This window comes from Chlorocebus sabaeus, chromosome 15 (assembly GCF_047675955.1).
Source record: "Chlorocebus sabaeus isolate Y175 chromosome 15, mChlSab1.0.hap1, whole genome shotgun sequence".
In the NCBI taxonomy this organism is placed as follows: domain Eukaryota; kingdom Metazoa; phylum Chordata; class Mammalia; order Primates; family Cercopithecidae; genus Chlorocebus; species Chlorocebus sabaeus.
Window position 1 is genome coordinate 3,583,168 of NC_132918.1, and position 105,552 is coordinate 3,688,719.

At 42.4% G+C, this 105,552-nt stretch overlaps 2 protein-coding genes and 1 long non-coding RNA gene across 4 annotated transcripts; 2 read left to right on the forward strand and 1 right to left on the reverse strand.

Annotated features, from left to right (window-relative positions):
- Nucleotides 1–250: 250 nt before the first annotated feature.
- LOC103221102 (nmrA-like family domain-containing protein 1) lies at nucleotides 251–20,872 on the reverse strand. Its single transcript, XM_007971837.3, has 5 exons — nucleotides 20,666–20,872; nucleotides 12,821–13,059; nucleotides 9,991–10,240; nucleotides 6,087–6,277; nucleotides 251–1,471 (listed from the first exon to the last, which is right to left on the reverse strand). The coding sequence occupies exons 1-5, from the start codon at nucleotides 20,703–20,705 to the stop codon at nucleotides 1,292–1,294; spliced, it is 900 nt and encodes a 299-aa protein (XP_007970028.1). The 5' UTR covers nucleotides 20,706–20,872; the 3' UTR covers nucleotides 251–1,291.
- Nucleotides 20,873–41,060: 20,188 nt separating this feature from the next.
- On the forward strand, nucleotides 41,061–61,510 carry TRA2B (transformer 2 beta homolog). 2 transcript variants are annotated; one of them, XM_007971838.3, is made up of 9 exons: nucleotides 41,061–41,265; nucleotides 52,310–52,443; nucleotides 53,425–53,587; nucleotides 55,036–55,224; nucleotides 56,844–56,959; nucleotides 57,748–57,831; nucleotides 59,428–59,487; nucleotides 60,476–60,549; nucleotides 61,113–61,510. In XM_007971838.3, the coding sequence occupies exons 1-9, from the start codon at nucleotides 41,230–41,232 to the stop codon at nucleotides 61,121–61,123; spliced, it is 867 nt and encodes a 288-aa protein (XP_007970029.1). In that variant the 5' UTR covers nucleotides 41,061–41,229; the 3' UTR covers nucleotides 61,124–61,510. The 2 variants fall into 2 exon arrangements, with proteins under 2 accessions (XP_007970029.1, XP_072879478.1); XM_073023377.1 differs by lacking the exon at nucleotides 52,310–52,443 and having other exon boundaries at nucleotides 41,108–41,265.
- On the forward strand, nucleotides 44,500–47,320 carry LOC140713463 (uncharacterized). The gene is made up of 2 exons (XR_012095540.1): nucleotides 44,500–44,606; nucleotides 47,132–47,320. It is a non-coding gene; the product is annotated as an uncharacterized lncRNA (long non-coding RNA).
- Nucleotides 61,511–105,552: the final 44,042 nt, after the last annotated feature.

Consider the following 105,552-nt stretch of genomic DNA (forward strand, 5'->3'; position numbering starts at 1 on the left):
GCAGCCTCAACCTCCAGGCTCAGGTGATCCTGCAACCTCAGCCTCCGAGTAGCTGGGACCAAAGGAGCACACCACCATGGCCTGGCTAATTTTTTTTTTTCCAGAGACAGGGTCTCACCATGTTGCCCAGGCTAGTCTTAAACTCCTGGACTCAGACAATCCATCCACCTCAGCCTCTCCAAAGTCCTGGGATTATACGTATCAGCCACTGTGCCTGGCCACTCTTTTCTTGTAATAATAGAATTGATTATTTACTCATTTAGTCAATCAACATTTATTGATCACTTATTATGTCCCAGGCACTGGGATAAGATGAGCGTAAGTCACTCACAGAAAGAAAGAAAACTAGCAAATAAGACGATTACAATATGATGTAAAAAATGCTAAGCCAGAGATATAGGAAGGTCCTATGGGGTCCTTCTGTCACCTCCTCTTTCCACATCCCTACCCTTCACAGGCCTTCCCTCCAGCTTCCTGTCCCCACTCCCCACTGCAGATCCCCTGGATTTTGCCTAGATCTAAATGGGGAGATGGGCCCTCTGGCCCTGACCTGACTCCAACCCAACCACAAACTGGAAAGGAGCCTTTCTGAGAGTGGATTGCTCTGAGAAGAAAACACATAGGAATGAAGCGAAGTCCACAAATGCGCCACCCATGCTAGTGCTCAAGAAAAGTTTGCAGAATGGATAAATGAAGGATCAAGGAATTAACAGACAAATAACTGAATAGTGGCTCAATAGATGACTTCATGAATGAATCAGAAAATAAACTTCCAATCTTGAAGCAAAACTGAATTTTAGCATTTCCAGAGCTTGTGCTTGTTCATTGAACACCATGCTCCCCAGAAAATTCTCTGCAAAGATGTTCATTTCTTAAAATTAAAACTACTTAAAAGTTCACTGGGAATTTTGTAATGCAGTTGAGAAAACTGGAGCTGCCTAGGGGAATTTCAGCGCTAGGGCTTGAAATCACTCACCCAGGAGAAATCCCAGTATAATCTGCCCTCCCATTAGTGTTAGGGGAGAAGCTCCAAGTTCCGAGGCTGCTCATTTTACCAAACAGGTGTACCACCCTTATTACTAACTAGCAAGTTAAATGTGAATCAGATTACTGTGTCCTATCACCAACACAGTGCTTCCTACTGAAGAGGGGACTGCAGGAAATCCTTCAGTGTTGCGAAAAATTGCATTCCAGCATGTTACGTCAACATGAATGTTGTGCTGTAAAGAGGAAAAGGATCAGAGAGGAAAGAGGCTGTGTGGTTCAGAGGCCTATCTGAACAGCTGATTTTCTACATGCCCTTGAAGGCTCCCTGGTTCTCTGAGATAAACTGGCTGAAGCTTTTGACTTTGGGATTTAGTCGGTGGGTGAGCTTGACATCTCGGTCCGGCTTCATTTGATAGAAACGACACATATCAGCTATTTCCTTCGCTGCAGGGAATCCCAGCTTCTCGAAAACTTCTGGGGTAATCTTTTTAAGAACAAATAAAAAGACAGAAAATGTTATAGCCCATACTTAAAATAGTTTGAAATGCCATTATTCACTTTAATGATGATACAGTTCCATAATTCTTTTTTTTTTTTTTTTAAGACGGAGACTCACTCTGTCACCCAGGCTAGAGTGCAGTGGTGCAATCTCGGCTCACTGCAACCTCTGCCCTCCGAGTTCAAGTAATTCTCCTGCCTCAACCTCCTGAGTAGCTGGGATTATAGGCACCCACCACTGCACCTGACTAATTTTATGTATTTTTAGTACAGATGGGGGTTTTGCCATGTTGGCCAGCCTGGTCTCAAACTCCTGACCTCAGGTGATCCACCTGCCTCTGCCTCCCAAAGTGCTGGGATTACAGGTGTGAGCCACTGCACCTAGCCAGGTCCACAATTCTTCAGCCTAATTCCAAAATCCAAGAGACTCTAAAGCTTTTTTTTTTTTTTTTTTTTTTTTGTCCCCATAAGCCATTTGGCAGCAAACTGACCTTTTTGAACTAATTTAGTGGCAAACCTGATCTAACAATGTGAAGCTATTTAATTATACCATTTAGTGGCAACATTCAAATATTTGCCTGCAGAGATACAGATGTGTTTGATTACAGGTTCCTGTTCCAGCCCCTGCTGGTGATGTTATATAATACATGTAGACAATAACCTATCTAAAAGCTGAAAGATTCCTAAAGCTGAATTGTTTCTGGCCCCAAGCCTTTTCAATAAGGTACTATAGATCTGTACCAGCCTTCATGTGAATAGCACCTCACAGTGCTTTTGCCTACACTTCCTCTTCATATTGCCCTACCAGCCCTCTGAAACCGTCCACCCACCTGGACCTCCATGCGGCATCAAGATCCCCCCTCTCTGGCACCAGGCTCTCCTTCTCACCTGGCTGATGGCCCATCCATACTTGCTCCCTTTCTTGGTTAGAGGTCTGTATTTTACCTCCAATTGCCCCAGTCTTTGCCAAGGCCAGGCCCAAGCAGAAATGGAGCCCATCCCACACCAACTGAGCTGCCTTCTGTCACCTTCCATAAAATCCACTCCTTGAATCCTTTCTAATACTAACTAGATCCATAATCCCCCCTACTGAATTAGCTAAAATCATTTATATTGGATCCAGTATAATCTGTCTTTTGCCCTCAGAGATAAACTCTGACTTTGCAATTTTACTTGGCCTTTAAAAAAGTTACAGACACAAACAACTTAGGTAAAGTGATGATTGTCACATGCATTCATAATAATGAGAAAATTAAGAACAACCTACATGGCTAACAATAGAGAAATGGTAGAATTAATTGTGGTACATCTACTCCCAGAGCATAATGCAGTTTAATGTTTTTGGAGAAGTTTAACAAAATAGAAAAATTATCATTAACTGGCCAGAAACAAAATGGTACATTTAGTGTTATTTTAATTGTATTCAATATATACATATGTATATGTATATATAAGTATGTGTATATATGTATATATTGAATACAATAATATGGCCATCTTGTGGCCAGATGCACCTTTCCCCGGAATTGTCAGACCATTCTATATAAGTTCCAGCCTCTGATGCCCTACAGCTTGTGGTACCAGAGAAGCTTCAGCTGCATTATAAAACAATTTGTATACCAAGAAGGGTCAGGGACCAAGTATATGACTAATAGATGCTAGTATTTATTTAAATACAATTTAAATACAATTATTGTATTTAATACATTATTGTGTATACATTATGTGTACTGTATGTATAAAATATACATACAATAATTGTATTAAATATATACATATATACACATACTTATACATATACATATGTATATATTTAATACAATAAATATGTAAGTATACGCTATAATATACATATGTATATAATACGTATAATAAATATAATATACGTATGTATATATAATACCTATATATACATACTTATACATACTGGAAAAAGACAAGAAAATCTGTCAAATCTTAACAGTAGCTATCTCTAAGAGATTGAACTATGTGTGATTTGTATTTTCTTTTTCATAATTGTCTGAGTTTTCTTCAATAAGTATTTGCTATTTTTGAAATGAGAAAAACATTGACAATTTGAAGTGAGTTTGGAAATAGAAGTCTGTGTGAGAAGCATGGAAGATTCTTCCATGTCTGTCTCCTTGAGTCGCTCTTTTGTCCATAACTTTGATATCAAATATACTTCAGTAAAATAAGGAATTCTTTTACTGCAGATTTTTGAAGGAAAGAGGCCTGTTCTGTTGTGTCTCACTTTCTGAGAAAACCATCTTCCTTTGGGGGTTAGACAGTTTCAATCAGACATTTCACACCCCGTTGAGGAGTTGGGAGGAAGTCAGACCGTGAGGGCTGGAGCGCCACCTTGTGGCGAGATGTACCCTTCCCCGGAATTGTCAGACCATTCTATAGAAGTTCCATCCTCTGATCCCCTACAGCTTGTGGTGCCAGAGGAGCTTCAGCTGCATTATAAAGCAATTTGTATGCCAAGAAGAGTCAGGGACCAAGTATGTGACTAACAGATGCTTGGAAGGTTCTGAGCAATTCAGAACAAGGTCTACTGCATCCTCTGAGAATCAATACACACACTCATCCCCTACACTCTCACTCTCTCTCCTTCCTTACAGGGTTCCAACCCACAAGACAAAACGAATATATGACCCAAATGCAAATGGCCTGGGAGAAGGGTCACTGAGAAGTAAGTGTGCACCCAGGTACAAGGAACCTTGCAGATCCTCTTGTGAGCCCATCTTTGAGTGGGTGGCTGCCTTCTTGGGTATAGGAGTAACTTAATCTCTCCAAGAAATGTGTGTGTGGCTTCAATGAGATAACCAGATGTGGTTTTGTGGCTGGATTGACTCCTACACTGGTTTTCCAGAAAAAAAAATTTTTTAAATCCTTTGCCTCCTCACAACTTCAGTACCCGGGGCTGAATTGGGAATCTAGATACCCCCTCTAGAAGCACAAGAACTGCTGATCCAAACTTCTATCCCTAATTCTAGGAAATGTTCTAGAACATATGTCAACAAACCTTTTTTTATTTTTAATTTTTGTTTTGTTTTTGATACGGAGTCTCGCCCTGTCGCCCAGGCTGGAGTGCGATGGCGCAATCTTGGCTCACTGCAACCTCCACCTCCTGGGTTCAAACAATTTTCCTGCCTCAGCCTCCCCAGTAGCTGGGATTACAGGTGCCCACCACCATGCCCAGCTAATTTTTGTATTTTTAGTAGAGACGGGGTTTCACCATGTTGGCCAGGCTAGTCTCAAATTCCTGACCTTGTGATCCACCCTCCTTGGCCTCCCAAAGTGCTAGGAAACAAACTTTTCTTTAAAGGCCTAGACATAAATATTGTAGGCTTTGTGGGCCATATGGTCTCTATTGGAACTACTCAACTCTATCATTGTACCCTGAAAACAGCCTGTTTTCTTTCCCTTTCCTCTTATCAATACCTGCTTGGGGGAAATGGCTGGTAATGCTCAATATCACCAATTCTCACTCTTCTGTAAAAAGTCTGTCCTCGCCAGGCACAATTCCTTGGAGAAAATAACTTACCCCCAAGCCCAAGAAGGCAGCCACCCACACAAGGAGGCCATTCCTGCATGATTTATAGCATGATCAGTTGTTGAGGGCTTACTAAGTGCCAGACCCAGTGCCAAGCACCTGCTGTACAGATCTCATTTCATCCTCACAATGATCCCATGAAGGAGGTATAACAACTTTTTTTGGAACATATGAAGAAACTGAGATGGAGAGGGGTTAAGTAAATTACCAAGGATAGGAGCAGAGCCAGAATCTGCCTCCTTCCCATACTGCCTCTTTTTTGTTGTGTTTATTCTAGAATCAGCCAGGTCAGCCTTCTTGGTGCCCCCTCTATCTATACACAGTCGTGTTCCCTCAAGGACCAACTCAAGCCCACATCTTCCATGAAACCTTCTTCCACTGTTTTCTGGTCACCTATAGCACTGATAGTCTGAACAACACAATTAAGCACCTATAGAGTTACATCTTATAATGATCATGGTGACTTGATGGGCATCAACATTTTTACTCCAGCCTTGCTGCAAATTCCTTAAAGTAGCACTGGGTTCATCACAGAGACTCAATACATCACTGCTATGTGCCAAACACTATGATAAGCCCTTTAAATATATTCTCTGTAATTTTCACAGAAACACCCGAAGTAGATACTATCATTCCCCACTTTGCGACTGAGGAAGCTGAGGCTCAATGAAGCTAAGTGCCTTGTTCCACATCAGCTAGTTCTGGCCGACCAAAGTGGTCAGCAACAAGGGCTTATGAGAGGAGTTGGGATTGTGTGTGTGAAAAGGCTGTATCTCAATCTTCACATTCTAAGTTCTTTCCACTCAAAAGTAATTTTACTTTTACAAGTCAATTAACTCGAAGCCAAAGAAATAAAGCCGTATGGGAGAGATTCTACTGCTCCAATCAATGAGGTTAGATTTATGCAACCACAGTCCTTCTCAATTTCTTCTGAAAGTTTAAGTTCAATCCTGCCTAAATCCACAGTCTACCAAAATTTGTAAGTCAGTGGAATGTTAACCAAGGTAGCTTCTTGTGATCACATGGATGTCCCCTAAGAACTCACCTTTGCATCTCGGACTTTTTTCCCCAAAACCTTGGACAAAACATCAGCATATTGCTGTACTGTTAGTGCTTCTGCACTGAGCCCCACGGCCTTGCCTAAAAATTCCTCTGGAGAATTAAAAATGTTAGAGACCGCTGCTCCAATATCAGCAACAGAGATACCATCCATTGGTACATCTCCCATTGGTACAGCTAATTTAAAAAAAAAGAAAAAGATAAATAGTTAATTATATCACATCCTTGGTAGGTCCCACCAACCCAAACTAATCAATCACGTAAACAAAAGGTGTGGAAAGGCAATGTAAAACCCAGTGGCCACAATCTATACACAGTTACAAGGTTTTGTTTGAGAAATTACAGGTCGAGTGCAGTGTCTCACACCCGTAATCCCAGCACTTTGGGAGGCTGAGGCGGGCACATCACCTAAGGTCAGGAGTTCGAGACCAGCCTGGCCAACATGGCGAAACCCTGTCTCTACTAAAAATACAAAAATTAGCCAGATGTGATGGTGCGTGCTTGTAATCCCAGCTACTCCGGAGGCTGAGGCAGGAGAATTACTTGAACCCAGAAGGCAGAGGTTGCTGTGAGCCAAGATCGTGCCACTGCACTCCAGCCTGGGTAATAGAGCAAGACTTCATCTCAAAAAAAAAAAAGAGAGAGAGAGAATACTACAGTGTCTGGATATTGATTAACAAGAGCAACCATTTACTAAATATCTGCTGTATGTAAAGTATGATTAAACATATCTCCAGCCAAAACTTCTGCTGAATTCCAGACTCATGTGTCCCACTATGTACTCAAATCCTTACTTGACTGTTCCATGGACACATCTTAAACTCCACAGACCCCAAACTGAACTACACTCCCCAACAACTTCCCCACAGCCTCCCACCTCAGCTAATGGCAACTCTATCATTCTGATTGCTCAGGTCACAAATCTTGCAGTCAGCCTTGACACTTCTCTCCCATCCCATATCCTGTTTTTTTTTTTCCTTTGGAAATCATATGCACGATATGTACAAAATCTGGCCACTTATCATCTTCAATGCTACCACCCTGGTCCAAGCCACCATCATTCGTGACTTGAGTTATTGCAAAATTTGTCTCCTTGTTTCCACTCTTGCCCTTTCTTTTTTTTGTTTGTTTTTTTGTTTTTTTGTTTTTGTTTTTGTTTTTGTTTTTGTTTTTGTTGAGACGGAGTCTTGTACTTTCGTCCAGGCTGGAGTGTAGTGGCGCGATCTCTGCTCACTGCAAGCTCTGCCTCCCGGGTTCATGCCATTCTCCTGCCTCAGACTCCTGAGTAGCTGGGACGACAGGCGCCTGCCACCAAACCCAGCTAATTTTCTGTGTTTTTAGTAGAGACAAGGTTTCATCGTGTTAGCCAGGATGGTCTCGATCTCCTGACCTCATGATCCGCCCGCCTTGGCCTCCCAAAGTGCTGGAATTACAGGCACCCACTACCATACCAGGCTGATTTGTGTATTTTCAGTACAGACAGTGTTTCACCATGTTGTCCAGGCAGCCTGTCAGAAATGCTATAACAGCCAAGGTGAAGTGGCTCATGCCTTTAATCCCAGCACTTCGGGAGACCGAGGCGGGCAGATCACGAGATCAGGAGATCGAGAGCATCCTTGCTAATACGGTGAAACCACGTCTCTACTAAAAATATGAAAAAAAAATTTTTTTTTGAGACAGAGTCTTGCTCCGTCACCCAGGCTAGAGTGTGCAGTGGCGCGATCTCAGCTCTGCCTCCTGGGTTCAAGCAATTCTCCTGCCTGAGCCTCCCGAGTAGCTGGGATTACAGGCACGCATGCTCAGCGAATTTTTGTATTTTTAGCAGAGACGGGGTTTCACTTTCTTGACAAGGCTGGTCTCAAACTCCTGACCTCATGATCCACCAGCCTCAGTCCCCCAAAGAGCTGGGATTACAGGTGTAAGCCACCGCGCCCGGCCAAACTCTTGCCCTTTCATAGTCTCTTTTCAACATAAAAATCAGAGTGACCCTGTAAAAAACTCAGCTCAGGTGAATGTTACATCTGCTCAGAACCTTCTTTTTTTTTTTTGAGATGGAGTCTTGCTGTGTCACCCAGGCTGGAGTGCAGTAGTGCAATCCCAGCTCCTGCAACCTCTGCCTCCCAGGTTCAAGTAATTCTCCTGCCTCAGCCTCCCCAGTAGCTGGGATTACAAGCACCTACCACCATACCCAGCTGAATTTTGTACTTTTAGTAGAGACGGGGTTTCCTCATCTTAGCCAGGCCAGTCTCAAACTCCTGGCTTCAAGTGATCTGCCTGCCACGGCCTCCCAAAGTGCTAGGATTACAGGCGTGAGCCACCGCACCTGGCCCTGTCTGCTCAGAACCTTCTGATAGCTCTCTGCGTCTCTCAGAGGAAAAGCTAGTTGTTTACGAAGCTTACACAACCAGACCCTCTGTTAGTTCTGACCTCACCTTCTACTACTCTCCCGTCCCTCATTCTATTTCAAACAATCCTGTCACCTAAGCCTCCTGAGTAGCTGGGACCACAGGCCACCCCTCCCGGCTTCTGATGAGTGTTAATTCTGAATCAAGGAAGAAAGCCTGAATTGTTGTTATTGGTATTTCCACATTCCATCTACTGCACAAAGGCCAACTCTGACCATGGCCACAGAAAGTGTCCCCAAAGGGAAGAGGAATGCCAGCCAGTGGACCAGCAGCATTGGAATTACCTGGAGTCCTTGTTAAAACTCCCAGGTGTCAACCCAGACCTATGGAATTGGACTCTGTGCAGGTAGGGCCTGGGAACCTGTCTCCCGGGCAGGTCACAGTCCCTCTAAGCTCTAATTCTGACCATGGGACCCAGATCAGAAGAACACTTTTCCTCCATTGTTGCCACAGAAGGTCAGATGGATGAGCTAGAAGGCCTCTTAGAAGTCATCCTGAGGCTGGGCATGGTAGCGCACACCTGTAATCACAGCACTTTGGGAGGCAGAGGCGGGAGGATCACTCGAGCCCAGGAGTTCAAGACCAGCCTGGGCAACAAAGAGAGATCCCATTTCTACAAAAATAAAATAAAATAAGAATTGGCCAGATGTGATGGTATACCCCTGTAGTCCTAGCTACTCAGGAGGCTGAGGTAGGAGGATGCTTGAGCCCAAAAGTTCGAGGCTGCACAGTGAGCAATGAAACCCAGTATGGACGAAAGACCCACTGCATTCCAGCCTGGGCAGCAGAGACCCAGACTCAAAAAAAAAAAAAAAAAAAAAAGTCATCTTGTCCAATTTTCCCATTAAACCTGAGGAAACTGCCAGCCATGGTGGCTCACACCTGCAATCCCATTATTTTGAGAGGCTGAGTTGGCCGGATCCCTTGAGTTCCGGAGTTTGAGACTAGCCTGGTCAACATGGTGAAACCCTGTATCTATTTAAAAATGCAAAAATTAGCCAGGTGTGGTGGCGGGTGCGTGTAATCCCAGCCACTCAGGAGGCTGAGGCACAAGAATCGCTTGAACCCAGGCTGTGGAGGTTGCAGTGAGCCAGGATCATGCTGCTGCACTCAGCCTGGGCGACAGAGCAAGACTCCATTTCAAAAAATAAAAATAAAAATAACCTGAGGAAACTGAGGTTGGAGGTCACATAGCTAACTCCAGTACTTACAATAAGGAGGCTCAGTATGTTAAGATTGGAAATGTAACCCTTTGAGCTTCTGATCCCAGATCTAGTTCTCTGCCCTAGAAGAGCAATTTAGTGTAGTGCCCTAGAGAAGCCTAGGACAATTTGGCATCCCTCTCAGCACTTCACACAGAGCTAAACACATAGAAGGCACTCAAATGGTAGGCGTCCACTGCAGAGGGTCAAGAAGGGAGAGAGGGAGGCAGGTGAGTGGAGAGGAGGGCAACCAGGTGCCTGGTGAGCTTTCACTTCGTTTTACCCAAGGTGTAGTAATCTCCATCAGAGGCTTTCACAGGCCGCCACGCCGTGAGAAAGTTTTCAAAGTAGGCCGCCACGCGGACACTGGTCATGGGGATGCCAATGGACCAAAAGTACTCCTCCACCTCGCCCTTGCTGTCAAAGTGCGGCACCTGCAGCTTGCCATCCGTCAGCCGCTTGACGTTCTCCAGGCCGCTGTAAACCACGTGCTTCAGACCCAGATGCTTGGCAGTGTCTGCCACCAGCTTCCCCTGAGGGTCAAAAGTAAATCCTCATATAGGCCGCTGTATTTGTATTTGCATTCGGACAGATATTCAGAGCAGAATCTCCTCCACTACCCTCTCCCTCCCTCCCCCCTGCTTTTTTTTTTTAGACAGAGTCTCATGATTTCCACTCACTGCAACTTCCGCCCCCTGGATTCAAGTGATTCTCCTGGCTCAGCCTCCCGAGTAGCTGGGATTACAAGTGGGCACCACCACGCCCAGCTAGTTTTTTGTATTTTTTAATAGAGATGGGGTTTCACCATACGGCCAGGCTGGTCTCGAACCCCTGATCTCAAGTCATCTGCCTACCTCGGACTCCAAAACTATTGGGATTACAGGCCTGAGCCACGGCACCAGGCCCACCCGCTCCTTTTCTTATTACCATCATCCCTATGGAGAGGAAGCTCTATTAGCCTCAAGATATATTCAATTTACCTTATGAGAGGCCACCACACCAGCATTGCTGAGCAGAGGCTCCACTCCAAAACCCCCAACTCCTCAGCCTGCTCCCATGGGGGCTGTCAGCAGAACACCGGAGGTGGGGGAGTAGTAGAATAAGAAATTAGGGAGGGGGCAGAGGAGAAAGGAACCCCAGATACCTGTCTGAAGCTAAGAAGCAACCTGGTGGCAACTGGCCAGGAAGAGATGGCCTTTTTCTCTGGGTTCAGTGTCTTTGTGATCAACTGCAATCGCGTTTATTTATTTTCTATAATTGTGTCTAGTAATGGACTATATCTACACACCATTTGGATATTGAGGGCATAATGGAGGCGTATATACACACACACAAACACATAAGTATATATATTCTCTTTTTTGTGTGTTTTTAGGTCCAAATTTTCCAAAGCACTTTCATCTCTCTCTTCTGTTTTTCCTTCCTTTTTGCGTTTTCTTTCTTAATTTTCCTTACAAAATCTCATGCAGCAGGCAGAGAAGACATAATTAATCTGGGTTAGCAGAGGCAGGAAGAGAAGCAGAGAGGTGACTTGTACCCCTACGTTTCCTAGTAAGTGAATATCAGAAGTAGAATTCAAGTCTTCTAAAATAAGCCCTTCCAGAGTTTATCACTAAAACACAGGCTGTGAATGGTATCATTAATTCAAGAGACATTCCTGGAACAGTTTGATCCTGCTCTCGATTTTTTGAATTGTACCATTTCTTCAAGTGGCTAATACCATCCATTATATTTTTTTAAATGTAATCTTCATTTTTCCTCAAATGTATACATATACATAGTTTAAAATTTCAAATAGTACTGTCATGGGTTGGGAGGGAGCGGATCTTATAGTGAAAAAGAAATTCCCAAGAGGCTGAGATGGGAGGATTACTTGAGCCCAGGAGTTCAGGACCAGCATGGGTAACATAGTGAGACCCTGTCTCTAAAAAAATAAAATAAAACAAATAAAATAAAATAAGTTCCCTGTGCCCCATGCTGATTACTGTTCTCCAGAAGTAACACTTCAATTTCATTTAGCTGTTTATTTTTGTAAATGTTTATACCACTAATTCTCGATTTTTCCAATTTGAAATATCATCTACTAAATTCCTACTATGAAAGATGAGGATTTAATTATTTTCTCTCACTCACTCGCTCTGTCTCCTCTCTTACTCACTCACGTTGTCCACCAGCACCACCACCACCACACATATACACAATTCCCTTTTTTCATTCTCCCAATCATTGTTTTTGGTTAGATCAATATTTAGTGCTTACACACAGCTGAAGCTGAGTTATGTGATATTCTATGGTTACATTTATTTCTTCTTTTTCTTTTTTTTTTTCTTTTTATTTTGAGACGGAGTTTCACTCTTGTTGCCCACACTGGAGAGAAATAGTCCAATCTTGGCTCACTGCAACCTCCAACTCCCAGGTTCAAGCGATTCTCCTGCCTCAGCCTCCCAATTAGCTGGGATTACAGGCATGTACCACCACGCCCGGCTAATTTTGTATTTTTAGTAGAGACAGGGTTTCTCCACGTTGTTCAGGCTGGTCTCAAACTCCCAACCTCAGGTGATCCATCCGCCTTGGCCTCCAAAAGTGCTGGGATTACAGGCATGAGCCACTGCGCCCAGCCTACATTTACTTTTTCTACAAATTTTCATTTTCCCTGAATTTAATTCACTGTGGGTTTGTTTGCTCGTTTATTTCTTTTTCTATGTTCCCATCCCCAAATTATCTATCTGAAGTATAAATGAAGTGTAAATTACATCTTTATTCTTTCCATTTCACTCTCAGACTAGCTTCAAATTCAGGGGTACCCTTGCTACCACCCCCCATGCCATTTACAAACAAATGGTGAGAAGTAGATAATCCAATGACTAGCTTCATTAAACGGTCACTCTGGAATATTCAAGGTCTTGAGACCTAGACAGATGCTACATAACATTAATTTTACAAAGATACCTTTAACAAGTACTTAAAGTACATGTTTTTTATAAATGCCAAAGGGGATGTAAGGCATTTATTTGCCCAGACTGAAGGCCTGTCCCCTTCTAGGAAGGAAAGAAGCTGCTAGGGAGGGTAAGAGGAAAGGGCTCAAAGGAAAAAAGAAACAATTTGCTTTCTACCTGAAACACTTCCTTATCTTTGTTGAGAGCGTCCCAGAAGTTGGTCACCAAGAAGGCCCCATAGGCACCTTTTAAGGCACTGTCCACGGATGCTTTATCATTCAGGTCACCTTTTACCACCTCAGCTCCAAGGCGCTGGAGCTCCAGGGCATTTGGTCGAGTTACATCCCTGGTCACTGCTCTCACTGCAAATTTTTTGCTCTCCAAAATTGCCCTGGCCACAGAGCCACCTTGAGCTCCTGCAGGGTCAAGGGAAGAAGAAACACAGGAAGGATCAAGAAGAATGTTCACTGAAAGAAGGCCAGAAATCCCACGATTCAGAATAGAGCTGCTGTAGTACCTACTTCAGGGGGTGCTGCATGGCACTTCACATATCCCCATGGCTTTCAAACTAAGTTCTTCGTGGCCTCTTAGGAGGCATTTTTGCAGAGGACATGGGAAGAGAGAAGTGGGAGAGGCTTGAGGCAACAAGAAGGGCAAGTGAGCAGGGTGTCAAAATTAGGGATGCCCACAGGTTCTCCAGATTCAACAAGGGAAATTATTCTACTTTTACCTGGTTGTAGATCTTACGTTGGGGTTATTCAGACAATTCATCAAAAGAAGTTCCTGCGCGCGCTCTCTCTCTCTCTCTCTCTCTCTATATATATACACACACACACACACACACACACATATATATATATATATATTTTTTTTTTTTTTGAGACGGAGTTTTGTTCTTGTTGCCTAGGCTGGAGTGCAATGGTGCGATCTCAGCTCACTGCAACCTCTGCCTCCTGGGTTTAAGCGATTTTCCTGCCTCAGTCTGCCGAGTAGCTGGGATTACAGGCATGCGCCCAGCTAATTTTGTATTTTTAGTAGAAGCAGGGTTTCACCATGTTGGTCAGGCTGGTCTCGAAATCCTGACCTCAGGCGATCCACCCACCTCGGCCTCCCAAAGTGCTGGGATTACAGGCATGAGCCACTGTACCTGGCCCTGGTTTATATTTTTTTAGAAATTTAAAAACTTGTAAAAAATTTTTACCACATTCGAGGCTGATTATGATATGATCATTACTTGCCTGATTTATTCACCCTGCAAATATTTATGGAATATCCTGTGATATAGACCAGGTGCTATGTTGGGTTACTAACATTTGGGTTCCTCCATCACATTGGCTGGATACCTGTCCTGGATACTTTTTTGTGCTTCCAGCTCCATATTCACTTTCTCTATTCTACTTAGTGCACACAACAGTTGATCCTCATGGAGTCGCTCTCGTGCCCTCAGGTTGGGTCTGGGCAATGAGAGACATCAGCCAGAGACCAAAGGGCAAGAGAGATGACCCCTTTCACATCGCTACTGTCCCCAAGTTCTGGTCATCTCTCTTGCCCTTTTCTCCTTCCTCTTGTTGCTTACTTATTCCTTATTGCTGTCTTCCTTGTCCACTGTTATTAAATTGTTCTCAGCTTCTCTGAAGGAGTGTGGCACCTGTTTCTTGTGGGACCCCAGTTAATACACCACTGATAACCCTACAGGAGGGTCAGGGGTTATTCAGTGAGCTCTGTCTTTGCACACAGGGTTTCATAGTAAATTTCGTAGTAAATTGTCTACTAGTAAATATGAACAGACAGTCAAAGTTCATCACATGTTTGAGGAAAGCATCCAACATGAAAGGCAAACCCAAAATAAACAAACTGATGGAAACAGAAACAGTCCAGATAACTGAATTAAAAAAATTAAAAAGAATTAATATCCTCTGGGGCCGGGCACAGTGGCTTAATCCTGTAATCCCAGCACTTTGGGAGGTCGAGACTGGCTGATCACTTGATGTCAGAGTTTGAGACTAGTCTTGCCAACATAGTAAAACCCCATCTCTACTAAAAATACAAAAATTAGCCAGGTGTGATGGTGGGTGCCTACAATCCCAGCTACTTGGGAGGCTGAGGCAGGAGAAGCATTTGAACCCGGGAGGCAGAGGTTGCAGTAAGCCAAGGTCTCGCCACTGTGCTCCAGCCTGGGTGACAGAGCAAGACTCTGAATTAATATCCTCTGAGATTAGAAAAGGTTTTGCATTCCAGATGCTATATCAGCCCAAAAAGAGGAGAAGAAGAGATAAGAGAAAGAGAGCAAGCAAGAAGGAGGAAAATAATTAGAAGATCAAGCCAGGGGAATTACAGAATGAGAAAACAGATGGAGGTATTGAAATTATCTAAGAAAATAGTAATTTCTCTGAGTCCAAGGATATTAACTGAGCTTCCAAATTGAGAGGTCACTGAGTGCCCAATACAATGACAAATGAATTCCCACTTTATGCACATCACTGTGAAATTGCAGAACACTGGGTGCTGGTTTGGATATTTGTCCCCTGCAAACCTCATGTTGAAATGTGATTCCCAATATTGGAGCCTAATTGGAGGTGTTTGGGTCATGGGAACAGATCCCTCATGAACAGATTAATGCCCTCCCTCAGGGGTGAGTTCTCATCTATTAGTTCCTGAGAGCTGGTTGTTAAAATGAGCCTGGCACCTCTACCCTTCTCCTCTTGCTTCCTCTCTCTCTCCATGTGATCTCTGCACACGCCAACTCCCCTTTACCTTCTATCATGGTTGGAAGCAGCCTGAGGCCCTCATCAGATGCAGATGCACAATCTTAAACTTCCCAGCCACGAGAATCATTAATCAAATAAACCTTTTTTTCTTTATAAATTAGAGAAAATAAAACAAAACCTTTTTTCATCCCTCCTAGGATGGCCATTATATGGAATCATTCACAATTAAAAAGCAGGTGAGTTGAATATTTTACTCTGACTTTATAAAATAAAAACCTAAACAAACTGAAGTATCTATTTGATTATAATTTGTGCTTTTGGCAGGGGGTTGGGGGGTGCTGGAGTAGGTGGGGTGGGTCATGGTCCTTGAAAAGGATTTTTATAGGAAAGTTTCCATTATTGTCCTGGGACCATGTTTGTGAATAACTCTGACATGCTGTGCTATGCCCTGGGAATGTAGTGGTAAACAATAGTAGGTTTGAACATGTTGGATATATGATAAAATTTATGAAAGACATTATTAATAGATTGGATTATGGCCTAAAGAGTTCAAGGATTTACCCCAGATCCTATAGCTGCTTAGGTAAGGATTTCAGGATTCAAACGTGAATGTGGCACCTGCCTGCACAGAGCTTACAGACGAGCTCGGGAGATCATTAAAAAGCAATTATAATACCAGTAATATGTGCTATTAGGGGAGGGGGAAAGGGACTGAGAGAATACAGGCTCCAGAGGAGGACATAAGTGGAGCATCTAACCCAGACTAGAGGGAGGCTTCCTGAAGGAAGTGGTAACAGAGGTGAGCCCTAAAGAACAGGCAAGAATTAGGAGAGGCATGTGGAGGGTGTCGCATGCAAAGCGGATTGCAAGTGCTTTATTCCAGAGGTAAGAGAGAAGGAAGTGAATTCAGAGAACTGAAATGAATGTGACTGAGAACTGCAGGCCAATGTCACACATGAGGCTAGAGAAGCAAAATAGGCCTAGAGGGCTGCACTTTGTTCTGGGAGCAGGCGATTTTATGAAGTTAAGCAGTATGTTCAGAATTACATGCTGGGAAAGCACTCTGGTTAATAAAGAGTATGGAATAGGATAGAGAGACCACAGACAAGGGTACAATTAGTGGGCTTTAAAATAATCTAGGTAAAGGTTGATAATGACCTGTGCTAGAAGGGGTTATTCAGGTGGAGGGAATAATGCAAATTTAAGAGATACTCAGAATATTAAAGGATACATTTTTAAAGAGTAAATAATAATTTATACATACATAAAATGAACGTGTCAAAATTCTATTTAACTCATTAATTAACGAGGGAACCAGTAAAATGTTATAAGAAAAATTCAAAGAACACACATATATGTAGGCAATCAAGAATGCCAAAATCCTAAAATGAATGTACAATTAGGGACAAAACCAGTCAATATCCTCTAGGCAATGATCAATTGTGGTCCACCAGACACAAATCATTTGCATTTCTTTTTTTTTTTTTTTTTTTTTTTTGAGACAGAGTCTTGCTCTGTTGCCCAGGCTGGAGTGCAATGGCACAGTCTCGGCTCACTGCAACTGCCACCTCCTGGGTTCAAGCGATTATCCTGCCTCAGCCTCCTGAGTAGCTGGGACCATAGGCATGCGCCACCACACCTTGCTAATTTTTGTATTTTCAGGAGAGATGGGGTTTTACCACATTGGCCAGGCTGGTCTAGAACTCCTGACCTCATGATCAGCCCACCTCAGCCTCCCAAAGTGCTGGGATCACAGGCGTGAGCCACTGCCCCCAGCCTTCATTTGCATTTCTAGGGATAAGAATCTGTTGCGTTATTATCTATTTGCTACAATTTATAGTTATAAATATCTTAAAAACAAGGAAAGGCTCACAAAACTGATAACTTGGGCAAGGATACCCAGCCGTCTTTTTTTCCCATTTCAAAGTCTTTCACTATTTTCCTTGACAAGATGATATCAACAGGATTTTGGTGATTAACTGGATGTGGTGATGATGAGCAGGGAGGATTGAGAGAGAAAAGTCAAGTGACCATCTATTCAAAGAGGCTGAGGGGTCATTTAGCAAGATGCTGATGTTAGAACAGAAGGGTACCATGAGAAGGTTTTGGAGGCAAGGGAGTCTGAGATGTGGGGTCAGGGAAAGGATGCATGGAGAAATATAGGGTTGAGACTAAAAACCAGAGGGGCTTACATCTTGGGCAGTAATGAAGGAGAACGGGAATGTGATAAAAGGTGGTAGTAGCTGGCTACAAGGTTTGAAAAATTAATCAGATTTGAAAGATGATTCTGTTTAAAGGTAGAACATGGAGAGAAGGCAAATGAGTGTGGGAAAAGCTTCTAAGAGGGAGAATGGAAAAAATCTGAGAGAGATTTAGGAGACAGAATTAATAGAGTGACTGGCCACTCTCAAAAATCTTATCCAACTGCCTCCCCAGTCTCTGGATGCCTAGTTGGCAATTCAAGTTTAATGAGACCAATTCAAGTTTAAGGAGCTCCTGACCTTCTCCTCCTCCCCACTGTCTCCCATATTTCAGTGAATCTCAACTTCATTCTTCCAGTTACTCAAGCCATAAAACTTCAGAGTCATTTTCAGCTCTTCCCTTCTTACCCCTGATGTCTGGTCCAACAACAAATCCTGCCAACTCTGCTTTTCCAACCTCCACAGACTCTAACCACTCTCCACAACCTCATTGCTACCACCCTGGTCTAAGCTACTATCATCTTGCCTATTTTATGACAACCGCCTCCTAACAGGTCTCCCTGCTTCAGTTCTTACCCCCTATAGTCCCATCACAAAGCATAAGCTAAAATGATCCTTTTAACACCAAAGTCATGTCATTCCTCTGGTCAAAATCCTTCAATGCCTGCATGCTGTTGCAATCCTGCCATCCCAGCTACTTGGGAGGCTGAGGCGGGAAGATCACTTGAGCCCAGGAGTTTGAGGCTGTGTACTACGATGGCTCCTGTGAGAGTCACTATACTCCAACCCAGACAACACAGTGAGACCCTGTAGCTAAACACAAACACACTGAAAAAACCAAACCCTTCGATCACTTTTCTCTTTCAGGAAAAGTCAACATCTTTACCATCACCCCAACGCTTAATAGAGTAATCCCTGACCCCACCGCCTCTTCTTCTCCTTTTAATATCATACCTGACTGTTGATTTTTGATCATTTATTTCACTCTGCTTCCTGTTTTAGCCCTTGACTTCCTCCAGACAAATTCCTGTTCTCATAGAGCTTATAGTCTAGTGTGGAAAGACAGGCAGAAATAGAAGAAATCAAGTAAGGAAGGGAGCCAGACATGGGCAGGGTGGAAGCAGAGTTGCAATTTCAAATATAGAGGTCTGGAAAGTCCTCATGGAAAAGGTAACATCTAAGCAGAGACCTGAATGACATGAGGAAGAAAGCAGTGGGTAACTGTATTAGCCCTTTCTCACGCTGCTGTGAAGAAATACCCAACCCTGGGTAATTTATAAAGAAAAGAGGTTTAATTGACTCACAGTTTCACATGGCTAGGGAGGTCTCAGGAAACTTACAATCATGGCAGGAGACACCACTTCACAGGGTGGCAGCAGACAGAATGAGTCCCCAGTGAAGGGGGAAGACCCTTGTAAAACCACCAGATCTCGTGAGAACTAACAGGAGACAGGGAAATACTGGGTAGAAGAGGGCGGTTCCTGGCAAAGGCCCCACCCTCAAGCCTGGATACCTGCTGCCCTAAGTGAGAAATAAGCATTCCTGTTTTTGCACCCCAAAAGTTGCCTTTTGGCCTGCCATGCCCCCTATCCTGTACCCATATAAGCCCCAAACCCCAGGCTCCAGAAGCAGACTAGGAGACGAGGAGACAAACAGATGACAGAATGGTGCAGCAGAGGAGAGAAGAGAAGGAATGTCAGGAGGAGTTTGCGTGGGGATGTTCAGAGAATCGGCCAAACTCCAGGGGAAGATTATACTCCTACTCCATTCCCTATCTAGCTCCCCATCCATCCCACTGAGAGCCACTTTCACCACTCAATAAAACCCCTGCATTCATCCTTCAAGTCCATGTGTGACCCGATTCTTCTGGGATGCTGGATGAGCCTGGGATACAGAAAACTGTCACACTAGCCCCCTCCTTTTGCAAAAAGGCAGAGGGTTCACTGAGCTGGTTAACCCTTAAACCACCTGCGGATGGCAAGGCTAAAATAGTGCACCGTAACACATGCACACTTGGGCTTTGAAAGTTATAGACACCCACCCTTAGATGCTGCCATAGGGCGGGAGCCCAAAAGCACTTGCCCCAGTTCCTGCACCTGCCTATATGCATGCTCCCCCTCCCTTAAAGGGTTTGAGCTTGTAGTGGCAGAACAGAGAGCCACACCCCCGTCGCACATCCTGTGGCAGGGGACCAGGGAACGCTTCCGTTTCACTATCATGAGAACAGGATGGGGAACCACCCCCAACATTCATTTATCTCTACCTGGTGACTCCTATGACATGTGGGGATTACAGGAACTACAATTCAAGATGAGATAATAACAGAGGGAGATCATTCTAGGTTGAAGCAGCAGCCAATACAAAGGCCAGAGCCTATGTATTGTGGGGGTGTTTTGGAGGAACAGCAAGCAAGCCACGGTAATGAAGCAAAGTGAGGGAAGAGTGGCAGGAAGAGAGGTCTGACAAGGCATTTCCAAGGCCCTGTTGCAGGGCATTAGCAGGACTTTGCACTTTACTGGGAGTGCCATGGGGCTGGGAGTTTTTAGAGGGTTTTGAGCAGAGACCTGACGTGATCTGACAGTTTCACATGGATCCTTGGGAGGCTGAAATGAGAATAGATTGAAGGAGAATAACCTGATTTGATTTACATTGTGCAAAGATGGCTCTGACTGTTGAGGAACAAACTGTAAGGGAGCCAGGAAGGTAAACTCCCCACACACTGCATGCTTGCAGACTCCCTGGAAGATTGGTCAGGCGTTGGATATTCACTACAAACCCACAGGCCTCTCACACTTGTACCTTTTGCTTTTTAGGAAGTGAGTGGAGAGAAGACTTCAGAGTATAGCTTATGTTGAAACGAAACTTACACCAACAAGTTAGCCCCATGATTAGGAAAGGGAGATAACGTCAGTGTCGTTGTCCTGCTGAGATCAAGTTACAAATCAAATCATGCCACCCCTTTACCACATCAAGAACTAAAGCAATAGGATATTTTTTAAAATTTCTTCCAAAGGGCTCTTCGTTCAGCCCACTCTTGCAGGCTCTGAAAGTACAAACAGGAAGACAAGAGAGTGAGCAAAGTCAGCAGGCCCTAAAAATTAAAGACTTTTTACCTGTTGCTCCAAACACTGTAATTACTTTCTTGCTGGCCATGTTACCAGGAAAAGAGAGAGTCGGTGGAGTAGAAGAACTTTCCCTGGAGCAGCACCACCAGCCGAAATGCCGTGTTTCTTCTCAGGTGAGAATTATAAACCCACTCCAATTACCACACCTTTTATTGTGCCTCTCCTTGTTCCTGTTACCACTAGCCTGCTTACTCACTGTGACACTGCAATTTTCAATTTTCTTTTTTTCTTTTCTTTTTTTTTTTTTTTTTTTTTTTTTTTTTGAGACGGAGTCTTGCTCTGCATCCCGGGCTGGACTGCAGTGGCCGGATCTCAGCTCACTGCAAGCTCCGCCTCCCGGGTTTACGCCATTCTCCTGCCTCAGCCTCCGGAGTAGCTGGGACTACAGGCGCCCGCCACCTCGCCCGGCTAGTTTTTTGTATTTTTAGTAGAGACGGGGTTTCACCGTGTTAGCCAGGATGGTCTCGATCTCCTGACCTCGTGATCCGCCCGTCTCGGCCTCCCAAAGTGCTGGGATTACAGGCTTGAGCCACCGCGCCTGGCCTTCTTTTCTTTTTTGAGATGGAGTTTTGTTCTTGTTGCCTAGGCTGGAGTGCAATGTCACAGTCGCAGCTCACCGCAATCTCCGCCCCCTGGGTTCAAAGGATTCTCCTGCCTCAGCCTTCCAAGTAGCTGGTATTACAGGCACGTGCCACTATGCCTGGCTAATTTTTTTTTTTTTTTTTTTTTTTTTTTTTTTGGTATTTTTAGTAGAGACAGGGTTTCACCATGTTGGCCAGGCTGGTCTCAAACTCCTAACCTCAGGTGGTCCGCCCATCTTGGCCTCCCAAAGTGCTGGGATTACAGGCATGAACCACAGCACTCAGCCAACACTGCTGTTTTCTTTTTTTCCTTCCTTCCTTCCTTCCTTCCTTTTTTTTTTTTTTTGAAATGGAGTTTCACTCCTGTTGCCCAGGCTGGAGTGCAATGGCACAATCTCAGCTCACCACAACCTCTGCCTCCCAGGTTCAAGCAATTCTCCTGCCTCAGCCTCCCAAGGAGCTGGGATTACAGGCATGCACCATCACGCCCAGCTAATTTGGTATTTTCAGTAGAAGCAGGGTTTCACCATGTTGATCAGGCTGGTCTCGAACTCCTGACCTCAGGTGATCCGCCTGCCTCGGCCTCCCAAAGTGCTGGGATTATAGGCATGAGCCACTGCATCCGGCCTGACACTGCAATTTTCTAAATGAAGACTTATTCACTCATCTATTTATTTGTTCAACAAATGTGTCTTGAGTGCCTTTGGTATACAAGGCATTGAACTAGATAACCTGGTGATGTGGATCTTGTAAGGGGGCTAAGCTCATAAATAAATAAAACTATAGTACAGGGAAATGGCAAAGGGACCTAGGTCATGGAGGAAAAGCACAAAACCCAGAATTAGGGAAGGTTTTCTCAGAGGAGATAATGCTGCAATTGGCCTGAAGACCCAACATGAGTCATTCAATCAGGGAGTGTAGGGAAAGAAACCATCGCAGGCAGGAAAAACTTCACACAGCCAAGCCCAAAGGCAGGGCAATGATCCCACAGGGTCATGATGGCTGCAGCAATGCTATGTGAGCAGCAGGAAATAAGATGGAAGGAGAGCAAAGGCCCAGAACACAAACAGCATGCTAGGCATGGTGAGGAGCTTGGCTTATCCCAACAGCCACAGCAGTATTATGAGATCTTCTGGCAGCAGAGTAGTGGCTGGGTTGAAATAAGACAACGCTGGAAGCCGGGACAGTCCTAAGCTTATCCTGAAGAAATGACATAAGTGAGAAGTACTAAAGGCTTGAACAGAGGCAGTGTTGGGAGTTGTATTGTGTCCTCCCTCCACCACCAAAATCCATGTTGAAGTCCTCATCCCCAGCACCTCAGAATGTGATGTCATTTGGAGATAGGGTTTGTTTGTTTGTTTATTTATTTATTTATTTATTTATTTATTTTGGAGACGGAGTCTTGCTCTGTTGCCCAGGCTGGAGTACAGTGGCGCGATCTCGGCTGACTGCAACCTCTGCCTCCCAGGTTCAAATGATTCTACTGCTTCAGGCTCCTGAGTAGCTGGGACTACAGATGTGTGACAGCACACCTGGCTAATTTTTTGCATTTTAAATAGAGACAGGGTTTCACCATGTTGGCCAGGCTGGTCTTGAACTCCTGACCTCAAGTGATCCGCCCGCCTGGGCCTCCTGAAGTGCTGGGATTACTGATGTGAGCCACCATGCCCAGCCTGGAGACAGGATCTTTACAAAGGTGATCAAGGTAAAATGAGATAATTAGGGTGGGTCCCAGTCCAAAATGACTGGTATCCTTGGTAAAAGGGGAAATTGAGACACAGACAGGTACAGGGGAAAGGCAATGTAAAGATACAAAGAGAACACCTATGATCATGAAGCTAGCTGTCTACCAGCCAAGGAGAGAGGGCTGGAGCAGAGCCTTCCTTCATAGCCCCCAGAAGGAACCAACCCCACCAACACCTCCACTTTCAGCCAAGAAGAGACAATGGAACAATACGCTTCTGTTATTTAATCCACTCATTTGGTGATACTTTGTTATGGCAGCCATAGCAAACCATTATAGGTGGTGACAATGAGAGTAAAGTGAAAGAAATTTAAGACGTAAACTGAGAAGTTCTTCATGATTGACTGGATGTGGAGAAAGGGGAAGTAAGGAAGAGGAACAGCTAAAATAATGACTCTGCCAACTGAATGGGGAATGGTGAGGAGCAGCAGGGGTCACGGGGAATGACTTCAGAGTTGGACTGGCTGGACTTGAAACTACAGCTTGGGAGGTGAGGAAGTGAAGAACACAAGTACAGCTGCCTCCTTTGAAGAGCCCTGCCATGAAGGAAGGACAAGTGAACTGTGGTTACAAGATGAAGTGAATTTTTTATTTATTTATTTTTTTTTTTGAGACAGCATCTTGCCCTATTGCCCAGGTTGGAGTACAGTGGCGTGATCTCGGCTCACTGCAACCCTGCCCCCTGGGTTCACGTGATTCTCCCACCTCAACCTCCCAAGTAGCTAGGACTACAGGCATGCACCACCATGCCCGGCTAATTTTTGTATTTTTTGTAGAGACAGGGTTTTGCCATGTTGCCCAGGCTGGTCTCGAACTTCTGAGCTCAAGTGATCCTCCTGCCTCAGCCTCCCAAAGTGCTGGGATTACAAATGTGAGCCACCAGGCCTGGCCTTGGAATTATTCCAATAGGAAAGATATGAACATGTTTATGAACTCTGCCTCCATGCCCTTCAGCTTTCTCAGGAACCTAACTCCACCAATTATACATTCATAATAGCATATGAATGGAATTGAAAATAGCAGTTGAAATAGAACGGCATATGAATGGAATATAATACCATATGGATGGACACTGAAAATAGTGGTTACCTAAGTGATACCTTGCTGTCAAACAGAAATGAATACAGAAATGAATACAGACCCAAACAGGGGCAAATCATGGATCCGCAGCCCCTCTGCCCTTTGCCTGTCCCTCTACTCTTTCATTTACATCTCCTGCTCCTGCCTGATTATTCTCCCAAGAGGAAGCAATTCTAACTTCCCTCCTACACAATTGTAAACCACAACGAAACTGAGAGGAAAATTCTGGAGTTGTCGAGATTAAAAGAGTTGGTCGTACGCAAGTGTTCATTTCTTGAGGGCAAAAATGTCGCTGGCCTGGACAAGCTACATCCAGAGGACCCAGGTAAGTGGGAAACTGTATGCTCTCATTTCCAAGATGAAGATACTAACGGAATAGAGTGAGATATGTCACAAGAAAGATATATAGTGCCTCTGCTACCCTAAGCTACACACAATCCTCCACTAACCATACGGGGAATTTTCAGTCCCATTCAAAGTAGAGGCACAAAAGAGACAAAGATTGACATCCAAGGTAGTTTATCCACAGCATTATTTGTATTGACAAGAACTGCAGATAAGCTAAATATCAACCATTATAATGTGAGAAATGCTCACAATGCAAAGTCATATGGAATCAATGATATAGGAGTTAAAAAGAAATTATTTAGGCAGATAGTGAGGGGAAGGAAGTCCTCAGTAATGTTTTCCTTTTAATGAAAAGCAGCCCCAATATCATTTTCTTCTCTAACAAAGAGCAGCCTGTAAAATCAAGCTGCAGACATAGACAAGCAAGCTGGAAACTTGCACAGGTGAATGCCACCAGTCGTGCCAATAGGAAAAGGCTACCTGGGACTAGGCATGATCACAATGGTGGCTCCATCTTCCCTTCTCTTTGCCAGCCATGCGTACAGTAAGGGGCAGACAAGATGGCACTGGCCAAATGGAAAGCCCATTTGCATAATAAGATTAGGGTGTAACTCACCTGTTCCGTCACCTTACACCTCCGAAGTTGTCGTTTCAATTCCAACCGGTCCAACTCTGAAGTCACTCCCTGTGACCCCTGCTCCTGCTCACCATTCCCCATCCAGTTGGCAGAGTCATTTTTTTAGCCCTTCCTCTTCCTTACTTTCCCTTTCTCCACATCCAGTTAGATAGTTGCAGTGAGGATTAAATAAAATTAAGCCACTTAATCTATATGGCACATTCAAAAGAAATTAGCTGTTGTTATTTCTCAATACACACTACGTAAATGTCACACCTGGTCAAACCAATCCATGGGCCCTACATAAATCAGACATTGCCTCTTCAAGCCTACCTGTAAAATCTGCTGTGGTCCACCACAGGCCAGCTTTTCCCTTTCAGATGCCCCTCTGTCTGGTAAGAGAGAGAAAACTGCTCTCCTTTCTCTTTCTTTTGCCTATTAAACCTCTGCTCCTAAACTCACTCCTTGCGTGTGTCCATGTCTTTAATCTTCTTGGTGCGAGACAACAAACCCTGGATATTTACCCCAGACAATGAAGCTGCTTCATCAGCAGTATAGGGAACTTCATATACAATGTGAGTCAAAGATGTAAAAGAAAAAAAAAATCTATACATGCACACACACACACGCACATGTACATGCGCACATATTACCTAAGAGTAATTGAGTGGTTTTATGCAATACATTGGTGGTGGAGCCAAAGAACTGGGTGGCATGACATGATATTATTGTTGTCACACCTTGATTACAGCATGATATGATGAGCTGCACATCTTAAAAGTTGAGTGAAAAAAAAAATCAAAAGTCTACAAGGACATAACCACACTACTTATGGTAGCCAAAAGTTGGAAGCAACCCAAATGGCCAATTCTAAGGAGTAGAAGGGTAAAGTGTGGCATAGTCATACAATGACATACTATACAGCAAAAAGAATAAATTAACTTTAGCAACAGCAACAACCTGGAAGAATCTCACAAATATAATGTTGAGCAAAAAAAAAGTAAAGGAGTATCTAGCACATGATTCAATTTCTATAAAACTCAACCACAGGAAAAACTAATCCATGCTGTAGACATCAGAATAATGGATACTTTGATGGAAAGTGACTAAAAGACACTTAATGGGAAATTCAGATTTCTTAATCTGGGTATTGACTGCATGTGTGCATTCATTTTGTAAAAACTTATCCAGCTTTACAGTTAAGATGTATGTAATTTTCTATATGTATCTTCAACTTCAGTAAAAAGTTTATTTCTGAAATAATCTTTAAGGAAAAATGAGAAGTACAAGTGACTCAACAAGAAAAGCTAAAATGAACAAGCACTGGTCTATAAACATTTACACTGGGAGCAAGAAGCTGCGGCTTTTTACCTAGGCTAATCTCTACCAGGACAAACCCACTAAACGTACAAACCATTAAAAAGCACTGTGCTCACAGAGCATCATCAATGATGCCCTTTTTTCTTTTTTCCAGTTTGTTGAACTGAGGTCAAGCTGTTTATTTAGGGTCCCTTTGATGAAAGAAGTCTGCTTTGGGGTCTATTCAATGAAGAAAATGGGCAGGATTCTCGACTCCTAACATTCAGCTGTATAATATTTTGCCTACGTCATCTCTTACTTACAAGTATAATTAGCTCAGCCCAGCCTACTCTGAACTGGAAGGCTGTATATCATAAAGATTAAAGCTTCTGAGCATGACAGTCCTGGGTTTAATGTTTAACACCAAGTTCTACCACCTACAGACTGTGACCTTAGGCAAGTTTTACTATTCCTCCCAGCTTCAATGTCCTCATCTATATAAAATGGGTGTAATAATGGTATTTATCTCATATAATTGTAGTGAGGATTAAATAAAATTAAACCACTTAATCTATGTGGCACATTCAAAAGAAATTAACTGTTGTTATTTCTCAACACATTTTTTTCACTCTCAGCCCAGTTTCCTGCCCCAGCCAACCTCTCACACTTTATCTTCTCCCACCTCCTGCCTAAAATGGTAGTGCTCAAAAAACAACAATTCACTTATAAAGAGAAATAAGGCCAGGCGTGGCAGCTCTCACCTGTAACCCCAGCACTTTGGGAGGCTGAGGCGGGCAGACTGCTTGAGCCCAGGAGTTCGAGACCAGCCTGGGAAATATGATGAAATTGTATCTCTACAAAAAAAATACAGAAAAATTAGCCAGGTGTGGTGGCATGCACCTATAGTCCCCGGGGAAGAGGGATAGTTCCCTGAGTTCCCCTTGAAGGACGTGCAACAGGGGTGCAACTCGCCTGTTCCATCATGCTCAAATCCCTAGGGGGAACATGCAAACAGGCAGGTACAGAGGCCAGGGCAAGTGCTTTGGGCTCTCAGCCCTGCAGTAGTGTCTAGGGGTGGGTGCCTGCAACTCCCAAGTTACCAAGTTCTTTCAGCTTTGCTGTCTGCAGACGGCTTGAATGTTAATCAGGTCTTATCACAAGGGCAGAGGGCCAGTGTAACAGCCTTCCATATCCCGAACTCTTGCCCAGTGCTCCGGAAGAATCGAATCACACACAGGCTCCAAGGATGAGTGCAAGGTTTTGTTTGTTTGTATGTGTGTTTGTTTGAGGTCCACCTCACTCTGATCTCGGCTCACTGCAACCTCTACTACCCGGGTTCAAGTGATTCTCCTGCCTCAGCCTCCTAAGTAGCTGAGATTACAGGTGCCTGCCACCAAGCCTGGCTGATTTTTGTATTTTTAGTAGAGACGGGGTTTCACCATGTTGGCCAGGCTGGTCTCAAACTCCTGATCTCAGGTGATCCGCCCACCTCGGCCTCCCAAATTGCTGAGATTACAGGCATGAGTCACCGCACCAGCTGTGTGCAAGGTTTAATTGAGTGGTGGAGGTGGCTCTCTTCGAGTTGAGTGGGGAGCTGAAAGCGGGGATGGAGTGGGAAAGTGATCTTCCCTGGAGTTGCGCTGCCCAGCAGCTGGCCTCTTCTCCAACTGCCCCTGGCCAAACTCCACTCGGCACGCAGATGTCCCTCCTCTTCTCCCTTTCTCTGCCGTGTTGTTCCGCCGTTGCTGGTCTGCTGGTCTGCTGGTCTCCTCTGGAGCCTGAGGTTTGGGGTTTCTGTTGGGGCAGGATAGGGGGCCTGGCAGGCTAAAAGGCAAATTTTGGGGCACGAAAACAGAAATGCCTGTGCTCATTTAGGGCTGCAGGTATCCAGGCTTGAGAGTAGGGCCTTTGCCATGGAACCGCCCTCTTCTACCCAGTATTTCCTTGTCTCCTGCCTATGTCACCAGCTACTTGGGAGGCTAGGTGGGAGAAACGCTTGAGCCTGGGAGGTTGAGGTTGCAATGAGCCATGATCATACACTGTACTCAGCCTGGGCAACAGTGCAAGACCTTGTCTCAAAAAAAAAAAAAAATCACAATTCTAAATGAAGATAAGATCCAAGAGGGCCACAACCTGTGCATCCATCAGTGGATGAATAGACTTTTTTTTAATGTGGTATATATACACAATGGAATACTATTCAGTCATAAAGAATAATAAAATCATGTCATTTGCAGCAACATGAATGGAACTGGAGATCCAGTTCTTATATTAAGTGAAATAAGCCAGGAATAGAAAGACAAATATTGCATGTTCTTACTCATATACGGTAGCTAAAAATGTTGATCACAGCTGGGCACACGTGGCTCACGTCTGTAACCCCAGCACTTTGAAGACTGAGGCAGGTGGATCATTTGAAGTCAGAAGTTTGAGACTAGCCTGGTCAACATGGTGAAACCTCATCTCCACTAAAAATACAAAAATTAGCTGGGTGGTAGTGGTGCATGTCTGTAATCCCAGCTATTCAGGAGGCTGAGGCAGGAGAATCGCTTGCGCCTGGGAGACAGAGGTTGCAGTGAGCTGAGATCACGCCACTGAGCTCCAGTCTAGGTGAAAGAGTGAGACCATGTTCAAGAAAAAAAAAAAAAGTTATTCTCATGAAGGTAGAGAGAGAGTGCTGGTTATTACAGGTGAGGTAGAGATGAGCAGGCTGAAGACAAGTTGGTTAAGGGATAAAAATATATATAGTTAGATAAAAGGAGTAAGTTCTAGCATTCAATATAGTACAGTAGGAAAATTATAGTTGATAATAATTTATTGTATATTTCAAAATAGCTAGAAGAGATGTGAAATGTTCCCAGCGCAAAGGAAAGATAAGTGCTTGAGGTGATGGCTATCCCAATTGCGCTAATTTGATCATTACACATTGTATGAAGTTATCAAAATATCATATGATCCCAAAAATATGTACAACTATTATATATCAATAAAAAAGAAAGAAAATCAAAATTTTACATTTTTTTGAGGAACTCAATAAACATCTCTACAATTTATTTAAAAGAATAAAGTTTCATAAATAACTAAGTCAATCTTTTTCAAAAAAAATTATAAAGAAAGGGTATCGGGGTTAAGACAGAAAAACAGAATCCTCCCTATATGGGAGATATATATTAAGAGAATTATTTCAAGAAATTGGCTCACAGGATTTATGTGTGTTGCCCCCAACAAGTGTGAAATCCATACAGCAGGATGTCAGGAAAGGCAGGCTGGGATTCTCAGGGACAGGACTCTGTATTCCATAGGACCAATTTTTTCTTTCTTAGGGAAGCCCCACCTCTGCTCTTTAGACCTTTAAACTGATGGAATTAGGCACACCCAGTTTATCTGGGATAATTTCTCTCACTTACAAGTTAACAGAGTAATGGATTTTAATCGCATCTACAAAATACCTTCCTGGCAACACCTAGATTTATTTTCATTGAACAACTAACCAAGCTGACACATCAAAAAGATGATTGCAAAGGGAGTCTTGTCTTACCAGTTTTAATGACACACCCATAAAGCCTTAGTAATAAAATGTTTTAAGCAATATTGTTGCAGGCACAGTCAAGTAGACAAATGGAACAGAGTAGATAGCTTAGAAATAGACATGTGCATATATGGAAATATACAATAAAAGTAGCACCACAGAGGAGACAAGGACAAGTTATTTCATACCCAATGTTGGGAAAACTGGTGATATCTATATGGAGAAAAATAATACGATCTATATCTTATACCAAAGTTCCTAGTACACTGGTAAACAGTTTAAGACTTAATAGAGAGGTGCTACAACAAAAGTACCTTAAAAACAACAGCAACAAAAAAGCCTTAATAGAGAAGGTATCAAATAGAAGAACTATATCAGCAGAGTCTCCGTTAAGACACTTAGAAGTAAGCCACACAGTCTGAATTAGAGTCCCCAATTCCCAGGGTCCTGGCAGGGAGCAGTAGAGAAATGCCAAAAGGAGAAAGCAAGCACCTCCCTAGGGACTCCCTAGACTAATCAGGAAGGGGTGGGGCTGACTGGGTATGGGAGGCAGGGTTTTAACTAGTCAGCATCGAAACTTTTTTATAACTGGTCATGTGACCTTTCACCTTGTCATACTGCTGTTGTCTGTGAATATTTGTGTTACTTTTTTTTTTTTTTTTTTTTTTTTGAGACAGAGTCTCACTCTGTCAGCCAGGCTAGAGTACAGTGACACGATCTTGGCTCACTGTAACCTCCGTCTCCCGAGTTCAAGCAATTCTCCTGCCTCAGCCTCCTGTGTAACTGGGATTACAGGCGTGTGCCACCACACCCAGCTAATTTTTGTAATTTTAGTAGAGATAGGGTTTCACCATGTTGGTCAGGCTGGTCTCGAACTCCTGACCGCAGGCAGTCTGCCTGCCTTGGCCTCCCAAAGTGCTGGGATTACAGCCGCTGCGCCTAGCCTTTTTTTTTTTTTTTTAATGTAGAGATGGGGTTTCCCTCTGTTGTCCAGGCTGGTCTTGAACTCCTGGGCTCAAGTGATCCTCCATCTCTGGTCACTCAAAGTGCTGGGATTACAGGCATGAACCACTGTGCCCGGCCTTTGTTACATTTTTTTAAAAACTCAGTCCACTCTTTGGGTCTTCTTTTAATGGTATTGGCCCCATAAATATTCTATCTTAGAAAAAAAGTCGCTTAAGGAATCTATCCTAAGCAAAAAAGTTCTGGTGAGGACAATATTAACATTAAGACATGCCATTTGCCCATAGAAAATCAGTAAAAGACAATCTCTCATATCAAATTTGTCATCCTCTTTCTCTTCTGTTCAGTTCAGAAAATTCGTTCCTTCACTGAACCTTTTTTTCTGTCATTTCTCCAGTGTTTTCAAAGCGAGAACTTCACAACTGCTGTCAAACGTTTAAAAGAAAGCACTTTTTAAAACCTAGAGGAAAATGTAAGGATACATGTCATCTCAGAGTGAGAAAAGACATTCTAAGCTTAAATGTAATAAACTTTTAACAAAGAATATTTGTAGGTCTGAGTACAGAAAAATGTAAAACTTCTTGTGACTGACACAAATTGAAATAGCTGCTCAGCTCACAATGATTTCCTACTAACTATATTTATGCCACTCTTTTTTCCAGTAATAGACCTGCCTCCAAGGAAGAGGGGTAGACACACGACCCAGGTTAGCCAATCATAGTACCTTTCCCTTCCTACTTCCTATTCATTTTTTTCATGCATTCATTCATTCCACAACCATTTATTGAATGGAAATTCAACGATGAGCAAAAGATTCTTACCTTCCTGAAGCTTACAGTTTTGGGGGAATAAGCATTAATTGAACAATTCCATTAGTAAACGTAATTTCAAGTAGAAATAAGTGGCTCAGGAGAAGAACACGAGTCTATGAGAACATCTGTCAAAAAAATCAGACATATTTTTGGAGGCAAGAGGAGGGCAGTCAATACTGAGGGGTGTCACTGGAGATGAAAGATGAAGAATGGGTAGGAAATAACCAGATGAAGGAGATAGTGTGGGTGGAGAGAGCACACAGGCAGGGAGAACCACAGCCATCATTTCATGGTAAAAGCAGTAAGAGATTAGCAGTGATAATCCATGTCACTTGTAAAAGAAATGCAAATTAAAACTACAAGATGCCATTTTTCACCTATTAAAAAAGTTTTTAGTTATCATGGCAATGGTGTAGTGAACAGTCATTGCTACTAGGAGTGTAAATTAATGCAACTTTTCTGGAAAGTAAGTTGACAATATGTTTCAAAAGTCCTAAAAAAGATCATACTTGTTGACAAAGTATTTTCTCTAAGTATTCTTCTTTTAGGAATCTATCTTAAGCAAAAAAGTTTAAAACTCAGATATAAATGTATATATAAAAATATTCAATTTTGTTATTTAAAATGTTGAAAAACTAGAAAAAACAAAGAAAATGATTAAATAAATTATGTACAGTCATATGGTAGAATATTATGCAGCCAGTATTATACATGCAAGATATAACATCACTTTCATAATCAGGACAAAAAAGCCAATTACAACATTCCATTGCCAACAAAAAAAATTCAGTGTTCAGTGTATAATTAGTCACTTAATTACTCCATGTTAAATAAAAATTCATGGATGAAAGCAAATATGATTTATAACTTCCAAATGTATAATAATATCCAATTTTATATTTGTATATTCAACTGCCTACTTGACAACTTCCACTCTGATGTTTCAAAGCATCTCAAACTTAATTCAAAATGAAACTCTTGTCCCTTTAGCCCTGCCCAAACTCCTTCCTCAAGCTTCCCCAGAGCTTCCCCATCTCTGTCTGGGGCACCATAGCCCCTCTTGAGTTCTTGACATCTCCATCCCCTTACCCTATTACAGGTCCACTCAATTCTGGCCCCAAAATAGATCTACCACTGCCCTTTTGTCTCTATCTCCTTTGCTATTACTGTGTTGCAATGGTCTCTTACCTGGACAAATGCAATAGCTTCCCAACTGGTCTCCTAGCTTTTAACTCCTTCCAACCCATTTTCCATCCAATGGGGAATGTAATCTTATAAAAATAAAAAACTGAGTCAAGGCAGTCCCCTGATTAAAACATTTCAATAGCTTCCCATTGCATTTTATTTATTTATTTATTTATTTATTTATTTATTTATTTATTTTTGAGGCAAAGTGTCACTCCATTGCCCATGCTGGAGTACAGTGGCACGATCTTGGCTAACTGCAACCCCTGCCTCCCGGGTTCAAGAGGTTCTCCTGCCTCAGCTTTCCGAGTAGCTGGGATTACAGGTGCCTGCCACCACGCCTGGCTAATTTTTGTATTTTTTTAGTAGAGATGGGGTTTCACCATGTTGGCCAGGCTGGTCTCGAACTCCTGACCTCAAGTGATCCATCCACCTGCCTTGGCCTCCCAAAGTGCTGGAACCACCGTGCCCAGCCCCCACTGCACTTAAATAACGTCTGACATCCTTTCCATGCTGCATAATCACTGCTGACTTATTATGGGTTAGACATTGTTCTAAGGGCTTTATGTATAGTAATTCTTTGGATCCTGACAACAAGCCTAGGAAGTAGGTATTATTATCATTCCTATTTTATAGATGAAGCCACAGAGGCATAGAGGTTACACTTGCCCAGGGTCTCTCAGATAGCTACTGTGGAGGCAGGAAACAACCCCAGGAAGTCCAAGCCCTGCTCTCTGCACCACAGTCTCTCTCTGGTCCTCAGATGGACCCACTGGGATCCCACGGTTTGGTCTCTCTGTTCCTGGAACCCGACAAACATCCTCACCCCAGTGCCTTTGTGACTTTGCTAATCCCTTCCCTGGAACACAGTTTTCTCTGCTCTTTAAATGGCTGGCTTCTCACCCTCCAGGTCTCCATAAATAGGGAACGGTAAGATAGGTTATGGCATATATTTTCAACGGAATACTGTACAGCTGTTTTAAAATATGAGATAAATCTATGTGTACTGATGTGGAACAATAGCATATTTTAGATTGCTAAGTGAAAAAAGCAAGTTACAGAATACCATGTTAAAATTTAAAAATGTGAGCCAGGCATGGTGGCTCACGCCTGCATTCCCAGCACTTTGGGAGACTGAGGCAGGTGGGCCACCTGAAGTCGGGAGTTTGAGACAACAGCCTGAGCAACAGAGTGAGACTCTGACTCAAAACTAAATAAATAAAAATAAAAAAATTAAAAATATGTATAGCATGATTCAATTTGTTTATAAAAAGAAAATTTTCAAATTTATCTATTTAAGGTCTAGAAGGTTACACACTACATTTTTTAACTAGGGTGACCTCTGAGGAACGAGACTGGGAAAGAGAAGATAGAAAATAGGATTTGCATTTTTCAGTTTGCACATTTCTTGTTGTCTGAATTTTTATCCCTACCCTATATTAGTAACATAATAGTAATTCTAAGACAAAACATTTTCTTCACATGTTTAACGTTTGAGCTCTAAATTTTGTTATTTGGGTATTCTAGTTTTTATTCTCTTCCTCTCTTTCCCAGATTTCTCTTAAGTATTTCTCTGGATAAAGTCTTTTATTTAATTCTTCTCTCTTTTTTTTTTTTTTTTTTTTTTTTTGAGACAGTTTCGCTCTTGTCGCTGAGGGTGAAGTGCAATGGCGCCATCTCTGCCATCTCTGCTCACTGCAACCTCTGCCTCCCAGGTTCAAGCGATTCTCATGCCTCGGCCTCCCGAGTAGCTGGGATTACAGACATCCACCACCACGTCCAGCTAATTTTTGTATTTTTTAGTAAAGGCAGGGTTTCACAATGTTAGCCAGGCTGGTCTCGAACTCCTGACCTTAGGCGATCCACCTTTTTAGTGTTCATAACATTGAAAGTGATTGGTTGTTTCAACTCAATTATCTACAATGTGTAGCCATAGTCAGCATAGTAACTCAATGTTGTTCTTAATCTCCACTCAGTCCTAAGCTGGTTCATGAAGACCTGCCTTAATTAAGTCTCAAAGTTATTTGAGACTTTCCATGTAGTGAGTGGGTGTTCAGTCACTTTATATACAGAGATGCAGTGCCATTAGTTCTCTGAGAGCACTCCTACACCACTCCCTTGAAGATCTCACTTACTCAAAGGTTTCTTTGACTATCTCCATACTAGTAATTTCAATTCTGTATGTTCCACCCAGCTATCCCCTGAGCCCCAGGCTGCTGTAACCAGTACTCACTTGATGTCTCCATTTGGAGATGGTGCCATTGATACAATTAACTAGGAAGAAAAATGAGGAGGGGTAAAATGATGAGAAGTTACTCTAGCTTCCCTCTCTCCTTCACCTCCACATCTCAGTAGTATTTTGAGAGACCACTCCTGGCAAAAATTCTGAGTCTGTCCATTCTGAATTCTGATATCTCCAATCAGGAGAGATCAAATGCACAGTAATTTGAATAGGAGAAGCTACATATATGTAATTACTAAGGTGAGTGAGGATAGGGCTAATGAGGGATTAACTAGTAAGAAGTAAACAGAGCTGTTAAGAATATGGGAATAGCAGATATAAGGAGGAGCCCTAGCTCTAGGTCTGAGATAGAGTGCCCAAGAAGAACCTCCTTTTCCCTCAAGAGCTGAGATTCAGACTTTGGAGAGGGCACAGTAATGGCTCTCTGGAACACAGAAAAGTTTCTGTGACACCACATTGGCAGAACTTGATGAAAACCTACCCCTGGGATTTTCCAAAAACCCTTAAGGTGCCAGGGACAGTTGTTTATGGGGAGCATCTCACCTACAACTACCTGATGTGGCTCCAGGAGAGGCTGCCCTCTGCTGGTTGCTTCTGGGAGCTACACACTGCAAGAGCCAGACACTGAAGAAGCTGCAAATGCCGTTACGAAACCTGGCCAGGAGTGGGAACGGGTGCTCTAGAGGCAGCTGCTGGCTACTAGGTGCTACTGGCTGCCAGCCACTTCAGGAGCCGGGAAACTAGAGACACTGTCAGCATACTACAGAAGCTCAGTGCTGGAGAGAGCTATGCCCTGCAGGAACTGATCCCTGGGGAAGCCTCATGTGCTGCAGGAGCCTGTGGTACACACACAGGAATCAGAAAGTAAAATCTTTCCTCCTGTAATGCCTGTCCAATTCTGACAAAGCTTCTGTGCCATCTGGCAAAGAAAAATATTGAAAGATTCCAGATCTGTTTTCACAGAGCAGGCAAAAAGTATGAATTGGGAGCAACTCGCGTAGCAAGTCATCTCCATCCTAACCTCATTGGCCACTGCCTTAGGTCAGGTTCACTCACTTGCTTGCTCTTTTTATTCCTTGTCTGGACTGTTGAAAGAGTCCAGGAACTGGGCTCCCGGCCTGGCTGCCACTGGCCCAAAGAATGATATGCGAATGTGAAAAAGGAGGCCCTTCCTTTGGGTGTACAGAGCACAATGCCTGGCTCTCAGCTCTTATTGACCCTTGCTAGGTACACCCGGCACAGCTCAGAACAGAAGCCTGGCTCCTCACCTGCTCCCAGTCTCCAATCTTCCCTGCCCAAATCCTCCTCAAGCCCATGCACCACACTGCTACCATTTTTCTTGAACTTGAAATTGAAAGTATAATTCACCTTTTCAACACCCCTCAATACTTCTCTACTGCCCATTAAATAAAATCTGAACTCCTTAGCTAGGCATACATGGTCATCTTGCTCCTTGCCTGTTATCCAATATGTTGAATGACTAAAGGAGAGAAGGCAAAACAAAACAACGACAACAAAACCCCACTAAAGACAGAATGCACTAGTGAATTCCAGGGCAGAAGCTGAAAATTAAACGAGATGTTGGAGGAGAGAGTCTATGACTCTGGAGGGAGACAACAACAAATTTGAGTGCAGCCTCTGGCTTGGCTCTGAGCTACAGGAGTAAGTCTGTTAGACAGCATTCCCAATTGGGTGCATTATTTTCTCCTGTATATATCTCCCCTACCAGGACTAGAAATTTTTGTTGTTGTTTTTGTTCTTTGAGATGGAGTCTCACTCTGTCACCTAGGCTGGAGTGCAGTGATGTGATCTCGGCTCACTGCAACCTCCACCACCCAAGTTCAAGCGATTATCCTGCCTCAGCCTCCTGAGTAGCTGGGATTACAGGTGCCTGCCACCACACCCAGCTAATTTTTGTATTTTTAGTAGAGACGGGGTTTCACCATGTTGGCCAGGCTGGTCTCGAACTCCTGACCTCAGGTGATCCACCTGCCTCAGCCTCCCAAAGTGCTGGGATTACAGATGTGAGCCACCTCACCCAGCCTAGGGCTCAAAGATTTTACAGTCATTTCTGACTATCCCTTTCCCCATATTCCTGTCACATTGGCCAGTCAAGCCCACCCTTTCACAGTCTCTTTACTCCCTCCTTAGTCCTCATTCTTGCTGCCTTGGGAATCTAATCCTCACTGCCTCATATTTACAATACTGGATGCATATCCTACATGGCCACTCATTCAACAGCATGGCCCTGTGCTAGATGCTGGAGACACAGACATGAATGACACAAGACCTCCAGCCTGACCTCCCTACCTTTGCCAGGACAATCTTGCCGACTTTTAGCAAGTTAGTCTCCTGCTCAGGGACTTCTAAAGGCACCCTGATGCCTACCCAATCAATTCTAAATTCATACGTTGCTTTATTTTAATCACTCAACAAGTACTACTAAAGGCTTACTGTGTGCCAGGCAAACCACGTATAAGGCAGTGGTCAAAACAGGCACCGGCCCTACCCTTAAGGAATTTACTATCTAGTGGGGAAGACAGACATAAAAGCCATAATCACAGAAATAATGAAAATAGGGCTGAGTGCAGTGGCTCACGCCTGTAATCCTAACACTTTGGGATTTCATTATTGAGTTATAAGGGCTTGCAATTTGGCTCTTGGTTGGTGTAAAATACTCGTCCGGAACAGAATTAGTATTTGAGGTACCTGAGACCCAGAGATTTGGTGATGACTCAAGTGTTAAGTGAAACCCTGTCTCTACTAAAAACACAAAAATTAGCTGGGCGTGGTGGCACCCGCCTGTAGTCCCAGCTACTCCGGAGGCTGAGGCAGGAGAATTGCTTGAACCCAGGAGGCAGAGTTTGCAGTGAGCCAAGATAGCATCACTGCACTCCAGCCTGGGCACCAGAGAGAGAATCCATCTCAAGAAAAAAAAAAAAAAAAAACACGCAAAGAAATAATAATGAAAATAGAATACTTATATAATTATTATTCTTTAATGATAGTTGTAATATGAATGTCAAGGGGTGCCACAAGAATGTATAAACAAGAGATCTACTCTAAACCAAAAAGTAAGATAAGGCCAGAGATCTGAGTAGAAGTCCAGGTTTAGGTGTGTGTTGGGATTACAGGTGTTCTCACTCAGGAAAAGGGCACAGCTCATTCAAAAGTTATTTAGTTAGCGGAGCGGCGGTTCGCGCCTGTAATCCCAGCACTTTGGGAGGCGGAGGCGGGCGGATCACGAGGTCAGGAGATCGAGACCACCGTGAAACCCCGTCTCTACTAAAAATACAAAAAATTAGCCGTGTGCGGTGGCGGGCGCCTGTAGTTCCAGCTACTCGGGAGGCTGAGGCAGGAGAATGGCGTGAATCCGGGAGGCGGAGCTTGCAGTGAGCCGAGATGTTGCCGCCGCACTCCAGCCTGGGCCACAGAGCGAGACTCAGTCTCAACAAAAAAAAGTTATTTAGTCACTTAACACTTGAGTCATCACCAAATCTCTGGGTCTCAGGTACCTCAAATACTAATTCTGTTCCCGAGGACTATTTTACACCAACCAAGAGCCAAATTGCAAGCCCTTATAACTCAATAATAAAAAGATAAATAACTCAATTAAAAATAGGCAAATCATCAGAATATTCGTTTCTCCAAAGATCTACAAATCACCAATAAACACATGAAAGCATTATCATTATCGCTAGGGAAATGCAAATCAAAACCACACTGAGATACCACTTTACACCCACTAGAGTGGTTATATTTTTTTTTAATGCAATATAACAAGTATTGGTGAGGATGTGGAGAAATTAGAAGCCACATACACTGCTGGTGGCAGTGTGAAATGTAAAATGAATGCAGCCACCATGGAAAACAGTTTGGCAGTTTCCTCCCAGATTAACCGTAGGGTTACTATACAATCCAGCAATTCCATTCCTAGGTATATACCTAAGAGAATTAAAAACATGTGCTCATACAAAAATTTGCACATGAATGTTTACAGCAGGATTATTCATAAGTTAAAACATGGAAACCATCCAAATGTCTATTAAATGATGGATAAATAAAATGTGATATATCCATACAATTGAATATAACTTGACAATGAAAAAGAATGAAATAGTAGTACATTCTACAACATGGTTGAACAGTGAAAAGGTATGCTAAGGAAGCCAGTTACAAAAGATACGTATTATATGATTCCACTCATATAAAATATCCTGAATAGGTTAATCTATTGAGAAAGAAAGATTTGTGATTGCCTAAGACTGGGAGGGTTGTGAGGAGTGGAGAGGAGGAGGAATGCAAAATGATTATTAATGAGTGTTTCTTTTCTTAATGTGACGAGACTGTTCTAAAATTGTGATGGTTGCACAATTCTGTGAATAAAAGCCATTTGAATTGTACACTTTAAATAAGGGAATTGCATACTAGGTGAGTTATAGCTCAATAAAGCTGTTTAAAAAAAAAAAAAACAGGAGTTGGGGATATGGGGTTGAGGCAGGAGGATCACTTGAGATTGGGAGGCAGGCGGAGATTGCAATGAGCCAGGGCACTCTAGCCTGGGCGATACAGCGAGACTGTCTCAAAAAATAAATAAATAAATAAAAAATAAAATAAAATGGCCCTTTACCAGTATCAAAGTGCCTCATCAGCCAGGTACCACCTTTTCAATGGATGAGGAGACTGAAGTGTAGAGGAATTAAGTATCCGACTTGGGGGTTGGGGGCAGTGGCTCACGCCTGTAAATCCCAACACTTTGCGAGGCCGAGGTGGGAGGATGGCTTGAGTCCAGGAGTTCGAGACCAACCTGGCCAATATGGTGAAACTCCGTCTCTATAAAAAATACAAGAAATTAGCCTGGTGTGGTGGCGGGTGCCTGTTATTCCAGCTGCTCCAGAGGTTGAGGCAGTCTCCTGAACCCGGGAGGCGGATGTTGCGGTGAGCCGAGATCGTGCCGTTGCACTCCAGTCTGAGCGACAAAGCGAGACTCCGTCTCAAAAAAAAAAAGTATCCAACTTGGGCTTTGGCTCTTCTCACTATAATCCAACATATTCTCTTACATAATGGCAGAATTAATGTTCCCTCCTTGTGACACCCCTGTAGTTGTACATGCCTCTAGCACTTACAGTTTGTAATTGTGTTTAACGGTTCTAGCATATTATTTCTTAACTTCAGAATAGATATTGTGTCTGATTCCTGTGTATCAAGATCTTACCTTTTTTAATTTTTATTTATTTTTTTTAACTGGAGTCTCGCTCTGTCGCCCAGGCTGCAGTGCAGTGGCGCGATTTCGGCTCACTGCAACCTCCGCCTCCCGGGTTCAAGCGATTCTCCTGCCTCAGCCTCCCGAGTGGCTGGGACTACAGGCATGTGCCGCCACTCCTGGCTAATTTTTTTTGTATCTTTAGTAGAGACGGGGTTTCACCATATTGGCCAGGCTGGTCTGGCACTCCTGACCTTGTGACTCCGCCCACCTAGGCCTCTCAAAGTGCTGGGATTACAGGCGTGAGCCACCACGCCCGGCCGATCTGACCTTTTTTAAACGAAGACGGATGCAGGAAGGAAATATCTACAAGTAAGACAAAATGAAGAACCCAGTGTACGAACATTCACTTCTCTAACAAAGAAAAGACACAAAAGGAGAAACTAATAAGGCGGAGAAAGGTATTGAGATTGGGGAAAACAGCATCTCCTCCCTCCCTGCAATGTCGACAGGTTCCCTGGAAAGTTCTAGAAGGGATTCAGAAGTGACTGGTGAGATCACCGTCGCCCCGTGGCGCCCACCACAGCGGCCAACTGACACGCCAGCTTTCCCGCCTCATAGAGGCCCGGGAACGGGGGTGGGGCCCTGCGAGGGGCGGGGTCACGTCACTTCCTGTGCGGGACGCGCTACTGCTGGAGAGGAAAGGCAGAGCGAGGAGGGGCGAGGCCAAGAAAGCGCGCGTTTCTGGGAGGGGAGGAGCCTGGCTAAGGAGGGCCGCGTCACATCCGGTAGAGTTAGAGCCCGTGCGGAGGCGGTGCGGAGCGGTTCGGCTCTGAGCTGCTGGGCGACCGGCGCGTCGTGCGGGGCTGCGGCGGAGCCTCCTTAAAGAAGGTACAAGAGGTTGGCAGCTTCGATTGAAGCACATCGACCGGCGACAGCAGCCAGGAGTCATGAGCGACAGCGGCGAGCAGAACTACGGCGAGCGGGTACGTAGAGCTGCTGTAGGGGGCGGCTGTGTGGTCCTAGCTCCTTGCATCTTTTTCTAGGCCCATCAGCCTCGGGTCAGGAGGCAGAGGCGTTTTAGGCTCCGAAGTCTGAAGCCGGGAGGGCAGGCAAGGGAGACAGCTTTTAACCAAAAAAAGCCCTTGTGGATAGTGCCTTAGTGCCTTTGGTCGTGAAGGAGGGAGGCCACCGGCGGGTTTATGTGGCTTCTGCCCGAGACGGCCGTTTTTCCCGTTATAAGCGGGGGAAGATGAAAATGGCCGCTGCGTCCCCGCGGTGTTGGGGGAGGGGAACGATATCTTATTTCGGCGTTGCTCTCCTGCGAAGGTCCGCCGCAGCCATCTTGGGCTGGCGGGCTGGGCGCGCTGCCAGAGGCACAAAATGGCGGAGGAGCCGCGCGGCAACGCGGGCTCGACCCGCCGCGGGCCGCGCTTCGTAAGGTCGCGTGGTGGGGTGGAAAGAGACAGACGACGTTCTTTGAGGTCTTTGGGCCGGTGTTTAGGTTAACGAAGGACCGTCTTTGCCTCCACGGAAAGGACGGAGTCTGGGATGTCCTTGGGGCCTCTTAAGATGAAAACTAATCTGAGGCCGACTAAGTTTGGGCCCGTTAGGTGGAGGGGATTGCGTGAGGGCTTTGTGTTTGGCCTAAATGAAGCGCTTTTCTCTGATAAAGGACTTCCCAGGCAAAAGTCTGTATCAGTATTCTGTTAGGACAGACCACAAAATCGCTAAGATTATTTTGTGGACATCGCTTTTCCACGGGATTGTGAAGGAGAAATTGGCGGGCAACAATTTATGGCGCCGTTATTTCCTTTGTTTTGAGGCGTTCTAATACTTAGAACCACAGCGTGTGTTGGGTACACTTTTCCTTCCCTTAAGTTTCCACCTTTTAAAGGTGTTTAGTGAGGGTTGATTGAATTGCAGGAACAAGACAGTTCTAGGATTTAAGCAGCATAGGTAGCTGGTCTGTGAGGCTCTGGGTATTAGATTCGGAAAGCATTGAATGGTGCGAAGATACGAGGCTTGCTAGAATTAAGAGAAATGTGTTAGAAGGGTAATAGAAAAGCACCATAGAAATTGATTTTTGAGGTTGTTACGGGAATAATTTGTGCTTAAAAAAAAATTGTTACCTAAGTTTCCCCTTGTTGGTAGAGCTACCTTAAGATCTGAATATGATTTGTCAGGTAAATAAGATTATTAAATGTCTTAGCAAACTTTTGATTAAGATTTTAGATGATTCGTTAGAGTATTTTAGGAAGAAGCTTTCAGTGATGAAGCGTGAGTTTCCTGTGTAATTTTGGAGCCCAAACTGCTTAATTTGGTTTGAACTAATCAAGCCTTGCGTTTACATATTCGGAAGAGCATAGAGTTTTTAGTTTTTGATGTTTTTCCCTGAGCTGGCTGACTGCAACGTCACGAGTGTTACAGATTTTTTTTTTTTTTTTTAAGTTCTTGCTTTCTTGGGTAACAAAGTTGGGATTGAGCTCAAAAGTTGTTAAAAAGTCGTGACTTCTGTTCTTTGGCAGTTGAATCTGTTAAAACTAGTCATAAAGTCTTTTTGTTATTAAACAGAACAATTACTGAGTACCTTTGTACTCCTTCGGAAATACAAAATGACTGGCTTCTGACTAAAGGAGCTCTCGGTTGAATACACGTGAAGAAAGCTTGAGAATGGAAAATTGCCCAAAGAGTTCATTAGTATATTTTACGTGAGAAAGGAAACAATTGAAACTGGGTTCCAGTTTGAGACTCGGGTCAAGAAAATTTGAAATTTTCTGATTGGTTATCTTTTTACTAGTAAAAGTACATTGTGTTTTTCACAGTCTTTGAATTGTGAGGGAGGTTAACTTAATGTGATAAAAATTGAAATTATTTTATTACATGAGTCTTCGCTTTCTGGCCGAGATATCTCAACTTAAAAGTTGTGAAGTACTTCCATATTGTTGTGTTTGGTGTTTGTGTGTTTGTGTTCCAATTGGAACCTTTAAGGGTTGGAATACACCTGAATCAAACACGTGTCTAGGCTTCCAAAGCAAGCTTGGGAAAACCATAAAGCTCAGTGGAACAGTTTAATCTTAGACTTGCCTGTATGATGCTTCTCTGGAGCCAGAAAAATGAGTGTCATTCAACTCCAGGCTTCTGGACTGGGTCTTAATGTAAATCACTAATCTCTTCAAATCAGTGAAATTCTCCCTTATTTATCTGTCTCTAATCCAAGACAGTACCACCCCTCTGTGCCCCACCTTTTTCAGTGACTAGGAGTTTGTTGTGTCCCTCCCCTATAAGGTTGGGTGTGTGTGATAAATTATTCTCAGTTTGATCACTCAGTAGAATACATTTGGGTGGATATAATAACATTTAAAGAACTGGTGTGTCCCTCATCCCTTGTTGGTCTGTGGGATTTATTCCCCCATCTCAAAGGTAATAGATTTACACTAAAATCTGTCTATAGGGGTCTAATTAGCAGACTTAACCTGATCTGGCCAAACCACTTTCAAAAGTAAGATCTCATTTTCATCTCCAGATTCAAGCCTCTTCCCCCCAAATTGCTTGCATTTTGTAAAGGGGTTGACTAGCACCCTTTCTTTGCAAAAAGAGGCACTCCTAGCCGTTAAGTCACAATTACAAGAACTTGAATAAAAAGTTGATAGAAAGTTTAGAAGTGCAGGGTAATCTAGAGCCCAATAGTGGTCACAGCGTGTAGGGTGTGTGAGATTTGTATGTTGGTCTGGCACTGGGTGTAATGTTCTGACCCCCTCAACTTTGTAACGAGTTTCTATAAGTGAGTGTTTACTAAAGGAATCCAAAAACTAAGGAGATACTGATGTATGCACTAGATGTTAAAGAAAATGTTTTGACCCAGCAGATACTCTGATAGAATACTGGTTGTTAATTTTTGTAGAACCGATGTGTTTGCAACATAGGCACATTATCTTTATCATTAGAGATGAATAGCAGCATCTGGACACCAACCCATCAAACTGCCTTTCAAATTCTGCAGTTTTTCTCTTCTTCTGCTTAATCTTGGGATGTCTTTTTGTATTCCTTGGTTTTAGCTCCTGAACTCTAAATTCTAATTTTCAAAACATCTCTGAATCTGCTTCTTTCTAAAGAATTGTAGCCATCTCACCAAATTCCTTTAAAGGATTGAATTGTCAAATAGGAAATTGTATTGTTGTGAGTCTGGTTAGGTTTATCAGTCTCTTGAAACCAGGTTGAAATATTTTTTTTTCTTGGTTTTAAACAAGAATGCTTTAATATTGTGGATATTGTCTGGAACTAGAACGTGACATTTTCAAGCTGACATTACAAGTGATTTTATAAGGTAAGTACCATTGGTTTTGCCAAAAGGTTGAAGAGGTATTTAGGTGGTGGGGGAAGTGTTAATGGGATTTGCCTTGCACAGCCTTTTTTCCTTCTTTCTCTACAATAAAACTCAAATCTAGGTGGTAAATATTAATGCTTTCATAGTTATTTTGCCCAGGACTAGGACAGAGCTACAGTTGTGTATATTTATTGAGCCTTAGCGTTATGTTTTATGTTGATTAGTGTTTTTACATATGCGACTGTTAACAAGGCATGGTGACTGATGTTTAGGAATTTTAAGTATTTTGACCCATGTTAGTATTTGGGGGTGTGGGATATGTAGAATTAGATATTGAAATCACTTAGTATTGTTTTTAAACTGCAAGCCAAAGCAAGTTGTTCACCATAGCAAATTACAGTCTTGAAATTCCCCCAAAATCTCTGCTTTGAATTGGGTTTTGGAGGTTACACTGAGATTGATGTTATCAACGTAGATTGTTATGTGACAGTTTGGATGAGGGGCCCCTTTTTCTCTTTAATTTTTGTGGTTAGAAATTAGGTTAAAAGGTAGTCTTCTGAAAAGTCAAAAGATACTTAATACTTTTGTTGGGGAGTACTGAATGTTTTATGAATGTAAATTTAAGAGTCTGTGCTATATTTGCAAGAGAGTTTTTGTAAGCACAGGCCTACAACTAATTTTAGGTGATGGTTTTTTCCAGACACTATTCTCCAGTTTTTGAGGATTTTATCTATCCATTCACCCTTCTGGTAGACATTTTGTCTTTACTATGTTGATATGAGCATTGACCTTTCTATAACAGGATTAATTAGTTTTTCTTTGCCCCATCCCTCCCAATTTTTAAAATATTGCCTTGTCGCCTAATGAGTTTGTGCATGTTTAATGTTAAATGGATTCCAGTTGTATCCCCTAGAAACATTTTAACAAAAATGTGTTGATAGGACAAGTTTCTGTTTATTTCTAACTAGGATCTCTTAACTAAATGTACATAACATTAGCCCAATAGTTGGTCTTCTGGTTTTATAAAGTAGCCACTCGAACTTAGCTGAGTTGAAATAAATCTAATATTTATATTAATTTAGTAATGGTTTTGTTCTTAGACTATAAGAGAAGGAATCAGGTTAGGAAGGGGCAATGAAATAACAGCGGGAAAGTATCCATATTGGAAACAGTTGTGATAGCTACAGCTATGGCCTCTATTCCTGTATCTTCTGCATCTAAGTGCCCTATTTGTATCGAACTTTTAGGAGGCCCTAAGGAAATCTGCTTGGGCATTCTGATTCCACGATTACATTTGTGCTGCCAGAAAACATTTCCCATTGCATTTTAGTGATGGATATTTAAAGAAAACCAATTACTGTAACTCCCTTAAATAAAAATGTATTTTAAAATTTTTGGATTAAACAATAATTGACTTTAAAACTAGACTGGAAGTTATCCTTTTGTTAGGAAAGACATCCCAGCACTTGCCAGGTTAACAATGGTTGTCTTTATGCCCAGATAGGTATAAAGACTTGCAATTTTTTTAACAAAGCCTTACATTTTTTTCAGGAGGAAAAACTAGGAGAGGAAATAATTGACAAATGAAAGATCATCAAGGTGAAATGTAGGATAACAAGAAGAACTAGAATGTTTTATGGAGGCAGTATTTATTTTATTTTGTTTAGCGTGTTCAGACATTTAGAGATCAGCTAAATTCAATCTTTTTAATTATTTGAGGTGAGCTATTATTTTAATAGTGCCACCTTTTAAAGTAGTATTTCTCCTTTGGACACCCAGAAGACTTAATATTTTCTTCATTGAGGGGGAAAATGTACAACAAAACTCTTTGAAAATACCAGTGTTGGATTCAAGTTTGTTTTGCTTTCCTTCATAGCTACTGGCATATTGTAGGTGGTTGACTTGATTTTGTCTTTTTGTGATTCATACTATAAAATATCACTAGAGCAGCTTTTCCAGGGGGTGGGTTACACTTCAGTTCCAAATTGTCAGGTTCCTTGACACCGTCTTTCTACAGAACTCAAATACAGAACAAAAGTGTGTGACGCTAAATACGTTTCTTTATCCTACCTAGACAAGTCACAATACTGTAAACCTCTTCAACCCTGAGCCTTTGTCATCGTACAAATGAATTGTCCGTGCTTTCCTTTCTTGCACTTATGTATTAATGTGTCACTTTTTGACTAGAGGTGTGCTTTTGACACTTAACCTATTTTCTATTGAATATAATAAGAAGTGTGAAATGTAATAGTTCTTAAAATGTTAAATGAACAGTAAATGTTCAGTGGCGCACTTCACATTCAACTTAAGCATGATAAATCTATTTGGAGTAGAGAAATGAGATTGATTACCATATATTCTAGAACCAGCAGAAAACTATGTAGTTTCAGTTTTTTGAGCTGCATATTCTAGTTTCTTTTTTAATCCAAATCAACAAAGGGATTTTTTTTTCTAGTTTCAGTTTTGGCACTGGATTTTATCCTGGAGTTTTAAAATATTCTTCATCCTGTTCTTTTTCTATTAAGGTTAATGTTGAAGAAGGAAAATGCGGAAGTCGTCATTTGACAAGTTTTATAAATGAGTATTTGAAGCTCAGGAATAAGTGAAGCTGAAATTTGAAAAAATAAAAGAAAGAATGCATGCTAATTATCAGACCAGAAGTCCCACTTGTAGAATATTGAGCAATTTGTGTGAAGTGGGGAAGATGAAAGAAGTCAGAATTTGAAACGGAAGAATGAAGAAAAGAAATAAAAATGAAGTTAAGATAAGAAGTAATCTGGAATCAGAAAGCACTACGCTAAGTAATTACTAGTCTGTTTATGTGTCCCTGTATATTTTGCTAAACATGCATGCATTATTTGTTTAATAGAAGAAAATATATACAGGGTAAAGAAGTGCCTTCCAGGGGAAACGTTTAAATTAGGTAATTCTGATTTTAACTGCTTAGTCAAATGATTGAAATGCAATTTTTTAAAAACAATATTTAGCAGTCAAGCACCAGGCAGCAATGAGCTCTCCAGCATGGGTAACAGTGGGCTTCATGTTGTCCTCTCTAGATAAACTTTTTACCTATCTAATGTTGCTGGTCCTGGGGCATGAGTGAATACCTCCAGGGTTGGAACTAGTGGTCTTTGCCACCTCCCTGGACTCTTAGATTGCACTGATCCCTTTCCTTCAGTACTGAGCAATGTGTAGTAGAATATTTTCTGTTAAACGATTTTCAAAAGAATGTCACCAAGATGGTTATGGAACCAAACCCCCAAAATCCAAACAAAGCATTGAATAAAATAGTTCCCTTTGGCATTAGTGTGTTAGTTTTTTCCATATGGCAGTAGTGGAAATCTTTGAGCATTTGGGCCCTAAATTTAAGATGCATATTTGCTAAATACACAGGGATGGTTTTTCAAATTCTGTTTCTGTTTAATGCCTATTCCAGCTGATTGACTAGGGTTACTGATAAAATACAGTAGCTTCCCCTTAGAAGAGGTGGGTCACACGAGTGAACAGGATAGCTAATACAAATTGCAGTAGTGGCAGATGCTTTCATTCCTGTTTCTCCTTTTCTGCTATCAACATTTACTTACTGTGATATTAGAGGTACAGGTTACAAAGTAGCTTTATTCTGGTTACCCATCCCTACCACTTACTGAGAAATTCAACCAAAAAGCTGTCTCTTCCTTTTCTGTGTGTTTTATTTTAGCTGAGTAGAAGGGTCAAGTGATTGTTGTAATGTTGTTACTCTCAGTTGGATGAGACAAGTACACATATCAAAATAATATCCAATAGTAGCCAGCCAACAGTTTTCTACCCAATTGAGAATGCCAAGGGTATCATCTCATACAGTTCTTCCTGAAATAAACTTTCTCTGAGAGTTGTCAGGTCTTCATGCTCTTGGAGAAAGTGACTTAAATGGCATTTCTTAGAGAATCCATTTTCTGATGCTTTCAGGCCTGTTTATTTCTGTATCTTGCAAGCAGAAGAAAATTTTCTCATAAGAAGTTTTGCATTCCTTTGTCAAATTTCTTGCCATAGATAAACTAATGATAACATAAATGTTACTTTTATGTTCCAAATTACTCAAAGAGCAGGCAGGAGGCTGAGGTAAAAGTGATGTGAACGAATATTACATTTTAATTCCAAGCCCATGGATTCTTTTATGAAGAAACCTGACAGGTCCTTGGGGTGCAAAAGAGGAAAATACCTCTTAACCCCCAGCCCACTAAAGGAAAGAAAGCAATTTGGAATCCGGTTATGACCCAAGCTGGATAGACTTAAGGTGAAAACATTGCTAGTGGACCATTGTGTCCATTTGTTTTTGTTTTCCCGCTTGACCAAAGCATCTGTGGGTCCTAGTGTGTCTCCTCCTCGGATCATAGGGAAGGTGAAGAGGAGGCCAGCTTCTGTTCCTAAGAACAGGCAGTGTGTGAAAGACCCCTTAATCAGAGGTCTGATTAATGCTAGGGGAAGTCAAAGCAAGGAAGTTGGGATGACAGCGTTTCAGGAAGGTAACCTTTGCCAAGAGAAAAAAATCAGTAGGAAGCATGTAACTTCTGAAGTTGACTAAGTCAAGTAAGTCAGACTTAACTAGTATGATAAACACAGTGTTTTAAGAGATGCAGATGCCCAATTCCAGGCCACCTAAAAACAGACTCCAGTTCAGAGTTCTTGTATTTGAAAATGCTGTAGACGTTTAGTGCATACCTGTGTTTATTGAGCCACTGTTTTAAATCTAATAAACTGTATTCAGTTTTTAAAATAATACAGGGATTGGATGGTGATTCCTTCTTTCAAATACGTTTTTGTAAGGTGGTTGCTGTTCTTAGAATAGGGAGATGTAGATTATTTTGTTGGAAGGCTAAGTGTGCTGTATTTTTACTTGATGTATTCCCTGCAGGTTTTGTGTTAGGATGTGGCTGAGATCCAGTCTGTGAGAGCTTGACTGATTCCCTGAGCATTTTTCAGGGAAATTTTGGCTTTATTCATGCTAATTTTCGGTTCATGGTCCCTTTTTGTGAGGCAGTGGTGTCCAGTTAGTTCTGTCTCTTGGTGTGGTTTTAATGTGTTGACCGTGTCAGCCCTAACAGTGGAATTTGAAGTAGCCTTAGATTTAGGGGCTTCCCCAACTGGTTTTACAGATGTGCCTGTCTGCATTAATATTTAAAGTTAACATTATGCTTTCGATTTGGGTGCTAATTTTAGGTCTTATTTTTTGTAGACAAGCTTTATTTATTCCCTTGCATATGTATTTCCCAGCCAGTTAAATGGCCAAAATAACTTCAGAAGGCTTTAACTTTTTAAAGAAAATATCCCTGATAAAGGTGGAGACGTTTAGGTGCTGTCCCAAACACGTGTCAGTATAGATAAGGAAGCCTTTGTATTCTGGTATTTCTGTTATTCCTGGCCTAAGAAATGGTTGCTTACAAAATGTATCTGCGTAGTCCGTTAGTTTTGGAGGCTGAGTGAAAACTGTGGTTTCCCAAATATTATATCTGTGATCTGCTGGAATTTAAGGAGAAAACCTCATTAAGTCTTATTTTCTAGGTTAGGAGTAGTATCTCTTCCCTCAGTGGACAGGCTACTGAAGCATCTTAGCTTAGAATAAAGGCTTTTCTGTTAAATAAAGCCAGGAGCTTATTAAAGAGGATCTTGACTTGACCCATTCTTCCTTTATACTCAGATTCCTGGGCCGACTGATTTCTGTTAACTACAGTTACTTTATTGGTAGTCTTTTAACTGTTAATGTGAAACATCCATATTCTGCTTTCACTTCCATTGAGGTAATCTTTCTAGTGTTGGAGTAAATAGGCGTTTAGCAACTTTTGGGTTCCCCATTTCTATCTTCTCACCTGTATTAATTTTTGCCTGTGGTAAAAGTAGCAAAAACTACACCCACATTTTTGAGTCTTCAGAATACTTGATAGGGAACTCCAAGGGATTGTTATTTATTGGAATCCCCAGAGCATCACTACATCGTTTAACCATTTCTTGATGTTAAAGGCAGCTGTCCTCACTAATAAAGAAGGGTATCATATTTTTCTTTTAATCTCTTTACAGTCACTCATGGAGGGAGGTAGAGGGGAAAGGCTGTCACATTTCATGTCACCTCACCAATGTTTTATAATGGCCTTGAAGTCATTTGAACGTTTCTAGAGTCATCTGGGCCTAGAGACCTGAACTCATTTTACTGGATGAGTTAGCCTTTCCTTCTCTGTTAAACCTGAAACCTTAATTTGTCTCTTCTGTGTTACATTATACATTTTTTCCCTGAGCATCAAAGGATCATCCAAATTTTCTCCATTATGCTGTAAACTACAAAACTATCTTCTAAAGTGTTTTGAGGTGTAATTTAAAATAATCCTCTATCTTCTATCCTTTCAAGAATGTCCAGAATACTCTGAAGATGTATCACACAAGGAAATCTCCTGTGATTAAATTTTATCTGGAAGCTTCACCTTTAATTCATGCCATATAGTGACTTATCATAATACTGCTTCCTTTTGAGTCTTGCTATTTCTGCTCTCTTGAGTAGAAAGGCTCACCAGGCTTTACTTTGTCTAAGATAACCTAAAATAAAGGTTGCCTTATTTGATAATTTTACCTATCAGACTGATGAGGAGTAAGTAGGTTCTGTCCCTTCCTCGTCTACTGTTTTGGTGCCTTGGCAGAACTTTTCCTTCATTTCATTACTTAATATACCTTTTGTTGATTAATTCTGACTATGTGTCTTTAACTCCTTGATGACCTAGTTGTCCTGGTTAGCCATTCCTTTGCTATTTTTCATTACGGATTCCCCCCACCCCTTAACATGCCAGCCAATCCCAATTTTGATTGGGAAAGCTTTGGCTTTTGTATGTAGTTTCTATCCTCTTTCGCTTCCTGGGCCCTAGATTAGGAGCTCCTGATTTAGCTGCCCTGGTTTTAATGTGTGCTTAAGTTAACTAGGTAAGTTAGGTTAATTCCTGGTTTCCCATAAGTTTGCCCTGGCTCATCTCCATTTAGCTGGAGAAACTGTGAAGGATCTCTGATATCTTCTCTACTCTTATGTGTGTAGTTCGCTGTTCTGTTGTAGCTCCGTCTGGTTGCTTTCAGTTTTTTAGGGGGCCTCCCACCATGGTTAGATGCAATAGGGTTTTACAGGGTTTAGTGTCTTTCACGCTAGCCTTTGCTTTCCACTAGGTTTCTACCTTTCTCTAGGATTTGAAACTGAGATCATCATCTTTATCTCTTTTATCACTGAATTATAAATAATAACTTGAAAGGTCAAGGTCTATTTTTTAAGTAAATTATATAAATTTTATAGGGTTTGTTTTATTGATTGCAACTTGATTGAAATAGGTATAAAGTATAGGTGTCATAGTTAATAAGGTTCCGTCTCACCCTAGTCTTTATGGAGTAACATTCTGAAACACAGTCCTTGGACAGTTCCCTTAACTGCTTGACTTTGGCACCCCTTTCTGAAGGAAGTGGGGTCAAATACTTCTTATCCCTGCTCCAAAAAGGTGGAAGAAAGGACAAGTTAATTGACTTATGTCATTTGGAGCAATGAAACTATTAACACCAGGTATACTCAGTTCCTGCCCTTACCTATATTTTCTTATCTTGGAAGGGGATTGCTGTCCCTCGCCATTTATCTCACAGCAGCTTATTTGTTTTTAAAGTTGCCCAGAAAGTGTGCAAATTAAACTTTTAACATCTACGTGTAGGAATCCCGTTCTGCTTCCAGAAGTGGAAGTGCTCACGGATCGGGGAAATCTGCAAGGCATACCCCTGCAAGGTCTCGCTCCAAGGAAGATTCCAGGCGTTCCAGATCAAAGTCCAGGTCCAGATCTGAATCTAGGTAAGAAAGACTGTCTTGAGATTTCCTCGTTACTCTTAGCTCTGAAATTGGTGCGTGTTTTGTAAACCAGGAAGTTAGAGAGGGTTAGATTATTTGTTGGCCTATTAAATATTGGCACTAGAAGTGAACTTAAGTTCTGGGAGGCAAGACTAAAAGCTGTTAAGAGCCTGGGCTTTTGGAGTTAGGGTTCTCTATTTTTGTTGGTTTGGGCAGATTATATAACCTTTCAGCATTAGCTTCTTTATAAAAGGTAAATTAGAAATACAGTATCAGTTCTTCAGGGTGGTTGTGAGGATTTACTGAATGTAAGTAAATTGCTTATTAGTATGGCAAATAGACTGCAGAGCACTGGCTTTCAGTAATTGCAATTCTTGATAAATAAGTATATACGTGGTGCGCTTTTTTTTTTTTTTTTAATGTTGGTGAAGAGTAGGCTCTATATATATACATCCTGGTTTGCCTGGGACAATACCAGTTTATGCCTGTGGTCAGGCATAATTAACAGCACCCCTTTTCTTAAATGTGTCCTGGTTTCGATGACAACTTAGAGTCACTCTAGTTAGTCAAGAGCCACTCGATTTTTTTGTTTTTGTTTTTAACTGCTGGGGAATACTTGTGATTTTGTTACTGTATTAATGATGGGCATAATGGGAGACAGAAAAGTAGAGAAATGGTTTTCTGAGGGGGAAAGATGGGCACAAGCCAACTTAGTAAAATACTGCATGCCTTGATTTGCAAAAGATAAGTAATGTGTCTTTAATTGGAAGAAGAGCTTGTGGTTTTTAGAACGCTTCCTAGCAAAGTTGAAATGACTTAATAATTAGAGAAGAAAAGTATTGATCCTATTAAGTTGGTAACCATGTTAGCATATTCCTGGATTGTTCCCTCTTTTGGAGTTTAACTTTAGAATAGAGTAATAAACTTAAAGAAGATAGTATCTGTTGTCAATCATAACCTTAGGGAGGTGTCTTTGTCTTGCAGGTCTAGATCCAGAAGAAGCTCCCGAAGGCATTATACCCGGTCACGGTCTCGCTCCCGCTCCCATAGAAGATCACGTAGCAGGTCTTACAGTCGAGATTATCGTAGACGGCACAGCCACAGCCATTCTCCCATGTCTACTCGCAGGCGTCATGTTGGGAATCGGGTAAGGCGAAAAACTGGTTTTGAAGCAGTGAATTGCCTAAATTTACTTTTTCTTAAAGTTAGAGCTGATTTTGACAATAGAGTTTTAGCAGTGGGTGCCTGAGTGAACTTTTTAGTGTTTTGAGACTGTCTTTTAAGTTAATCTTCATGATAGGGTCTGCGTTTGGACTACCTGTCATTTAAGCATAATACTGACACAATGATGTAACTCCTTAGCCCATCAAAAGAAATTTCCCACTGTGCATTACTATACTGTACTATAGTATTAGTACATTAGTTCAAAATATAGTTGTATGCTAACGTTACTCTTTTTTTCCAGGCTGCATAAACCCAATTAGATGCTCTCCTAACTTTCTCATTTAATTTGAAGCTAATTTCTTTTTGGTGTTGTTAAGGTGTTTTTTACATTTCATGAAAGACTTCAAATGAGATATTTATTGTGATTTCATTGTATAATCCAAGTGGTTTAGGAGGAGGATGCGGGGGGACTTAATGTTTTTACAGTAGAGTAGAATTTTTCCCTAGTAAATTGTTAGTTTATGAAATAAATGGAATCTTTAGGTAAATTCATCACAGCATCTGGAATGTTAGCAACATATGGTTCACTCTTTATTCTTTCCTCTGTCGTCTTTTTTTTGAGACAGGACCTCACTCTGTCACCCAGTCTGGAGTGCAGTGGTGCAATTTCAGCTTACTGTATCCTACCTTCCAGGCTTAAGTGATCCGCTCACCTCAGCCTCCTGAGTAGCTAGGACTGCAGGCATGCACCATCACACCCAGTTACTTCTTGTATTTTTATAGACGTGGGGTCTCTGTGTTGCCCAGGCTAGTCTCAAAACTCTCCTGAGCATCAAGCAGTTCACCAGCCTTGGCCTCCCAAAGTGTTTGGATTACAAGCATGAGCCACTGCACCTGGCCAACTCTTGTTTCTTATGATTGCAAGCTGTTTATGACCTGTAAAATGGTTTGGTACACATCCCCTTGGGCTTCATTTATGTACATACACATGTGCATTGTGTTTCTTGAAAAATCAAACCATACATGCTCATCAGTTCAGAGCATTTTATTGAATGGAAGGTGTGTCAACATTAAAATTTTTTCTAGCTGATGGACTCTGTGGTTCCAGTTATCCTTGTGTGTCATGTTATGAATATGTGGATTTTTCTCAGTAAATTCATAGAAGGAAAGATGCAGGTTGCTTGTCACCAGCACGAGTGATTGTTTCCCCATTTAATTCTAAGGTTGAAATTTTTTCTTTTGCATTTTTCCTACCCATTCCCAAAAATGCTTATAGTACTTGCTGTAATTTTGTAATTTCCAAGTGGTATTTGGTCTAATTATTATGTAATTTTCTTGTTAGTGACATTTTGGCTAGTATATAGCTCCCTTTTTTAAAAACTTTGATTTTATGACAACTTTCCAAAGTTTAAAATCTTTTTTTTCCCCTAGGCAAATCCTGATCCTAACTGTTGTCTTGGAGTATTTGGGCTGAGCTTGTACACCACAGAAAGAGATCTAAGAGAAGTGTTCTCTAAATATGGTCCCATTGCCGATGTGTCTATTGTATATGACCAGCAGTCTAGGCGTTCAAGAGGATTTGCCTTTGTATATTTTGAAAATGTAGATGATGCCAAGGAAGTAAGTAAAAGTCGACCTGTTCCTTTGTAAACCACCAGTTCTATTGTTAACACCAAGTACCAGTGACCAGTTGCTAGGATAGCAACAAGGACAAGTCAATAATACTTCGAACTTTTTCTCCAGCCTCTTGTGGGGACTGAGATACCTGCACAATAACAGAAAATTTTGTATAACTTGGGGAAGTTGGTCCTACCACCTACTTTATTAGTTGCCACCTACTGGGGTCAACTATACCCCAATTCCACCAGGATATGTAGTCAGTGTTTACATTGAGTTTACATTCTAGAGTCGAAAATAACCAAAAGCAAAGTTATGTTCCTTTTTTGGCAAGTGAATGACGTCATATTTGGATTTTGACTTGAGGCAGAATATAGGAGTCAAGATATGTGAGGCTAGATCCCATTTAAGAAATTCAGACTTAAGGTACAGAAAGGATGGTAGCTAAAGTCATCTCCAAGTATTGAGAAGAGGAAAAACTGAGAAACACTTAATGACAAGCTCTCTGATAGTCAATGTTGAGATTAGGAATTGAGCTCCAGGTAAAATCACTTTAAGTAGGTCTTTATAGAAATTAAAAATTTTTTAAACGATAAATTTTTAAAGGGGTAACCTACTAATGGAACAATTAAAAGCTGAATGCAGCTAGTTACAATGAGTGACTTTGTGGAATTGTAAGATTTGAAGAGACCTCTTAAGATACACAGCTTCATTTTAGGAAAAATTGAGATGCCAAAGGTGTAAGTAGGATTCGCTTGAGTTCACCCATTTCCTAATTAAATTTTTGCAATAGGATCATAGCTCTCAGAAAATAGCATAAATTTTATCTTAATCTCTAGTGCCAGAAACTGTCTGGGGCATAAACACCAGCTTGAACATCTGAACTGGAAGATAGCATAGTATTGGAATTACAAATTTTAATTCTATTTAGGTAAAAGGATGTTTCCTCAAATTATGAATAAACTTTAATGTGTTCGAAATGGGTTATTTTTATTTTTTAAATGTATGCTGTTAATACAGACTCTGGGAAAAGGAACTATATGTACTTAAGACTTTGCTTCAGTCTTAGCTTTTGGCTTCCAGAGAAGGGCTAAGAAAACTTCAAGGGTTAAATAATATGTTCAGGTTTCATGAACCATAGGATCTCAGTCACAACTATTTAATTCTGCTGTTTTAACCCAACAGCAGCCAGTTAAATGAGTGGGGGCCTATTCCAATAAAAGATTATTTTGGGGCACTGGAATTTGGAATTCGTGTGTTTCTTCACTTGTCATGAAATACTATTTTTTCCCCCTAGTTATTTAAATTCTTAGCTTATGGGTTATACAGAGACAGCCAACTGGCCAGATTTGATCTTTGCCAATTGTGTGCTGCTTTGGAGCTGGAAATACTGTCAGGATTATAGTTAGGTAAACTAATTGCTTCACGTTTTTATGAGTAGCTTTTACAAATGAACATTTAGTGGAGGGAACAACACATTGTAAGTTGTAGACCTTACGTTTTGGCTAACATTAAGATAACTTAATGCACCTAACTGAGGTGTCCAGTGGGACCTTACTCAGCCACGGGATAATTAGTGCCTTTGTTCAGGATGTATATAACAATTTATTTATCTTTTGAAGGCTAAAGAACGTGCCAATGGAATGGAGCTTGATGGGCGTAGGATCAGAGTTGATTTCTCTATAACAAAAAGACCACATACACCAACACCAGGAATTTACATGGGGAGACCTACTTAGTAAGTTTATTTTCAAAGTAAATATAATTGGTAATTGCTCACTTATCAAAGAAACAAATTAGTGGAAAGTCTTCAGCACTTAGATTTGTGCCGTAAACTTGACTGTTGATTGATTTTAAGTTTAACTATTACAGGTAAAACTGTAAACCTTAGTCAAATGCACTTTTAAATTTTCTTTTTTGTTTTTGTTGTTGTTTGATTTTGTTTTTGTTTCGTTTTGAGACGGAGTCTCGCTCTGTTGCCCAGGCTGGAGTGCAGTGGCGCAATCTGGGTTCACTGCAACCTTCGCCTCCCGAATCCAAGTGGTTCTCCTGCCTCAGCCTCCCGAGTAGCTGGGACTACAGGCACCTGTCACCATGCCCTGCTAATTTTTTGTATTTTTAGTAGAGACGGGTTTTCACCATGTTAGCCAGGATGTTCTCAATCTCCTGACATTGTGATCTGCCCTCCTCGGCCTCCCAAAGTGCTGGGATTATAGGTGTGAGTCACTGCGCCCAGCCTAAATTTTCTTAAATAGAGCAAAGTGATACTGTTTTTCTTTCCTCTTAGAAATATGTGGGATATGCAAATTGACATCTGGCAGGATCTGTGTGCCTCCTTAACCAAAGATTTTTAAAAATAGGTTTATGTAGAAACAGGAAAGGGCAGTGTTTGTTCAATATAGGTGAGAATTTTAACAGGAATAATGTTTATTTTCCAGTTAATGTGTCAGAAAAGACCTACTAGCAGATATAAAAAGTCATGTCCAGAAAGATAAGGGAGGTCACCTGATATTTTTTTCTTTATAGTGGCAGCTCTCGCCGTCGGGATTATTATGACAGAGGATATGATCGGGGCTATGATGATCGGGACTACTATAGCAGATCATACAGGTAAGTTATGAGGTAGAAAGGTCAATGTCTGAATCTCAGTAGTGTACAGAGCAGCACTATGCTTAAGTTTTAGCCCTTGGTAAAAGCTTTGCTTTAGTACTTTTACTCTAGAAATGCAGAGCAGAAGCGTAAATCAGATTTTAAGGTTCTGTGTCTTTTAATCAATTTAATGTGTAATTGGATTTCTGTTCAAATATTCTAGAATAAAAATGGGATTTAGATGATAACTTATAATGTTAATAGTAAAATGTTGTATTCTTTTTAAACATTGAATGAGGCTCGGCACAGTGGCTGACACCTGTAATCCCAACACTTTGGGAGGCCAAGGCAGGCAGATAACCTGAGGTCCAGCCTGGCCAACATGGTGAACCCCGTCTCTACTAAAAATACAAAAATTAGCTGGGCATGGTGGTGCATGCCTGTAGTCCCAGCTACTCGGAAGGCTGAGGCAGATGAATTGCTAGAACCCGGGAGACAGGTTGCAGTGAATTGAGATTGCACCACTGCACTCCACTCTGGGCAACAGAGCGAGACTCTCTCAAAAAAAAAAAAAAAGATAAAGCAGAATTATAGGCTGAGACGGGGGGATTGCTTGAGCCCCGGAATTTGAGACTGACCTGGGCAGCATGGGGAGACCCCATCTGTAAAAAATTGAGGCAGGAATCCGGGGAGATTGAAGCTGCAGTGAGCCAGGTACACTCCCATCTGAGTCTCCTCCCACCAGAGCAAGACCCCACCTTAAAAATTTAAAAAAAAAAAAAAAAAAATTTGTCGCCTCTGTCTTAGTCTTGTAAAAGCAAATTTCATAAGCCATTTTGGAAAGCCACCACTTTTCAGGCAGTTTCTTGGAATCTCTAATCATGCATCGTACACTTAGAGGGCAGGTAAAACTGATGCCTTGAAAGAGTCCAGAGAATAATTTTACGACATTAATTTAGTATGACAAGGGTAAGTCGTTTTTTATTGTTGCCAAAAGTTTGGTATTTCGGGGTTTGGGTAGGGAAATGTCAATCATATTTTAAAAATAAAGATACCTTTGAGAATCCTTCCAAAGATCAGAATGAAGTAAAATCGTGACATTTTGGTCCTCTCTTGCTTTGTCAAAATGTGTAATTTGACAAGTCAAATAATACAGTTAGTATTGACCACTGTTGTCATTGATAGTGGTATTGAGGTATGGATGTCTTTTTTGTGGATTATTTGGTAATGTTTAAGAAGTTAACAGTTGTTAATCATTGAAAGTGAGTCTGTAAGTGTATTCTTGTTCAGCATTTTATCACCCATGAAAACCCTTTTTTATTTAAAGCATCACTTTGTTGAATGGTACTAAAGGTACTGATTTGTTGAGACTGAGATTAAGCTGTTTGTTTGGTTTTTTTTTTAAAGAGCATTTACTTAGGAATGTTCTGTGTTCTAATACTACTCGTTTCAGCCACCAGAGAGAACCCTATGCAGGTTTCTAAAAAGGGTGGCAAATCACTTGACCTGCAAGAAACATCTCATTCATGCTGTATGAAAGTTTTTATTTTACTAAATGAATGACATCATTTTTTAAAACTTACAAACGGAATGCCTGTTGCCTTTCTGTCTTCACAGAGGAGGAGGTGGCGGAGGAGGAGGATGGAGAGCTGCTCAAGACAGGGATCAGATTTATAGGTACGCCGGGAGAGGACTTAGCATCTGTACAACAGTAGAAAGTTTCACTTAAAGATGTTTGCCTACTAATGTTTTGGTAAATTATAAGTGGAATACCCAAAATCATACTGTTTGAAGCTCATGAAAATATTCTAACGGAAACTAAATGACTACGTAAAATCTTTGTATATTTGTAAAAATTAATTGGGTTTACAATGGGTTATTATTCAGTGGTACCATTTTATACCTTGATGAGGTACAGTGATATTAAAGTGACTTTAAAGTGAAGTTAAAGTCACTGATAACTCATTTTTTTGTCATTATGTTCTTGTATTACATTTTATTTGCTTTTTGTAAGCATCTAATAGCACATGAACAGCTTTTTTTACACAAAGCTAAATCCTGAAGTATTTGTGGAATTAGTTTTGGGTATTCATGAGGGTGCTGTTGGAATTATTGAATGGTATGGGAATTTTCTCTCATTTTTATTTTTAATTTTTGGAGACAGCAACACTGTTGCCTAGGCTGGAGTACAGTGGAGCAATTTCAGCTCACTGCAGTCTCTGCCTCCCGAGTAGCTGGGATTACAAGTGTGCACCACCACACATTGCTAATTTTTTTGTATTGTAGTAGAGACAGGTTTTCACCATGTTGGCCAGACTGGTCAAACTCCTGGCCTCAAGTGATCCTCCTGCCTTGGCCTTCCAAAGTGCTGGGATTACAGGCGTGAGCCACGCACCCAGCCAGGAATTTTCTTTTACCTCTCTCAATCATACTTCACAAAATTTAAGAGATAAGCAGATTAAAATATAGCAAGGATTATTTGACCTGAAAGTTATTTGATACTTGGACCTGATAATGTACTTCGTTCTCAAGACTTAAACAGACATCGAAGGTTCATGCAGCGTTTCCTTTTTTGGGAACTGATAAAAGGACAGTATTTATAGTCATAAATTTATATGTTTGGTCTAATTATTGAGACTTAGACAATCTTGACATTTGTTTATAGAAGGCGGTCACCTTCTCCTTACTATAGTCGTGGAGGATACAGATCACGTTCCAGATCTCGATCATATTCACCTCGTAAGTTTTTATCTTAATGATTGTTTATATTGTTGTAGTATGGCTTGCTCTGGTGACAAAATACACCAAGTAACTATTCCCTTTTGCAGATAATGGATTGCTTTCAGGTAGTTTTATCTATGCCTATGATTCTGCACACACCCTGAATGGTTTTTGGTTCAAGAACGTTTATGGAAACAACCCTTAGAATCCTATTAATTTTTAAGAAGGAAAAATTGGAGAGCCTCCTGAGCCAGAGTAGGCTCAGAGACTCCTGTTGTTTCTAACTGAAATAGTAACTTTAGTAGCTTTTCAAGAGTCCTTAAAAATTTTTGGACAGCACAGAAACATGGATTACTTTTAGCTCTCAGATTGAGTTATACTTCCCAGCAATTTCTGTTATGCAACATTGCTATCTCATTTCTAGTGTAATACTTATATGGAAGTCTTTCTCTGTTTGGGGGTGGAGGGGTCTGCTATATAGGAATTTCTTAATGGCAGAATATTCTGAAATTCTCAGCATTAAAGTATATTTGATAATTAGTTAACTTAATATTAAAGCATGTTCATTCTTTTCTTCCTAGGTCGCTATTAAAGCATGAAGACTTTCTGAAACCTGCCCTAGAGCTGGGATATTGTTTGTGGACAATATTTTTTATTGTCTCTTGTTTAAAAAGTGAACAGTGCCTAGTGAAGTTAGGTGACTTTTACACCTTTTATGATGACTACTTTTGGTGGAGTTGAAATGCTGTTTTCATTCTGCATTTGTGTAGTTCGGTGCTTTGTTCAAAGTTAAGTGTTTTCAGAAAAGTATGTTTTGCATGTATTTTTTTACAGTCTAAATTTTGACTGCTGAGAAGTTTCTATTGTACAAAACTTCATTTAAAAGGTTTTTCTACTGAATCCAGGGTATTCTGAAGATCGAAGCCTGTGTAAAATGCTACCAAATGGCAAAAAGCAACAATAAACAGTTTGATTTTTACTTTTCTTTCTAACATATCAATGCTTAGCAGAACTATTCAGATTAAGTTGTCAGTAGTAAATTTAAAGACAAATGCCCATTTTCCTCCAGTCCATGAAACATACCATACTTATATAACTGCAACTAAATGTTAAAAATTATGCTCTGTAACTCTGTACTGCTAGTATTAGAACTAAAAACCTTAAAATACAGCCAGTGCTTAATGCTTATATAAATGTGGATTTGTCAGCTTTTATGTAATCTGTAATATGTATAGCAGGAAATAAGAAACGAAGAGTTACACAGTGTATGCCTTAAAAGGCTGTTTCTTAAAAAGCTGTTACAAGGGGATAATGGTATTTCAACTAGTTATCTGCAAGTGACAATACATTCCACCACAAATATACTCTTGTTCTTCTAGCTTTTAGACTATATGAAAAAACTGGGTGCTTCAGAGTACATGATAAGAGAAGGGAACACTACACCTGTGTCATGGATGAACTGAAGACTTTGCCTGTTCATTTTTTAAATATTATTTTCAGGTCCTTTGCTTACCAAAGGAGGCCCAATTTCACTCAAATGTTTTGAGAACTGTGTTTAAATAAACGCAAATGGAAAGAAAAATGCTGGTGCAGCTGTTTACAAGGAAGTGTTCTTGTTCTATTAGAGTTCTTCTGTAGTTAATTGTTAGGGCAGTGTGTTCCTTGGACTGAGATGTATCTTTGCTATTTTGGGGAGGGGGAGATGAATTTGTTTCTGTTCCTGAAAAATTCAGAGGGATATCCATTTGGGGATGGAGTTATAGTAAATAACTAGACTGAGGGTACTTGAAATACATGTTCTTAGTTTTCTTTTGTATTTAAGTAATTTTCATGACCATTGCAGAGATGTTGCTATATGTAGATTCTTTTGTTACCTTGCTAACCTTTATCGCATCTAGATACTAGTACATTTCAGGTACTTTGAGAAGCACTTTATATACAATCTTTAGCAATGAAATGATGTAGAGTAACTTACCTTAGTTCAAATAGCTGTTTAGGTGGCAATGCCACGATCTGAACCTAGGTGATGTTAGTCCATAGTTCTGTTAATCGTGATGTCATTCAGCCTCAAATCTGGGTAGCTGGGTGATGGAAAATACCAGTAATGGAGCATAGGCAGTATTGGCAGGTCTTAATTTGTAAAACTTACTGTCCAGGGTGTTGATAATCTCCAACATAACCCTCAGTTTCTGTCTTAAAGCCTGAGTTTTAGCCCTTTTTGTCGTGTAGCTGTCCTTTATCCTGCTGGTTAAAAGTTTCCTTTTTTAGGCTAGTCTATTTTTCTGGCTTTTAGATTTGGAAGAATTTTAACTATTTGACATGGCCATGAAGTGTGTTAACAGGCAAAAGACCTTGAGGAAAACTTGGAATTTTACCAGGTTGGGACAAACTGAAAAGTAGTGAGACAAAGTGGTAGTCTTTTGATGTGCTGTAATGCTAGTCACCAGTTTCATGAAAGGCAGCAGTTGAATCAGACCAAAAAAAAAACTATGGGAAAGGATAAATTTGAGTCTTAAAGTTCTTGCCTCAAGGCAAAGGGACTTGAAGGCTTTTATATGCCAGTACAAACAATCCATTGCTTATAGCTGTAGGGCTGAGACTACTAAAACCAAATGCAAAGTTCATTTGGAAGATTGCTCAGTTAAATAGTTTCATACTGTAAGGCCCTTGTGAAACTTCTCAGGAAATAAACAGTCCCAACACGTGTAAACAAGGCTGTGTCAAAAGATTTGTAGACCTGGGAGCAGGGGTTTCCAACCTCCTGGCCATGAATTGCCTGAGCTCCGCCTCCTGTCAGATCAGCAACAGCAGTAGATTTTCATAGCAAGAACCCTATCGTGAAGTGCGCATGTGAGGGATCTAGGTTGCGCATTTCCTTATGGAAATCTAACTACATGTTAGAGAATGCTCAAGCTTTACAATGTTTACACTGTTGCCCCTACATAAGGAATATATGCCTTAGGATGAAACTAATAGCTCTTAGCCCTCTTATTCCATTGACTAGGATTCCAATTCTGCAAGGCCCAGGAGGAGAAATTGAGAATTAGAAGTTTCACCCAAAAGAAATAAAAGGATTTGGTTTGCATTATTATCAAAATTTCTGTAAATTGGACGGAAATTTTGAAGATGGATTAGGCTGGGTTTATTATTAGCAGTGGACACACGACCAGTATTCCTTCAGCATGCCATCTCAGTGGTTTTTATGAGATTTGACTCTTGTAGGATTGGACTTAATGCTATGTAAGGGGTTATTGTATACAGTATAAAGGATTATATATAATCTTTTATATATAATGTAAAGACTTGAAAGTGACAAGAATACTGGATTGGTTCTATTCCACTCGTTCTGCCCCTTACAAGACAAGACCCAAAATAATCCCTTTTCCCCATGAGTAATCAGTTGATGAAGTTAAGAAAACTGTTTAAAGAGTTATACTGCCCTGGCAAGAGGAGATGAACTGAAATGGGATTCCACGTTTGTAGAGACCAGGTAATCACTGTTTTTTGGTGTGTGGGGGGTTTGGTTTGGTTGGTTGGTGTGTATGTGTGTGTGTATCTTGAGACATAGTTTCACTCTTGCCCAGGTTGGAGTACAATGGCGGGATTTCAGCTCACTGCAACCTCTACCTCCCAGGTTCAAGTGATTCTCCTGCCTCAGCCTCCCAAGTAGCTGGGATTACAGACACGCACCACCACGCCCAGCTAATTTTTGTATTTTTAGTAGAGACGTTTTCACCACATTGGTCAGGCATGAGCCACCCACACCCAGCCAAGACCAGGTAATCACTGTTAACCCCTAGAAACTGAAGTTGGCAGGGTTAATAATTAAAAGGAGCAAGATACAATTAGTGTGTGAAAGGATCTGGCAGGAATTTCAAGCTGTAGTTAACTAGATACTAGGTTCAGGCTGGGCGCAGTGGCTCACCCCTGTAATCCCAATACTTTGGGAGGCCAAGCCGGGTGGATCACCTGAGGTCAGGAGTTGGAGACCAGCCTGGCCAACATGGCGAAACCCCGTCTCTACTAGAAATACAAAAATTAGCCTGGTGCGGTGGCAGGGGCCTGTAATCTCAGCTACTTGGGAGGGTGAGGCAGGAGAATCGCTTGAACCTGGGAGGCTGAGATTGTGCCATTGCGCTCCAGCCTGGGCAACAAGAGTGATACTCCATCCCAAAAAAACTAGGTATTACATTCACAGAAATAAAAACACACTAGTCTTTTGCGAAAGACACCTGCAACTATTGAACTATGTTGTAGAAAGATACTCAAACTTACCCAGAAATAATAGTTGACCAACATCATGGGTTTGAACTGTGTGGGTCTCCTTACAGGAATTTTCTTCTGCCTCTGCCACCCTTGAGGCAGCAAGACTGGCACCGCCACTCCCTCAGCCTACTCAATTTGAAGATGATGGAGGATGAAGACTTCTGATCCGCTTTGATGTAGTAAATAAGGATTATAAGAACAGATACACAATATATACACAAGTTTTGTGTTACATAGGTTATTGGTAAAACTTCTGACCAACAAACTGTTCAGGGAGAATCAAAGGTTGTGCGCAGCTAGGTACAGAGGATTACATGAGAACAAAGACTGTAGGACCTCGAGAAAAAACCTTGCTCATTGTCTTCGTCTGGAGAAATAGGCATGAGTTTACAGGTATCTTCTGAACAGATCAATATCTTAACCGTCTTTGTGGTAAAAGGGTTTGAGCAGCAAATTGGTAACAAAGCAAAGGCAATGAACATATCAACATGGATATCCGCTCAAGTTTAAACATTATTGCCAGCACTGGCAATAATGTGAAACACACTTTGATGGAAATAACTGCAATATTAAGTTTACCTGTGAAGGGGGAACAGTAATTTTCACTGAAAATAACATTCTGGATTTGGTTTCTTGTCATTCCTTTATGGGACCGTACATCCATACCTGTATTGTACTGTGTGACTTGGCTTCTGTACCAGAGTTCACTGGAGAAAACCATTTCTATATAGTTGATACCAACTATACATACTGTTTGTATTGATGTTGAGAGAGGGTTTCACTGTGTACCCCAGGCTGGAGTACAGTAGTGTGATTGCAGCTTAACTGCAGGCTTGAACTCCTGGGCTCAAGTGATCCTCCCATTTCAGTCTCCGAAGTAGGGAACTACAGGTCCAGCTATTTTTTGTGTTTTGTTTTGTTTTTTTTTTTTTTGAGAGGGAGTTGTGCTCTGTGCAGTGATATGATCTCAGCTCACTGCAACCTGTCTCAGGTTCAAGCGATTCTCCTGCCTCAGCCACCCAAGTAGCTGGGATTACAGGTGCCTGCCACCACGCTAATTTTTGTGTGTTTTGTATTTTTAGTAGAGAGAGATTTTCAGTGTTGCCAGGCTCGTCTCAAACTACTGACCTCGTGATCCGCCTGCCTTGGCCTCCCAAAGTTCCGGGATTACAGGCGTGAGCCACCGTCCGCTGGCCCAAGTTCAGCTAATTTTAAGAGAGAGGGGTCGCGCTATGTTGCCCAGGCTGATCTCAATCCTCCCACCTTGGCCTCTCTAAAGTGTTGGGATTACAGGCGTGAGCCACCGCATCTGGCCCGGTTCTCTGTTTTTAAATCCTAAATTAGAATTAACTGAATCATAAGGTGTATGAACGTTTTTAAAGTTCTTGAATGTACCAATACGCATCACTAAATTATTTTCCAGGGCTGTACTAACCTACCAGAAAATGTATGAAAGTGCCTTGAATCCTTAGTCTTAACACAAAGTTGATTGATAACAGCACTTTGCTCAAGTTTGGAAATATCTGGACTATCTCATGTGAAAGGACATATGCTTCTAACTTTGCCTGTGCCCTTTAAAGTTTGCTTTTATTCACTCCATCTCAAGGCAAGTAACAACGGTGAATAGGGCATAGTTGTCTTCCATTCATCCCATTCATTGCTGTTTTTTTTGTTTGTTTTTTGTGATACAAAGTTGAGCTCTTGTCGCCTAGGCTGGAGTGCAGTGGCACCATCTTGTCTCACTGCAACCTTCACCTCCCAGCGGTTCAAGCAATTCTCCTGCCTCAGCTTCCTGAGTAGCTGGGATTACAGACACCTGCCACCACGCCTGGCTAATTTTTGTGTTTTCTTGCCATGTTGGTCTTAACTCCTGATCTCAGGTGATTCACCTCCCGCGGCCTCCCAAAGTGCTGTGATTGCAGGCCTGAGCCACCGCGCCTGGCCACATCACATTCGTTTTTGCTTATCTCCCCCAATACAGTATCGCCAAGTGCAGTGGCTCATTGTAATCCTAGCACTTTGCAAGGCCAAGGCAGGTGGATTACGAGCTCAGGAGTTCAAGACCAGCTTGGACAACACGGTGAAACCCTGCATTTACAAAATAAATAAATTAGCTGGGCACAGTGGCTCACACCTGTAGTCCCAGTTACTTGGGCTGAGGTGGGAGAAAAAAAATATATATTCTGGAACACTCCTTGTTGCCTTAATTAAAGTTTTTGTATGCTTATTTGCCAACCTTTCTATCACCTTTATGGAGCTCCTTGGAATATTCTTCAAGTGTTTTTAGTCAGCTGTTGCTGCATAATAACTAATCGTAAAATCTTAGGCGTACAATAATAAGCATTTGTTTAGCTCACTGAGACAGGGTTCACCTCTGGCTGTGCTGATCTTAGCCAGGCTCTCAACTCATCTGCATGGCAGCAAGGGTGTTGGCTAAACTAGGCTGCAGTGACAGAAACATCTTCACCCTGCAGGTGTGTGGGTCTGCTCCACATGTCTCAGCCTCTTCGGACAAGTGGGCAAGCCACCACGAATTCCTCTAATGGTGATGGCAGAAACAAGTTCAACCACCCAGATTCGTTTCAAATGCTTGTATTATTACGTCTACTAATTTCCCAAGGCAAATCTACATGGCCAAGGCAAAAGTCAAGGAATGAGGAAATCAGCTGGGTGTGGTGGCTCACGCCTGTAATCCCAGCACTTTGGGAGGCCAAGGCAGACGGATCACCTGAAGTCAGGGGTTCAAGACCAGCCTGGCCAACATGGTGAAAACCCATCTCTACAAAAGTTCGCCGGGCATGATGGCAGGTGCCTGTAATCCCAGCTACTTGGGAGGCTAAAGTGGAAGAATGGCTTCAACCCGGGAGGCAGATGTTGCAGTGAGCCGAGATTGCACCATTGCACTCCAGCGTGGACAACAAGAGTCGGACTCCCATCCAAAAAAAAAAGAACGAGGAAATCACTAATTTTACTTGGGGAGATAGCAAAATCAGTGGCAAAGGGCATAGAAAGGAATCGCTGATCCCCCACACCGGCTTTCCGTGCTGACACTGAGCATATGTCAGCTTTCTGCTGCTCAGCTCCCTGGCATTAACTCTGCCTTTAGAAAGTTATCCATTGAATGAGGCTTGATGGGAGGCAGAGCCCGCTTTAACACCACAAATGCTGAAAATCCCAAATGCTTGTGCACCCAGGCTCTTGCATCTACAGCATATGCATGTGTATAGGGCCTAGGCTTGGTCAATCAGGTGCATCTAAACTAAATCAGGAATTAGTGACTCTCAAGAAGTAGGAACAATGGAAAATGTGTTTAAGTGGATGATAAGGATGTCTCAGAAATAGCAGCAACATTGGGGGGAGCGATGAAGAAGGGTAGTTCTAGCTCGAATGGTCAAGTTTCTTGTCTGCTACCAGTGGCAGCTGTGTGACAACCTGTGGTGTCCAGGGTTTGGCAGTGGCCGTGACTTCACTGAGCTTTGTGGTGTGACTCTAGCTATTAAGCTTCCTTCTGTGCTTGTTTTCCAAGCCTGGTTCTCCCCTCTCCCTGCAGTCTTTCAACTACCCAGTGTTCTTAAAAAAAAAAAAAAAAAAAAAAAAATTCTCAAATCAGCTGGCATTGTTTCTTATCACTTGTAACCAGTAATCCTGATACAATATTCCTTCCCTATTATGATGCCTAATTGGTAGCCATCCCTCTAATTATCATGTTCCCTCCATTCTCCACCGAGTGGTAGAAGTGAGTGTCTTAGAAGGTAAATCGGATCACGTGATCTTTTGTTTTCAGTTGCATTTTGCACTTAGATATAAATCTTAGTAGTCTACCGGGACCTCCATTATCCAGCCCACCTCACAACCTCTTCCTCCAGCCTCATCTTGCAACTTTCTTTTCCTTTGACCACTGGAAGCAGTGCTTCCTCAGCTTTAGTAACCTAGAGTAGAAAAGTCCCAGCAAGGGTCGGGCAGCCTGTAGTCCCAGCACTTTGGGAGGCTGAGGCAGGTGGATCACCTGAGATCAGTTCAAGACCAGCCTGGCCAACATAGTGAAACCCCGTCTCCACTAAAAATACAAAAATTAGCCAGGCGTGGTGGTACACGCCTGTAATCCCAGCTACTTGGGAGGCTGAGGCAGGAGAATTGCTTGAGTCTAGGAGATGGAGGTTGCAGTGAGCCAGGATCTCGCCGCTGCACTCCAGCCTAGCCAACACAGCAAGACTCTGTCTAAAAAAATTAAAATTTACAGCAAGAAGCCACTTGGGGAAGAGAAAACATAGGAGAGGCAAGATAGAGCTAAATCTTGGAAATGGGTTCCTGGGTATTTCTTAGGCTTGGGATAAGTTCCCTAATCCTTTCATTATTTTGCTACGGCATCCCTGATGTTTGTGATTTTGATACAATCTGTTTAAAAACATTTAAAAGTAGGTAACCTAATTTTTTTGTGTGATGTTCCAAAGCTGTAAATGCCCTTACAGTTTCTTTGTGTGTAAAGATTTTCTCAATATGATTTTTCTCAATACAATGAATACATTTTTGTCAAAGCTAAAAGGTTATCAGCTTCTTCATCCCTGAAAGATCTGGGGGAAAAAAAGTATCAGATTCATAAAACGAATACTATATTTTTCTCTCTACCCACCAAAAGGATTATTTCTCATGAGTCAATATAAAGAAGAATCTTAGGCCTGGCGCGGTGGCTCAAGCCTGTAATCCCAGCGCTTTGGGAGGCCAAGACGGGCAGATCACAAGGTCAGGAGATCGAGACCATCCTGGCTAACACGGTGAAACCCCATCTCTACTAAAAAATACAAAAAACTAGCCAGGCGAGGTGGCGGGCGCCTGTAGTCCCAGCTACTCGGGAGGCTGAGGCAGGAGAATGGCGTGAACCCGGGAGGCAGAGCTTGCAGTGAGCTGAGATCCGGCCACTGCACTCCAGCCTGGGTGACAGAGCGAGACTCCGTCTCAAAAAAAAAAAAAAAAGAAGAATCTTATGTTTATATTATAACTCAGCATCAGTCTAAATGTGTTATTTAAATGGAAAAGGAAGCAATGATGGCAATGAAACCACTGGCATCCATTTATGTAACCAACCAACATCCATCTATGTAAAAAACAAAAAGCTTCTTAATTGCAAGCACTTTTTTTCTCCATACATTGATAATTGTACAATTTATGTTATCCAAAAAAGAATTAGTTTTGTCTATTCTCAATCTTCATGTAAACAAAATTATCCAGTGTGTACACTTTTGTGTCTGGGTTCTTTTGCTCAGCATGTTTTTGTGACTTGCTTATATCAGTGGTTTGTTCTTTTTATTGCCAATAATACTCCACTGTATGAATATATGATGTTTTTATCCATTCTCCTGTTGAACACCTGGCTGTTTATAGTTCTTAACTATTATGAATAAAGCTACTATAAACATTCTTATACAGGTCTTTTTGTAGACATATTTTTATTTCTCTTGAATAAATACCTAGGAGTAGAATTTCTGGGCCATAAAGTAAAAGTATGTTTGACTTTTAAAGAAACTAAGTTTTCAAACGTGATTGTACCATTTTATATTCCCACCACCAAGGTATGAGAGCTCCAGTTGGCCCTTATTTTGCCAATATTTAGTATTGCCGGTCTTTTAGCTTTTGGTTGGTTTTGTAGTGACTTCTCATTATTTTATGTATTTATTTTTTATGTATGTATTTATTTTTTGAGACAGAGTCTTGCTCTGTTGCCCAGGCTGGAGTGCAGTGGCATGATCTCAGCTCACTGGAACCTCCACCTCCCGGGTTCAAGTGATTCTCCTGCCTCAGCCTCCCAAGTAGTTGGGACTACAGGTGTGTGCCACCATGCCTGGCTAATTTTTTTGTATTTTTAGTAGAGACAAGGTTTCGCCATATTGGCCAGGCTGGTCTCCAACTCCCGGCCTCCCAAAGTGCTGGGATTACAGGTGTAAGCCATTGCACCTGACTGTTTCTCATGATTTTAATTTGCATTTTGCACACTTTAAAAAGTAATGTATTAGGATTCTCCACAGAAACAGAACCAATAGGAGGTATGTTAATATTTCTAGAAAGAGATTTATTGTAAGCTATTGGCTCACTCGATTATGCAGGCTGAGAAGTCTCACAATCTGCGTTGTGCAAGCTGGCGACCCAGGAAAGCTGGTAGTGTAGTTTGCAGGACTTGAATGCAGAAGTGCTGAGGGTATTGATTCCAGTTCAAGTCAGAAAGCCTGAGAACCAAGAACAGTGAGTGCAGAAGCCCTACGTCCCAGCTCAATCAGGCAGAGAGCAAAGTCAACTTTCCTCCACTTTTTTGTTCTATTCAGGCCTTCAACTGATTGGATGATGCCCATGCACATTGGAGAGGGCCGTCTCCTTTACTAGGTTCACCAATTCAAATGCTAATCTTTTCTGGAAACATTCTCACAGACATGCAGAAATTTTTTTTTTTTTTGAGACAGAGTCTCACTGTCACCCAGGCTGGAGTGCAGTGGCACAATCTCGGCTCACTGCAAGCTCCGCCTCCCAGGTTCCCACCATTCTCCTGCGTCAGCCTCCCGAGTAGCTGGGACTACAGGCCCCTGCCACCATGCCCAGCTAAGTTTTTGTATTTTTAGTAGAGGCGGGGTTTCACCGTGTTAGCCAGGATGGCCTCGATCTCCTGACCTCATGATCCACCCGCCTCAGCCTCCCAAAGCGCTGGGATTACAGGCCTGAGCCACCGCACCTGGCCACAATCTGTTTCTTTCTTAAATATGAACAGATAATCAAGGATCACTAGGTTTTAAAACCTTCAAGAACAAAGATGGGAACCTAAACAAATAATTGGAAAAGGGAATTAGGTTAAACAATAACCAAGAAACACTAATCATTAAAAAGTTAGCAAAATTGTACTTCATTAAAATTTAAAAAGCTTTGTGTTGCAAACAATAACATCAAGAAAGTGAAAATAAAGACTTCTATAGGGTTTGATAAGAAAGAGAAGGGCATTCTCAGGGGAGAGGGGACCAGGACTAAAATGGTCTTTGGGGAGAACTTAGGGTGTATGGTAGAGACTCTGTGATCCACACTGCCAGGTTACACTGACACACAATGGTGTCATCGTCACATGCCAGCCTGGGAGCCATATCACATGGATTTGAACCCAGATTGTGCCTTTTAGCCCACCCATGCCTTGGTTTCCCCTTCTGTAAGTGGTGCTAATCCATAGTACCTGTGCCTCTGTACCTCCTTCACAGAGAATGTTGTGGAGAGTTAACATAAGAAAAGTACTTAGAAGAGGGCCTATTATTTAAGATAAATAAGCTTAATGAAGGTTTGCTGTCATTACTATGTATTACTACTACCTCTTCCACTAGAGGGTCTTGGGAATGGGGCTGGGTTGACAAGGAAGGCCTTAGAATCTCAGGTTACAAAGTTTGAACCCAAAGGAACAAAAGTAAGAGAAGGCCAATTTTAGTTGAAACAGGATAAAGGTGTTTAGGACAATGAAACCAGTAGGAGTACGTAGGCCTCCCCTAACACGTCTCCCCATCTGGATTACGGTCCCAGCTAAGGGCTTCCTCCATCATCACACTCACCCCAAGACACTGTAGGTGCTTGTCAATTACCTGCCTCCCCAGCAGGACCATGTCTGTGTTACGGGTGCATCTAGTGTCTAGTGCAGTGTCTGGCACTAAGTGCTCCACAAATGCTCTTCTGATGAATGAAGGCATAGATGAATGGAGTAGAATGATAGTTTAGAAAAGGAAAAGTCTATAGGGAGACCAGCCCAGGGGCAGGCTGTGGGCTAGGATGACGTCTGAGAGAGTGACAGAAAAGTAAGAAATGCAAGAGGTGTTTGGAATAAAGGACAAATAGGAATTTGTGAAAGACTATGGGAGTTAATGGGAAAGGAAGAGTTGACTGCGAGCCTGGGCTCCTGGACGCCGGCAGTGGCCCTGTTAAAAATGAGCAGAGGCCGGGCGCGGTGGCTCACGCCTGTAATCCCAGCACTTTGGGAGGCTGAGGCGGGTGGATCACGAGGTCAGGAGATCGAGACCATCCTGGCTAACACAGTGAAACCCCATTTCTACTAAAAAATGCAAAAATTAGCCGGGCGTGGTGGTGGGTGCCTGTAGTCCCAGCTACTCGGGAGGCTGAGACAGGAGAATGGCTTGAACCCGGGAGGCAGAGCTCACAGTGAGCTGAGATTGCGCCACTGCACTCCAGCCTGGGCGACAGAGCAAGACTCTCAAAAACAAAACAAAACAAAACAAAATAAAATGAAATAAAAAATTAAAAATTAAAATTAGAAGAAATAAAGGAGAAGTCGGTTCGAGGGAGAAGATTTGCCCTTGACTTTACCCTTGTTGAACTTTATAGAAGTTACTGGTGATAGTCATGCCTCTAATCCCAGCACTTTGGGAGGCTGAGGCGGGTGAATCACTTGAGGCCAGGAGTTCAAGACCAGCCTGGCCAACATGGCCAAACCCCATCTCTACTAAAGTACAAAAAAAAAACCTAGCTGGGCATGGTGGTGTGTGCCTGTAGTCCCAGCTACTCGGGAGGCTGAGGCAGGAGAATCACTTGAACTCAGCTACTCGGAAGGCTGAGGCGGGGTTTGCAGTGAGCCAGATCCTGCCACTGCACCCCAGCCTGGGCAACAGAGCAAGATTCTGTCTCAAAAAAAAAAAAAAAATTAAACATAGAATTACCATACAACTCAGCAATTCTACTCCTCCTGGGTTTATACCCAAAAAATTGTAAACATAGGTTCACACAAAAAATTGTACATGAATGTTCATAGCAGCATTATTAGTGATAGCCAAAAACCAGAAACAACCCAAATGTTCCTTCAGCTGATGAGTTGATTAATAAAATGTGACATATCCATACAATGGAATATTATTTGACAATGAAAAGGACTGAAGTAATGATACGTGCTGACATGAATGAACCTTCAGAACATTCTAAGGGAAAGAAGCCAGTCCCAAAAGACCATATATTACATGATTTAATATGTATGAAATATGCAGAAAGAGAGTTCTGTGGAGAGAAAGTAGATTAGTAGTTTCCTAGGGATGGCAGTTTGCAGGAGGAATGGGAAGTGACTGCTAATAGGTATGGCAGTCACTTTGGGCCTGAGGAAAAATATTCTGAAACTGATTGTGGTGATGGTCACTTAACTTTGTAAATATACTATACTAAAAGCTATGGAATTTTGCACTTTAAACAGATGGATTTCATCTTAATAAAGCTGTTAAGCACTTCCAGTCACCTAAAGACACTATTAAGAGAGTGGGGCCGGGAGTGGTGGCTGACACCTGTAATCCTAGCACTTTGGAAGGCTGAGGCAGGAGGATCCCTTGAGCCCAGTAGTTCAAGACCAGCCTGGGCAATATAAGAAGACTCTGTCTTTTAAAAAAAAGAAATAGGTTGGGTGTGGCGGCTCATGCCTGTAATCTCAGCACTTTGGGAGGCCAAGGTGGGCGGATCACCTGAGATCAGGAGTTCAAGAACAGCCTGGCCAACATGGTGAAACCCTGTCTCTACTAAAAATACAAAAATTAGCTGGGTGTGGTGGTGTGCCCCTGTAGTCCCAGCTACTCAGGAGGCTAAGGCAGGAGAACAACTTGAACCTGGCAGGTGGAGGTTGCAGTGAGCTGAGATTGCGCCACTGCACTCCATCCTGGCAACAGAGCGAGACTCCATCTCAAAAGAAAAAAAAAAAAAAAAAAGGCATTGCAGCTTTTGCCCTCCTCCCTCTTCAGTCACTTGCTTTAGGAAAGACCAGTCATCCTGTGGCGAATCCATGTGGAAAGGAACCGTGGCATCTTGCCAACACTCTGCCCCATCTTGCAGCCATGGGAGTAAGCCATATATTATCTTGGAAGTGGATTGTTCAGCCTACGAAAGCCTGCAAGTGGCCACAGCCCCACATAACCTCTTTACTGCAACTTCATTAAAGACCCCAAGCTAAACCATCCGGCTAAGCCACTCCAGAATTCCTAACCTACAGAAACTGAGAATAAATGTTTATTGATGTTTTAAATCAGTATGTCTTAAAGGAATTTGTTACATAGAATAGTTAAATACAGAACCCTATTTTTTAAAATGCACAACATCTTGAACAGGCATTTCATATAAATAAAAAGGATATGCAAATAGCTAATAAGCTTAGCAAGGAAATGCAAATGAAAGCTCCAATGAAAAGCTGCTGTATTCTCACTAGAATGACTCAAAATTTTGAGGTTTTTTTGAGGCAGGGTCTTACTCTGTTGCTTAAGCTGGAGTGCAATTGTGTGATCATGGCTCACTGTATCCTCAACGTCCCAGGCTCAAGCAATCCTCCAATCTCAGTCTCCTGGGTAGCTAGGACCACAGGCACATGCCATCACACCCAGCTAATTTTTAAATATTTTGTAGAGACAGGGTGTCCCTATGTTGCTCAGGCTGGTCTTGAACCCCTGGGCTCAAGCAATTTGCACTCCTCCGCCTCCCAAAGTGCTAGAATTACAGGTATGGCCACTGAGCCCAGCCCAGAATGACTAAAATTTAAAAATTTACAATAGTAAGTGTTGACAAGAATGTAGGGCAACTAAAACTTGTATATGTTGCTGGCAGAAGTACAGATTGGTACAACCAATTTGAGAATCCATCTCAAAAAATAAAATAAAATAAAATAAAACCAGGAACAATCAGAGAACAAGATAGAGCTCTTAAAAATTAAAAACAGGGCTGGGCAAGGTGGCTCAGGTCTGTAATTCCAGCACTTTGGGAGGCCAAGGTGGGCAGATAACCTGAGGTCAAGAGTTCAAGACCAGCCTGGCCAGCATGGTGAAGCCCCCATCTCTACTAAAAATACAAAAATTAGCCAGGTGTTGTGGCACACAGGTAATCCCAGGTGCTCGGGAGGCTGAGGCGGGAGAATTGCTTGAGCCCAGGAGATGGAGGTCACAGTGAGCCGAGATGGCACCACTGCACTCCAGCCTGAGTGACACAGCAAGACTCTGTCTCAAAAACAAAAAAAATAAAATAAAAATAAAACCAGGAACAATCAGAGAACAAGATAGAGCTCTTAAAATTAAAAACAGTCAGGGCTGCGTGGCTCATACCTGTAATCCCAGCACTTTGAGAGTCTGAGGCAGTTGGATGGCTTGAGCTCAGGAGTTTGAGACTACCCTGGGCAACATGGCAAAACCCTGTCTACACAAAAAAATATGAAAATTAGCTGCAGGTGGTGGTGCTCACCTGTGATGTCAGCTACTTGGGAGGCTGAGGTGAGAGGACCGCTTGAGCCTCGGAGGTCAAGGCTGCAGTGAGCTGTGATTATGCCATTGCACTCCAGCCTGGGTGACACAGTGAGACCTTCTCTCAAAACAATAAAATAAAAACACCATAGGTCAGGCACGATGGCTATGCCTGTAATCCCAGCACTTTGGGAGGCCAAGGCAGGTGAATCACTTGAGTCCAGGAGTTTGAGATTTGGGCAACATGGCAAAACTCCACCTCTACAAAAATCACAAAAATTAGCCAGGTTTGGTGGCGCATGCCTGTAGTCCTAGCTACCTTAGAGGCTGAGGCAGGAGGATCACCTGAGCACAGGAGGTCGAGGCTGCAGTAAGCTGAGATTGTGCCACTGCACTCCAGCCTGGGCAACAGAGCAAGACCCTGTCTCAAAAAAAAAAAAAAAAAAAAAAAAAGAAGAAATTAAAAACATTATAGATGGAATTTTAGTTCAATCAAAGGTTGAAAGGTAAAGTTGAGGAAACTCCCAGAAAGTATAATAAAACACAGAAACCAAAGAGATGGAAAATATGGGTAATAAAATAATTAGAAATGTATTCCATGAGACTGGGAATAACAGAAATTGCAGAAAGAGAGAGTATGGAGGCAAGAAAATTATTTCAGATATGGTACAAGTAGATTTCCCCCAACCTCATGAATGTCACCTCATTGGAAGTCACCATATTGAAAAGGCCTACTGTGTAGGCACACAAAGCCATGCTGTGAAATTTAAGAATACAGGTAGGTAAGGAAGAGAGGGAAGGAAAGAGAGAGAGAGAGAAAGAGAGAGAGAGAGAGAACGTAGATCTCATTCAAAGAAATAGAAAACAGAATCAGAGTGGCATTGAAACTTTTCAAAAGCAACACAGGATGCTAAAAAACAGTGGAGAAATGACTACAAAATTCTGAAGAAAAAGTATTATTATTATTATTATTTGAAAGAGGGTTTTGCTTTGTCACCCAGCTGGAGTGCAGTGGCTCTATCTCGGTTCACTCACTGCAACCTCGACCTCCTGGGCTCAAGGGATTCTCCCACCTCAGCCTCCCAAGTAGATGGGACCACAGGGACGTACCACCATGCCTGGCTAATTTTTTTGTATTTTTTGTAGAGATGGGATTTTGCTATATTGCCCAGGCTGATTTCGAACTCCTGACTCCTGAACTCAAGGGATCCACCTGCTTCGGCCTCCCAAAGTGCTGGTATTACAGGCATGAGCTACTGAGACAGGCCAAGAAAAATTATTTTCAACCTAAAATTCTAAATTTGAGTCAAGTATGAGAGTTGAATAAGGACATCTTAAGGCATACAAAGACTTCCTTCTTAAAAAAAAAAAAAAGAGAGAGAGACCGGGCGCAGTGGCTCACGCCTGTAATCCCAGCACTTTGGGAGGCCGAGACGGGCGGATCACGAGGTCAGGAGCTCGAGACCATCCTGGCTAACATGGTGAAACCCCGTCTCTACTAAAAAAAAAAAAAATACAAAAAAATTAGCCGGACGTGGTGGCACACACCTGTAGTCCCAGTTATTCGGGAGGCTGAGGCAGGAGAATTACTTGAACCCAGGAGGTGGAGGTTGCAGTGAGCCGAGATTGCACCACTGCACTCCAGCCTGGGGACAGAGCAAGACTCCATCTAAAAAAAAAAAAACCCTATGCAACTTTTGAGGAATCTCCTGGATGATGTGCTTTGGCCAATAAGGAAAATGGAACTGTTTTTGTATTCAGAGACAATATTGAGAGGTTTTTACAGGTTTGAAGTAGTCAAAGAAAATTAGATATATGCACACAAAAATTTAAAACATGAAAAAAAAATTTTGCATTCTAGGATATAAAACATTATTTGTAGGGAATAAGAAAGCCATTCATGGCCGGGTGCCATAGCTCACACCTGTAATCCCAGCACTTTGGGAGGTCAAGGCAGGGAGATCACTTGCGGTCAGGAGTTTGAGACCAGCCTGGCCAACATGGTGAAACCCCATCTCTATTAAAAACGCAAAAATCTGTGGGTGTTGTGGCAGGTGCCTGTAATCCCAGCTATTTGGGAGACTGAGGGGGGAGAATCACTTGAACCCAGGAGAAGGAGGTTGCAGTGAGCCAAGATCGTGCCATTGCACTCCAGCCTGGGTGACAGAGCAAGACTCATTCTCAAAAAAAAAAAGGAAAAAGAAAAGCCATTCATGCTATATTATAGTACTTGTCTCAAAAGTGAACAACATTGAGATGGTCAAAATAAGGCAAATACTTCCTATCAACTCTGAAAAGTGTCATATCCCTAAATGGTGAATCTGGGAGGAGGAAAACAGTGCGTGTATGAGAAAAGCATGTTCAGTCCTCAAGGAACTGATTTTACTGAAAGATATAGAAACTGATTATACTTGACTTGAAGTAGAATAAAAAATAAATGTGCAAAAAATGTGTGTATGTAGTTGTGTGTGTGTGTCTCCTAATACTGCCATGCTTCTCGTACTTTTTCTGCACTAAATTTCTGCTTTCAAAGGGCTTAGTTAATGCTTCTGAATTTCATGTGGTCTGGGAACTCTGAAAACAGGCTCCTCTGTTTGATGTCCCTCTTACTGCTTTCTTTTCTTCTTTTTTGACAGAATTTTGCTCTTGTCGCCCAGGCTGGAATACAATGGCACCGTCTTGGCTCACTGCAACCTCCACCTCCTGGGTTCAAGTGATTCTCCTGCTTCAGCCTCCAGAGTAGCTGGGATTACAGGAGCCTGCCACCACGCCTGGCTAATTTTTGTATTTTTAGCAGAGACAGGGTTTCAACATGTTTGTCAGGCTGGTCTTGAACTCCTGACCTCTGGTGATCCACCGGCTTCAGCCTCCCAAAGTGCTGGAATTACAGGCATGAGCCACTGTGCCCAACCGGTGTCCCTCTTATTTCTACTGAGAACTTTACATGGCTCAGCTGTGTGGCCTTTCAGGAAATGTAACTACACTACTGCTGATCAAAACTGACCTATCAGGAAATCAAGAAATGGACAGAGGAGGGGTTTGTTGTAGCTCAAAAGAACACAGAAAAGAAAATGAAACTCTACTTAGCATAAGCAAACGATATGAGAAAATAAAACTCATTCTGAAGGATCCAGCTGTGTTTATGAGCTGCAGTCTTGCTAGTGATTTAAGAGAGAGGCTTGTTCTGGAGGATTTACATTAACAAAAGTTGCAAACCTAAAGTGTAGGATTGTACACTTAAAAAGAAAATACAAATTTCATGCTGTATACAGAGTAGTTCTATGAACAAAGTGGGGTTTTGTTGTTTTTGTTGTTTTGCTTTTGTTTGTTTGTTTTTGAGACGGATTCTCGCTCTGTCGCACAGGCTGGAGTGCAGTGGCGGGATCCTGGATCACTGCAACCTCTGCCTCCCGGGTTCAAGCGATTCTCCTGCCTCAGCCTCTCAAGTAGCTGGGATTACAGGCATTCGCCGTGTCGCCTGGCTAATTTTTGTATTTTTGGTAGAGTCGGGGTTTTGCCATGTTGGCCAGGCCGGTCCCAAACACCTGACCTCAAGTGATCCGTCCGCCTTGGCCTCCCAGGGTGCTGGGATTACAGGCGTGAGCCACCGCGCCTGCTCTGAACAGTGTTTCTATCGTTTTAAATTTGGTAAGACCAGGCACGGTGGCTCACGCCTGTAATCCCAGCACCCTGGGAGGCCGAGGCGGGCAGATCACCTGAAGTCGGAAGTTGGATACCAGCCTGACCAACACGGAGAAACCCCGTCTCTACTAAAAGTACAAAAATTAGCCGGGCGTGGTGGCGCATGCCTGTAATCCCAGCTACTCAGGAGGCTGAGGCAGGAGAACCACTTGAGCCCGGGAGGTGGAGGTTGCAGTGAGCTGAGATCGCGCCATTGCACTCCAGCCTGGGCAACAAGAGCCAAACTCCGTCTCAAAATAATAATAATAATAATAATAATAATAATAATAATAATAAATGAGGCCCGCTGGAAAGGAATTACAGATGTTTCTGACCCTTGTTAAGGGATTAATAAGATTTACAGAGTTAATGGTGCAGTCTGGATCTGAGGGCTGGAATCAATTTCCCTGAGACACTCACTTCCATCCAGCAGAAAGTAGGAGGATGTCCAGCGAGTCACTCTCTGACCGGAAGCTGCTGACACCAGGCACCAGCAGGTTGCTGACTCAGGCCAAGGGGAGCGCCAAGCCCTCATCACCCTCAGTGCATGAATCTTCACAGCAGCCAGTGGAGCAGGGCCAGTCTTGCAAATGGCCTTTCATGCCACTTACCAAGAGTGAGTGTTCACTAATTTTTCTCCCCCAGGCAGAAGAATAAATGACAGTGACTTTCTTGGCATTCTCTCCTGAGAGAAGTACAGTGAGTTCAAAATGTAGAGTCAAGTAAACTTTGCATTTCTGTACAGGTCCAAGGCTAGAAGTTGTACAAATATAATCGCGTGTATGGGTTTGTCTATTGAAAAACAGCTACATGGATGAAACATTTATGTGAAGTTTAAAGACAGGGAAAACAATACCGTATTTCTGGAGACATCTACATATGAAGTAAGGTGATAGAAACAAGCGTGAGGATAATAAATGCAAAGAAAGGCATACATACGGAGCTTCTGCTTGTATTTGTATTGCTTTCTTTCGTAGTCTGAGTGATAATGATAAGGGTGTTTCCCATTATTCTGTATACTCTTGTGTGTGCTTATATTTAATATTTAATGGGCGCGGTGGCTCACGCCTGTAATCCCAGCACTTTGGGAGGCCGAGGCGGGCGGATCACAAGGTCAGGAGATCAAGACCATGGTGAAACCCCGTCTCTACTAAAAATAGAAAAATTAGCTGGGCGCGGTGGCGGGCGCCTGTAGTCCCAACTACTCGGGAGGCTGAGGCAGGAGAATGGCGTGAACCCAGGAGGCGGAGCTTGCAGTGAGCTGAGATTGTGCCACTGCACTCCAGCCTGGGTGACAGAGCGAGACTCCGTCTCAAAAAAAAAAAAAAAAAAAAAAAAAAAAAAAACATTTAATAATTTTTTTGTTTCAAAAAGTATTTTACCTTTTTCTGAGCTTTATTGGAGTATAATTTACATGTATGACTGGGCGTGGTGGCTCACGCCTGTAATCCCAACATTTTGGGAGGCTGAGGCAGGTGGATCACCTGAAGTCAGGAGTTTGAGACCACCCTGGCCAACATGGTGAAACCCCGTCTCTACTAAAAATACAAAAATTAGCCAGATGTTAAATTAGCCAGATGTGGTGGTGCACACCTGTAATCCCAGCTACTCAAGAGGCTGAGGCATGAGAATTACTTGAATCTGGGAGGTAGAGGTTGCAGTGAGCCGAGATTGCACCTCTGCACTCTAGCCTGGGTGACAGAGCGAGACTCCATCTCAAAAATAAATAAATAAAATAAAATAAACATCTACATGCAAAAAAAGTACCCTTATCACACAATTCAATGAGTTCTGACATGTGTATAGTCACATAACTACCTCTGAAACTCATGATTTAGAATATTTTCGTCACTCTCCAAAATTAAAAATATAAAAGCTGAGAGGCAAGTATTTACACTTCGAGCCATGACAGAAACTGATACTCAACCAGCTCTCCCTCCATAAACAGCTATAAAGCTGGACAAAATACATGAAATAACGGTTGAACCTCAGGCAACACAGCACTGTGATCCTTCAGCCAACGGAACGAACAAAACGAGCCCACATTCCACAGTTTTCTAGCTGGAGCCAGTTTCTGGACTGTGGTGTCTGAGGGGTAGCCCAACCAGAGGACAAAAGTCTCCCTGACTTAAGAACACGGAAATCAGAGTTCAGGGCTACCTTGTATCTGGAATGTGTAGGGCAGATTACCAAAGAGAAAGAATAAATGCCAAGGAGGATCTAAAAAAATCTGCATCGGGACCCTCTGAGTCTTCAGCTAAATACGAAACTATGCACGCACAGAACAAGCCTCCAAGAGGCTGGGCAATGAATAATTACCAGAGAAAGAACAACTCTCATTTTGCTGAGAGCTAAATAACTACCAAATCTCATACAGGTCTGAAAGATGTTCAAGTTTCAACCTGCCAGAGTGGAAATACTTCACAAAAAATGAGGCCACAGCAGACATCTCGGAAAGACCCCATCTTAGGAGAAAGCCTAATCTAGCCCTAGAGTTAAAGGTTTCTCTAGACCCACCCTAACAAAGCTAAAAATAAGTTTCAAAAGTATTAAGCTAATTCCCAAGTAAATTAAGTCCCTGATGGAAAAAAATCCAAAAATCTATCAATGAAGTTAAAAAAAAAAATTGGACACTTGACAATTTAGCATCCATAATGTCTAGCACATAATTTAAAAATTACTAGATACAGAAAGAAGCAGGAAAGTATGATCTATAATGAGGAAAAAAATTAGTAAATAGAAATACACCCCAAAATGATGGAAATGATGTTATTGTCAACAAGGACTTTAAACCAGCATTATAAACACATTAAACTATTTAAAGGAAAAGATGAACACAATGATAGAACAATTGGGAAATGTCAATAGAAAAATGGAAAATGCAAAAAAGAATCAAACAAAAATTTTAGAATCTAAAAATAAAATATATGAATTAAAAATTTAAGTGGATAGGTTTTTTGTTGTTGTTGTTGTTTGTTAGTTTGAGATGGAGTCTTGCTCTGTTGCCCAGGCTGGAGTGTAGTGGCATGATCTTGGCTCACTGCAACCTCCACCTCCCAGGTTCAAGCAATTCTCATGCCTCAGCCTCCCAAATAGCTGGGACTACAGGTGTGCGCCACCATATCCAGCTAATTTTTAGTATTTTTGGTAAGGACAGGGTTTCGCCATGATGGCCAGGCTGGTCTCAAATTCCTGGCCTCAAGTGATGCACCCACCTTGCCCTTCCAAACTACTGGGATTACAGGTGTGAGCCACTATGCCCGGCCTGGATAGGTTTTTTTTTTTTTTAATTATCATTATTTAATTAGAGACAAGATCTCACTCTATCACCCAGACTGCAGTGCAGTGGCATGATCATGACTCACTATAGCCCTGAACTCCTTGACTCAAGTGATCCTCCCACCTCAGCCTCCCCAGTAGTAGGACTATAGGCATGTGCCACCACACCCAGCTAATGTTTTGTTGTTGTTGTTGTTTCGCTTTTTATGGAGATAGAGTCTTGCTGTGTTGCCTAGGCTGGTCTTGAACTTCTGGCCTCAAGTGATTCTCATGCCTCAGCATCCCAAAGTGCTGGTATGACAGGTGTGAGCCACTGTGCCTGGCCTTGATAGGCTTAACAGCAGACTAGACACACAGAAGAAAGATAAGTGAATTTAAACACATGACAATAGAAACTATCCCAACTGAAGCACATCGAGAAAAAAAAAAAAGTCCAGAAACCTGTTGTCAAATTCTCAGCAATCTATTGGACTACATCAGGCCATCTACTGTGTGTGAAGTTTAAGTACCAGGAGGAGAGGTGAGAGATATTCAAGCAGAAAAAAAATCTGAATAATAGTTCAAATATAGCATGTGAATAATTGTCAAAATTGTTTCAGAATTTTGAAAATGTAAGCCCACAGATCCAAGAAGCTCCAAGAACCCCAGGAATGACAAAAATCAAAGAAACATGCCAAGGGACATCAGAATTAAATGTCTCAAAACCAAACTAACCAAAAAACAAACAACAACAAAAACTTAAAACCAACCAGAGGAGTCCGGTCTGTAATCGCAGCACTGTGGGAGGCCAAGGCAGGCAGATCACTTGAGGTCAGGAGTTTGAGACCAGCCTGGGCAACATGGCAAAACCCCATGTCTACTAAAAATACAGGAAAAAAATAAATAAATAAAAGAGCTGGGCGTGGTGATTTGTGCCTGTAGTCCCAGCTACTCGGGAGGCTGGGGTAGGAGGATTACTTCAGCCCAGGAAGTTGAGGTTGCAGTGAGCACCACTGCACTCCAGCCTGGGTGACAGAGCAAGACCTTGTCTAAAAAAAAACCAAACAAACAAACAAAAAAAAAATGAAGAAGATGAAAAAAAAAAAAAGTAACCAGAGGAAAAATATGCATTACATAGAGGAACAATGATAAGAATAGCCTCTGACATCTCATCATAAATAATGTAGCTCAGAACACAATGTAACAACAATTTAAAGTGATGAAAGAAAAGTAAAACCCATCAAACTAGAATCTATATCAAGAAAAAATGTCGCCAGGCATGGTGGCTCATGCCTGTAATCCCAGCACTTTGGTAGGCTGAGGCAGGAGGGTCGCTTGAGCTCAGGAGTTCAAGACCAGCCTGGACAACATGGTGAAACCTCTTCTCTATAAAAAATGCAGAATTAGCCAGGCGTGGTGGCATAGACCTGTAGTCACAGCTATTTGGGAGGCTGAGGCAGAAGGGTTGCTTGAGCCCAGGTGGTCAGGCTGCAGTGAGTTGAGATCATGCCACTGGGCTTCAGCCTGGGCAAGAGAGTAATATCCTGTCTCAAAAGAAAGAAATGTTTTCAACAGCTTTATACCAAAACATTTGAATACCTAGATGAAACAGACCAATTCCTTAAAATACATTATTTAAAAAATGGAATTTAAAATTTTTCCACTTGGCTGGGCATGGTGGCTCATGCCTGTAATCCCCGCATTTCGGGAGGCTGAGGCAGGAACATCACTTGAGGTCAGGAATTCAAGACCAGCCTGGCCAACATGGTGAAACTCCGTATCTATTAAAAATACAAAAATTAGCCAGGTATGGTGGCGTACGCCTGTAGTCCCATCTACACAGGAGGCTGAGGCATGAGAATCACTTAAACCCGGGAGGCAGAGGTTATAGTGAGCCAAGATCACGCCACTACACTGTAGCCTGGGTGACAGAGTGAGACTTTGTTGCAAAAACAAAATAATAATAATAAAATAAATAAATAAATAAATAAATAAAATAAAAATTTTCCTTTAAAAATAAACCTCCAGGCTGGGCACGGTGGCTCACGCCTATAATCCCAGCAATTTGGGAGGCCGAAGCGGGCAGATCACCTGAGGTCATGAGTTTGAGACCAGTCTGACCAACATGGAGAAACCCTGTCTCTACTAAAAATACAAAAAAAATTAGCCAGGCATGGTGGCCCATGCTTGTAATCCCAGCTACTCAGGAGACTGAGGCAGGAGAATTGCTTGAAACCGGGAGGCGGAGGTTGTGGTGAGGCGAGAACGAGCCATTGCACTCCAGCCTGGGCAACAAGAGCAAAACTCTGTCTCAAAAAATAAATAAATAAATAAACAAATAAATAAATAAACCTCCAAAAATAAAACAAAAAAAACCCCTCCGGACTAAGATAACTTCACTAGTGAATTCTATCAAACATTTAGGGAAGAAATAATATCAATTTCATATAAACCTTTTTTGTAAAATAGAGAAAGACACACTTCTCAACTCAGAGCATTACTTTGATATCAAAACTAGACAAAGGCATTTTGAGAAAAGAAAATTGTGGAGGAAATATTCCTGATGAAAATAAGTGCAAAATCAATACCAAGATAATAATAAATTGAATTAACCTAGATATTAAAAAAGATAACACATCACAAATAAACGACCTTTTCTGAGGCATGCAAGTTTAGATTAACACTCAAAAATCAACTGATGCTATTTACCACATTAACAGAAAAAAAAAGGAGTAAAGCTAGATAACCATTTCAATAGATGCAGAAAAAGTATTTAACAAAATTCAAAACCCATTCATGATTAAAAAAAAAAAAAACCCTCAGTAAACTAAGTATAGAGGAAAAAAATATTCAACCCGATAAAGGGCTTCTATGAAAAACTTAAAACTTAACACCATACTTAATGATGAAAGACTGATGCTTTTTTCCATTATATTAAGATGAAGTCAAGGCAGTCCATTCACTATTTCTACTGAGTATCATCAATACAATGAGAAAAGAAAAAACAAGAAAAATCATACAAGAAAGAAGAAAGAAAGAAAGAAAGAAAGAAAGAAAGAAAGAAAGAAAGAAAGAAAGAAAGAAAGAAAGAAAGAAAGAGTAAAACTCTTTTTTTTTTTTTTTTTTTGAGACAGAGTCTCTCTCTGTCGGCCAGGCTGCAGTGCAGTGGCACGATCTCAGCTCACTGCAACCTCTGCCTCCCGGGCTCAAGCAATTCTCCTGCCTCAGCCTCCCAAGTAGCTGAGATTACAGGCACATGCCACCACGCCCAGCCAATTTTTGTATTTTTAGTAGAGACTGGGTTTCACCATGTTGGCCAGACTAGTCTCAAACTCCTGACCTCAGGTAATAAGCCCACCTTGGCCTCCCAAAGTGCTGGGATTATAGACTTGAGCCACCGCGCCCGGCCATAAAACTCTTTTATTATTTATTTATTTATTTTTGAGATGGAGTCTTGCTTTGTCACCCAGGCTGGAGTGCAGTGGAGTGATGTTGGCTCACTGCAACCTCCCTCTCCCAGGTTCCAGCGATTCTCCTGCCTCAGCCTCCTGAGTAGCTGGGATTACAGGCATGCACCACCACACCCAGCTAATTTTGTAGTTTTAGTAGAGACAGGGTTTCACCATGTTGGTCAGGCTGGTCTCAAACCCCTGACCTCAGGTGATCTGCCTGCCTCAAACTTCCAAAGTGCTTGGATTACAGGAATAAGCCACTGCGCCTAGCCGAAATGGACCTACTCTTATGTGATCGATTGGTTTTTTACCAAAGTATCAAAGGAATTTAACAGGGAAATCAAGTCTGTTCAACAAATGGTACTGGCACAGTTGTCTATGTAAACAAGATATATTAAGTAATTTGTTTTCCAGGTTTTTTCTGAGATGGAGTCTTGCTCTGTCGCCCAGGCTGGAGTGCAGTGGCACAATCTGGGCTCACTGCCACCTCTGCCTCCCGGGTTCAAGTGATTCTCCTGCCTCAGCCTCCCAAGTAGCTGGGATTACAGGTGCCCACCACCATGCCCGGCCAATTTCTGTATTTTTAGTAGAGATGGGATTTTGCCATGTTGGCCAGGCTGGTCTCAAGCTCCTGACCTCAGGTGATCTGCCTGCCTTGGCTTCCCAAAGTGCTGGGATTACAGACATGAGCCACCGCACCCGGCCCCAGTTTTTTATTATCAAAGATATTTAAGTGTTAATCAGAGTTTTTAAATTAAAAGGATGATTCCACTTAAATTGATGCTATATTATAGCAAGATGATTTGCCTTTATTATTTGGTCTTTGTGACCTCAATTAAGGGAAAACTATAAACGTTTTTGTTGTTTTTGAGACAGAGTCTCACTCCGTCACCCAGGCTGGAGTGCAGTGGCACAATCTCAACTCTCTGCCTCCCAGCTTCAAGTGATTCTCCTGCCTCAGCCTCCCAAGTAACTGGGATCACAGGCGTGTGCCACCACACCTGGCTATTTATTTATTTGTTGAGTCGGACTCCCGACCTCAAGTGATCTGCCCACCTCAGCCTCCCAAAGTGCTGGGATTATAGGTGTGAACCACTGCACCCAACCTATGTTTTGTTTTTTTTAAATACTGAAAACATTTTTTGTTTTCCTGCAGATGTACCTGTACATAACGTGTTATGACAAAAAAAAAAAAACAAAACTACAAACAAACTAATGAAAATAACTACATCTTATTATCCCTGTTTAACAGATGAGAAACTGAGATCCGATGACACACATCCAGGGCTTGGAAGAACAGCTGATTGAACTGGGGTCTACCTGATACCACCACCTTTGCTCTTACAAAATTAACTGTAAATATGTAGGATTTCAGCAGGGCGGAGCTTATCTGAGTGAGAGCCTGGCGTTAGCGTTAGTCATCTATAGAAATCACTATATCCAGGAGGGTGGGATAACTGGAATTGTTGGTCCATCAAATACCATTTTTGATAAACAATCAGTATCAAAACATTTTAAATGCTCATACTTTTGTTGTGGTCATTTCAGCCTTAGGAATCAATCCCAAAGACAAACAGACTTGTGTTTGCCAAATCAGATTTTCATTACAGCATTATTTATAAGAGCAAAAAGTTGGGAACAGTAGAAATATCCAACAATAGAGAAATGTTTAAATAAATCCTGGCATATTCATGATGAATGATTATGCAGCCATTCAAAATAATTTTTTGAAGAATGTTTACAATATAAAGTGAAAAATATATTATATAAGTATATATTATATATAATAGTATATAAAGCCATAGAGTATACCCAAGTTTCTTCTTTTTTTTTTTTTTTTTTTTTGGAGACAGAGTCTCGCTCTGTCGCCCAGGCTGGAGTGCAGTGGCCGCATCTCAGTTCACTGCAAGCTCCGCCTCCCGGGTTCACACCATTCTCCTGCTTCTTTCATCTAAATGGTTTTGCCAACGTTTTATTATCTTGACCCTCAAAGACCAACTTTCAGGAGAAGAAAGACATTTCTGTTTCTATTTTATAAACCAAAACAAACACACACACAAAATCAATTTACTTCCCCCTGGATCTTTGTCCAACTTGACCCAAACAAGCTTTCCTTTAGGAAAATTGATACTCTCAACACTGAGATTTGTTTTGCATAAAAAGATCCCAGCCTGGGTTCGTCACTTACGTGTTTCTTCTTACTTTTAGCTGAAGTCAATTTGTCCCAAGAAGAAACAGTACTTGCCGATTACTGAACTGCCTTCCAGGTGTGGAAAGATAGTATCTGGGAACCCAGCACTGTGTCTAGTCTGCAGAATCTGAACAGTTGCCTGGAGCAGTGGGAGTAAACCTGGAGGTTTCAGCTTGGCAGCCTGGGTGGGTCTCTTCTTTCATAGGTTTGCTTCCACACCCTCCATATATCAGGCAGCAAATATCAACAGGGCTGCCATCTTCAGAAAAGGTCTATCTATGTTAGAGTGTTGGGCGGCACATGCTACCTTACCTCAAGGATCCTCCTGCCCAGGAATTTTGCAGCCATCCTCCTTCTGCTGTAGCCTTTGGGGGCTACTGAGAAAGCTCATCAAGCAGACATCTAGATATAGGTGCACCTGCTAAGGTCTGGGACTACTAGCACCTTGCTCCTAAAGGTGACAAAAGTAGGGTGGTCTGTTCCACCAGAAAAAATGGCTATGGTCTTAGCAAGGTAAGTCCACCTTTATGTTGGGTTCTGCAATGGCATTGCTCAAGCAGACACTTCAGATCATCCAAACCCTGATTGTGGATATAGTGACATCCACTGGACCCATATTTAACACAATTCCCTCTAAACAATAATCATTGCAGCACTTGTCAGCACCTGAAAGTTAACTTACTCTACCTGCTCCAACCCTACATACCTTCCTAATACAAAATCATGATGGACTCCATCATGAGTCCATCTTCCTCTTGTAACCACACCTAACTTAGGCCAGAATAGCAGTTCCCACAGTATTTGTTGCCTAGAATATTCTACTGAGAAATACACCATTTTAATTTTATTGGCATATAAAATACATACAGTAGAGTATGTAAAGTGTACCTAAGTGTGTACAGTTCAGTGAATTCATGCATATGTATACACCCATGTGACTATTCTGCAGATCAGTAAAAAACATTTTCATACTCCAGAAGCCTCCTCTGTTCTATTCTCCCTACTCAATGCAGAGGTTACCACTATTCTGACTCTTATTACTAGAGTTTTCTTTTCTTTTCTTCTTTTTTTTTTGAGATGGAGTCTTGCTGTGTCACCCAGGTTGGAGTGCAGTGGCATGATCTCGGCTCATTCTCGGCTCAATCTCTGCCTCCCAGGGTCAAGTGATTCCCCTGCCTCACCCTCCCAAGTAGCTGGAATTACAGGCGCCTGCCACCACACTCAGCTGATTTTTGTATTTTTAGTACAGACGGGGTTTCACCATGCTGGCCAGGCTGGTCTTGAGCTCTTGACCTCATAATCTGCCTGTCTTGGTCTCCCAAAGTGCTGGGATTACGGGCGTGAGTTACCACTCCAGGCTTCTTTTCTTTTCTTCTTCTTTTTTTTTTTTTTTTTTTTTTTGAGATGGAGTCTTGCTCTGTTGCCCAGGATGGAGTGCTGTGGTACAATCTCAGCTCGCTGCAACCTCCGCCTCCCAGGTTCAAGTGATTATCCTGCCTCAGACTCCCAAGTAGGTGGGATTACAGGTGTGTATCACCACGCCCAGCTAATTTTTTGTATTTAGTAGAGAGGGGGTTTCACCATGTTGGTCAGGCTGGTCATCGAACTTCCAACTTGAGGTGATCTGCCTACCTTGGCCTCCCAAAGTGCTGGAATTACAATCATAAGCCACCATGCCTAGCCAGTTTTCTTTTTATACTCTTGGTCTGGCTCATTTTGCTCAATTTATCTGAGAGATTCAGCTATGTTGTTGCATGTACAGTAGTTTGTTCTTTTCCATTACTGTGCAGCATTCCATTTTCTATGTACATCACAACTTATGTGTCCATTCTCTCTTTTTTTTTTTTTTTTTTTTTTTTTTGAGATGGAGTCTCACTCTGTCGCTCAGGCTGGAATGCAGTGGTATGATCTTGGCTCACTGCAGCCTCTGCCTCCCAGGTTCCAGTGATTATCCTGCCTCGGCCTCCTGGGTGGCTGGGATTACATGCACACACCACCACGCCCAGATAATTTTTGTATTTCAGTGGAGATGGGGTTTTGCCATGTTGGCCAGGCTGGTCTCAAACTCTTGACCTCAGGTGATCCACCCACTTCGGCCTCCCAGAGTGCTGGGATTACAGGTGTGAGACACAGTGCCGGGCCTGTCCATTCTCCTTTTGATGGATATTTGGGTTGTCACCCACTTGAAGTTGCCATGAATAAGATTGCTATGAATACTCTTGAACATATTGTTTGGTGGACATATTCACTTCACTTGGGTGTATAACTACGAGTGGAATTACCAGGTTACTACGTACATGTGTTCAGTTTTGGTAAATCTTGTAAGACACTTTTCCAAAGTAGCTGAACCAATGTACACTCCCACCAGCAATGTACAAGAGTTCTAGTTGCTCCACAATTTCACCAATAATTGGTATTAGTGTGGGTATATGGTGGTATACCATTGTGGTTTTAATTTGTATTTCTCCAATGTTTAGTGATCATTGAATTTGAGTTTCTCCAATTCTTTTTTTTTTTTTGAGAGAGAGTCTCATTCTCTTGTCCAGGCTGGAGTGCAGTGGTGTGATCTCTACTCACTATAACCTCTGTCTTCTGGATTCAAGTGATTCTCCTGCCTCAGCCTCCCGAGTAGCTGGGATTACAGTTGCTCACCACCATGCCCAGCTAAGTTTTGTATTTTTAGTAGAGCTGGGGTTTAGCCATGTTGGCCAGACTGGTCTTGAACTCTTGACCTCAGGTGATCTACCCAGCTTGGCCTCCCAAAGTGTTGGGATTACAGGTGTGAGCCACTGCGTCCGGCTGAGTTTATGCAATATTATTGGCCACTTGGGTATCTTCTTTTTTCTTTCTTTCTTTTTTTTTTTTTTTTTTTTTTTTAAGAGTCTCACTTTCTCTCCCAGGCTGGAGTGCAGTGGCACATTCTCAGCTCACCGCAACCTCTGCCTCCCGAGTTCAAGCGATTCTCCTGCCTCAGCCTCCCGAGTAGGTGGGATTACAGGTGCCCGCCACCATGCCGAGCTACTTTTTGGATTTTTAGTAGACAGGGGGTTTTACCATGTTGGCCAGGCTTGTTTCGAACTCCTAACCTCGTGATTCGCCCGCCTCAGCCTCCCAAAGTTCTGGGATTACAGGCGTGAGCCACCGTGCCCAGCCCAGACTTAATTTTCTGTTGCCTGCTCTACAGCTCTTCCTGAAGATTTCCATTCTTCTCCTACTCACTTTCATTGATTCTTTCAGAGATATTTATTCTAAAGCCTTTCCTAGTCTAGGGACCAGGCTTGTGAGCAAGGTTATACTCTTGGGATTCCAGCCTCTAGCCATTTCATTCACTATCGTCCATTTGAGTTTTCCAAACTCAGGCCCTAGACATTGCAGAACACAGAAGGGTTATCCCTGTCAAGCTCTCCTCAAGTTGCATTTTCTTTTTTTTTTTTTTTTTTTTTTTTTTGAGACAGAGTCTGGCTCTGTCGCCCAGGCTGGAGTGCAGTGGCGGGATCTCAGCTCACTGCAAGCTCCGCCTCCCGGGTTTACGCCATTCTCCTGCCTCAGCCTCCCAAGTAGCCGGGACTACAGGCGCCGCCACCTCGCCCGGCTAGTTTTTTGTGTGTTTTTTTTGTTTTTTGTATTTTTTAGTAGAGACGGGGTTTCACCGTGTTAGCCAGGATGGTCTCGATCTCCTGACCTCGTGATCCGCCTGTCTCGGCCTCCCAAAGTGCTGGGATTACAGGCTTGAGCCACCGCACCCGGCCAACTTGCATATTCTTAAGGAAAATAAATTACTGTTGTTCTACACCACTAAGTTTTGATAGTGATTTGTTATGCAGTAATACATAAAGAGAACGGAGGGAATAAATGGAAGATTCACCTGGGGCTCATTACATTGTATGAGATAAAGTAAACATCCAAGCTAATTCTTTTCCACATAGTGACTCCAGTGTCTTGGTACCTGTAAATGTCAGAATGTCTTGTTCATATTTTTTTTTACAGCATTGAATATAATGATTAACATATAATAAGTTTTCAAAATGCTTGTTGAGCCGGGCGCAGAGGCTCACGCCTGTAATCCCAGCACTTTGGGACGCCAAGGCAGGCAGATCACGAGGTCAGGAGATCAAGACCATCCTGTCTAACACGCTGAAACTCTGTCTCTACTAAAAATACAAAAAATTAGCCAGGCATGGTGGCGGGCGCCTGTAGTCCCAGCTACCCAGGAGGCTGAGGCAGGAGAATGGCGTAAACCCAGGAGGCGGAGCTTGCAGGGAGCGGAGATCGCACCACTGCACTCCAGCCTGGGCGACATAGAGAGACTCCATGTCAAAAAAAAAAAAGCCTGTTGAGGCTGGATGCAGTGACTCACGCCTGTAATCCCAACACTTTGGGAGGCCAAGGAGGGCGGATCACTTGAGGTCAGGAGTTCAAGACCAGCCTGGCCAACATGGTGAAACTCCGTCTCTACTAAAAATAGAAAAAAAATTGCCTGTGGTGGTTGCAGGTGCCTGTAATCCCAGCTACCCAGGAGGCTGAGGCAGGAGAATTGCTTGAGCCCAGGAAGCGGAGGTTGCAGTGAGCCTAGATCGCGCAGCTACATTCCAAACTGGGAGACAAAGTAAGACTCTGTCTCAAAAAAAAAAAAAAAAAGGTAAAAATTTAAAAAAAATTTTTTTAATGCTTGTTGAATGGAACTTTATATATTCACTGTGAAAATGTCATCTTTACTATAGTAATCCCTGTCAAGCAAGGATTATCTCTTCTATATTCATGTACTCCTTTATCGCATTGTAGTTTTATTGTTTTCTTTGAATAAATCTCTTTGCTTTTAAACCAAGTCAATTAAATTTTTATTACTATTGTGAAAAGCTGTTTATATTGCATTTTTGCTATATGAAAATAGAACAGAAAAATATAATGAATTTTTATCATATACTGTAAAATCTTGTTTCAATTTAAATTTTAAATACTTCCAGTTTTAGGCTGACATCTGTGATAACGGAATCAAAAGATAACATTAAGAAAATGAAAACTGGCTCACGCCTGTAATCCCAGCACTTTGGGAGGCCAAGGCAGGCAGATCACGAGGTCAGGAGATCGAGACCATCCTGGCTAACATGGCGAAATCCCGTCTCTACTAAAAACACAAAAAATTAGCCGGGTGTGGTGGCAGGCGCCTGTAGTCCCAGCTGCTGGGGAGGCTGAGGCAGGAGAATGGCATGAACCTGGGAGGTGGAGCTTGCCGTGAGCCAAGATCGCACCACTACACTCCAGCCTGGGTGACAGAGTGAGACTCCATCTCAAAAAAAAAAAAGAAAAGAAAATGAAAACACAAGCCATCAATTGAGAGAAGTTATTTGCAAATCACGTATCTGATAAAGAACTTGTATCCAGAATATATAGAACTCTTACAATTCAATAATAAGACAAACAATGCGCAATTTGAAAAATGGGCAAAAGACTTGAATAAACATTTCACCAAAAAAGACATGCAAATGGTTAATAAGCACACGAAAATATATTCAACATCATTAGTCACTAGGGATATGCAACTTTAAGCCACAATGAGATATCACTTCACACACACTAAAGCGGCTATAACGACAAAGACAGAAAAGAATAAGTGTGGGTGAGAAAGTAGAGAAACTGGAACCCTCACACACTTGTGGCAGAAACGCAAAAATGGTAGAGCCACTTTGGAAAACAATTTTTTTTTTTTTTTTTTTTTTTTTGAGACAGAGTCTCGCTCTGTTGCCCAGGCTGGAGTGCAGTGGCGTGATCTCAGCTCACTTCAACCTCCACCTCCTGGGGTCAAGCGATTCTCCTGCCTCAGCCTCCAGAGTAGCTGGGATTACAGGCGCCTGCCACCACACCCGGCTAATTTTTGTATTTTTAGTAGAGACGGTGTTTCACCATGCTGGCCAGGCTGGTCTTGAACTCCTGACCTCATAATCCGCCTGCCTTGGCCTCTCAAAGTGTTGGGATTACGGGCATGAGCCACTGCACCCAGCTTCTTTTCTCTTTTTTGAGACGGAGTCTCACTCTGTCACCCAGGCTGGAGTGCAGTGGTGCGATCTCAGCTCACTGCAACCTTTACCTCCTGGGTTCAATTGATTCTCCTGCCTCAGCCTCCCGAGTAACTGGGATTATATGCGTGTGCCACCACGCCCAGCTAATTTTTATGTTTTTACTATAGACGGAGTTTTGTCATGTTGGCCAGGATGGTCTCGATTTCCTGACTTTGTGATCCACCTAGCTTGGCCTCCCAAAGTGCTGGGATTACAGGTGTGAGCCATCACGCCTGGCCAGGTAGTGTTTTTAAAATATAGATTTGTCCTAAAACCCAGCCATTCCATTTCTAGGAATGTACCCAACAAAAATAAAAACATAAATCCACACAAAAAAACATGCAATCAAATGTTCATAGCAGAATTCTTCACAATAGCTCAAAACTGGAAACAACCTAAATGTTCAGCTCCTGATGAATAAACAAAATGTGGACCGAGGTGGGTGGATCACCTGAGGTCAGGAGTTCGAGAGCAGCCTGGCCAACATGGCAAAACTCCGTCTATACTAAAAACACAAAAATTAGGTGGGCGTGGTGGCACATGGCTATAATCCCAGTTACTCAGGAGACTGAGGCAGGAGAATCAATTGAACCCAGGAGGTAGAGATTGCAGTGAGCCGAGATCACACCACTGCACTCCAGCCTGGGTGGCAGAGTGAGAATCCGTCTCAAAAAAAAAAAAAAAAAAAAAAAAAAAGTGGTATATCCATATAATGGAATACAATTTGGCAATAAAAATGAAGGTAATTCTAATACCTGCTTCAACATGGATGAACTTCAAAAACATTACGCAAAGTAACACATTATGCCAAGTGACAGAAGCCAGACACAACCATTATATTTTATATGATTTCATTTATGTGAAACGTCCAGGAGAAATGTATAGAAACCAATGGCAAATCCGTGGTAGCCTGGGGCTGGTGTGGGGGAAGACAGTAACTGCATGAGGTGACTTTTTGGAGTAATAATAATGTTCTATAACTGGTTTGGATTGTGATGGTAATTGTACAACTTTACACATTTCTTTTTCTTTCTTTTCTTTCTATTTTTTTTTTTTTTTTTTTTTTGAGACGGAGTTTCACTCTTGTTGCCCAGGCTGGAGTGCAGTGGCACGATCTCAGCTCTCTGCAACCTCCGCCTCCCGGGTTCAAGCAAGTCTCCTGCCTTAACCTCCCAAGTAGCTGGGATTACAGGTGCCCACCACCATGCCCGGCTAACTTTTTTTTTTTTTTGGAGATAGTTTTACTCTGTCACCCAGGCTGGAGTGCAGTGGTGCCATCTTGGCTCACTGCAACCTCTGCCTCCTGGGTTCAAGCGATTCTCCTGCCTCAGCTTCCCGAGCAGCTGGGACTACAGGTGTGTGCCACCATGCCTGACTAATTTTTTTAATTTTAGTAGAGATGGGGTTTTCCATATTGGTCAGGCTGGTCTTGAACTCCTGACCTCAGGTGATCCACCCGCCTTGGCCTCCCAAAGAGCTGGGATTACAGGCGTGAGCCACTGCACCTGGACTTTTTTTGTATTTTTAGTAGAGATAGGGTTTCACCATGTCAACCAGGCTGGTCTCAAACTCCTGACCTCAGTTTATCCTCCTGCCTCGGCCTCCCAAAGTGCTGGGATGACAGGTGTGAGCCACCGCGCCCAGCCACACATTTCTTATCAGTCATTGAATTATACACTTACAATGGCTGAATGTGTAAATTATACCTCAGTAAAGCTGTTTTTCTTTTTAAATAGATACCTAATTATGTTAGGGTTTTAATCAAGAAAGGATGCTAAATTGTAATCAGTGCTAGGAAGCTGGCAGATCTCCATTTAGTCAGAAGAGATGGCTTTTTTTTTTTTTTTCCAAAGGGAAGCAATTGTTCCCAGAGGAATCTATTCAGGAAAGTCTGAGCGACCTTGTGAAAAAGGAATGTTCAACTATATGTCCTATTGATGCCAACTGTTTCTATTAACTCCATTAATCCATTCAACAAACGTCATAGAGTGCTTACTTCATTGCCAAGTATTATTTGTCAAACTGGAAGGGGATAATAAAAAATGAAAAGGCAAGGTCTGGCCTCTGACTTGTCAGCATTTCAAAACTTGTGGCTCCATTTAGCAGTCTTGGCCCTTCTTCCTTTTCTAGCTCCTACCCTCTGTCTTAGGCTTCAGAGCCAAGATCCTTGTTTTTTCCACTTCCTCACCTCTGGGTTTTTTTTTTTTTTTTTTTTTTTCTTTTTAGCCATATTTCAAGCATATAGGAAGGTATAGCAAAAAAAATATGAACATCCATGCCCCAGTTAGCTGTTAATCTTTTAGATCTTTTTTAGATCTTAATCTTAGGTCTTTTGTTTGTTTGTTTGTTTATTTATTTGAGATGGAGTCGTGCTCTGTCGCCCAGGCTGGAGTCGGTGGTGCAATCTCGGCTCACTGCAACCTCTTCCTCCCGGGTTCAAGCAATTCTCCTGCCACAGCCTCCCAAGTAGCCGGGATTATAAGTGTGCACCACCACACCCGGCTAATTTTTGTATTTTTAGTAGAGACAGGGTTTCACTATATTGGTCAGGCTGGTCTTGAACTCCTGACCTCATGATCCACCCCACCCACCTCGGCCTCCCAAAGTGCTGGGATTACAGGTGTGAGCCACCACGTCCAGCCTATTTTTATTTTGAGACAGAGTCTTTCTCTGTCACCCAGGCTGGAATGCAGTGGTGTGATGTCAGCTCCCTGAAACTTCTGCGTACCAGGTTCAAGCAATTCCCCTGTCTCAGCCTCCAGATAGCTGGGATTACAGGCATCTGCCACCACTCCCGGGTAATTTTTTTCTTCTTTTTTTTTTATTTTTAGTAGAGACAGGGTTTCACCATGTTGGCCAGGCTGGTCTCTAACTCCTGACCTCAGATGATTCGCCCATCTCAGCTCCCAAAGTGCTGGGATTACAGGCATGAACCACTGCATCCGGCCCTGAACATGTTTTTTGAGGCTGATACATATTTTAACTTCTATTGAGTATTCCATTATATGAATAAAGCATGATTTATTTATCTATTCTATTGCTTGACATTTAGGTTGTTCCATTTTCTTCTTTTGTAAACAATGTTACAATGACTTTCTTGTACTTGTTTCCTTATGCAAATAAGCAAGGTTTTATGGGCTCTACACCTCAGAGGGGAAATGCTGGGTGATATGGTATACAGTTTTTCAAATTTGATAGATAGTTCTAAATTTCTGTTCAATTGTCCAATTGACACGCATACTAGTAGGAGTGAGCCGAGATCATGCCTCTACACTCCAGCCTGGGTGACAAGAGTAAAAAAATAATAATAGTAACAATTCCAACACTGCCAGTCAGACGATTGCCATAAACAGTTTACAATTTTTTTTTTTTTTTTCTGAGATGAAGTCTCGCTCTGTTGCCACGCTGAGTACAGTGGCGCGGTCTCAGCTCACTGCAACCTCCGCCTCCTAGGTTCAAGCGATTCTCCTGCCTCAGCCTCCCAAGTAGCTGGGATTACAGGCATGCGCCACCACACCTGGCTAATTTTTGTATTTTTAGTAGAGATGGGGTTTCACCATGTTGGCCAGGCTGGTCTTGAAATCCTGACCCCGTGATCCACCCGCCTCAGCCTCCCAAAGTGCTGGGATTGCAGGCATGAGCCACCGCGCCCAGTCAACAGTTTACAAAATGTTTACCAGTCCTTTTTGTTCTCAGGGTACATTCTACTGGGATAAGGAGTCATGGCTACTTTTCAAACTCACTTGAAACAGGTCCTTTCTGTGTCTGCGCCACAAACTTGATATACAGTTCATTTGTTCATTTTGCTTTCCATTTTTAAGAGATTGCGTCTAAAATTTAATTTTATTTTATAATTATGTAAAATATTTACATAACTCCTAAATCAAATTTATGAATGAATAAAAAATTTAAAAATTACCTTTATTCCTGTTTTTACTCTCTCCTTCTGCAGATAGTCTTTCAAAAAACAATATGGCTTATCTCACCATACATTTTTCTTTTTTTTTTTTTGAGACGGAGTCTTCTTCTGTCGCCCAGGCTGGAGTGCAGTGGCATGATCTCAGCTGATTGCAATCTCCGCCTCCCAGGTTCAAGCGATTCTCCTGCCTCAGCCTCCTGAGTAGCTGAGATTACAGGCATGAGCCACCACGCCCAGCTAATTTTGTATTTTTAGTAGAGACAGGGTTTCACCATGTTGGTCAGGCTGGTCTGGAACTCCTGATCCACCCGCCTCAGCCTCCTAAAGTGCTGGGATTACAGGCTTGAGCCCCTGCACCCGGCCCCATCCTTTTTAAATTCAAGCAATTCTTTTACATAAATAGCTTTCACATGGGCTCCATTTTACAGGCTTTCTACCTCTACTTCTCTATCAGCAGATTTTCTGGTATTCCTGAATACCACCCCAAAAACTCTCCTTGGATCCCCTCATACGGAATGAGGGCCTGCCAGGGAGAAGAACCAGGCACAGTTATTGGGACCAGTAAGGACTTCTCCGGCCAAGGAGGCACTGGTTGGGGGTCAGGAGAGAAAGCAGTCCCACCCCGCTCTTGGCATTCTGAATGCGGCAGGGGAAGGTGGAGGCGTAGCTAGAGATACTGTTCTCACAGATGTTCATTTTCCCCTGCCAGACAATTACCTGGAGGTTCCTCTAGACGGCCTGATTTTTGTTCTGTTTTTCTCTGAAGATTTCACCATTTGCAGAAACATAAGATAGGTTTGTGGAGAAATTTGAGAAATCACATTTTTTTGTTTCCTGGCTAGGGCTGGGAGGTGAGGATCATGAGGTTCTTCTCCCAAACCCAGCCCCCCACTGCCCAGGAACCACTTCGGTCTCTACCTGTGTAGTGACCCTTGGGCAGCCTCTGCAGGCTCCATGTATTGGTGGGTAGTCATGACCCCCTAGAGCACTCAACGTTTCCTTATTTCTGGAAGCTGGAACAGAAGGAACACTAATCGTGTGTTCTCAGTCCTTGGAGGACCTCAGGGACTACACTATGAATAGGTCAGATATACTAGATTACCTGAGGGGCCATCACCTTGGATACCAGTCTCTCATAGCCCATGATCCATAATCACATCAATCCTCGGATTCCTCTGGCCCTCCGTGACCATCTGCTCTGTCTTCTCCCTCTTCCTGTTCTGCTCAGCCCTTGAGGCCACCGCCTCCTGTCTGTACGCAGACGCCTATTCCACTGACCAGAAACAGGGATTCTAAGTATTATATGAGTGAGGTGCTAGATTCCTGGGGTACCTACTTGAACACCTGGTCACTTGTGAGGGGCACAGGCTGGAGGACAGATGCAGGAACTGGACAACTGTCCCAAGCACTTTTACCAACTCTAGGAATTGCCTCCCCTTCGTAGGGGAAGTCTCTCTAGGGTCAGGTCCCAGATGTCAAACCATCAGAAACAAAAAAAAATAAAAAGGCATGACTAATATAGTAGTCCTTCCTCATCCTCGGTTTCACCTTTTGTTTTTTTTTTTTTTGAGATGGAGTCTCGCTCTGTTGCCCAGGCGGGAGTGCAGTGGCGCGATCTCCACTCACTGCAAGCTCTGCCGCCTCCCAGGTTCACACCATTCTCCTGCCTCAGCCTCCCTAGAAGCTGGGACTACAGGTACCCGCCATACGCCCGGCTAATTTTTTTTTTTTTTGTATTTTTAGTAGAGACGGGGTTTCACCATGTTCGCCAGGATGGTCTGGATCTCCTGACCTCGTGATCTGCCCGTCTCGGCCTCCCAAAGTGCTGGGATTACAGGTGTGAGCCACCGTGCCTGGCCCGGTTTCACTTTTTACAGTGTAAGTCACCAACAGTCAACTACAGTCTGAAAATATTAAGTGTATTGAATGGACAACCCCAGAAATTAACTATTTATAAATGTTATTTTGTTTTTATTTATTTTTTGAGAAGGAGTTTCACTCTGTCGCCCAGGTTGGAATACAGTGGCACAGTCTTGGCTCACTGCAACTTCCGCCTCGCACGTTCAAGCGATGCTCCTGCCTCAGCCTCCCAATTAGCTGGGATTACAGGTGCATGCCACCACGCCCAGCTAATTTTTTTGTATTTTTGCAGAGAGAGAGTTTCGCCATGTGGGCCAGGCTGGTCTTGAACTCCTAACCTCAGGTGATCTGCCTGCTTCAGCCTCCCAAAATATTGGGATTACAGGCGTGAGCCACCACATCTGGCTTATTTATAAATTTTAAGTTGTGCACCATTCTGAATAGCATGATAGAATCTTGCACCCATCTGCTCCATCTCACCTAGGACACAAATCATCCTTTTGTCCAGCATAACCTGCTGTAAACACTATCTGCCCATTAGTCACTTAGTAGCTGTCTTGGTTATCAATCACAAAAACATTACTATAGGGTTCGGTACTATCTGCAGCTTTAGGCATCTACTGAGGATCTTGGAATGTATCCCCTGCAGATAAGGTGGCACTACTGTATATTCCACATGCCAGGGTTCAGAACACTACTCAAACATGTACTTGTTTATTGATACATCATCTTCCTCTGCAGGTCTGTAGGACAAAATATTTAAATATAGTTAATTTGTCTTGATATCTTCAGCATACAGGCACAGTGCATGCTGGCACACTGTACGCAGCGAGAGCTAGAAAGGTGGGCCAGGGAGTAGCAAACACTAGTGAGAGAGACCAGGGATGGCTCTAGCTGGATTATCCTTTTATCCACCTGTAAATATGACGTCCCTCAGGGTTCTGCCTGGGGCTGTTTTCTCTTCTCACCCTCTCCTGACACATGCTAATTTCTAACTGTGGCTTCCATTGTCATAGTAAGCAGCTAGCTCCCTTCTCTCTATGCCCAGATCCAGGTCTATCTACGAAGGTGGCCACAGGGCTTCCCTGCCTAGCTAATATGGAGAAACCCCATCTCTACTAAAAATACAAAAATTAGCAGGGCATGGTGGCAGCACCTGTAATCCCAGCTACTAGGGAGGCTGAGGCAGGAGAATCACTTGAACCTGGGAGGCGGAGGTTGCAGTGAGCCGAGATTGCACCACTGCATTCCAGCCTGGGTGCCAAGAGCACGACTCCATCTCAAAAAAAAAAAAAAAAAAAAAAAAAGCAATAAGGAATACCTATATATACTACTATAGAGTGGTGCCCTGGACATATTAGCAAATGAAGAAAGCAATCCCCAAAATTGCGCATGGTATGCTAGAGGTAAGGAAAGGATACAGGAGACAGGGATCGAAAACCCCTTCTGAATACATCTTGTTTGATACATTTGACCATGGAATCATTAAACATATTATATAAGCATAAAATATGTATCTTGTTTTTATTTTTTATTTTTTTCAGAGATAGGGTCTCACTCTGTTGCCCAGGCTAGAGGGCAGTGGCATGACCATAGCTTACTGCAGCCTCAATCTTCTGGGCTCAAGCAAGCAATTTTCCCTTAGCTTCCTAAGTAGCTAGGGCTGCAGGTGTGCACCACTACACCTGGCTAATTTATTTATTTGCTTTTTTTTTTTTTTAAATAGAGACAGGGTTTCACCATGATGCCCAGGCTGATTTTGAACTCCTGAGCTCAAAGCAATCTGTCTGCCGCAGCCTCCCAAAGGGATTACAGGTGTGAGTTACCACACCCAGCCAATTTTTAAATTTTTTTTGTAGAGACACGGTCTTGCTATGTTGCCCAGGCTGGCCTTGAACTTGCCTCAAGTGATCCTTCCGCCTTGGCCTCCCAAAGCACTGAGATTACAGGTGTGAGCCACTATGCCAGCCAAAATATGCATTTAAAAAAAAAAACTCCAAAATATCAAAAGCAAAATGAGATAAACAACCCTAATTTATGTATGTTGAGTTGGTGGTATAACCATACAAATATGAATTATTTCAAGTGAGTTTAAAATGCTCTAATTTGAATGTATATTCTTACTGGGATACACCCTAAGGACAAAAACAATTGAAAAAAAAAAACAAATTTGTTTTTAACAATCATGTTTGTGTTAATGTCAGTACTGTTATTCTAAGACTGTTGTGTGTGCATTTTGAGATAAACCAACATCGTGATTATACTGATTTTTTGGTGGGGGACCAAAAGAAGTAGATTAAGATAGATGAGGTTAAGAAAAAATCCTACACGACTGGGCACGGTGGCTCACGCCTGTAATCCCAGCACTTTGGGAGGCCGAGGTGGGCGGATCACGAGGTCAGGAGATCGAGACCATCCTGGCCAGCACGGTGAAACCCCGTCTCTACTGAAAATACAAAACATTAGCCGGGCGTGATGGCGGCCACCTGTAGTCCCAGATATTCTGGAGGCTGAGGCAGGAGAATGGTGTGAACCTCGAAGGCGGAGCTTGCAGTGAGCCGAGATCACGCCACTGCACTCCAGCCTGGAAGACAGCGGGACTGTGTGAGACGGGGAGAGGGAGAGAGGGAGAGAGGGAGAGAGGGAGAGAGGGAGAGAGGGAGAGAGGGAGAGAGGGAGAGAGAGGGAGAGAGGGAGAGAGGGAGGGAGGGAGAGAGGGAGGGAGAGAGGGAGGAAGGGAGGGAGGGAAGGAGGGAGGGAAGGAGGGAGGGAGGGAGGGAGGGAAGGAGGGAAGGAAGGAAGGACAAGACAGAAAGACAAGAACTCTGTATTCCTGAGTTTGAATTGGAAGTATCACCATATGGCCGGGCACAGTGACTCACTCCTGTAATCCCAACACTTTGGGAGGCCGAGGTGGGTGGATCATTTGAGGTCAGGAGCTCAAGACCAGCATGGCCAACATGGTGATACCCCGCCTCTGCTAAATTAGCCAGGTATGGTGGTGCACACATGTAATCCCAACTATTTGGGAGGCTAAGGCAGGAGAATCGCTTGAGCCTGGGAGGTGGAGGTTGCTGTGAGCCAAGTTCGCGCCCCCGCACTCCAATCTGGGCAACAGAGTGAGACCTTGTCCCCCACCCCCAAAAAAAGAAGTATCACCATAAACTCATGATATACTTTATTATTTTTTTAAAAGAGCTTTTTTCTAACTATCTTCATTGAAAAAGCCTAGAAACAAGGCCCAATCAAGCATTATTGAACACTTTATTCAGATTGTGATATCCAAAATCCATTTTGCACTTAAGCCAGAGCTCAGAGCCAGGCGCGGTGGCTCATGCCTCTAATCTCAGCACTTTAGGAGGCCAAGGCAGGTGGATCACCAGAGGTCAGGACTTTGAGACCACACTGGCCAACATGATGAAACCCCATCTCTACTAAAAATACAAAAATTAGCCAGGCATGGTGGCGGGCACCTGTAATCCTAGCTACTTGGGAAGCTGAGGCAGGAGAATTGCTTGAACCCAGGAGGCAGAGGTTGCAGTGAGCCGAGATCACGCCATTGCACTCCAGCCTGGGTGACAAGAGTGAGACTCTGTCTCAAAAAAAAAAAAAAAAAAAAAGAAAGACAAAAAAGAAAAAGAAAAAAAAGAAACCAAGAGAAATGATTGATTCCAGGTCTGGGGCAGAAAATATACAAACTGAGCCTGAAACATATCAGAAAATAAGAAAAAGCCACTAAAGGCCACTGAGGGTATGTTAAGATGACCCAAGGGCATATTTGAAGAGGTGTCCACTGCCCCAGAATGGGACAATTGCCCAAATGCCCCAAAATGTCCATGAGAATAAAAATAGTAATTGTTTGAAGTTCCTCAAATATGTTCATGAGTTACATGATGGTGCTCAAAAATATTGGTCACCTTTGGGAGATTCAAGGTAACCAAATCATTAATTTGAAATCTGATAAGGGGGAAAATGGCAAACATTTATCCTGCCTTTTCTACATGAATTTCAATCCGATTAAACAAACAGTGGATAAGTTCTCTTTATACATTTTGGAAGGCCGAGGCGGGAGGATCACCCGAGGTCAGGAGTTCGAGACCAGCCTGGCCAACATGGTAAAACCTGTCTAAAAATACAAAAAAATTAGCCAGGCATGGTGGCAGGTGCCTGTAATCCCAGCTACTTGGGTGGCTGAGGCAGGAGAATCACTTAAACCTGGGAGGCGGAGGTTGCAGTGAGCCAAGACACGCCATTGCATTCCAGCCTGGGCAACAAGAATGAAACTGTCTCAAAAAAATAAAAGTTTATATTTATAGAAATATTTCAGCTAATAAATAATTATATTGTTATCTTGCAAACAATAATAAAATAATAGATCTCAGTATCATTTATCAACAATTGCTAACATCACATAAAGAGAGACAAATAGACATCAGGTATATTCTGATAGAAATATACAACTGGGGCAGGCCTAGCGGCCCAAGCCTGTAATCCCAGCAATTTGGGAGGCCAAAGTGGGTGGATCACCTGAGGTTGGGAGTTCGAGACCAGCCTGACCAACATGGAGAAACCCCATCTCTACTAAAAATTCAAAATTAGCTGGGCGAGGTGCCGCATGCCTGTAATCCCAGCTACTCTGGAGACTGAGGCAGGAGAATCGCTTGAACCTGGGAGGCAGAGGTTGTGGTGAGCTGAGATCGTGCCATTGCACTCCAGCCCGGGCAACAAGAGTGAAACTCCATCTCAAAAAAAAAAAAAGAAAAGAAAAGAAAAAAAGAAAAGATATATACAACTGTTATATATGTCTTCCAAAAAGATCAAACCTCCATCTGATCAAGTCTCCAGATTTAACTACTAATTTAGAAGAATAAAGAACAGAGGCCGGCACGGTGGCCTGTAATCCCAGCATTTTGGGAGGCTAAGGCAGGTGGATCACTTGAGGTCTGGGGTTTGAGACTAGCCTGGCCAACATGGCAAAACCCCATCCCTACTAAAAATACAAAAATTAGCAGGGCCTGTTGGAGCACACCTGTAATCCCAGTTACTCCAGAGGCTGAGGCAGGAGAATCACTTGAACCCAAGACAGAGTGAGACTCCATATCAAAAAAAAGAAAGAAAG

Bases quoted from the DNA above. Each gene is read 5' to 3' on its own strand.
- LOC103221102 (XM_007971837.3), bottom strand. From the start codon at position 20,705: ATGGCCAGCAAGAAAGTAATTACAGTGTTTGGAGCAACAG. The intron at 10,241-12,820 runs GTAGAAAGCAAA...TTTGACCCTCAG, and splicing joins AAGATAAGGAAGTGTTTCAG to GGGAAGCTGGTGGCAGACAC. The intron at 6,278-9,990 runs GTAAAACGAAGT...TTTTTAAATTAG, and splicing joins TGGAGATTACTACACCTTGG to CTGTACCAATGGGAGATGTA.
- TRA2B (XM_007971838.3), top strand. From the start codon at position 41,230: ATGAGCGACAGCGGCGAGCAGAACTACGGCGAGCGG. The intron at 55,225-56,843 runs GTAAGTAAAAGT...TATCTTTTGAAG, and splicing joins ATGTAGATGATGCCAAGGAA to GCTAAAGAACGTGCCAATGG. The intron at 59,488-60,475 runs GTACGCCGGGAG...ATTTGTTTATAG, and splicing joins GACAGGGATCAGATTTATAG to AAGGCGGTCACCTTCTCCTT.